This window comes from Acartia tonsa, chromosome 3, assembly GCF_053477335.1.
Source record: "Acartia tonsa isolate MP-2025a chromosome 3, ASM5347733v1, whole genome shotgun sequence".
NCBI classification, from domain to species: domain Eukaryota; kingdom Metazoa; phylum Arthropoda; class Copepoda; order Calanoida; family Acartiidae; genus Acartia; species Acartia tonsa.
This window is the reverse complement of record NC_137262.1, coordinates 18043594-18187772: the sequence shown is the minus strand read 5'-3', so window position 1 is coordinate 18187772 and position 144179 is coordinate 18043594. Positions and strand designations below refer to the sequence as shown.

Sequence of the window (144179 nt, the reverse complement as noted above, 5' to 3'; positions counted from 1 at the left end):
AACTTTTAATATGCTTGATGTTTAGCTATTTTATAAGTTGTGTTTTTTAACGAGTGCTTTTGCAAAAATATCTTAATTATCCTGATAATTGAAAAATTAGAAAAATTATGTTATATGTTTTTTTTGGTTCCAAATACAATCAAAATCTGAAAATTTTTGACCATAATTGTTTATATTTAGCTTTCATAGTGTTTTTTCTTTCCTGTTATTGCTACGCCATTTATGAAATAGTTGCATTGTTAAATTGTGAGTTAACTATCCGTTTATTTCAAAGGGACAGAAAATAAAATAAATTATGATTGAGTAAATTTTGAATGCTTTACCATTTTGGGTCCTTGAAATTTACTTCATATGGCATATATGGGAAAAACGCATATACTGTATATAATCAGGGATCTAAAGGGATAAGACAAGGGCAGATAAATTAATGTACATCCCCAATGAGGAAAAACAAAATTTCTCTTTCTATAGATTAAAATTAGTGGTTGAAACGTTTGAACACTCAACCTAATGAATCAACCGATCAAAATTCACTGGAGTCCCCAAAGTTGTTAAGCCAACGATTAAGAAAACGTTATCATAAAACTTGGAAGACTAGTTTAATAAACAGCCCATTGTCCCCTCTGTCTCTGATATATAATACTTTAGATAGTAATTATTGTTTTAAAACCTTGTATGAAAACACATAAAATCATTAGTACAAGAAAGTTGAGAAAACTTTTTTCAGCAAATGTTAAAATGATTATTAGGGCAATAAGGTAAAGTATTTGTTCTTTCGAAGCGATGCAACTCTTTATAAAAAAAAAAACGATGGATTTTCCATAGCATTATGCATTTAGGGGCTATAGCACTTACACATCCAGCAAATTTACAGTTGATGTATTTTTGGCAAAATGTTTTCTTCCTTTTTCTCATGCCAAAAATACATCTGACACTGGCATTTACACATCCATACTTTTTCAATTATATGTCATAAATACATCCAACACTGGCAAATACACATCTAGATTAATTTATATGAATATTTATTTACAATTGATTAGATTTTGTACAATATGTACAGGTTTTAATTTTTTTGCCCTATTTTAGTTACTCTCCCTCTATTTACTTTCTTCCCTTTTTCTCAAGTTGCTCCCTACAAAACATCAATACCTTTGAGCAAGTGGTCAAATTATTTCTATTTAAAATGATAATTTAGATATTTATTGTTAGTTCATAGTACTACAGTAATGCGTATCTTAAGAGACATATGACCATTTTTCCATTAGCAGTCAAATGTAGAAGCTCCATTACTTGATACTGAAATTTCATGTTATGATTTAAATGAAAATCCAGATGTAGAAATAACTTATTCCCAAATACAAGATGATGTTTTTTTTCTGGAAAGAAGTATTATGTATAGATGTACTGAATTTTAGTTTCCGAAAGTGTACCTAGCCTCCGCGTCTTATCTCAATATTTACTACTAGCTAAAAAAAAGCTTCAAACTTCCAAAAAAAAAAAAAATTAATTTTTGAATGTATAATGTATAAATCGTTTATACATTATATCGCTTTTCCCTTTGACCAAAGTAGCTTAAAATAGGTTTCTCAATATTTGGGTTATCTGCTGTACACATTTGGAAATTATTGATGAAATAGGCATTCCATTTTCAGCACATCTATGGATACCCAGTTCAGGGATTCAAGGGACAGGACCTCAAAGACCCCACAATTAATATTGAAGTGGGGATATGTCCGACTTATTGATTGATGATTTTGGTCGACCTATAATTGTGACAAGATCAAGATCATCACAACAATCCATCACATAATGCTTTTTAACCTGACAAATATATTATATCTCAAATAATATACAAGTGTGTTGTTTTCTTATCATTTTACATTAAATTTCTATGGATGTATAAATGCCAGTGTCGGATGTATTTATGACATATAATTGAAAAAGTATGGATGTGTAAATGCCAGTGTTGGATGTATTTATGGCAAGAGAATTGATTTTACTGTCATTTATACAGTAAAAAATCAGTTTGTCATAAATACATCCATTGCACTGGCGAAAACACATCCACTGTAAATTTGCTGGATGTGTAAATGGCAGTCCCCCTGCATTTAGGGTAGTTTTGCGGCTTATACGCTTTAAATTTGTTATGAATGTTTCCATCCTTGTTAAAAATCATTATTATTGCACTTATCTGTTTAAAAATAATTTTGAAAAGATTAATTTTAGCATAATGTTTAATTAAATAAAATTTATAAGGTATAAAAATTTAATCCTTTAAGATCTGTAAATTCTTTAGTATATCAGATTGTAGCCATAAGGTAGTGTAAGCTAAGAAGCTAGGTAAATTTTTCAATTTTTTAACAAAAGGCACATGCATGCTAAGAAAAGTTTAATTTTGGATAATTTTTTTTTAAAACTCAAAATAATTTCTTTTGTAAATAATAAAAAACTCAAATTAATGGTTAAAATAAATCTTTTACAATAAACTTAAGATTATTTGATGAACAAATACAAAGTTCTTTTAAAGTTGCATTGAAAACATTTATCAATCTTTTAAAGCAGAAAGTTCTGAACTAAAATTTTAAAGATATTTACCTAAATCATTTTATTTCATTTCAATAAAGGCTTTTAATAACGTTTATAAACAGGGATCCCTAGTTTGAAAATTTATTTACTATTCACACCTCACAGCAGTAGAACATTTGAATTATTTTATTTAGGGTAAAAAACATGCATGTGCCAATAATTTTAAAAATTAAATGTGTTCTTGTATAAGATGCTTGAAGTCAGAATGTCGCGTCGCCGCAAGGGTCAAGTCAACCCTTATCAATCTAATTAAGCATGGAAGTGTGTATGTTGTGTGTGTGTGGGTGTGTTTGTGTGGGTGTATGCATGGAAGTATGTGTGTGTGTGTGTAATGCGCATCCGGCCATACAATATTATACATGTTTTCATGGATTAAGGGATTGAACAATGCAAAGAAAATGGTGCCCCCATCTTTCTTCAAAGTCAAATTGATAGCTGGTATATTAGGTGGTATAAATTGACTGTAAATTTAAAAAAAAAATAACATTGTCACAATAGTCCCTGGCATATTTTTTAACATTATACAGTAGGTAATTATAATTAAGCTTCTTTTAATTAGATTAGTTTTGTCAACAAAAAAAGCATATTTAGAACAAGTTATAGAGAGCCCATTTTGAACTTTGGTTTTAATTTGCAATAAAAATAAAATTTGTTAAATGTTCCTAATAATGACGTTAAGAAATGTTTCGTTTTCATTATACTTCAAGCTAATGGTGAAGCCGTTACTTTTAAAAGTAGCAAAAGCCTATTTTAAGTTTGAATGGTTATAATTAGACTGTTAAAATTATGTCTGTGAGTTCACGTGCCCGTTGTCCATAACTGATATTAAGACAGTTCGAAATACAGGGATGTAAGGAAAGGATTTATAATTGTTTAATTATTTCTGACCTGCCACATCCCAAATATTTTGCATCTAGCGGGCCAAAGTGACTCAAAAATCAGCCATGTGTTGTCATAAAAATTAGGGGATAGCCATCTCTTTTTTAGAGGTTTTTTTCCACTTCTCCTCTATTTTTATGACGTCACATGGCTATTTTTTGAGTCACTTTGAGTCCCAATACATTTTGCATCAACCCAACAAATACGGTTCGGTGTTCTTGTGAAAACGTGTTTTTTGCCTAATTTAGGTTAGGTTAGGTTAAGGTAAGGCTATATAAATATGTAAATATAAGTTAGTGTTCCGATGATCAAGAAATAGGTTAGAAAGAAGAAGTACATTACTTTAACCTTGTATTGTATATTTTCTAATTAATATCTTTACCTCTTTATAATTTTACTTTAAACTTTTAATTTAGCGCCATTATTTATACATTCATCCAAAATCAGGCAGTCAATTTTATCAGCAAAGCCACTAATTTTAACGGAAGCAGACTAATTTCATTCTATCCCCCCATCCTCTGCACTAATTTATACCCCCTCAACTTGACATATAACCCAATTACAAGGGGAATAAAGATAGGTACGGGGCTGAAATTAGGGAAGGTGTTGGGGGGAAAAATACCGGGGAAAAGTGTCAAGATTTACTCATCTGTAAAAATCTGGCAAAAATTGATATGAATGACCGTTACACTTCACTACAGACAAACAGTCAGAATGACGGACAGACAGACTGTAATTGATGGATGGATGGCTTTTTTACATTTTGCAAAATAATTTACATTTAATAACTTTGCCATTTCTGGGTAGGCTTGTTTTTATCACAGCTACTGTACAATTACACATTTTTAGCAAGTTTGTGCTTTTTAAAATGACGTTTAGATTCTTTTCTAACCAACTTATTTCAAGCCGAATACGGGTTTTGTAAAAAAGAATATGAATTATTTCTCAACATCATTTTCACCAGGGTTCGGAAGCCGCGCGTAAGCCGCGTGTAAGCCTCAGTGAAATCTTCATTTTATCACTATAAAATTCAGCTGGATGTATAAAACTGCTCTTTAGCAGACAAGCCTTCTTTCTGAAATTTCTTTTTCTGCTCACAAGCAGGTTTAAAACTGAGGCTTATGCGCGGCTGAGGCGCGGCTTCCGAACCCTGATTTTCACTGTAAACTCCGCTTTATGTATTATTTTTTTCCTTGTTTGGCAGTTTATTAAACGTTAACCTTTAATAAGTAGCGCGCAGAGCTACTCTATAGATAGAGAATAAAAGTCTAAATTCAAATTTGTAGGGTTAAATCAAATATAAGGTATTTATTTAAAGTAGTTGCTAAAAAATAAAAGAAAAATTTGTTCATATTAACAATTAATTATAAACAATAAACATGAACATGAAGGGCTGTGTAAATAGATGTTGAATATTCGATAAAAAGTTCTTCCGCAATATACGTAGTTAAATGTCTCAAATTCGTAGACACGCGCAACACATTTATGAAAAGACCTTAGTTAAAGAGTAGTTGCGCTTTTTAAAATAATTATAAAATCAAAAATACTGATGACTGTAGAAATGAATAAGACTTCTTTCAAGTTAAATTCTTTGCATTACAATATGTCACCTTAAAACAAGGATGATTTTCAGCTAAATGTTGCATAAATTGAACAAAAGATAGATTAAACAAGATTCTGTAAGATAAAGTACCTTAATATCATACAACAATGGAACTACAGTTTTTATGTAAACGTTAAATTTACACTGTTCAGTTTAAGGCTGTTTTTGTTGATAATCAAATTTTAAGACATAATTAAATCTAATATGGGTTAGTTCAAGAGATGAAATGCTGGCAAAAAATACGGAAAAATTGCAGAATGGGCACAAAGATAACAATCTCAGTCTGTCTCTTTATTTTCTTTATCTTGCACTCTCTCTCCCTCTCTTCCTTTCTCTCTCTCTTCCTTTCTCTCTCTCTCTCACACACTACTTTGTAGCGAATCTAATCTATAATTCATCCGTAACACTATGTGACCGACAAATGATAGTCTTTTAATTTCTTTTCTTTCTTCCTTTCGCTCTCTTTCTCTCTAGCTATCTATCTATCTATTTTTCCTTTTACATACTCTTTTTTTAGCCAAAGTTTTATTCAAATAACCCTCTACTGTAGCTCTTTCATGTCGTCTTTGTTTTATTTTTTTGACTGCTAAATGAAACGTGTGGAAGAAAAATAAGAAAGTCTAATGTTAATATCCGCATATTTGCTTTTGCATTTTGTCCTCAAGTTTTCCTATTACAGTTAGACGTCCTTGTTATCAATACGTTGTTTTCTCACTCCCATAAATTTAAAAGTTTCAATCTGAAAACAAATTTTTTCCAGAGGATAAAGTATACAAATTGTGCTTGCTAATCTTGAACATTTACTAGGTTAGGTTTCTTTTTTTTCTAGAAGAAAATTATTTTAATAATATAAGCTGCAAGTAGCTTATTTTCAATAAATTCTTAATAATAAAATTTATATTAAGATGACTTCAATTTAAATAGGAATCGCCTTTCTACGATTAAGATATAAGTAAAAGTAATCTTTGATAATTCAAGTGGAAAATACTTTTGATTACAAACAATTACATCATTTTAAACTTATTTTGTCAATTTTAAATTTAACTACAAACTATTCTTTCCCCAATAATTACAAGCTACAATAATCAGAACTTACACATAATTGTGAAGATCATTTAAACTTAATTGTAAAATCACTGTATCCCAGATTTTTTAAATGCACAAGATATATCTAAAATAAGCATTAAGAAAAAACTTGTTATGAAAAAAAAGGATTAATTTAGGTCATTCCTGGTAATTTAGGAAAGTTGTGGAACAAGAACAATTACGTTCAATAAAACCGAACCCTTTCAGGAAACAAAAAAAAAATTTAACATATCTTTCTGCATTTTGACTCTAAGAAAAAAATATGGTATTTTTACTGAAGAATGTAAAAAAATCATACAATTTTTACAAGAAATCTGACATATCCTAAATTGTATAAATTAAGTTCTTTAAGTTTGTCAGGGGTGTAAGGACAGGTCATTAGAAGATAGAGAGTTTTTTAATCATCAACATTTAACATTACATAATGCTTTTGATAAATTTTTGTGGAAAAGAAACTCTCTATTGATTATAAATACTTTTATCATTCATTTACCTATCCCTGTATGTGAGAAGTTTGTATACCCATGTTTGTGTAATCATGATTTGTTTGACGGAAATGTAAATATTTTTATCCGCTGAAATACAAGGATTAAAAACTTGTATATATGTGTTAAAAAGAGTATTTCATGGGCGTAGATAATAAAATGGACAATTACCTCCAATTAATAAAATAAATAGCATGAATTGACCAAAATGATTTAAAAGCCTTATATAAAAACACTGAAAAATCATGTAATTTTTTAACCAGATTTGAGAACTTAAATCATGGCACAGAATAATTGGTGCCTATGTCTTTAATTGCTTTAGGTGCTTAGCTCTGACAAATACTAAACTTATCACTATTTACCAATGAAATTACTGTGCACGCCCTTATTGAAAAAGTATCTACTTGTTAACAAAGAAATTGTTAACATTATCCTTCTAATCGCCAAGTAGAGCAATAAAAAATAATATCCAATCCCATATCAACAAGAAAAACAGCATATTTCATGTTTTAAAAAAAAGATATTGTAGGTGAAGTTAGGTTTTGTTTAGTTTAGGACGCCATTGATTGGTTGGAGCGAGCCAAGCACAGTAAATACCTCTCCGCAAGGAACTTATTTTCTGAATGTATAGGGGGGGGGGGGGGCATTTATTATACATTCGTGGTTACTACGATGCTCACAAATTGTTTAATGTAAACAAAGAGAACTTTTTCATCTATTCAAACTGTTGAGCGGTGTGTTTATATGTAATACATGCAGCTGCTAAACAGTTTTTTAGTAGCGAAGCTACTCTATAATTCACTTTGTCTGTCCATCCATCTGGACAGCTGGAATTTTTTATTAATTAAGACAAAATTCTATATTTTATAAAGACTTGCTTCAAAAGACCAATATACATTTTGAATAGGTTTCTTGAATAATTTCTTTAACGTTTTTTTTGACATACTCTATTGATAATTTTTCCAGAAGAATATCCGTAATTAATTAGCTTCGCTAATTTTATCTCCATTAAAAAAAGAAAAAAAACGCAAAAATCATAATAAGTCAATATTAATCAGTAATAAAGAAATAGGTCAATATAATCAGGAATAAAGGAATAGGTCAATATTACTCAGGGATAAAGGAATAGGTAAATATAATCAGGAATAAAGGATTAGGTCAATATCAATCAGAGATAAAGGAATAGGTCAAAAATAATCAGGAATAAAGAAATAGGTCAATATTACTCAGAGTTAAAGGAATATGTCAATATAATCAGGAATAAAGGAATAGGTCAAAATAATCAGGGATAAAGGAAAAGGTCAATAATAATCAGGTATAAAGGAATAGGTCAATATTGATCAGGAAAAAAGAAATAGGTCAATATAATCAGGAATAAAAGTATAGGTCAATAAAATCAGGAATAAAAGTATAGATCAATAAAATCAGGAATAAAGGAATAGGTCAAAATCAATCAGGGATAAAGGAATAGGTCAAAAATAATCAGGAATAAAGGAATAGGTGAATATCAATCAGGGATAAAGGAAAACGTCCATATTAATCAGGAAAAAAGGAATAGGTCTAAGAATAGAATCAAGGATAAAGGAATGGGTCAAAAATAACCAGGAATAAAGGAATAGGTCAATATAATCAGGAATAAAGGAATAGGTCAAAATCAATCAGGGATAAAGGAATAGGTCAAAAATAATCAGGAATAAAGGAATAGGTAAATATAATCAGGAATAAAAGTATAGGTCAATATAATCAGGAATAAAGGAATAGGTCAAAATCAATCAGGGATAAAGGAATAAGTCAAAAATAATCAGGAATAAAGGAAAAGGTAAATATCAAATCAGAGATAAAGGAAAAGGTCAATATTGATCAGGAATAAAGAAATAGGTTAATATAATTAGGAATAAAGGTATTAGACAATATTAATCAGGGATAAAGGAAAAAGTCAATATTTATCAGTAATAAAGGAATAGGTCTATATATAATCAGGGATAAAGAAATAGGTTAATATTAATCTGGGTTAAATTAATAGTTCCATATTAATCAGGAATAAAGGAATAGGTCTGGGAATAGAACCAGGGATAAAGGGTTGGGTCAAAAATAACCAGGAATAAATGAATAGGTCAATATAATCAGGAATAAAGGAATAGGTCAAAATCAATCAGGGATAAAGGAATAAGTCAAAAATAATCAAAAAAAAAGGAATAGGTCAACATATTCAGGAATAAAGGAATAGGTCAATATTACTCAGGGATAAAGGAATAGGTCAATATATTCAGAAATAAAGGAATAGGTCAATATCAATCAGGGATAAAGGAATAGGTCAAAAATAATCAGGAGTAAAGAAATAGGTCAATATAATCAGGAATAAAGATATATCAATATTACTCATAAAAAAATATTAATATATCAATATCAATCAGGGATAAAGGAAAAGCTCAATAAAATCAGGAAAAAAGGAATAGGTCAAAATCAATCAAGGATAAAGGAATAGGTCAAAAATAATCAGGAATAAAGGAATAGGTGAATATCAATCAGGGATAAATGAATACGTCAATATTGATCAGGAATAAAGAAATAGGTCAATATAATCAGGAATAAAGGTATAGATCAAAATTAATCAGGGATAAAGGAATAAGTCAATATTAATCAGCAATAAAGGAATAGGTAAATATCAATCAGGGATAAAGGAAAAAGTAAATATTGATCAGGAATAAAGAAATAGGTCAATATAATTGGGAATAAAGGTAAATTAATAGTTCCATATTAATCAGGAAAAAAGGAATAGGTCTAAGAATAGAATCAAGGATAAAGGAATAGGTCAAAAATAACCAGGAATAAAGGAATAGGTCAATATAATCAGGAATAAAGAAATAGGTCAATATAATCAGGAATAAAGGTATAGATCAATATTAATCAGGGATAAAGGAATAAGTCAATATTAATCAGTAATAAAGGAATAGGTAAATATCAATCAGGGATAAAGGAAAAAGTAAATATTGATCAGGAATAAAGAAATAGGTCAATATAATTGGGAATAAAGGTAAATTAATAGTTCCATATTAATCAGGAAAAAAGGAATAGGTCTAAGAATAGAATCAAGGATAAAGGAATGGGTCAAAAATAACCAGGAATAAAGGAATAGGTCAATATAATCAGGAATAAAGAAATAGGTCAATATAATCAGGATTAAAAGTATAGGTCAATATAATCAGGAATAAAGGAATAGGTCAAAATCAATTAGGGATAAAGTAATAGGTCAAAAATAATCAGGAATAAAGGAATAGGTAAATATAATCAGGAATAAAAGTATAGGTCAATATAATCAGGAATAAAGGAATAGGTCAAAATCAATCAGGGATAAAGGAATAGGTCAAAAATAATCAGGAATAAAGGAATAGGTTAATATAATTAGGAATAAAGGTATAAGACAATATTAATCAGGGATAAAGGAAAAAGTCAATATTTATCAGTAATAAAGGAATAGGTCTATATATAATCAGGGATAAAGAAATAGGTTAATATTAATCTGGGTTAAATTAATAGTTCCATATTAATCAGGAATAAAGGAATAGGTCTGGGAATAGAATCAGGGATAAAGGGTTGGGTCAATTAATCAGAAATAAAGGAATAGGTCTGGGAATAGAATCAGGGATAAAGGGTTGGGTCAAAAATAACCAGAAATAAATGAATAGGTCAATATAATCAGGAATAAAGGAATAGGTCAAAATCAATCAGGGATAAAGGAATAGGTCAAAAATAATCAGGAGTAAAGGAATAGGTCAATATAATCAGGAAAAAATATATCAATATTACTCACAAAAAAATATCAATATGTCAATATCAATCAGGGATAAAGGAAAAGCTCAATAAAATCAGGAAAAAAGGAATAGGTCAACATATTCAGGAATAAAGGAATAGGTCAATATTACTCAGGGATAAAGGAATAGGTCAATATATTCAGAAATAAAGGAATAGGTCAATATCAATCAGGGATAAAGGAATAGGTCAAAAATAATCAGGAGTAAAGGAATAGGTCAATATAATCAGGAATAAAGATATATCAATATTACTCACAAAAAAATATTAATATGTCAATATCAATCAGGGATAAAGGAAAAGCTCAATAAAATCAGGAAAAAAGGAATAGGTCAAAATCAATCAGGGATAAAGGAATAGGTCAAAAATAATCAGGAATAAAGGAATAGGAAAATATCAATCAGGGATAAAGGAAAACGTCAATATTGATCAGGAATAAAGAAATAGGTCAATATAATCAGGAATAAAGGTATAGATCAATATTAATCAGGGATAAAGGAATAAGTCAATATTAATCAGTAATAAAGGAATAGGTAAATATCGATCAGGAATAAAGAAATAGGTCAATATTAATCTGGGTTAAATTAATAGTTCCATATTAATCAGGAATAAAGGAATAGGTCTGGGAATAGAATCAGGGATAAAGGGTTAGGTGAAAAATAACCAGGAATAAATGAATAGGTCAATATAATCAGGAATAAAGGAATAGGTCAAAATCAATCAGGGATAAAGGAATAAGTCAAAAATAATCAAAAAAAAGGAATAGGTCAACATATTCAGGAATAAAGGAATAGGTCAATATTACTCAGGGATAAAGGAATAGGTCAATATATTCAGAAATAAAGGAATAGGTCAATATCAATCAGGGATAAAGGAATAGGTTAAAAATAATCAGGAGTAAAGGAATAGGTCAATATAATCAGGAATAAAGATATATTAATATTACTCATAAAAAAATATTAATATGTCAATATTAATCAGGGAGAAAGGAAAAGCTCAATAAAATCAAGAAAAAAGGAATAGGTCAATAAAATCAGGAATAAAGGAATAGGTCAATATTACTCAGGGATAAATGAATAGGTCAATATAATCAATAATAAAGGAATAGGTCAATATCAATCAGAAATAAAGGAATAGGTCAAAAATAATCAGGAATTAAGGAATAGGTCAATATAATCAGGAATAAAGGAAAAGGTCAATATTGATCAGGAATAAAGGAATATGTCAATATCAATCAGGGATAAAGGAATGGGTCAAAAATAATCATGGATAAAGGAATAGGTCATTAAATTCAGGAATAAAGGAATAGGTCAATATGATCGGGAATATAGGAAAAGGTCAATATCAATCAGGGATAAATTCATATTCATCAGGAATAAAGGATTAGATCTGGGAATAGAATCAGGAATGAATGAATAGGTCAATATAATCAAGAATAAAGGAATAGGTAAATATAATCGAAAATAAAGGAAGAGGTCAATATTATTCAGGGATAAAGGAATAGGTCATTATATTCAATAATAAAGGAATAGGTCAATATAATCAGGAATAAAGGAAAAGGTCAAAATCAATCAGGGATAAATGAATAGTTCCATATTAATCAGGAATAAAGGAATAGTTCTGGAAGTCAGGGTTAAAGGAATGGTTCAGAAATAACCAGGAATAAAAGAATATGTCAATAACAATCAGGGATAAAGGAATAGGTCAATAAAATCAGGAATAAGAAAATAAGTCAATAAAATCAGGAATAAAGGAATAGGTCAATATTACCCAGGGATAAAGGAATAGGTCAATATAATCAGGAATAAAGGAATATGTCAATATCAATCAGGGATAAAGGAACGAGTCAAAAATAATCAGGGATAAAGGAATAGGTCAATATAATCAGGAATAAAGGAATATGTCAAAATCAATCAGGGATAAAGGAATGGGTCAAAAATAATCAGGGATAAAGGAATAGGTCAATATAATTAATAATAAATGAATAGTTCCATATTAATCAGGAATAAAGGAATAGTTCTGGGAATCAGGGCTAAAGGAATAGGTCAAAATTAAACAGGGATAAAGGAATAGGTAAATAAAATCAGGGATAAAGGAATAGGTCAATAAAATTAGCAATAAAGAAATAAATCAATATAAATCAGGATTAAAGGAATAGGTCAATATTACCAGGGATAAAGAAATAAGTTAATATAATTCAGGTATAAAGGAATAAATCAGATATGAAGGAATAGTTCAATATAATCAGGAGTAAAGGAATAGGTAAAATATTATTCAAGGATAAAGGAATAGATCAATAATAATCAGGGATAAAGGAATAGGTCAATATTATCAGGGATAAAGGAATAGGTCAATGTTAATCAGGGATAAAGTAATAAATCAGGAATAAAGGAATAGGTCAATTTAATCAGGAATAAAGGAATAGGTCAATTTAATCAGGAATAAAGGAATAGGTCAATAATAATCAGGGATAAAAGAATAGGTAAAATATTATTCAGACATAAAGGAATAGGTATATGTAAACAGGAATAAAGGAATAGGTCAATATTAATATGGGATAAAAGAATAGGTTAATATTAACAAGGAATAATGGAATAGGTCAATTTTAATCAAGGATAAAGGAATAGGTCAAAAATTATCAGGCATATAGAAATAGGAATAAAGGAATTGGTCAATATTGCTCAAGGATAAAGGAATAGGTGAATTTAATCAGGAATAAAGGACACTTAAGAGACACTACCTTGTCTATAGTTTTATAGAATATATGGTGTAGATGGTTTATAATAAAGCAGCGTCTACCCTAGTCATGTATATTTTATAACCATGACTATAGAGACACTTTGACTTAGTTTTATAGAATATATGGTGTAGATGGTTTATAATAACACAATGTCTACTCTAGTCATGTATATTTTATAACCATGACTATAGAGACACTTAGTCTATAGTTTTATAGAATATATGGTGTAGATAGTTTGTAATAATACAGTGTCGACTCTAGTCATGTATATTTTATAACCATGACTATAGAGACACTTTGTCTTAATTTTATAGAATATATGGTGTAGATGGTTTATAATAAAGCAGTGTCTACTCTAGTCATGTATATTTTATAACCATGACTATAGAGACACTTTGTCTTAATTTTATAGAATATATGGTGTAGATGGTTTATAATAAAGCAGTGTCTACTCTAGTCATGTATATTTTATAACCATGACTATAGAGACACTACTTTATGAATAATTGGAAATGGCTAGTTTCTGATGTAAGTAGCAAACACATGATCATAATTCAAAGAACATTAACCAGTGATTAAATAAGCAAAACAAATCACCAAATAATGTTCTATGAATTAAGATAATAAACTTACTTAAGAAATAACAATTATATCAATAACAGAAAGCATAAGCAATGAATTTTAAAAACTTGTCGAAAAAATTAGTAAATTCAAAAAAAAGACCATTAAAATGTGATATAAATATTGTTATAGATAAATTATATCACTATTTAATGACCCAAATATAAATACTGAATTCACATATTCCAATATGATTAATAAACTCTAACATCATTAGTTTATATACTTCTAGACCTATGTACAAGTGAGGGATGCGCACTAGCAACCAGCGGTCAAATTATTTAGCGCATTTTTCATAGATTCTATTATAAGAAGCACTCAGTTTGGGCGGTCAAATTTAAACGACAAATTTTTAATAATTTTAATTCGTTTGGGGGATGGGTAAACTTCCCGTTAACCCCCCTCCCCCCCCCCCCAGCTCTTCTCTTAGACGTCCATGCCCCCAAATGTTAGGTTCGCAACCGATAGTAAAACCTGTTAAAAGTCAGTAAATTAGTTTTCAAAGCGAGCAGTTTTTAAATTTATAATATACATATTTCTTGCGGATGCGCCCCTAGCATATAGGGGCTCTTCATTTGATGAGGTAAGATAGGGGGGAAATAGCCTAAAACCATACCGGTAACTTTGTGAAGTTTCTCTAAAAGTTTATAATTATTAAAATCTTAAGCTTCGGACAAACAAATTACATTATATATTAGAAGGTTACTATTTTAAGGAAGATAATTTTTAAAATTGAAGCTTTCTATAATTAGGGTCGGTCCGTCCGTCCGAGACAGATAGCTTTTTTCGTTAATTTAGGCATGTTAAAATTGTCCAATCGATTTCAAACTTTGCATGGTGATTCCTGTGGTAGTTAGGTACTGTTCATAAAGCGTAGCAATTCTATAATCATTACCAGAATGTCAGTATGTCCATTTTAAACATGTTGATTTTTTTACTTTTTTAACATAAAATTTTTATGTCATCTAATTATCTTATTGTTCTGATTTTTTGAATACTGATTCCTGGGACAACAAAGTACAATATTATATACAAAGCAACTCTATAAACAAGTTCTAAAATGTAAGCATGCCCATAAACATTATCCTGTATATAAAAGTTTTTCAACAAATTTACTTACAATTTGGCTTTGACTCTTATTCACTTATATTCTGATTATTCAGTTATGACACTATACAAGTGTTAATGTCGATTTGTCCTACCGTTTCAGAGCTTTGCTTTTATGGATGTTGTCATCCTTGTTTATTTAAAATTTAATCAATAGTTATAAACATTTCTAAATACAATTTAATTTCGATCGAATATGGATTAAGGGAATAAAAATAAACAATAATCAAAAAAAATCTCCTGATTCTAAAGTATTCAAAGTGAAAATGTTTGAAATCACACCTAATCAAATAATTGAGAAATATTGTTAAATGTTAAACATTATGATTCTATTATATGTAATACTTTGATTTTTTTCCTAAGTTTTATCCTCTTACATTATATTTTATAATATTTAAATTATAGAGTAGCTTCGCAACTAAAAATTGCTTCATGTAAAATTAATATAATACCCTTGTAAGCTGAGTTTTGTTTACATGTTAATCTACACCCAATTTCCTTATTTTTCATTCATTAAAAACTTCTTACTATTTTCCCCCAACTTCGTTTCTTCATCATACCCTTTATGTATTTGTCTCACACTATATTTATCTTCTAATGATTTTCGATAGGGTGGGTAGTATTTGTCAGATTTTAAATAATATTGAATATGATTTCTTATCTAGATATAAAGATTCTACATTAAATGGTAATAATTATGAAAATCCGTATTATGAAATTGATTTGGCATGTTCATATTTTAATAACAAACAATTTATTGAAAAATGTAAGCAATTTCAAACATTAAAATTTCTTTCTTGGAACATTCAGAGTCTTAATAGTAAATTTATTCAGCTTAAAGAATATATAGATTATTTAAAAGAAAATAAAGTTACAATAGATGTAATATCTTTGCAAGAAGTCTGGACTATTTATGACCAAGATATATTTAAAATAGATGATTATATCTTTATCTATAAATGTAGAAAGAATAAAGGGGGCGGCGGGATAGCTTATTATATTCATAAAAATCTAAAATTCAAAATATTGAATGAATTGTCAACATTTGAAGAAGGCTTATTTGAGTCACTCACAATTCAACTTGAATATAACAAAGAAAAATTTGTTTTGAGTAATGTCTACCGGCCTAATACTTCTATAATGGGATTTACTGAATCTCAACAAATGGATTTTTTTATTGATAATTTTTCTAACCTACAAAGTAAATTAATGTCTTTTAAATGTGCCTCTTACATTTTCACAGATTCTAATTTTGACATCTTAAAGTATCACTGTCATGAAAAAACAAATGATTTCCTTGAAAATTGCATTGCAAATGGTTTTTTATCTTTGATAACAAGACCAACAAGAATTTCTAGGACATCAGCAACATGTATTGACCAAATTTTTACTAACGCAAAAGATAATAGTTTTCATTCAGGAATTTTATTAAATGATATATCTGATCATTTCCCAATTTTCACAATAACACCTTATTCATATAAAGCAAGTAAAGAATCTTGTTTTTTTACAAGAAATATTAATGAAGAAAAAATTACTGGGTTTATCAATCTATTAAGAAATGTTAATTGGGAAAATGTAACTAACAGTTTAGAACCCCAAAATTGTTTTAATAAATTTTATGAGCTTTTTAATGAATTTTATGAACTTTCTTTTCCTTTACAAAGGATTAGAATTAATAAGAACATACATAAAATTGAAAAATTTATGACTGATGGTTTAATGAGATGTAGAGATAAAAAATTTGAATTGTCCACGTTAAGTATTAATGAACCAACTGCTGATAATATTAGGATGTATAATAGATATAGAAATGTCTATAATCGTGCAATAAAAACAGCTAAAAAATTGTATTATTGCAATGAGCTAAAAAAATGTAAATCTGACTTGAGGAAAACTTGGGATATTATTAGAGATGCAATCCGAAAAACAAAAGATAAGGCAACATGTATCAATGAATTGAAGTTTAATGATGCTATATATTTAGATAATGCAGAAATTTCTGAGAAATTGAATGAACACTTTACTTCTGTAGCAAGCAAGATATCATCTAAAATAAATCCTTCTAACATTGATCCGTGTAGCTATATACCTAATTATAATTCCAGTTTTAAAATGCATACAATAAACCCAAATATAGTTATAGATATTGTTAAAAAAATGGGAAATAAACAAAGTATGGACATTTTTGGCCTGTCAAATTCTTTTTTGAAGAAAATAATTTCTGTTATTGCCCTTCCTCTCTCTCATGTCATTAACCAAACTATTTTAACTGGAAAAATACCTTCTGAATTTAAAATCGCAAAAGTTATACCTATTTTTAAGTTAAAAGGGAATAATTCTAATGAAAAAGCTGATCCATCAAACTATAGGCCAATAAGTTTATTAGCTATTTTCTCAAAAGTTTTAGAAAAAGTCATTTATCAACAACTGTCATGCTATTTGATTAGAAATAATATCATTTTTGAACATCAGTATGGATTTCAATCAAAAAAGTCTACAATACACCCCGTGATACACCTCTTAAATTATATAGCTGAAGCAAAAAATGATAATAAAACTGTAATTGGAGTCTTCTGTGATCTTGCAAAATGTTTTGATACAATTCCACACTCTATTTTAATTAAAAAGTTGTCAAAAATTGGCATTAATGGCGTTGAACTTGAATGGTTTAAAAATTATTTAAATAATAGACAGCAATTTGTACATGTAAACAACACTGACTCAACAAAGCTGAACATAGATAGAGGTGTCCCACAGGGCTCTATTTTAGGACCAATTCTATTTTTAATCTACATAAATGATCTTAAAAACTGTACTGATTTATTTACCCTATTATTTGCTGATGACAGTAATTTTTTAATTTCTGGTAAAAACTTTACAGATATAAAACTGAAATTAAACAATGAACTTAAAAAGATATCTGATTGGTTTAGGAGTAATCAAATGAGCTTAAATCCTGATAAAACTAAAATCATGATATTTAATAAAAATGAAAATACTATTGATTGGAATGCTCTTAATATTAAGCTAAACTTTAACAATGAAAATGAGTTTGATCCTGAGAAAATAAAAATCTTAAATTATGTCAATTCAAGTAGCAATATTCCTGCAATTAAATTCCTAGGTGTATTTATAGATCCTTCTTTAAATTTTAAATATCATGTAGAACATTTACGTAAAAAGATTTCTAGTTCCTTATTTCTTATAAATAGAGCTAAACATATACTGAATTTAGATAGCAAAAAAATGCTTTTTCACTCACTTATAAATAGTCATTTACTTTACTGTTTACCTGCCTGGAGTTGTGGTCTAAAATCTACTATGGACCCATTAATTAAATTGCAAAAAAAGGCAATAAGAATTGTTTTTAGTAAGAAACACATCTCACACACAATGCCTTTATTTAAAAAAATGAATGTCCTTCCTTTACATGAATCAGCTAATTATTTGAAATTATTATTTATGTATGATTTTATAAACAGTAAGCTACCAAGTTCCTTTCAAGGTACATGGCTTCGCCGTAATCAATTACATACCAGAAATCTTAGAAACTCTAATATGTTTGATGTTAAAAAACCGAAGTTTAAATCTATTGAAAGATTTCCTAAGTATCATTTCCAAGAATTATGGAATAACCATTGTAATAATGATTTATTAACCCACAATCAATCAAGAAAAAAATTTATAAAAAATCTAAGAGAATCTTTGTTATCAAGCTTAACTTTAGTGTGTAACAACCCATTATGTCAAGAATGTAGATAAAATTATATTTCTTTTCAATATTGTTTGAAATCTGATAAATCAATCAAAATCTATTTGTTAAAATTTTTTTTAAAATTTCTATTATTGCAATAACGGTGTGAGACTTGTATGTCCTAATCAATCCTTCCTATTATCATTCTTTCCTCTCCAATATGATTTTATTTATTGCTTATTATCTTTTTTTCTATTTTTTTGTCTTATTTATATGGCCTGTATGAAAACAATGTGTGAATACACATTACTGCATACTTCCTAGTTTTTTAGGAAACTGCCATTTGGGAAGAAAATTTGTTTATAAATTAATCATATCAATAAAATTTGACTGTATATATAAATGTATATAATATTCATTTAATTCATTTATTATTTTGTTGTTTTTTTTTTCTATGTATGTACACCCAAGAATAATAAATCTAATCTAATCTAATCTACTTTTTAATATAGACCGATAAATTTTCAGCAAAGATTGCTATGGCATAAGCACATATATTCAATACATTGTTTTGTCCGTCTGTCTGTCAGTTCTGCTTTAAAATGCAAAAACCTTGATTTTTATTGGCTTCGCGATTTTCTTTGGGTTTTGACATATATTTTTAAAATTATTCCATAATTTATCAGGCTTCGCTACTTATGGATGTTGTCATCCTTGTTTATAATGAAAAGGCATAATTTTTTTTTTTTTGAGGAGGATATACTAATTTCAAGTAAACTTAGATAATTTTACCAAGCAATATCAATAAGTTTCTTTTGTTGTTTCTAAAATTAAATTTAATTTTAAATAACAGGAGCTACACTATAATGAGTTACAGATCCCCTAGACCCCCTTATTTCATTCTCCTACTTTTTAATTTTTGAAAAGGCCCTTTAGCCTCTGAGGGTAGATCTCACCCTGCAGGGCACTTGCTATATTAAGCTTTCCTCAACCTTCTTCAACCTCAAAAAAAGCATAAAAAATGTGATTAGGAAACTCAAACATTTTTCTAAAGAATTTCAGAAGATAAGAATTACAAATTTTATAAATATCAACCAAAATAGGAAAAGTAAATTTCAGTAATTCCCCGCCATAACCCATTAGTGAAATACAGATAGATTTACAGACAGACGGATTTGCAGACTAATAGAGTAGTTACTGAATATTTTACTTTGGTAGTTAGTTAAAACAAAAACGAATGTTTACCAATGTTTTTGCCTCTCTTGCTCGTGTTAGATAAAAATTAAAAATTCCGACCCAAATTACTTGAAGTTCTCAACTTTGTTTGTACGATATGTAATGAGTTTTGAAAGCAAAAAGAACACAAATTTCAAAACATCTTTCACTCTTTTTATATGGAGTTCCTGCAAATAAGCAAAACTTTCAAATCAATCTTTATTTCAATTGAATATTTAGAATTGAGATTTTAATCATTTTTTATGATTGTCTAATACTAATTAGTTAATAGACCACTCATCTACTATAAATATATTTTGATAGACGCTTCGCCTCTAGTATATGAAGTAAAAAGTGAATTTAGAAATGTACATAAATGTTTTTGATTTTAAATAATTGAAATAATAGGCACATCTAAATCGGTCCAGTTTTTAGCAAAAATAATAGAAAGACATTCAATTGTTTTGTATTAGATCTAGATTTGAAATATATTATTTTAGCGATTTGTTGATAGTATTTTTTGTTGTACAGCATGAACACTGTTTTTTATTCTGTGGTGTAAAAGAAAAGAATATATAGAACAGTTTAAAATTTAAAATTTCCCCTATTACAGGATGTGTGATCCTAATATGAATAAGTATTCAACCAATTACGCCGAGAATATATGTTTAGCGGTTTTTTAAAAGATTTCCATATGTTCTAAAAGGATTTTTTTAAAAAAATTCGAATCCTGTTAAAGCTTGAACTGTTTTAAAATTTTAATAGACGCGTGCAAAGTAATTTGTAGGGGTTGTGGGCTGCTGCTTCTTTCCCCCTTCCCTTATTTTTTAGTAGCGAAGCTACTCTATAATTCACTTAGTCCGTCAGACCGTCCGTCAGTCCGTCTGTAGGGGAAACGTGATTTTCTCGGCTCCTATACAAGATAGACAGCTGAAATTTTTAGTGAAGATTCCAATGACATATGCCCATCTAATCTATACATTGTTTTGTCCATCTGTCTGTTATTTGGGGTGCTTGATCGATTCCAAGATTTTCAAGTTTTTATTTTTAAAAGCTATTGATCAAGTTTTTATGATTTTCTCAATTCTTTTTTTAAGATAGAGGTCTGAAATTTTCAGGGATGAATCAATTTTAGATTCTATTTATTTTCCCAATATCCATTCATAATTTTTGAGCTTCGCTAATTATAGATGTTGTCATCCTTGTTTTCTAGAGATCTTACAAATAAAAATAAATATTTTAGTAAAATTTTGCTGTTTTAAATTAAATCCCCCAGGGGGGAAAGAAAAGATAAGAAATTTTGTCCAGGGGGTCTACGGGGGGGGGGGGAAGGATGAGTGCACCTTGTCAGAATCTGTCAAACAATATCCTTAATGATCAGCCTCCTACCCTTTTATCAGGGATACAAGGATAAGAAAATGGATGATAGATTAAACTACAATCCTTATTAGCTAACAAACATCTATTAACTACTTAAAAAGAATTCGGCAATTAAAACAGCGTCAAAATTAAAGATGTTAAAAATTGATTCTACTCAGCACAATAGTTTATATAAAGGAAATGCTATGGCGCATGAACAGACGTACTGTTTTTACATGCACAGTTAGGACTCCCAAACAAACGTCGTGCAATCAAAGAATAGTTGTATTTAGGTTTAACTTTAGAAAACACACATTGGTGAACCTCGTTAAAGTGTCGAACTATGACGTCAGAAAAAATTAACAATTAACCAATGAGAAGCCAGTATTCACTGTAATTGACCAATGGTAAAATATATAGCGGTCTCTCATTAGTTAATTGTTAATTTTTTCTGACGTCATAGTTCGACACTTTTACGAGGTTCCACATTCGTTACAGAGCTTTATAATCTTTGGACTAACTGTGAAGCTAAAGACGACTATGAAAGCTTTATCGTCCATTACCCTATCCCTCTATCCATGAAATATTTTACCCATCACTTACTTATATTTTGATTGATTGCTATAGTTATTTTATTTTCTACAAATATAGGAAATACAGTAGAGTATTTGAAATTGATATTTTGACCAACATACTATTTTAGATATTAGATTTAACATAAATTATTAAAAATAATAAATTTAAATAAAATTTGAATCTAATACTTACTTACTTACTTATCCGCGTCTTGCTGTTGCAGCAAATTCGGCCACTAGGTTTCAATAGTGGTTTCTTTAACAAGATTTGTTTTAAAGAGTAGACTTGTCAGGCCTACGTCTAACCACCAACCTGGAGGGCCAGGAACAACTTTCTGTCTGGTATCTAACTGTTAACCACCCCAGCTCGGTAGAACCCTTCTGGTACAGCTCAGCAAATCCTTGATACACGGTGCAGGATGAACCATCTGGCAGGTTGTTGTCCATCTCATCCATCGAATGTAATAGTTATCCTGTTATATAAATTAATAAGATTTATGTTTATGTCCATTAAGATCTCACAGGCCACTAAACCAACCAATAAAGTTCTCTATTTACGGGAAGCTTTAAATAGATCGAGAATGTTTTCGGCTACCATTTCTGTTCCCTCTCTCATCGAATGCGAAGTTACAATGCCAAATCATCTCAGAAATATCCTTCAAAGATTTAAAAAACCTCAACACTACAGAAATCATCATAGAAATTTGAAATAAATAACTTTCTTCTTTGTTTAAAGAAGAAGCATCATAGTAAATTATCCACTTTTATTTATCCCTAGTCATTTCACTACCCCTACTGTAATTTATACATATGTGAGGTAAGTATTATCTTATCACCATATTGACATATATGCAAAAATTATAGGCATTTTAGTTTTTCAGTTACTGTTTCTGTTGAAAATTTGTAATTCATAGTTTTTAATCATACAACCATAAGAAAAATAGGTAGATAGATAGATAATATATAAATATCGCATTTTATTACAGACAGCTTTCCGCGGTTATTCAAATGAAAAATTGTAATATTAAAACCAGTTTTGTTAACCCGTACAGGGCCGAAGGCTCGGTCTAACAAAGCTAGTATTAATTTTATGATTTTTATTTTAATATTTGTGGGAAAATGTCTGTAATACGATGATATATCCATTTTTTTCAGTATGGATGAATCCAGTAGATATCAATCGGTTTGGAAGACATACTGGAATAAATATTTTTGAAGTCATCAAATTATCTCAGCCTAATAAAAACACCAAAATATATTAAGAGTAATTTATGTTAACTATTAAAATTCGCCACCCTTCCCACAAGAGAAAAAAGAGGCAAATATTTAAATTAGCCCTGTTTATTATTTTCACTTTTACTTATGTTCTCATATTTTTTAGGGGAATAATCACAAAAATATTTTATTTAGCAACCGAACCAATCCAATTTTCCAATTATCTGCATAGCGTTAATGACATAGATATTTATAAGATTATATTGCTATTGGTCATAGGAACCTTCACAAAAAATCCCGTTGTATATAATTAAAAGCATTCTAGAAAGTTTTGTTCGCCAGACAGACATTTAAAATCATTGAGTAGCTTCACTAATCAAATAAAATTTTAACCAGGCTAACGTACAGATTTATATCGGTAGCTTTAAAAATAAGATTTGTCACATTATCTGCATAATGATTGCCAGCCTCCTTTTATGGAGACTAAATTTATTATACACGACGAATAAAATGATACAATCAGAGAAAGGGATAGGACAACTAAAAATATTTTTTTCTCGACTTAAACAGTAATTTTTAATAGTTATTTCTCGTATCGTATTATAAACGGCTTTCCGCGGATATAGAATGTACAATTATAAGATTAAAACTAGTTTTTTTAGCCCCGAGGTGCCGAAGGCATCGGCTAAAAAAGTGGTTTTAATCTTATGATTGTGCGTTTTTTTATTCGTAGAAAGCTCGATATATAATTCAGTGCTAGACATAGTTTTTTCGTATGGATGAGAACCGGTTCCTATCAACCGGATTCGAATGAATACGATAAAACATTTTAAACAGTGACAGATCAATTTTATGTGTTTTGAAGCATGACCGACAGACAGACGGACAAACAGTGTATAAACTGAATTTCAGCTGAATATATTTATTAGCAGCCGAGAAAATCACATTTCACAATAGAGTTACGTATTAACTGACGAACCGACAGACAAAGTAAATGATAAACTTCTTCAATAAATTCTCTGTACGTTTATTCCTAGATACAAATATAATAATAAAAAACCTTCTCTTAACTATGAATATTTAATCTCACAAAAATGACCTCATCCATAGCTTAAATCTTGTTTTGAAAAAAAATTATACAACAAAATAATGTACATATAAGTAGAGCATTTATGACATTTTCGAAACATGAAAAATAGACAAAATAATTTACATGGGGAGAATAACAATAAAAATTTAAAAAAAAAACATGAAAAAATAGACAATCTAAATTTATAGTAGCTTAACTTCTGAAAATGAGAGAAAAATAAAAATACATTAAAAAAAAATTATTTTGAGTTTATGAAAGTCCTGAAATTTGATTAATTATAAATAAATAGTATCTATGATGTAGGTGAATGATAAAGTTTTGACAAATTTAGAACATGAAAGATAAAATTCCTGTACATGATACTAGCAGAATTATTATGCAGTGTTAAAAGACATATTTTTCAGAGATAAGGGATATTCAAATGAGCAAATAATATTGTTCTTTGCACGGCTATCTCCTAAGGTTGTTAAATAATATGTTAGTCATAGCTGTTTACAAAATGTTATTTATTATTCATAGGCGACATCTACATTAAGCTATAAAAATTGGAAAGAATTTTAATGAATATAATAGATTTGAAATCTGCATAAAATTTTAAGGAATTTTTATAAAATTCGTTTTTTGTATAATTCTTTATCTGTAAGCGCAAATACAAATTAAGTTAAATAATTTTGACATCTGTGATTGGTGGATTGAAAACTATCGGCGCCCTGATTTGAGAAGCTTAAGTGACGTACATCATTCAACCAATTAGAGCGCAGGTAGTTTCCAATCCACCTATCCTATTGGTCAAAATTTATTAACTTAAATTGGATTTGCGCTTTTAAATAATGAATTATATAAAAAACAAATTATATAAAAAAATCCTTAAAATTTTATGCAGATTTCAAATCTATTATATTCATTAAAATTCTTTCCAATTTTTATAGCTTAATCTACATTGAAACTGTATTTCAAAAGGCAGTGATAAAAGAGTTGAAACGTTTTTGATTGTTTTAAACATCTACGTCAAGGTCGTAAATTTTTTTGAAGAATTAACTTTTAGCTGACTTAATAACTGCAATTTAACCCTATCCTATAAAGTAGTAAGGTTTTCATAGACCTTTATAGTGATTTAGAAATAATTGAGGTTTTTTTTGGACTGTTTTCCTGATATCCTTTGCTCTACCCTAGATGCAAAGGATGTAACAACTAGTACTGCTAGATGTATTGCATTACATACAGACAGAGTGTGGGATGCTAATGGTTACAGAACATTGTGTTACAATGCTACAAATATATCGATTATGGTAAAACTTATCAATCCAATAGAAAAGTTAAGAAAGGAATTCTTTGACTATTCCTTTATCCTATTTCCACACTTCTTATAAGTTGACATTGAAGTTTATGTAAATTTTGTAGCCGAAGGGGCACAATCTATATGTATAGCGGAGAGAAAATTATTATTTTTAACACCTTGTTAGATTAAAGTAAGAATATTATATTTTTAAAACAAGGAAAACAATTGCAATTTTTCAAAGTACATGCAGGTATTTCTCCTCCCCCAAACGAAACGGGGATACCATAGCCACAAGAAGCTAAAAGAATACAGGGAAGGTAATTACTCCCAATATCCTGATCCCCCCCCCCCCTCTAGAATAACCTTGGACGTCCTTGCCTATAGGTAGAGAATTCAGCAATAACAAGTTAACATTTAAAAAAAAAAACATTAAGGCAAATAAATTTAATAAATCATTGAATTTTACCTTTTTAAAAGAAACATCATCTAATATTAGGCAATATAGTAAAACAAGGATGACAACATCCATAAAAGCGAAGCTCTTAAACGGTAGGACAAACGGACATTAACACTTGTATAATGTCATAACTGAATAATCAGAATGCGAATGTATAAGAGTCAAAGCAAAATTGTAAGTAAATTTGTTGAAAAACTGCTTGATACAGGATAATGATTATGGACATACTTACATTTTTAGGACTTGATTATAGAGTTGCTTCGCTTTTAATATTGTACTTTGTTGTCCCAGGAATCAGAATACCAAAAATCAGACCAATCGGATAATTAGGTCACATACAAATTTGTTGTTAAAAATGTAAAAAAAATCAACATGTTTAAAATGGACGTACGGACATTCTGGTAATGATTATAGAGTTGCTACGCTTTCTAACTCGTACCTAACTATTACAGGAATCACAATGCAAAATTTGAAATCGATAGGACAATTCTAACATGCCTTAATTAACGAAAAAAGCTATCTAAAAAAGTAAAAAAAATCAACATGTTTGAATTTAATATACAAATTTGTTGTTAAAAATGTAAAAAAAATCAACATGTTTAAAATGGACGTACGGACATTCTGGTAATGATTATAGAGTTGCTACGCTTTCTAAATCGTACCTAACTACTAAAGGGATCACCATGCAAAATTTGAAATCGATAGGACAATTTTAACTTGTCTAAATTAACGACAAAAGCTATCCGTGACGGACGGACGGACGGACGGACGGACCGACCCTAATTATAGAAAAGCTTCGCTTTTAAAAACACACCAAGAAACGACGTTGTTAAGCTATTTTTGTCACTATTCTGGTACGTATACAATTATTTTTTAGCATATACAAATAGGAAATTTCATAAAAAGAAAATTATGTATGAACAAAAATCTCTTGAATTAGAATGTAGTAATAATTCCAAAATAGTAATAATTCTAAATAATTATTAGATTTCATGATAAAATAAAGGAATAGTATAATGATGTCATGCATTGGAAATTTATTTCTTACGAAATTCTTTAGATTTGTAAAATTAGAATTATCCTTTTATATATTCACATAAATCTGAAATTAGGTTAACTAAAATTATATTATCCAGGGATTTTAATAATAAGACAATTGCCGATAAATTTTTGTACATCCCCAATAATGATTCACAAAATTCTCCTTCTGTAGATCACAATTAGTGGTTGAAACATTGTGACACTAAACTGAATGAACCAACTAATCAAAATTCAATAAAAGTCCCAAAAGTTGTTCAGCCGACTGATAATAAAGACTGATTTGGGGACTAGTGAAATAAAAAGACCATTGTCCCCTTCCTTCCTGGATATTATCAATTTATGCAAAGCTTCCATAAAAAAAAGAATGACAACATCCATAAAAGCGAAGCACTGAAACGGTAGGACAAACGGACATTAACACTTGTATAGTGTCAGAACTGAATAATCATAATATAAATGTATAAGGGTCAAAGCAAAATTGTAAGTAAATTTGTTGAAAAAAACTGCTTGATTTAGGATAATGTTTATGGACATACTTACATTTTTAGGACTTGATTATAGAGTTGCTTTGCTTATTACATTATAATTTGTTGTCCTAGGAATCAATATACCAAAAATCAGATCAATCAGATGATTAGTTCACATTAAAATTTGTCGTTAAAAAAGTAAAAAAATCAACATGTTTAAAATGGACGTACGGACATCTTGGTAATGATTATAGAGTTGCTACGCTTTCTAAATCGTACCTATCTACTAAAGGAATCACCATGCAAAATGAAAAAATTAATGAAAAAAGCTATCCGTTACGGACGGACGGACCTACCTAGAAAAACTTCGCTTTCAAAAAAAGATAAAGCCACCCTAAAACTTAATATCGGATCAAACTATATGTATGGTTACATGTCTTTAGAAATATGATTTGAAAAAATATTATTCTCGGTTGATTTATTTAGAGACTTGGAACGAAGCTACAAGTCATATTAAAAAAGACTCCAAAGTATTTGTTAAATATTGGTTGAAAGCAGTGAAATATTTTAAGATTAATTTGTTGCGCTTAATATTTTTCCAAACAAGAAAAATTATTTCCATAATTGACGTAGCAATAAAAAGCTAACGTTTTAGTCATATTTAGTAAATGGGGTTTTTTATTGTAAATTTTAACAATAATTGCATTGATTATTTTTGATATTACAGATTAAGGAAAAAAAGTAATCGAAATAATTAAGATTTTTCATATCATAAATCAATAGATTAAAAACTATAAAAAAAAGTTAATATTTTGAAAGGTGATGTTTGATGGATTCAATTTTTTTTATCAACAGACACACAGACAAACGGACAGGCAGACTGGTACTTGTGGAGTAGCTACGATTCTAACAAAAATGATAAATTATACTTAATGATAATAATAAACTGGCTGAAGTTCATTTTGATGAAGACAATTAGGTTAACAGTAATCAACTTGATAAATTGGGCTTTGAGGCATTTTTTTCATAAAATAATTTTATAAGATTTATAGGAATGATTGAGTCCAAAAGATGCCTAACTTGAATAAATATTATGCAGCCAGCAATAGTCAGATTTCAACCTTGAAAGCCAGCAGGATAGTTAATTACTATGCCTTTTATTTTTGTGAATCTGATTTTTTGTTTCGATATGTGCAACAAGCAACATGACTTGAGGAATTCTTTTGCTAGTATAGATTTCAAACACACACTCTTTATTTTTTTCTGTTTATTTTCTTTTGATATGTAAATGTTGGTGCTTCGCTACTTATAAATGTTGTCATTCTTTTTTTAATACATTTATTCAAAAACTTTTTTAGAAATTTGAACTAATGTCTTTAAAGATGTCTTTTGCTGATTTATCTTTATCGCTAAACAAACATAATTAGGACAATATAAGCTAATCTTTTTCTCACAAAAATCCTCCAGGGCTTAAAATTTGTTTGTCTCTCAATCTTTACACAGTTTTTTTAGGTTTATGGCCTCGTTTACGGGGACAGAATTAGCGCTCTAAAGATAAAGGGTGTTTTTCAGGGATGAAGGTGTAAATGGACTGTAAATTACACTTGTACTAAAAGTCTACTAATCCTAATTTCTTATTCGTATGCTCAAAAACTTTGTGTCCTTATTTGAAATGTGATTGGTTGGTTTCAAACTAATATTGTCCAAACTTTTCCACTAATAATTCTAATCTTTATAAGGAGATGTTCATTCATTGTCTTATCCCTGAAGATCTCTTGTGTTTTTTACTTTGCTGTGTAAAGATTATGAAAATTTTAAAGATCAAAATATTATGAAAAATTAACAACAAAAATATTTCTATTAATAATCTGCAGCAATATGAGGCTAAAATTGACCATAAGGATCTCGATGAAAATTGACACGAATTCATTCTAGCCGCAGTCTGATATATTCTATCATGTAAATCATCAGTAAAAATAATAAAAGTCGGGAATGGGCTACTTTGATAATACACAGCCACAAAATAACCCTAATTTACGCAAAAATATTAAATTACCATTTTTGATTTTTCAATTGCCAAGATTAATTGTAAAGCAGTCGAATTTATAATATTTCATATTACTCCTAACATCTAATGTTCTTGACACTAAGTTAACATAAACAGCGTAATTACAAGCTTGAAAACTATTATTATTCTTTATGATACATTACTAATGAATAATGTCATCCTTGTTGTACAATGTACATACATACATAAGTAATTACCCCCTTCGATAATCCTGCAATGAATTCCAAATATTTGGCTTATCTTTATTGCCAAAGTTAGGGCAGGCCAATAAAGGTTTCTTTATAGAGGCTTGTGTTTAAACAAGATTGTTAATATCCAAAATTAAAGTTCTAAAACAAGAATTAAATACCTGTCTAAAATATTTATCTAAAACCAACATTTCAACCATTCAGAAATTGATTGATCATTGATCATTTTTATTCCAAATCATAGCAAAAAACTAAAATTGGCCCTTTTTTTAGGTGACCTCGTTGATGCAAAAACAAAAACCTTTGCATCTATATTTCATACCACTATTGTAATTATTAACCTAACCTAGTCATCGCTTTACACGGGAAAGCTGATACAAAATTTGTCAACATACACAGATAGACAGACAAACACACACTTAAGGTTATTGGAAATTGGACATGTCAAAGCAAAGAAATCAGACACAAGTATGAAAATTAAAAATAATCTAGACATTCAGGCCTCGACTAAAATATTATTGCTCAAAAAAACCTTAATAATTGGACTAAATAATCCAACTTAAAAGGCTTTATAGAGGCACACTATGAAATCTAGTGAACCCTTATATAAATCTTGAAAGTTCTAATAAATCCAAATTTATAAATTTTTAAGGATTGGTTTCTGAGACTGTTACATTACATTATTTCTACTTATATGTAAAGGTAAAGTTGTTGGATTTTAAACAAAAGAAAAGAAACTGCAATAAAATTGTCTGGTTTTTATACCTGAACATGATCCAATTCAGAGGACCTCTGACATACACTGACCAACAGACAAACAAACACACACACACGCACACACTTTTAAAGCTTACAATGGAAATTGCTATGGCTTGTTTTTGCTGAAATTTGAACAAGAAAAAATCATTACTTTCTGAGCGTGGTAAGACACAGAAAAAAAGATCTAGGATAGATAAGGTAATGAGGGAAATACAAATATGAGGAGTAGGGGCAAGTCTAATGACCCAAAAAGGTTTTAACAAGGATGATAACATCTCTAATAGCATAGGAGTGCGAGGTCAAACCTTTAAATGTTAAAAATTTGAATATCATAATTTCATGACTAGCAAAGATACCAATTCTTCTTGAATATTTTTCATAAAATTGTTAAACGAAGTGTCAAGCTGTTCTTAATGGACAGACATCCTGTTATTTTCTGTATAGTATATATCAAATTTTTTAAATGCAAGTTTAATTTTTTTGATTTCTTCGAAATATAGATTTACAAATGTATACAAATATGTAAATCTTAGGTTACAAACCTAAGAATAACTGGTATATACACTACAACCTGTCAAATGTTCTCTTCTAAATGTTCACTGGGAAAAGATAATTTTGTTGTGCAAACAAGATGTTTATTTTCTGTGAAAATAAAAGTTTAGGGTTCTTTCCCACTAAAGTTAATGTAACAATATAAAAAATAAGCTACTTTGAAGGTACTATTTTTAAAAATTAAGATATTGTTCAGCTAAAACAAGCTATTTATTAAAGGAATCTTTTAATAATGACATTTTGTCTAGCTTTTTCTCTACTTGCTGTTTTAGACCCAAGCCTAGGAATAAAAAGACATCCTTGCATCTCTATCTTTTCTTATGCTCACCCTCTCTTTCTCTCCTCTATCCACAGGCTTTAGTTAACAAATTTGTCACCGAGAAAAGATTATGTGTTTGTAAAGGTGGGACAAACAGTTAGGGAGTTGAAACAAACTGTCACTGAGAAAAGATTATGTGTTTGTTAAGGTGGGACAAACAGTTAGGAAGCTGACACAATCTGTCACCAAGAAAAGATTATGTGTTTGTTAAGGTGGGACAAACAGTTAGGGAGTTGAAACAAACTGTCACTGAGAAAAGATTATGTGTTTGTAAAGGGGGGTCAAAGAGTTAGGGAGTTGAAACAAACTGTCACCGAGAAAAGATTATGTGTTTGTTAAGGTGGGACAAACAGTTAAGGAGTTGAAACTAAGAAAATTATGTACGTAGTAGCACATAAGAGCATTGTAATTTAAGCTTCAAAAAAAAAAATAAGTATACATACATCACCTTGAACTAATTTATATCCTTATATTTATTAGTATTTCATGAATTTTAAGGTACAATCTTTTGATTACCATTACCAGAAAATATTAGTGTTGTTTGTTTCTATCAAAAAAATGAAATAAAATAGTTTTCATTCGGGTGCATCTGCAAAATACCTGTCAAAACCTCAATTTCCAAAATTTATAAAGTTTGTTTGTAGGTGTTTAAGCTTATATTGAATCAAACACACACATGGAACGAATGCTTTAGATTATATTAGAGTAAACAATGTTCAGATTTAGATTTTGACATGCTTTAATAATGGGCTCTACATTTCAATTTCATTTTCTGATAATTGATAGACTTAACTGGCCCTATAGGTTATATATGTTGAAATAATGTTTATTGGAAAAATCAAATAGTATTGTAACCAAGTTTAAGGAAGATGATTCCCTTATACAGTGTGTTTTTTTTATGAGAACTTTTTTTAAAGCAATTTTACCCCACTTATAGTTATCAGAATTTAATGATTAATGGCTTATTTTCTTCGTTTTTTAAGGCAAATAATAGAACAAAAAAAATATTTCAGTTTTTATTTAAAAAGTACAGTAAAATCTAAAATTCAAAACTTAGGTGTCAACATCTAAAAATGGTTTTAGCGCATTTTTCTTATGCTCAAATAATCAACCTTTTGCAAGAATGGCTGCTAAACACTTCAAAGTTGAGATATAGAGCTAAAAATGTATACAGATACTTTTAGGGACATGTACTAGAACATATCAAAGTTTGAAGGTCATATCTCAGCCAGGGAGGGAGTACTGGCCCCCCAAAGTCGACTACAGAAAATCCATTTTTTAAAGAAAAATGTGCTAAAACCATTTTTATATGTTGACACCTAAGTTTTGAAATTTAGATTTTACTGTACTTTTTAAATAAAAACTGAAATATTTTTTTGTTGTTCTATTAATTGCCTTAAAAAACAAAGAAAATAAGCCATTAGTCATTAAATTCTGATAACTATAAGTGGGGTAAAATTTCTTTCAAAAAAGTTCTCATAAAAAAAAACACTGTATAATTCTTTTCTACTTCTAAATATAATTTTTTACTAGTTTAGTATGTTTTCCATGTACACTTCCCTAACTGTTGAAAATAATGTTTATTGAGAAGATAATTAGGGCTGAAACATAAGAATAGTTTTAAGGTCAATGATGCTGTAATCTAATGTATATATTCTTTCAATACCAACAAAAAAGCCTATACTCAATAAATAGTTCAACAAAAAGATGATTATAATTATAGAATAAATATTCAACATGAGTAATTTTATTTACACAATCCTATAGACATGTGATTTACAAGACTACTTCTAAAGATTTAAGGCTGATTTTTTAGATCTTAGGCTTTTTTACCCACTTTTTACGACTGTCTGTCATTTATTGATAATTTTGTTTTTGTGGGGAAATGTAATTTTCTCGGCTTCTATATCAAATTGTATTTCTGAAAAAAATTCCTCTGATTAATGAGTATCTACTATATCTTACTTTATATGTCTATTTTCTGTTTGATATTTCTGTGTTTTGATAGTCATGGATGTAGACATCCTTGTTTTTATAGATACTAAGTAACAAAAATCTTAACACTTTAGCACTAAAGATTACCTGATATTATGTAAGGTTTTAAACTTTTATTAATGATGATAATAAATCCATGAGCAGTGTCTCCATAATTAGAGGATATTAATTTAACAAGGATGACATCATCCTTAAGCTGTCTACCTTAATTAGTAGCTGACAGACAGGAATACAAATAGACGGACAGTTCAAATTACAGGGTAGCTTCACTCCTAAAAATTTTCTTTTAAAATAGGTTAACTTCAGATATTTTATCTTAAACATGGAATATTAAAATAGATCTGGTAATATGCATCAGACAACTAATTAATGTATGTAATTGCATATTTAAACATTAAAAATGCGCCATTTTCTGAACTGAGACATTTCATACTTCACACTGTAAATATCATGCGTTTGACATAGTATTGGTAGGTATAATATTTGTATTTAAACGTCTTTAGAATGGATACGATACGGATTCGAACCTATGAAACCACTACTACCTCCACTAATTTTATTAAACATGCTATTAATCTGGTATCCAAATATTGATATAATAAATATATAATTAGTATAAATACAATTTGTCTAAACATCGATAATATGCAAATTGGTCCACCGAGGCATTTTAGAAATATCCCCCTTTGTGTGAACAAAATTGTGATCTTTAAATTTCGTGCCAAAAATACTTAATTCTCGCCAGTTCAGATCAATTCACCGAAAATTCCCCCCTCAGCCACCCCCTAGTGTCTCATCCTTCCATCAATCTCTATAATTCATGCAGTTTTATCGCATGTGCAGCAATCCCATTTTGTAGCCCCTGGCTTTTACCCCCTCCCCCCCCCCATATCAGTGCAATTCTCTAAAATTGTGATTGTAAAAATCTCGGACATTACAAAAGTGCGGTGTCCCCTTCAAATACTCAAATAGCCTGCGGGTGGTGCAATAAACTCAAGTTCGGGCTTCCGAGAGCCACACAGCCGCCTGTCGGAGCTGATATTTATACTTCCACCGGAGAAATTGTGAGAGATAATATTATAAGAGGGGGGAATAGATATAGATAGAGAGAACTCTTGTCGGCACTAAATGTATTATGTCGTTTAGGAAAGCTAACAAAGCAGTAAATTGAGAAAGTCAGAAAGCTTCCACTAAACATAAACTCTCTACTTCTCCCTTAGAATCTCTCTTTCCTTTTCTCCTTCTCTCTTTTATGTCTCTTTTTATTTCTCTCAATGTTTATATTAATACAAGAAAACTGAGCCGGTAGGGATAGAGAGAGAGAGAGAGAGAGAGAGAGAGAGAGAGAGAGAGAGAGAGAGAGAGAGAGAGAGAGAGAGAGTGAGATAGAGAGAGAATTGGGAAAAATTAGAAAGAGGAAGAGAGAGATCGAAGAAGTTTATTCTAGAGGGAGAAAAGAGAAATACACAGAGAAAGAGAAAGAGAGAGAGAGAGAGAGAGAGAGAGAGAGAGAGAAGAGAGAGAGAGAGAGAGAGAGAGAGAGAGAGAGAGAGAGAGAGAGAGAGAAAAGGGAATCTAATCTTACAGAAGAACTCTACAACTTTAGTTATCAACCATTCTTAACAGAGACAAGAAGCTACCAATCATGCCAAATTATAGAGAACTAGTGAATCATTAACCTCAAATAGCCATTACCATGCTAAGACATTGTAAAATGAAGCAATCTTCAGAAATTGAATGGTTCCGAGGCATATTTAAAAAGAAGCCCTGAACTTGGTTGTCAAAATTGAGCCTGCCCTCTAACTTATTTTACACCACTATAATGATCAGAGGGCACTGTTATTATTACCAAATTTTGCTCCTGTTATTTTGATAAATATCCAACCCGACTCCGCCCAATTTAGACGTAGACACGCCTACACGCGGCCACTGAAGCCTTTTTTTTATATAGACAACTAGTTATAAAAACTATTCACACTTTTGAAAAACCCTTTTTTTGTAAATGTATCTGTAAATGACGGTACCGCCCCCCAATTACAAAAATTGTACAACATTTGAATAAAAAGGGGACTTTTGAATTAATGTATTGTGTATAGACATGAACAAACCAGATGAAAAAATTTCAAGTCAACGAGATTAGTGAAAGAGAAAAAAATTTGGTATTGTTCACTTCAGGAACTGTCTCTACCTCTAAAGTGTTATTGTTAAATTAGAGCCGATGCTCAAATGAGGGAGTTGTGTAGACGAGGGAGGAGGGAGTAAGTTTGAGGGGTGAATATCAGCGTGACATGCGTTCAATTCAAGCATTAAGAATCCTAGTGATGGTTCCTAAACCCTGGAAAAAACTTCCAATTCTCGTGCAGTGGGTATCCTAAACCCCGTTACGGGGAGAGAGAGAGAATAAACCATGGGATACCAACTCTAAATTTTTTTTGAAAAAAATTCGGTGATTTTAAAGCCGGTATTTAAAAATTAAAAACTATAGAAACGTTAAAAAAAACTTGAATGTATGTGAAAAATCATTAAAACTCATATTAAACCCTGACGTGAAATCACCGGCGTTTGTGTGTAACAACAGGTGATCTGACCTGAGTGGAGTGTTTATGGTGCGGCGCACCGTTTAGTTGTCTCGGAGACATTGAGAAGTGAGCATATACGTACTTAGTACACAGTGATGTGATTTTAAACAACCCTTTTTAAAACATCTACCTCCTTAAGTTGTATTATAAAAACAAAACTACATGGTAGAAATAATGAAGTTACAAAAGTGATTCTAAATGATAAAATAATAATTAAAAATCTTGCCTTAAACTGGACTAAATTGTTCAAAAATGGGCCACTACAGTGTTAAATTAATGATTTTTGTGCTTATGGTAATGCTTAAGCTGAGCCATGGTACAATATGTAGTTGGAAGGATCAGACCTTAGCTTGTAGGATTAGGTACGCATAATTTACATATTTAATGGCTAAAGGGGAGTAGATCACTAAAAAACTACATGGTCGTTCGTGTTTTTAACAAATATTTTAATATGATAACATTTTAAACAATTTTAGCAGGTTTTTCGCGTATAAAACATATATTAATGAACAGAAAAAAAACTTTCAATGTCTATCTAAAATATCCTCTTGTAGTTGTTAATTACATTAGCAAAATAAACTTTCTTTCAATAACTTTTTATTATTTTCTAATCGGGGGAAAACACAATTTTGCTTCAACCTTTTCCTTCAGTTAAATATGATCATTAGATCGTACTATTCGAGCATTCTAAATAAATGTATTATTAACAAATTAAAACTTTTATGACCTGGGGTTGTGAAATATTACCAGCTATAAAATCTTATTCCCCCTTGGTTTTTATTATTTAACCCTATTCCCCAAAACTTAACACCCCCCCCCCCCCGTTCGCCACCGGTTTGGCAGCCGCTTAATTGTATAGCAGCTCGGCTGTGTATCGTTGAAAAAAAAATCTGCGAAACCGCGGCTGTGTTAATGAAAGTCAAAACTGTAGAAATGGTCGGCTTGACGTTTCTGTTTTTACTAGCGGCATTTGCATATTGTATGATTTAAAGAGTCACAAAATATAGTCATAAATGATTTTGTTCTAGCCGCTGAAACGGTGGCTTAACGCGGGTGCGGCCGCTAAACTCTGCTAATTTGAATATATTAGGGACGCCTTCTTGGTTTATATCTGTTTTAAACTCCATTGAATGTACATACATACATACAGAAGATCTGCATATTAATTATCCTAAAACTGAGGGACTATTTAAGCTGAAATCTCGTAAAATTGTGCTATGCGCAGATTTGAAACAAGGATAATTGTATTCAGAAACAGCACAGCAATAACTTGTCCTGAACTTTTATTTATGAAAGTAAGATTTTGAAAAAATCTTTTCGTTAGTATTGCTAATTCAAAAAATTAATGAATTAATTTTTTTTTCAATGTATTTATTAATTAATAAGGATGACAACATCCATAAAAGCGAAGCACTGAAACGGTAGGACAAACGGACATTAACACATGTATAGTGTCATAACTGAATAATCATAATATAAATGTATAAGAGTAAAAAATTGTAAGTAAATTTGTTGAAAAACTGCTTGATTCAGGATAATGTTTATGGACATACTTACATTTTTAGGACTTGATTATAGAGTTGCTTCGCTTATTAAATTATACTTTGTTGTCCAAGGAAATAATATACCAAAAATCAGATCAATCGGATGATTAGATCACATAAAAATTTGTTGTTAAAAAAGTAAAAAAATCAACATGTTTAAAATGGACGTACGGACATTTTGGTGATGATTATAGAGTTGCTACGCTTTCTAAATCGTACCTAACTACTAAAGGAATCACCATGCAAAATTTGAAATCTATAGGACAATTCTAACATGCTAATATTAACGAAAAAAGCTATCCGTTACGGACGTACGGACGGACCGACCCTAATTATAGAAAAGCTTCGCTTTTAAAAATCTGTTAAAACTACATGGAAATTACAGTCAATTTACTGAACATTAGTCATACAGACATACCTACCTAAATTATAAAGTGGCGTCGCTACAAATGATAGGATTATACCATTTTCTTCGCTTTTTAATAGGCCGTATTTTAAGAATTTTTTTTTTAGATTTAAAAGTATACTCTATAATGTTGATAATTTATTATTACATACCGTTCGAATGATGTTCAATAAATAATTTAGTTTTGTTAGGTACCTATTGATTTACATTCTTTAATATTAAATAAAAGTACCTACAGAGATACCCTTTAAAAGTCCACATATGAAGTAAAAAGTGCTGGTACGATATAATTCATTCATCCTTTTTTTTACCTACAATACCCGCAAAATGGGGTAGTGGACCGCGTTTTTTTTAACGGAATTATTAGCCCAAATTGACCCTTTTTTTAAAAGCTATTTGAATTTTGCCGGAGGGTTGTAAGATAATGTTTTTAACAATAGTTACCACGTAGTGGGTTAGGTACGTTTTAGAACTAATTTTCTATTTAAATTAAGTCGGATGATGTACTAAACCGGACCATTAAATTCTTTAAGAATATTTTTGGATCATTTTAAAATTGAAATTCCAATAAATACTTGTTTAATCGTATGAGTAAATACAGATAGGTTTAGGTTTCTAGTTTTTATACTAACAAATTTACATAAGCCGAGCTTTTCTGTGGACAAAAAATTGAATTTAGTTGGTGAAAGAGCAAATAAATCATGAATTTTAGAATATTTTATTTAACCAAATCTTCTCTTTACACCCCCTAGATATTTTTATGTGTATTTTGCTTTGGGTTGTTGTAGTAAAGTCAAAAATTCTTGTTTGTTAATTTTAATATCAATTGACTCGCCGCTAGTATATAAAGGGAGGTCGGAGAAGTAGCCTAAAACCGCCCAATGACAACTAATTAGGACCATAATTTTCTGAGATAGCAAGCAAAAAATGTTACTGCTTTGTATAATTGTTTTTGATTTTTTTATGAAAGCATTTTGAAAACTAGTTGATTTCAGCATTAATTATATCTGTCAATATATTACCCAATAACAGACATTCTTCTATCATAGAGTAGCGGCGCTGCGCTGTATAAAGTTGATTGGCTGTTCTATTAATTAAATAGTAAGTCAGTGTATCAGTTTTCGATTATCATGCAATTAAGGAGCGAGTGAGTATGAATGTCATCCTGGTAGAGTAACTTTTAAATTAGACAAAAAAATCTCTCATTCTTTTTTAGTGTCCATTAATTTTCATATTTAAAAAAATACTTCTTACTAAATAATGAAGTTTTGGTGTTAATTACAGATTAGGCCACAAAGTGTTATTAAGAAAAGGGCCATGCTGAGTACAAGCCTAATTTGACCCCTTCCCCTCTCGACCTCCTCGAATATTTTTGTCAGAATTTAAAATTTCTTTATTCCTGTTGGCTATCGATGATTTTAGTTTCTTTGCGACATTTTATAATTGAATTAATTGGCTTAATTAATGTCAGGCAACAAACCATATCATGTTTGCCATTTAAGAAAAAAAAACATGTATATAATGTCAAGCTAAACAGTTTTCAGCGATTTAATGGCTATTAATAGATATAAATTGTACCTAGTATTTTGCATTACATCGAAGCAGATTTTTTTGTACTAAGTATTTAAGACTTACGTTGAAAAAAAAACAGAATTTCACTTAATTTTTTAGCCTTTTTGGCGGACGTTTACTTGAGTTTTATTTATTGTAGAGTAGCTGCGCCCATAACAACAAGAGGGGTGTTAAAGCAAGAACAAGGTGTTTATAAACAATATTTAATATGGTCATTTCCTGTTCAACACAACATGGAACATTTTCTTCGCAGCCAGAGGCGGCACAAAAAGGCGGACTTGGGAAAAAAAGGGATCAGAGGGTGTAGCTGGCAGCCAGCTACTCTTCAAGTGTTTGAAACCCTTACGTTTGTGTGTCTACTTATAATAAGAAAACTATTGTCTATGTTTTTTTTCATTAATAAAAATTTAAAATCCTTTTCATTTTTTGGATTTGTTTAGCTTTAAAAAATGCTTCGCTTTCTTTGAACAAACACGGTCTAGTTTTACTTATGCTTTTCCATAAAATTTTAAATTGGGAAGGAAGTTTAGAAGGCGGGGTCTTAGGTGATGCTTAGCTTTTCAAAATATATGAGAGAGAACTGCTGTGAAAATAAATAATTTTAAACCTTCATCCCTTCTGGCTTATATGTATTACAGGAAAGGGACTTCTAAAAATGTCAAATAAATTAACAAGTTATATGTTCTGTTTTACTTTTTAAGGCTTTAAGGTCATAATTTTTCTTTAACTTAGTTGACATATATTTTATTGATTTATAAAGACGCCGTTTTTGTAATATATAAGACTATACTATATTGCAGGGATAGGTCAATGCAGATTTTCCAAGTTCTTGCATTAAAAATGCATCTTTTGGAAGCTTTAAATATTGGAGGAAAAAAAGTGTTGTAGATTGATTTATCTATCATTGACTGTCCTCTAACTCCCTGACTATTGCCGCATACATTTTGAGCATTTACTAAAAATAATATTTCATACTTATATTTGTCCTTAATGTTTTTTCCTGGCTTTTTCTGTTATAGTTCTGTATTTAGGGAGAAATATATAAATTCAATAATAAATGCCCAAAGTCCTTTTAATATACAAGTAATGTTAGCTTTGCTAGCGTGACCTTTTCATATAACTTTTTCATTTTTCCCTACTTCATTTATATAAAGCTTATTTTTGTGTGTGTGTTTGTTGGTATGTGTGTTATTTTGTATGATAGTTATTCAGAAAGTTTAGAGATTGAATCACGGATAAGCACTACTTCATTTCCTTTTAAAAATGTCGAAAATGTATTAAGAAAAAAAGTAAAACATGGATGTCAACTCCAACAAGTAGCGGTTAAAAAACAACAAATTTTGAAAAAAAGATTTATTGAGTAGATGCTTTATGGCCTATATTACATGCAGTGTATTAGACAGTCGGATGGACAAAATAAGTTACAGAGTAGATACTGATAGGGTGGTCAACACAAAAAAATATCCTAAATAACCGCGGAGGATCAACTTTGATGGACAAACATATTGCAATTTGAAATTGTAGGGTAGCTTTGCCACTAAAAAGATAGCTCTTTATACATTTTACTTTCCATTGAATTTCATTTAGACGGCTAGTTTGATATTAAATTTATTTACTTATTCAATTTCTTTTTTAGGTATGTCATGTTTTTGTTGAAGATTACATAAAAAGAAAAGTTTTGCTTTTATAATTCTTACCTAACTTTTTGAAGAAAAAAAATAGATGATTTTTCCAAAGTTTGATTGCAGACAAGAATAGATTGAATACTTTTTCCGGATCAATTTTTCATTCCCTACTCCCGCCCCACCCTCCCCCTAACTAAATTGTTTTGCAACTCTGCACATGCGGTCAAAATTCAGTCAACATGTGCAAAAAATATTTTCTGCGCATTTTTGATATTTTGTTTATTTTGAAACATTGGTTTATTGACATTTAGTTTATCTAGGATAAACTAATGTTTTATTCAAAAGTTTACCAACATTCTAAAATGCCAAGATAATATTTATCAAATGTTATAAAATATTTAATTTTTTGTTCATTTTTAATCAAAGTTTTTATTGTTAATCATTGTGTTTTGATAATATGCTCCTGTAAAATACAGCAACATGTAAACAAGCGGAAGAAAAAGTAAACTGCAGGGAAAAGTTACTTCAACAGACTTGTTTTAGTTTCAATTTGTGAATGATGATTTATTGCTAGTTTATCAATGTTCCCCACCCTTCTCACTACTTTCTACAGGGGTAAAGGTAAAAATTGTTTGGATTGAGTTCATGTATTTTACCTTAATATTGCTATTTACTACATTTTTCATCACAATATCATCGACATTAAAAAGTGGGATTTTAACATTTTATTTTTATAAAATGCTCCAAAAAAAAATTGGAAAAAATCTGCAAATGCCTTTATTCCTGATTCAATTCCTTCTTTTTCTTTTCTTGCACTAAGTTGATTTATTGTGTTAACATGAAACTGAATTAAAGGCCTGGCCAACTTGGTTGTGAAAATAATGAAAAGGAAAAATTTAAAATCCAATGGCTGATATTTTTGTACCTTCGAAAATTTGTTTAAAATTTCTATTTTCCCATATATCTCGATTATCTCTTATACAAAAGAACAGACATATGAACATACATCTGTTTGAATTCAATGTATATTTTATGTATTGAATAAAACATTAAAAAACAAGGACCATTTTTTCCAAAGAATCGCAGTAGGAATAATGAATAATATTGAAAAAGTAAAGTTACTGACTAAGACATTTGTAGACAGCTTAGTAATTAAATCTTATGCAATTTATGCCACTAATCTTCGAAATCTGTCAAAAATTTGGAAAGCTATAGTATCTTTTGCAAAGGTACCACGTCAAACGTACATCTATAACCTAATTACAGAGTAGCTTCGCTACTTAATAAAAAACAACCCCTCCCACCCTTGTTGTAGCTAGAATTATTGGTTCTTCCCTTGAATACATTGATTGAAATTTATGGCCTGTTTGTCAAATCAAAGCAATATACTTACAACACACACACACACATACACACCCACTCACACACGTATTCACGTATACACTTACACACACACACTCACTCACACACATACAAATCAAAGGACAAAGGGTTGAAATATGCGTGTAGTAAAAAAAGCTGTGTCTAGCATTATAAGAAATCTAAATTCGTATTGCCATAAATCAAGCAGATAATTAAGCGTGTGCTAGCAAATTGATATATTGCTTTAACTCTTGCAATGGGAGGCAACAATTTTCGGGAGGGGGGGCATAAAAATTCCCTTTATTTCATTTAAAGTTTAGCACTTAATAATAAACTTAACCTTTTGATTTTTATTAAAATAAATCATAACAGATAAGAAATAATTTTAAACATTTAAAGTTTTAAAGAGTCATAAATCAGGTCTAAAAGACAGAATATTTTTCTGTTAAATTGCACCTAACTTGTCACATGCTTTTTTAGGGGAAAATTGTTTGTGAAAAATTACAGCATTTTTGCTTTTTAGATTAGTATAAACAAAATGCTCACATTAGTTAAACTTTAGACTTTTCTATTTTGTTAATTTAGTTGGATTTAGAAAGCTGTAATTAAAACTGATTAAAAATGCAAACAGCTATCAAAACCAAAAACCATATTAATCTAAAATGGTCCAGTCTTTTTGTATTTTAGTCTGTTTGTGTGAATTTGTGAGTGTGTAGGTATGTGTTTGAGTGTTGTATGGCTCATCTCTGTATAAATTATAATGTGCTAATAAATTCTGCTTTTTATTCTGTACCCTGCCTAATTTATAATTCAAAATGATGGAAATTTTGACGAGAATCATTGAGCCCTAGCACAGCACACAGACCTGATTAAATATTTTGGCTGTGTAGAAAATCTTTCTGTTCTTTGAGGGTTTGTGTGGTGCTACAAACTTTATAATATTAAGTTACTAGGGAAGGGCGAAGAATGCCTGGAAAATGGCCTAAAACCATGACACAATGATAAAGCGTTACTTAAGACCTTCAGTATCCGAGATCTTTAGCTTCAGTCATAAAAAGCTTCAAGGAAATAATGAGTTAGATATTTTATGTTGAGTTATCAATCTGATTTAAGGGAATGATGTTCATTGAAAAAATTATTCAGTCAAATCAAATAGTAGTACCCATTCTGAAATTTTAATTATTTTGCTATATTTGACGAATTTTTTTTTCTGCAGTATTTGTAGTACTAATTTATGTAGTAAAACCTGGCAAAACTTTGTTGAACCTTAACACCCTGGGATTCAGGAATATATGTCGAGGGATTTACACCACACCAGAGTTTCCTCAGGGACTACGGGATAGGTGGTTTGCCTGCATTATATTTCTCTTAAAATATCTAATAAAAAGTTCCTATTAACAATATTTTTGTGTGCATTTTTTTCTGTAGAATTTATTTTAAAAATCTTTTAGTGAATTTATTTTTTCTTATTTCCCGGATTTGTTGAGAAAACTATTTCCATCTTCACTTTGTATGCATAGAATGTCTTTCCTTATTGTCTCAGCAATTATGTCTCTTTGACAAAATCATCATTTTTATCTCAGTTTTATGGAGAATTATATGGTAAGTTTGTGTCACATCTAAAATCAAAATAAAAGTTTTAAATACCAACATTATGTCCTATTTCTTTTCTGTTTTGTTATAATCTGAGACACGCAGGTTTCAATACTGACATTGGGAACTTTATTGTCCTTTTTTGAATAAAGGTATTGTAAGATTTAAGCCACACTGTAGGCACTAAAAACTAGCTTTGTTAGAGCCACATATGCATAATGTTTAAATTCTGTGAGTAACATGAAATAATCAGATAGATAAAAGATAGTAAGAGAGTGAGATACAGAATTTAGAGAAATTAGCATAACCTAGACTTGCCATGGAGTAACTATTTTTGACCAAGCCTTAATTATTTAACTCAAATCTAAAAGAAAGAAAATATTCAGCATTCTTTTGAGCCAAGGTATAAAGAATTTTTTTAAAGGTAGAGTATTTTACCTCTTATTTATTTGTTCATGTACATCTGTTTGTGTAGAGGGTAGTGTACTGAGATGATCTATCTGTGCTTAGGCTCTTCAAATTTTAGTGTTTCCCAAAGCAACAAAAATATTCTTAATTAACTTAATCTACTGAAAAAAATATAATTTGGAGTAACTAAACTTTAAAATACCTCACATGAAACTATCCCTTCAAGTGATTGTTTATTCATGTATAAAAATGTCCTTTCCGCCTATTAAAAATATTGTTCCATGTAAGGAACATTAGTTTATCTTACCTTGAAACAAACATATCAAACATTAACCACAAACCTTTTAATACCAACAAACTTTCAACACACACAAAATACTTTTCAGAGAACAATTTTGTTTGTATCATTATTAATATTTTTATGTCAATTAATTTTGAGATAGAAATAATCAATACAAATCCTTTGATGTTAGAAAAAATCCTCCAAAATCTTGGAAGAACGAAAATAAATCCTCGAGATTTGATTATTTCATCATTTTTCTTCTTTTTAAAGATGTTTTCGATAATGATCAGAGAAGAATTGTTTTTAACAAAATTGATTAGGATTACGGCTGATTGATGTTTTTTTTCAGAAAGGGAAACTGTAATTCTTTTAAACCTATATATTCTGATACAAAAAATATCTTTTTTTCTCTCATCAAATTAATCGTTTACTTAAAGCATGTTTTCAAAGTGTTACATATTTTGTTTTTAAAAAGAATGTTATTTTAGCCTTTTTTCCATAATAAATGCTAGCCTAAGTTTTCTTCCAAGCAATTTAATCCAAAAAGATTATATATTCAATATAAAAACAAGGATTTTATACCTAAAGGATGTAAAGTTGATAGAATTGTTAAAATTACATGCAAATTGTAATAGTGGATTGGGGTGGCGGGGCATTTTTCATCGTGTTGGTCAAATTAACATTGTGAGTATAAATTGAGATTTGAAATTTGGTAGAAATGATTCTTGTTGGATATACCTTAACCTTTAGGTAAATTCTTTTTAAAGGCAAAAGCATGCTTAAAATAATTTCCCTATGAGTAAAAAAAACTAAACAAATGATCAGGCCATTATGTAGAATGTTATAAAATTAATAGGCATAATTTAGTGCATGGATATTGATAGTTATATATGTGTGTGTGTGCGCTGCGCGTAGTAGATTTTGGCTCTACACGAGCGTTTAGATATTGGTAGACTTCACAAAACAGCTGAAAAATTATAAAATTGCTAAAAATCTAAATCTAGTCGCAACAATACAATTATACAATCTATTTAAAAAATATTTTCATTTCATTTTTATTATCAAAATCGCTTAAATATTGTCTTTCACAGAATGAATGAACACTAAGATATTTATTGTACCCCGTGCAAAACCTATAATTTTACCTTAATCCATCCCCTTCGTTTTTTTAACAGCCATTTTTTCATTTTTCGGCCATGCATGTTTTTTAGTATTTTTAGTTATGTGTTGCATACCTAAAGTGGCCATTACCTTAGATATTCACTTACAATGCAAAAAAAATTATTTTTTAATTATCTATAACGTTTTCATATTTGTATTTTGAAATAAAAATATTAATAAACCAATATACTTTTAAACATGCCTATGAATAATCTCAAAAATGAAGCACACAAACACACAGTGCGCTGGGACAGAAAGCTTTAAATTATGGCTGTGTAGATAACTATAATTAAAGTTGATCGCTAGAAATTTTTCTATAAGTTTATGTGCGCTAAAGAACGGGGTTATTTAATATTGGTATAGGTTATTATTATCCTCCCCCCCCCCCCCTTCTAACACACATACCGATGACGGGTAATAAAAATCTGAAATATAAATGACGCAAATGACGCAAATTCTGACGCAAATTCTGACGTTTATCTAAAAATGCAACATATAAAAATAGCTATTAAAACAATTTTCAAGCATAACTTTTATCTTATTAGGATAACAATTAAATAAGAAAAATATTTTTACCATATGAAATTACGATCAAACACCTAATTGAAAAAAAATGCAAGACATAGCTTTTATTTTAAGAAAGACTAGGGGCAACGGACGCCCCCAAGAAGCCTCTAGGTGTTCTTAAGGTGGGAGGGGGATAAGTCAACCGCCCTTCTACTTTTTAATTTAAGTTTTGATAAGAAATATTCAGAAAAAAAATTTGGGGGTGTGATTTTAAATTGGGAGGGTGGAGATACGCTCTCCCAAAATAGTTAAAAACCTTCCCTGTACCTAAAAAAAAGCTTAGTTGCAAAGGAAAACCAAACAGATGTCATTTTTTAACAATTTTATAAAAAAAAACATTGGCGCACTTGTATAAACACCTTATCGCTAGCAAGTTTTGGAATATATAATCCAGAACCATCCAGTTCAAAGGGAATGGAGAAAGAGAGGGGGTGAATCTATCCGAAAATAGTTATGATCGAGATCTTCCTTTATCACACATACCTAGCCCCGTCATACAAACGTTAAAACTTGAAGGCTTTAAAGATCCTGGCATGAAAATTAATTAGGTAAATATTTGAAAGGGCAGTTGGGACATAAATATGTTTAGAAAAGTCATAAAGTTGTTTACTGTTTTTCTTTTTTCCTAACCAAGGTTTTTCATAAATAAAAGCTAAAAAAAATGATTCTTAAATGTATTTACAACGCATTATTGGCAACTAATTAACTTTTTGACGGAAAAAATATCTTTAAATTTTCCAAAAAGTTTGTTACTATGAGAGGGGGGGATGTAATATTTTATTTTATGTCTTAAATTTGCTCCAGCTTGTTAATTATACCATTTATACAAAATTTTGCTCCCTTGTTTCCTGTAGTTTCATTATTCAGGGGTGGAGAGATTTTGTTCCTGTAAAAAGCTCTTTTGACCCCCAAAATATTTTCAAAATTTTTTTTTCCATAGTATTAAAATGATTAAATCATTAAGAGCAGTATGTCCATAAAAATTCATATAAAGCTTTGCTTTTTTTCAAGATTCAAAATCCTTTAAATTCTTGAATAATTTTTTCTTCTCATTTTTGCCTCCCAAACATCAAAGTGTAATTTGTTAAAGTTTTAATGAATGCAAAAGATTTCTTTCCCTCGTCCTTTTAATTCTCTCTCTTTACTCTCTTTAAACTTTTTATCGCCAGCGGTGCTACCCTTTAATTAACTTATACAACTGTAAGTCAAATTCATTAAAAAACTATACATAAGAATGTGATAAAAACAACCAAATCATCATCTAGTTTTACTTTTTAAATCTTTATTGGGTTGCTTTATTATAAATTTTGACTTTAAAGATCAACAAAGATCTTTTATGTGAAACGAAAACTACAAGGTAGAAATTGATTTAACTTTTATAATAGGTTTTTATGCAGCGTATGAAATTATTTATCCTTGTTACATTTAAAGAGTTTAAATAAGCAAACATAGAGAATTTACATTATGTATATTGTTTGAGTAAGTTTGTATTATATGGATTTAAATAGCTGGGCTTAACTTTTCATTTCTACATACGTCTCTGTCTCCATTTATATGCCTTGGTAACTTTTACCTTAAGGTTGAAAATTAAATAATTATTATATGAATAAGTAGCGCAGCAATAATAAGATTTTACTAAGCCATATGATTAAAAAGAACAGCAAACTTTAAATCCTTGAAGCATAAGTCATTTTCTAACTTATTATTTGTACTCTCTCGATCAGTCTTTCCAATCTAAAGGCACTTCCACTTAGCAGGACGAACGGATTCTTATAGAATACCTGCGCAATATAGCGACTATGCATAGTGTTTAAATCTTATTCTTATAGCTACTCTATAAACCATGTATATCCCTATGTTCGGCTGAATATCTGTTACTTAATGCAAGTTCAGACTACACAGCCTTGAAAATTTCTTCACTTTTTCTAAATGTTGCTGTGCTATTTAAAGGAAGAATTGTCCTTATTTTCTAACATTTTTGTAAAAACTTGATGTATATTTGCAGGGGCGTCCAAGCTTTTTATTTTGGGGGGGGTAAACATTTTTAAGGGGGGGGTAATTCGTTTTTTTGGGGGGGGGTAAAATGGCGCGAAAATTTTTTTTACCCCCCCCCCAAAATTTTTACCCCTGGGGTAAAATTTGCTTGGGGGGGGGGGTAATTACCCCCCCTGAAATCTGTTGGCAGGGGTAAATTTAGTTTACCCCCCCCCAAAATTTACCTCCGGGGTAAAAATTTTTTTGGGGGGGGTAATCGCCCCATTACCCCCCCCCCCCCCCCTTGGACGTCTATGTATATTTGTGTGATCTCATACATAATATTATACGTTGTATGTCAGGTTGTTTCTTGACGAGACACGAGAGAAATCTTATTAACTTGTTTCCCATCTAGATATATAATTCAATGTAATGGTGTGGGGTTATCTTAGCTAGATTTTAATTTGTGTTTTCTGTTTTAGGTACGTTTTGTGAAAATATATGAAGCCAAGAAGAATTTTTCAAATATTAGCATGTCTCTATGAAGACTTAAACACAACAGAAATTAATTTCTTCGCTTTTGCTATCAAATTCTAGCAATTTTAAACCCAAACTTTTGTGTCTTAAGTCTTTAGATCTAAGAATATACATAAGTGTAGTTTGTATGGTTATATCAGAGATAGGAATGGTTATTCAACTAGTTAAATTGTATAGGTAATATTTGTGTATAATTAAACTTTTGAGTCTTATATTCTGGCTAAAAGAGGGGATATAATGAAAATTAAAGCACTTGGTTTAATGCTAGAAAAACACACAAAACCCTGATTAATATTATAGAATAAATGTCAGAATCCTAGTATATAGAATTAAGCACAGGTTTAGGTAAATTGACTTTGTCGTGTCTTGTCTACGATCAAAGCATTTTAGCCAAGCACATTTTGGTTTAATGTAATTAAATTTTAGAAGATTTTTCTCTAAAAAAATGTGTATTTAAAAAAACATTTAGGAATTCTTTTGAGAGGAAAAAAAACAGCATTATTAAAGTAAAAACTATTATTTTCTGTAAGATTTGTATTATATAAAATGAGATAAAAAATTGCTTTTCTTAAGAAAATTTAAAACATTCTTTTAGTGAAACATTTTAAATGAGCAAATCAAACCTGAATTACACCTTTCAACCTTAAACAATTAGATTTGTAGAAATAGAATATAGTTTACTTGTTGTGTTCTATTCTTGTGTTCAAAATAAACCAGGGCGCTTGAGGGAAAGGGCAATGGAAGTGAAATTAATGTTTCCTACAATTTTGTTTAACAAAAATAACCCATTCTTTAAAGCTAAATTATTAGTGGAAAAGTTTGACTCTTACTTTATACTACTCGATGAAAATTCAATATTTACCCCCAAAGTTTTTCGACCAACGAATGTTTTCTTCTAACAAGTTTATACACTTTGTAAGTATGATTTACACTTTATTGTTCCTTCCCTCCCTGAAAATAACAAATTATATTCATTAAGTATTTAAACTCGACATATATATCTTAAACTTTAATTTCTATTTTCTTAGGTAACTTAAAACATTAAGATATTTTAATCAAGAACATGATTGTCTGAAAGTAGCGCAGCAAAAAAACAAAAACAAGACCTCATTAAAAGACTTTATGTTGTATAATATGTGTAATTATGAATCTACACAAAAAGTTATGCAAATCTATTCTGGCAAATGAATAAATTCAAATAGCTAACATGTTAGATAAGATAAAAACAAAATTTCATGTTTTTAATGATTATGATGTAACATATATTTCTTTTAATTAATAATTAAGCTCGAAATTTGGCAATTAATTGGTACAAAATTATTACTAAATGATATAAATAATTATATAGTTAATAGCCAAGATTAATAATGATTATTAGTTCAGCCAAACTTGGGAGGTTTTAAACCATAAATACCCCTTAAATTTTCTTAACCATCCATTCCCCACAATTTCCTTCCCCCTCATTCTTTCTATTGTTTTGTATATTAAGCACATTTGCCCTCCCCCTTTTATTATTAGTTAATTGTTTATTCCTTTCCCCAAAAAACGTTAATAGGGGGGAGGGGGTAGTTACATCTATTTTTGTATCAAAAGTTAACCTGAGGAGCAACTACATATTGGCGATTTACAAATTTTTCAGAACTTAATTATTTTATCAATCTCTTACAATAAAATCAGTGTTAATTTTATATTTATTATAAAAGTGATCATACATACATCCCAAAACTGTTCCTTTGTACAAAAGTTTTACTTTTAGAATAAGTAATTTTGTAGTAGACCCTTCGCCCCCCCCCCCCCTATTTTTCAAGTGTCTCTAACCTGGGTACACTAATGTGAATCTTGCTCACACCTGAAATTATCAAAGACGCAGGAGTTGGTCAATGGAGAAAAAAATTCTTCCCAAAGTTTGACTTCATTCATATCCTCATTCCTAATGCTTTTCATTATTGGAAGAGAGGTAATCTTTTTTTCCTGTTTACATTTCCCTGCATCCGTGGATTTATTATAATGAGCCAAGTCTAGCTGGGAGGCTAATTTCATATTACCATGAAAATATTAAATATATCTATGATAGAATCAACCACCTTATTTTCATCCCTATTTTTACTTTAAACCCCCTTTTTAGGGAGGAGGAGTAAAGTTAAATTGTTTTAAATTAATTTATATTAATGTCTTTTCATTTCTTCAAAAATCAGGTGTTCTTTTGTTTTATATTCATGCATTGTTAATAGTTATTTATCGCATCGTATTATAGACAGCTTTCCGTGGATATTAAAATGAAAAAATGGAATATTGAAACCAGATTTTTTTTGTTCCTTGGGGACAAAATTGGTATTAATTCTATGATTTTTATTTTAATATTTGTCGAAAATTTCTGTGATAAGATGTTATATATGATTTTTTATATGGGTGAGAACCGGTTCTAATCAAGCGGACATCAATCGGTTTCGAAGCCATACTGGAAATATTTTCATATAAGTAATCTTTTTCTAAGAATATTTACTTATAACAATAAATTGATGAGTAAGGCATGTTTTTGCTTTAATAAACATTAACTGCAGTCAAAAGCAAAAGTTTTTGTTTTCAATATTTCTTCTTATATTAGGTAAGAATAATTCCTTAAGTATTTTACTTTTTGTATTATATGATTATTTACTTTAAACATAACTTCAAAGTTATGGTTTTATAGGGGGGCCTGGGAAGGTAGAAACCAATTTTTACCCAGACTAAGCCGCCAGTCAGCCATCCAGCCGGCCGCCAGAAAATTTTCATGGCCAGAAAAAAACTGATGAAAGGGTTGAGGAGAGAAATTAAAATATAATCTCGCAATCTGAAAAGTTTCTCATGTCAGAAGCATAAAGGCAAAACTTTAAGTTAATAGTTATTTTTCTTATAATATATCAGGGAGAAAGGGAATGGGGGTTGAAATATATTTGCCTTTAAACATTCCGTCAGTCAAAAATGATAATTACCTCTTTAATTTATTTTCCCTTGAAAAACAAATTTACAATTGTTAAAAAAATGCGCCAATAAAAAAAAACTTTGTCAAATGATGATAATTTTCTTGTACCTTTGTCACAGTATTGGACAAAGTTTCCTGTTTCTTTCATGTTAAGAAAAGTATCAAAATTGAGTATGTGTTAAAAAATATACAAAATTTTGTATTTAGAACACTTGTATTGGTAAAGCTTTATCTTATTAAAGAATCTTAATTTAAAACCTTAGGAATAAAAAGGATTGAAAATTCAGAATTTTAAAGGGTGTGGAAAAAGGATAAAAGGGGGAATAGCTAATAACAGTTTAAACTAAAGATTAGCTTTTTTAAGGTTAGAAAACAAGAAAAAAATTAAAAGGGATAAAAGGAGTATTTTCATGATATCTTTCTGAGAAAATAAGCTTCTTATCTTACTATATTCCTAAATATAAGTAATTTAAATTGTCTCAATGACAAAATTTCTAAGGTTTATACTTTTTTAAAATAAATAATTTTCATGGATTGGCATTTATAGCATAATGCTTATTGGGAGCTAAGGTATTTAGTTTTACTTGCATAACCCTTATTTTCAAACTTTATGTAGAAAAAAACTTTGAGCTGAACAGGAAGTTTGATTAAATATTCAATTCACGAGGTTTTACACATCCTAAAATATGAATTTACACAGTCCATTGAGACATACTAACATCAAGTAAAACAAGGGAGAGAAGGTCTTGGAATAATAAAGACAGCTAAAATGTGTATCCTGATTGCTTTTAGCTGCTTAAATAAACGTTATGTTCACTGTGTATGATTGACGTCTGAATTTATATGAGAATCTCTCCAAATATTGACTATTGGAAGTCAATGGCTGCTTACTAATATATAAATTACTTAGCAACTATGTAAGATAGAGGTGTGTAATCTTTAGGTCAATGTTTCTCTAAGAAAAAGCATAATAATCTACCTGCCTATTTTTCTAATATAATCTATGTTTATATAAGAGGGAGAGTTTAGAGGAAGAAAAAAGCAATTTTTGTGCTAACAGCATTTCTCATTAAATATTCCCCCTTCTAATTTGGATATATCCCACAGAACATTAGTTTAATGGTTATAAAGAAGAATAGGTATCAATTTATTATTTTTAGATTTCTTTAAATATTTTTTTATTTTTTTTTACACTTTTTGACAGATTTCTTAGACAAAGATGGCTACAACTCTCTTAATCCCCCCCTCTCTCTCTGTTTAACTTGTTGGTATAAAATATGGAAGAAACTTAAAAGAACATAAAATTGTGTTATGAAAATTTTTATCGTCTTGTTGAAGGTTATGTTACTAAATATTTTCTGATGTATTATTTCATGGATAAGGATAGGGTCTAAGGTCGTGGATCTATTGTCCAGTAACCTATCTCTGTATCATTGAAGGGTGCATTTAGTTTTAAAAGCAATTTAACCCATAGAAAAACTTTTTTTGGTTAAAAATATATTTCAAGATTTAAAAAGCTTACAATTAAATAGCTAAATGGGTTTTATTAGAAAACGTATTTAAACAATGGAAATTACCATAGAAATATTCAAAAATAACGCTTGATTAAAAATTAAAATTTCTGAATTTATGTCTATGCCCAAGCTTGTAGTAAACATGGTGTTTACATTTTTACACATTTTACACAAGTATTGGAATATTTTACACAAAATTATTTATCCTTTCAGCTTCGACAAACTTGAATAAATTTTGCCTCTACAAAATGACAGGCCAGTTTAGGAGTGTATATAATATTTTATGCCTTTTGTTGCTCTTTTTTCATAATGTCTTAACCTCTTTTCGAGGAAGCTTTGTGTTTATCAAGTGCAAAATTAATTCCTTATCATTAATCCTAGAATTAAGCGCAAATGTCGTCTTTTTTGACTTTCCCTTCATAAAGTGACGCAGCATGGATTGTTTATATGCGCCCACGTTTTTCACTTTTGAATGAGACATGAGTGTGTGAAGATTTCGGAGAACAAAATTGGGCCTATCATTGGTCTCATAGTGTGTGAACGACCCTAGTATATCAGGGATTTGAAACCATAAGAGCTTCAGGTAGAATTTGTTAATTTTATAAGGAAGAATGGTGTATAGGACGATTATATGTAGTTTTTAAAAGGCTTTAGCCAGCTAAGCATGAAACTTAATTATGATTAATATATGTTTTAGTAATTTTTATGTGCCTTATTGTTGCATTTAACAATGATTTATTAAACCAAATAATTTTCCTTTAAAGCCAAAGTTTCCAAAGATTTTTTACCGTAGAGAAAAATGATTTTTAAAAAGCAAATAAGATTACGTGGTTATAAATAACTGGAATTATGAACTAATTGATATTGTAATTTCAGGTCTTTGAAATAATTTCATCAATAAATCTATATTCAAACCTGCTGTTGAAACTTGATGGTTCCTGGTATTGGGGGTTTGTATGTTCGCCAACTGATCTCGTGAACTTCCCGCTAATTCGGAAGTCCAAGCTCAACCAAAGTGTCATGGTTGAGACAATTTCAAAGGACTTGAAGTTTAGGCGTTAGCAAATTTCAAAGTATCTGATGAATAGGCGTTAGCATTCATCAAGAGATCAATAGCATCTAGATTATTGATGCAAAAAAGAAAGAGCTGCACAAGCAATTTCAAATGAATGGAGTTTGAAGGAGCTGCACAAGCGAATTTCAAATAACCAGATGGTTGAAGGCGCTGCACAAGCAATTTCAAATGGTTCTGAGGAATAGGCATTAGCATTCTTCAAAGAATCTGAAGAATAGGCGTTAGCATTCTTCAATAAATCAATAGCATATAGTGTATTGATGAAAAAAAAAAAACATTGACAATTTTTCTGTGAAATAATTACCTAGTGAATCAATATGGTGCTCACTAAAAAGCAGAAAATTGAGCGAGCTATCGCTATTGGCAATGAAAGGCTAGAGGTGTTTGACGAACAGATAAAAGTGTTTTATGAAAATCTAAAAGCCTGCCAAAGTTTTAGTTCATGTGAAAATGTGAATTTAAAATCAATTCGTGACATTTTTAGTGAGGTCAAGGACTTATCTGACCTAATAAAAAGTCTAAAATCTGCCGTGGAGACTAGTGAGATGCGCAAGTTCAAGCGTGATTTGGATGAAGCTAGTGAACGGAAAACTGTTGCAGTTAAAGTTTATGCGTCGTTGGAGCAGTGTACGAAAATTCTGCACTGGCTTGACAATGATTCAGACGACGCGAGGTCGAGCACTGTCGCCAGGAACCTCGACGTCGTTGAGAAGGTGAGGATGGACATGGGAGTGCTTAAAATTTCCATGGAGTTGCGCCAAGAAGTACGTGATATATACCGAAGGCTTAGAGAGATGGAACGTCGTTCATCTAACTCGGATAAGCTTGGTGTCTGTGGCACCAATAATTGCGACAGTTATCATAGTCGTAGGTTGCTCCATGAGGCTAGTGCTGGTGTGAATACAGTCTACAAGTCAAGTTCTGCACCCAGCCCCTGTACCTTCTTACTTCAGTTAGTTCCTGTTGTAGCACCTGGCGGCGGCACCTGCCACGCCACTGTTAGGTTTGATTCTGGTGCAAATCTACCACTTGTGTCTGAGAAGTTATCCAACAAGTTGAAGCTGAAATCTACTGGCAGATATACAACTATTTCTGTAGCTGATGGCAGTGAGTCTTCCTGCCGCAATGTTGTGTTTTATCTGAAGGATAGGGACGGCAATTTGAGGGAGTTTGAGGCAGCTATCATGCCTACCCTCGGCGGGGCCAACGAGATGCGCTCGGTCCACCCCGAAACTGCCGCCGAGATATTTAAAATGCCGCCAGAAAGATTTACATATATTAGTGGAGGCTTAGATATCATCATTGGAAATACACATCCTGACGTGTTTCCATCAACCTACCAGAAAGTGGGCCAGTCTATGTTGTGGCGAACCATTTTTGGTAGTGGTTTTATCTGTACAAGTGCTGACTATGGAGCTGGTCAGCAGAAATCTGCGGTTGGTACTGCCGTAGCTGTTGATAATGAGCCGGTTGGTACTGCCGTAGCTGTTGATAATGAACCGGTTGGTACTGCCGTAGCTGTTGATAATGAACCGGTTGGTACTGCCGTAGCTGTTGATAATGAGCCGGTTGGTACTGCCGTAGCTGTTGATAATGAGCCGGTTGGTACTGCCGTAGCTGTTGATAATGAACCGGTTGGTACTGCCGTAGCTGTTGATAATGAACCGGTTGGTACTGCCGTAGCTGTTAATAATGAACCAGTTGGTACTGCCGTAGCTGTTGAGAATGAGCCGGTTGGTACTGCCGTAGCTGTTGATAATGAACCGGTTGGTACTGACGTAGCTGTTGATAATGAACCGGTTGGTACTGCCGTAGCTGTTGATAATGAGCCGGTTGGTACTGCCGTGGCTAATGTTGATAATGATGTTAGTTGTGCTGCAGTTATTCCTGATGATATTGGTAACGATACTGTAGCCGTTGAGAATATTGTTACGGCGGGTATTAAGCCGCTGAATGATTCGGTTCCAGCCGGACAAGAGCCGACGGGAGTTTCGGTTCCGGCCGGACAAAAGCCGGTAGATGATTCTAAATTTTATGACAGTCACACTTTTATTACTTGCCCTGGTGCTGTCATGAATCAAGAATCGACTTGGCTGCTGCCAACCTTGCCGCCCGACACAGGGTAAGAGGCCTGCAAATAGCGGGTGGAAATATGGCGGGTGTTGCCGCCAGAAAGTCATTGAAAAATTTCAAACCACACATATCTAATCTACAACATAAACTATTTATGTGAAAATGATCTTTAAAGAAAGAATATTACAAGTTATATATTAGGCTTGTGAAGGGAACCAAAATGGTTCTGTAAAGAATAAGTATTCATTATTCAACTAATTTTATTGTTCATACCTAAGCAAAAATTCTACAAAACTGTTTAGACTTTTAAAGCAGATTTTAAAAGATTTTGTTTCTTTAAGTATGATTTTGAAAAGCAAAAGTCTGTGTGTATTAACTACCAAATGATTTTGCAGATTTTTTTAGATTGAGAAAAATAGATTTTTTAAAATTATTTTTCGAGGTATTTTTTTTCATGGTTCACGTTTGCTTAAAAAATGTTATTTCTCAGATTCTCATATGAGATAATGCATTAAAGTAAAGAACACAACATGTAAAATTATTATGATAATGTTTAAAATATTTCTTATTATTATTTTAAAAAAGATTATCGCAAAAAATCAAGATATTTGTTTTAATTTGTAAGCAAATAAAGTTTTTTCTTTCACTCCGGAGGCAAGGATTCCTAATAATCCACGCGTAAAGATTTTTCTTCATTCCGAGAGCAGAGATTCGTAGTAATATATGTACCTAGCGACTTCGGACAATTTTAAGCCTTGAGAAAGTATTATAGCAATTATTTTCCTAGGTACATATATTTTCGTTCATGTTTAAAAATGTAAACTCTATTTTCTATGAGATAAGCATTTATAATAATGAACACGATGTATGATATTATTAAAATATTGATTATTATTTATATGAATATCACAGAGTTAATTTAAGATAAACTATGCATATTTTAAATTAACCTTTCCTTCATTTTTATCGCAGATATTAAAATAAAAGCGGTTATAAAAAAAATTTTTGATTGATAATTGATTCTTATTTTATGGAAATTGAGATTTTTTTTAGTAAAAAGCCACATTTTTCATATGCCTATTTTTATGCCTAAAATAAGAATCAAATGAAATGCGATTAAATATTCTTCTATTTCATATGCTCAAATTTAATTTTATTGAGTTTAATTTCGTTTCAAAAGTACAATTCATTTTAAAACTTACCTGAAAAGTTTAACAAAAAGGAATAAATGTGTTGAGGTTGCGTGATTCGATATTTATTCTAAGAAAAAAATCAAGTATTTTTTTTAGCAGATTTTTTTAAAAATTATATATGAATTTCAATCAAGTAAAACATTTTTATTCAGATCAAGGAATGATTGAAAATTCATATTTAAAGTCTCATATTTTTTACAAAGAAAAATTGGTATTTTTTCATAATTTCAATGAAAATTCTAACGAAGATATTATTATTTTGCTATTCTTTAAGTATTAAAAAGTTTTATTGTTGATTAAGATATTACAGTTCTTATTCATTAAGTTTGAAAAACTTTCTGCCCAAGGATTTTGAAACATTTTTTCTTACTACTCTTTTTGATGCTTAACAAATTTAGTTTTAAGTACCTATAAATCTTAATTTTCTTGTCTAAGATTTATTTCGTTTTATTTTACCATTATTGTTTACATTTCGACCTGATTTCGTAGGTACTTATTGATTTATTAATAATGATTTATTACCTATTGATTATGAAATGATTATTATTTAGTATAGTTGTTATATTACAACATCATGATTAATAGGATTATCTATTTTAGGATTTGTGCATGTGATCTTGTGATTGTCATGTGCATGGAATGTTGTATGGTACAAACCAATCCCCATCCTTCTATCCTAAAATGTGAGGTATTATGAGTCCTAGTGAGGAGTATAATAATGTGTATGCATTTCACGGGGTTTCATTTAGTTAGGAGCAAAATTGTCACGTTTTCGGGATGTGGCCATTCTCATGTGATTATGGTGAGTTGAGTTTAGTGAGAAATGTTGCTAGTGCTCAGCGCAAAAAAAACCTTGAATCTCGTTAAGGAAGTGTATTTGACTTTCAAACGGGGGGTGTGTCTTAACCTCTTTTCGAGGAAGCTTTGTGTTTATCAAGTGCAAAATTAATTCCTTATCATTAATCCTAGAATTAAGCGCAAATGTCGTCTTTTTTGACTTTCCCTTCATAAAGTGACGCAGCATGGATTGTTTATATGCGCCCACGTTTTTCACTTTTGAATGAGACATGAGTGTGTGAAGATTTCGGAGAACAAAATTGGGCCTATCATTGGTCTCATAGTGTGTGAACGACCCTAGTATATCAGGGATTTGAAACCATAAGAGCTTCAGGTAGAATTTGTTAATTTTATAAGGAAGAATGGTGTATAGGACGATTATATGTAGTTTTTAAAAGGCTTTAGCCAGCTAAGCATGAAACTTAATTATGATTAATATATGTTTTAGTAATTTTTATGTGCCTTATTGTTGCATTTAACAATGATTTATTAAACCAAATAATTTTCCTTTAAAGCCAAAGTTTCCAAAGATTTTTTACCGTAGAGAAAAATGATTTTTAAAAAGCAAATAAGATTACGTGGTTATAAATAACTGGAATTATGAACTAATTGATATTGTAATTTCAGGTCTTTGAAATAATTTCATCAATAAATCTATATTCAAACCTGCTGTTGAAACTTGATGGTTCCTGGTATTGGGGGTTTGTATGTTCGCCAACTGATCTCGTGAACTTCCCGCTAATTCGGAAGTCCAAGCTCAACCAAAGTGTCATGGTTGAGACACATAATCTTGGGACTTTTTAGTCACTAAAAGTACAAAATAACAAAATATGCACTTAAACCACTTAAGAAATCATTTTATTAATAGACAAAAATAAGAAAATGGCTCAAATTGTCCATAAAGTGGTTTTGTTATGGAATTTGTCATCCTTGTTTGAAGAAAAAATCTACTTTAATTTTGTGTATTGAGTCTAGCAATATCACTTATTTCTATCTTGCTTGGATGGGCAAATATGAAACTTTTCCTCTTTATTATGATGTCATGTACATAAAAACCAATTTGTCGTGGCTGTATAATTGAATAAGCGCACATAAAATGACCAAAATTACTCCCCACTGGGGAAGGATTCTCGTAGATTTTATATATTACCTATTCCGCAATTTTTATATGCTTATTGCATAATAAAAATATTTAATATGCCAAAGATTGAATTATTATTGAAATCAAATTTTAAAGTAGGAGGGGGGGGGGGTGTCTACTATTTTTTACGCTTCAAGAATATACCCCCTGAATTGATAGAGATATTGTATATATTGTAAAAATTGATGATTCTTTGGGATGAGAATCCTCTTATATTTGTATATACCATCCAAGTGATTTTATTCCTCAAATAGCCTCTTATATTAGATTATCTTATTTTATATGAAGTAAAATCTTATACAAAACTATGATAGGTACCTTTTATTTTTAAGTGGGGGAATTGCAACATTTAATTTTAATTTGGAAGAGGGAAGGCTGTTCTAATAAAATATGGCAGATATTATTGAACCTGACTATTTTTCAACTTCCAAATAAAATATTAAAACTGCTGAAGTTGTATTCCTTGATATTTAGAGATTAAGGATCATGGATTTCTCCAAGGATATTTTCTGCTTCGCCTCACACACCAAAAACTGAGTCATAAAATCTATTTTATTTTATTTCTCTCTTTTTTGTCTCTTTCTTTAATTCCTTTTTCTCTCTCTCTACTCTTCCCCGATTTTTGTTTTCCATATATTTTTACTAATTTTATGTATATATATAAAAGTGACCTACAAACAACGTAGTATATGTATAGCTTCTGAATTTGTTAAAAATTATGGAAATAAATACTGCCCCAAGAATTGCTATTAATCATATCATGTTTCCCCGTAATCTACCCTTCATATATTTCATCCAAGGACAGAGGCTGATAAAAAGCAAAAAAAATACGCGAATTAGAAAATGCCCTCATTGGATTAAGAATACAGCTCCTGGATAAAAACTACTATGCCTCCAACTTAATTGACAGTTAAATAACTAACAGTACTTAATATTTTTGTATGTGATATTTGGATTATAGAAAGAAAAGAAGAAGCGGTATTTGTCGTATTTTTATAGAAACATAATAAAAACTATCTAAAGTTACTGTAAAAATAAGATGAAACCCGCTACTTCGTTTTCATTTTATTATCAAATGCAAAAAAACATCTCAACTTCAATTGTATTTGAAAGTTTGCCATGAAATACTTCTAAATTTTTTTTCATACTATTTTTCCACCCGCCCAGCTTCAACTAAAACTGAATCTAAGAAAAGTTTGTTGGGTGCTAATGATTGTTTTGATTTCTTGTAGATTTGATCTCAATACACGATAACGAAACCCTTGGTGTGGCGGCCCTTATAAACCTGGATAAAATCTCAAACTTTAATCTTACAAAAATAGTTCTACAAGCAACATTCCAAATCAAGCATTTAAAACATTTTGTTTTTGTTTTTATTTGAAATCCAAAAATGGCACCGCTTTATGTGACTATTAAAAAAGAATGAATAAATACAGTTTTGTCACCAACTCTATAACTCACTTTGTCTAATTACAAACCAGTATAGGCCATAATGATTTTCTCAACTGCTATGAGAGATAGATTTATGATTTTTCCTATATTTAATGACCACTAAATTATAGTAAATTGTCAATAATTATGAACTTCGCTTTTAGTGGACATTTTCATCATAGTAATCTTATTTTTATTCACTATATATATTCTGTATTTGTTTATATATTATTGTATTGTAGTTGTAAAAGGTAAAAGTGGTAAATTGACATTATTATTATGTCAGGGAGAGAGAGGACAATGTTAATTGAAATAATTTTTAACCTTTTTTTCAATATTTTCCAGTTATTATAGTTAGAATTTTTCAATTGAAAATTGGTAGGTGAAGATTGTTTTTTTTGTCCATTGCCATATCCCTTTAAACCTTGTACAATGTACAAACAAACATACATGTGAGTGTGTCCTTATATTATGAAACAATAAACCATACATACCATCATAATGGTCTAAAAGAAATTTTTTGTGCATAAATAAATATCCTTAAAATTTTCTATTATGGTCATTTTATGCAATGTAGTATTTATTAAAAGTTTAATTGTAGTAGAGCCTAAAACTACGTGGTAAAAGTATCAAATTTATAATAGGAATAGAATACTTTTTGGTAATTATTAATGTCCAATGTTGAACCAATGTGCAGTGTTATAAACAAACAAAACAAAATGTTATATAGAGAGAAAGGTAAAGGACCGGAGTAAGCAGTCATTCAGGGATGGACCAATGGACTTGAAATTAATATTCTTATATTCTAATGTAAAAAAATCCTCCCTTTTGAGTTTGAAAATATTGGAAGGAAGAAAGATTGTAGATTAATTTTACTGTTACTGTCACCTGTCTCCCTGTAAGAAAGTGAATAAACAATATTCCAATAATATAGTTGGTTGGTCATATATGTCTTCATATGCAGGGATAGGACATTGGACGATAAATTAAACTACTTCTCATTCTGTATGGTATAATTCTGCCTTTACAAGCTGGTAAACATTGTATGATCTTGTAGATTTATTTTATTCATTGACCCCTCCCTTCCTGGATTATATGTATATTTATATTTCTTTTGGCATTATTATCAATGCAATATATTGTAATTTTCAGGATTATTTTTCATATAAGTTAAGAAATAAAAGAGCATCTTTTGCTGATCATGACTATCATTTTCTGCCGTCGTAGTTTGACGTAATAGTTCTATCGATTTTAAACAATTTGATTGTTTTTGGCTTTTTAAAAACATTCTTAATGAAAATCCGAAACTTATTAAAGACTTTTTTTTGCAAAATTTCATGCATATTTTTTATAGTAGATAAAACGGTACAAGAATATGTTACTTTTGAGTATGAAATCCTTGAGAATATTGCAATATTATTTATGTATATAAATAAGTATATTAATAATGTCATTGTCAATCTTACTTTAGGCAATATATTAACAATTGGACAAATGAAAAAACTGACACATTTACTTTGATTTTGTTATTAATATATTTATTTGATAATATGCTGCTTTTTGAAGCACGGGTGAAAATCTGGGACAAACCAAAAATACTTTTTTAGGGCGGCAATGTTTTGGTAACAATTTGAAATACTCTTCCCCCCTCTCTTTACATCCTTCCTCTCATATATAATTTCTATTGTATAGCTAGAACTAAAATTGGTCAGGCCTTTTCAGATTTTAGGTATGCCTGTCAATATTTTTAGCTATGTTTATGTGTTGGGGGGGGGAGAAGGGGGGAGGGGGGGGGGTGATAATATTCATAGGTCCTAGATACCTAGATACATAAATAGATAGATATTTAGATAGAGAGACATATATATATAGAGAGTTTGGTTTATTATTATGGGCGGGTGATACAATCTTTCGCCTCTTACTGTGAGCTTAATATGTCCTTGTTCATACAATATCGCTAATATTGACATAGAATAGCTTAAATTTATTTTTAGCTATATTGACAAAATGCAGATATTTTGCTTTTTGTTATGAATGGATTTTTTGAATGTCAAAATTTGCGGATTTTTTGCAGTTTTGTTTGGCATATCAAATATATGTCCCTCCAACCCCCTCCCCTCCCCCCTCACCTGCTTATCTGGTATTTAATTGTGAATAGAAATGTGAATGGTTTAGTGATGCTCATAACTGGCTAAGCCCTGCCTATCCCTGCCCAAAGGCGTGACTTGGATTTTCCATTTATATTGGCATTAGCTGCGTAACATAGAATAATAACATAGAAAATTAAAAGGAAATAATGTACATAGGATTCTAGAAAACTAAGAGAATTAGTTTCGAATCTTAAAGCTTGCTTTACTTTTGAAAAATTAAATATGAATCAAATGACACTTTCTTATTTTCGAATGGTTACTGGTTTTTTACTGTAAATTAAGCTACTTAGTACTTCAGCTCTAGTAATTTAAGCATTTAAAGTTAGTATGATTACTTCTATATAATGTGTGTGTGTGTGTGTGTGTGTGTGTGTAAGATTAGGTTGTTAACATTAATGTGCATGATTTCTTCCTCCTTCTATTCAATTTTAATACATTTGAAACTTAATATCAACACATGATTACAGCATTAGGCATGCTCAAGCATTTTAAATACGAAATTAATATTGTATACTTGTAATAGTTTTTAATTAAAGTTTTAACCAATTTAGGTAATGTAATGTGTTTGTATGTATATAAAGACAAGATAGAGAAATGAATATTTGTATCTAAACAAAGTTTTTAGTTTGATCTGGTCCCCTTTATACCCCCCATCCCCGCTCCCCCAACTGAAAACTTGCCGTAACCAGCTTCCTAAACTCTGATGTTTGGCAAAATTCTTACAACTTTTCACAAATGGGGTCAATCCTACTTAAATTTAACAGAACATTGCACCCCCTTCCTCCTTGGAGTGTAGCTACATTATAACTTATTTATCTTTGAGTACTTCAACTTAGAAAAAAAAATACAATTGTTGTTTACTTGCTTTGCTTAATTTGGATATAATTATCCTTGTTTATGTTTGTTATGTTATTTTATGCACATCTTAAATGTTAGGTAGTGAAAATTCCGCCCGTTTCACTCTTGTGCTTTATCTGTAAGTTTACAACCATTCTGCCCCCTCCCCCCATCCCTTGCCTTAAAATAAAACCACCCTCCCCCTTGTCCCTTCATACTAACAAGATCTATACAACCTGATTAGCCCCCTTCCCCATTAAAATTCGCCTGTTTTCACCCCTAGAAAATATGCATTGTTTTCCCGAAATGTAAAAGAATGCTTGTCTGTATGTCTATCTATCTTTCTATGTTCCCTATCCTCAACTATAACTATATCTAATGCTATTACATGTTAGAGAACACAGGATTAGCTATTATACTTGGGAATATTATACATTATTATTAAAAGTGAAGGTTCTCTACATTTTGGGTCAGTCTTCCGTAATGAATCGCTGTAGTCGTAATTAGGCATATTAGAATTTTCTTATCGATGTTAACTTGTAACATTCTTGTAACATTTAGGTACAATTGAGAAAGATTGACAATTATTCCATTATTTTTCAATGGTGAATCCTAGGACTATTATGCATATTGTTACTAGCGTAGCGTCTCTATAATTAAGTCTACATATGTAGGTCCGTACCAAACATCGTGTAGAATGTATACTTTTGTCTCTTTGATAATCGTTTGTCAAGCCTGGATTTATGGATGTTGTCATCCTTGACGAATATTATAACTATGTTTCATCATATTAATATCTTACAACTAACACTTATGATTAGTTGAAGGGGGAATTTTGTAATAGGATTATTTTATTATGTGGCTGAGATACGTGGTGTAACAAATAATAACAATAACCAAAAATAGAAAATCTATAATATAGAAACAAACAAATAGTTATTAGCCTATATCAATAGCTTCAAATGTTATTTTATGCCTTTTTTGGTGTTAAACAAAAGTATATTTGCTTTAAAAATCAAAAACTAATTTTATTTCATTGTTTTAGGTATGTTTTTATAAGTATAAGATGAAAAAATATAGATCCATATATTTTTAATATTATTTTTAAAAAAAGTAATTGCGGAATTATATCCAGCTGAGTAAAATCTCTCAAATACTCTTTAGTTGTCGGCAGTTGTTTTTTACGCGATTTTTTTGCGGATTGTTAAAGAACAATGAATATTTTGCGGCTTTGACTTTCAGTCCGACTGTTGATCTTTTAATTGAACGAACAAGTGGATTTCAAATTGACAACTAAGACTTGCTACACTGCAAAGTAGCTGCGGCTGCCGAGCCCTGATTCTAACTCTGAAGATATGAGAATGAGAGGGTGGCTAAGTGGTTTTTATATCATTTTACACATATCACTCTGTGGACTAGATTACATTAGATAAAGGAATGTGCAATTCAAACAAAATTGGTTTCTTTGGTTTAAAATATTTTAGAGTCATTAAGTAGATGCATCAATTTTTAAACCGCTGTTGGGTAAGCTCAAGCTATTCATATTGACTTGAAACGCTGTCTAAGAGCTTCACGTTTCCATAACCAATTTTGATCACGTCATGAGTTTAAATCATTGTTCGAAAAACGGCTATAAATACTTTTTCTTTGATATAACATTTCCTTTTTCCATGGCTTTATTTCTCTTACCACTAAGTAAATATATGAATCTTTACACTTATGATAGAAGAAGCGATTTCTTTATCTTATATTAGATTTATATTTAACATCTAGGCTAACTTATTCATTTATTATATTGATCAAGATTCTATTTATTTTAACACGAAATTTTTGGATTTTTAAATGTAAAATTCTGAAGTATTTTAAGAATTTTGATAAGTTAACAACATAACATTTTTTAAATATTGGATTTTTCAGTTTAATAAACTAAATAATTTTGATATTAAAATTTTAAAGAAATAGTATTAACTTTCTATAGGTATGTAAGAAATTGTAAAATCTGTAATTTTTAACATGTCAAACTCATAACCCATATTTCCCTCTACAGCAAAACAAACAGAATTGTCAAATTTGGTGGATTTTTCTAGCTTTTTTTTGTAGATAATTTGTTGTTGAAAAATAATTACATGTATGAAATGTGCTGTAATTAACTTAAAACACGCATTTTATCATCTAAAGTGCGGATTATTTTGTTTATTATTTTGACACCCGTGTTTGTGATATAAGACATCATCATATAACCCACAATTTATGAAGATGTATTATGGTGAAAAACCATCCTCTCACTCTCTCTCTCTCTCATCACCTTTTCTCTTGTCATATTATATGATTGTTGTAAGGTTTATCTTTGTCATATATACATTTATACATATTATATAGTTGGGTTAATAATGTAAATTGGGCATATATCATTCTTTATTTGCCACAGGGCTCGGCAGTTACATATTATTTAGGCTAGCAGCTCAATTGTTTTGCATATTTACGGCTGTATGGCTCTGTTTTAGGTATTTAGTTGCCATGTTTTAATGTTACTGACGGCTGTGGCTACGGCTGCTAAGCCCAAAAATAAAATTTATCACATTCATTTTCTATATTAAGCTATGATGTTATGTCTTTACCTATGACAAAAACAACTTAATTAAAATATTTTTCAATATTCTAAATCTGTTTCACCCTCTCTTGCTAAACAACAAGACTAATTTTGCGCATAATTTACTTTCTAAAATCATTTTAAAGCAAAAACAAAGGTAAAAACATCTTTAAGCATAAGATTCTTAAATATTTTTTCCATAAAAGGGATATGATCTGTTACTGTCCCCCCCCCCCCCCCATATCATGATAGAAATAGCTTTCACAAAGTTTTCAACAAATTTTACTTTTTTCCTTCAAATAACGAGGATCAAAGATTTTAAGTATTCTCTAAAAAGGATTAAGCCTCCAAATCTTGATAGCATTTTAAGCCCTCCAAATACGAGAGTTTGTAACTAGTTGGTGAACACATATGCACACACACGTACAAACACATACACACAGATACACAAACACACACACACTTAAATTTTCTTAAATACACTTTTTTCATAATAGGCTCAAAAAATAGGGATGTTCCGCTTTTTTCAACATTTTTTATGACCTTCTGCATCTATTATTTTTTTTACAAAGTCGAATATTTGGTAGATTTTTATTTTAATTTAAAATTCACTGAGAAGATATTTTGTATAAGAGCATCACTAACATGATTATCTCAAGTATTTTAAAGAAGATAACAAGGGCTCTTTTCTTTAATAAAGCTACTCTAAAACTAGATTTTTCATTTTGTTCCTTAGTTTACATATTTTATTGTTTAGCTATGTATGTATATTAAGAAAAAATGTATAAAAAAATATTATTGTACTTGTTAAAAAAGCTGAATAATACAATTTTTTCAAGGAACTTGATTAGTAAAGTTTAATATATTCTTACTTAACAAAACAACTTAACAAGGGCTCAGATTTTTAACAATAGCGTCTGCTGATAGGTTTATAAAGATGTACACACACACACACACACACACAGAGCTTCTTTTTCATGCTTCAAAAATTTATTTGATGAATATATTTGTGCTGCTTTAAAGCTTTTTAAGTCTTTTTTAACAACAAAGGAGCTTAAAAGCTTTATCAGTAGGATTCTCTTAATATTGTTAGACTGAACTATACATTTCAATTGTAAATAAAAGTTTAAATAAGATAGATTTTGACATCTTTTTTGCTTAAATTTAAATATTCATTTCATGTCTTAACAATGGTATTTGGATGAAGTTTTAGGCCATTAAATTGCAAAGGGTATAAAAATAAGTTTGTTGAGAAGAAATTATGAAATTTATTCTTCCTATGTGAGACATAATGAAGGATAAATTGCCCCATTATAAAGCGACCAAAATTTCAATTGCACCCAAAAGGCATTAAAGTGAGGTAATATAGGGTTCAACCCTTCTCTTTTTCTTACTATTTATCTTTTTAACCCCTCTCTTCTCTTCCTGCCTTTATCTATCTACCATCAGCCTATTTTATCCATTGTATGTACATTTACCATGCTCACCTTTTATAACTTATGGAAATTTGCGTTTAAATTGGTTTGTCAGTTAGAAAAAGGCAGTTATAAGGGTACTATTTAGAGGCAGGGGGTTAGGCGTTTTTATAATATGCAAATTATTGACCCATACATAAAAAACTTCCAAGCATATTTTAAAGTTATATTTAACAAAAAAAATTACTGCATATTTATATTTTTAGTGTCTGAAAATAAGACTGAGCTTGCTAGATGAACTTGTTTTTAAATTAGCTACACAAAATGCTTAAAATATTCTAATTTTACCCTTTTAAAATAAAAATATCAATCCTCTTTTCCCCCCAGCCAACCCCTTTTCTCTTTTGTTTTAGGTGCAAAAAGGTCCAAGGTCAAATTTGAAGCGACCACTTTGTCAAAATTGCAAAGGCTAATTTTTGCCAAAATAAAATGTTATGACTTTTTCAAAGAATTGTGATTTTCATGTTTTGTTTTTACAACTTCTGCCCTGTAAATTTTGTCTGCATATATATAGTATATATGGCTTGGGAATATATCATAAAAGCTTAATCCTAGAAATGTAAAAATAAAGTTTGAATAACCGAGTCTGGTAGCTCCTAGATATATGTCAATTATAATTATTTTAGTTTCATTTCCACAACTTTCAACTTTTTACCACATTTCAAATTTGATATTATGCATTCAGATATTTGCATGCTGTCTAGTAGTAGTATGTGTGTCTGTGTGTGTATTGGAATGTGTGTGTGTGTGTGTGTTTTGGTTAATTTTGAATTTGATGGAATTATGCATAAAAAATTACTCAAGGTTTTCAGATTGACAAAGTTTTGATTTAAATGTAGATGTATCTATTTGCACAAGGACAAATATGCCCATAAATGGCGCAGCTAACAACATATTACAATGAAAAATCGAGAAGTTATTTTTTAGATTTAGTTATTATGCACTTAAAATAAGTTTGACCCAAAAAAGTAGAAAAAAGACATAACAGAAACTTCTTAGTATGTATTCATGTGAACTTTAAACTTTGTAATCAGTTCCAACAGCTTTATCTAACACTTTTATTTCTTTTTCGTGGTTAACCCCAACATGGGCATATATTACATAAACACAATCATATCTGTCAAGTTTCACCCAAAGGAAACCTTAAATGTGTTATTAAAACTTGCAAAAAAAAAAGTTTTTTTATGTAGAAAAATATTTTTTTCTACATGTAAAATAAATTCTATTTCTTAATCCATAAAAACATAAATTATCATTTGTGGGAATGTTTACCATTATTAAGTAACCACAATAACCAGAGAACCACCCAATGTAAAAAGTTTTATTTATTGTAAAATATATAATTTTTCTAATGCATTAAATGGTCATTTTTGGCTTTATGCTACTTAAAGTATGCCTACAAATAGACATGGCTGAAATTTCAATTGTTTGATTTGGAGAAATTTAAAGTATTTTTATGATTTGTAAATACTGGTTGTAAAAATAACAAAAGGTACTTAAGCTCCCTCTTGTCCCCCACTCTCTCTTTTGCAAATCAAATATGCAGTAATGACTTCTTTTAGAGCTGAGCTTTGCATTAAGTCTTTGATTGATTTGATTGGTAATTTATTGTTATTGAAATTATTTATCTTTGCAATTTTTGAAATTAAAAAAAATCATAATTAATTTATGCTTTAATGTGGCTAGATTCTTATTGCAGCGCTTTTTATTGATATAATTGTCCTTGTTATAATTGTGTGCAGTATGGTTGGTTACTGGTATCTGATGGTATAATAATATTTGCAAAGAAAAGAATGTGCATACAATAGACAATTTTTTTAATGTCTTGGCCTTAATCTTAAAGCATTCCTAAGGATGCAATTTTAACATACCACTCCTCTCCTACTTAAATACCTTCATTTTTTCAGCAATTCAAAATAATTCCTTTAAGATATAATTTTCCTTGTTTTAAATTACAGCTTTTTATTTTACACTAATTAGCAGAAAAATAATGAAATATGTCTCATAATATCTGGAAAATTACAGATAAAAAAATCATCCAAAAAGTTAAACCTAAATGTACTAAAACAAAAAACTATATTTTTGCAGTATTAATAATAGGAACAAAAAAGATAAAAGGAAAAAGGCTGTTGGTATAATAAACATATATTTTGTCTTGGCAGAAACTGAGATTGCAGGGCTTTTATACCATACAAATTCTGAGGCTATAAGTAAAGGTAGACCCACAAAATTATTATATTATCAATTAAGAAATAATAGTATGTATAAGGGAAAAAACTAGATATTTCTGAAGTGGTAAAGAATTGATATAATTCAATCTTTCCCCAAAATGCTTTTAGAAGAAATTAGTTTCATTGTCCTCTCCCTCCCATACGAAGTATTTCAATTTAAAGAGTCAACAGAAAAAAATAAATTGCAAACTCTTCCCCTTGAAAAATTTCATGCAGTTTATACTTTTTTATGAAACATTTCTGTATCACCAAATATATATACTAACAAGCTTAGCCTAGCCTAGAGTATGGGAATAGTTTTGGTCCAAACCCAAATGTTTTGAATGGTATCTTTTCTTAAAATGTAACCCCATGGTCAATGTATTTTATTTGGGGACAAAGATAAAGTCTTTATTGTTGCCAAAATACCAGGAATTCTAAAACTTTCACAGAAAAGAAAAACGTTGCTCTTTTATCTGTCTAGCAATTGTATTTTATTACTTTTAATTTTAGAAAGATAATTTCTTTTCTTCAACAATTACAAATGATCTTCAATCTTCAAAATTGCAGAAAAAAAACTGTCAAAAAAGGAGTAAAATGTAAAATTTAAAAGAGTCTGTGCGTTTTTCTGTGCAATAGTGTGTGTGTCTTTCAGTGTTTTGTATATATGTGTGTGTGTGTGTGTGTGTGTGTGTGTGTGTGTGTGTGTGTGTGTGTGTGTGTCAGTGTAGTATAGTTTATGGATAGTCCCAGGAAATGCTTGTCACTCGTAAAACTTTCTTGTCCTCGTTTTAATTGTTTCACAAAAAAGTGGAAGATATTTTCAGCTGGCTTTTTCAGGGAACTTTGGCATTAGGAATTGTATTTTATCTACTTACATATATCAATTAACTGAAATAGGGAAAGAAAAGTTTGTTTTAAACAGGTATTGACAATAAATGTTCAATTTGATTTATAAAACTTGTTTTGCGACTGGACGATACTTTTCTGCCGTTAAAAATTAAAATTGAACAAATTCTACATACCTACCTTATTTGCTGAGGGGTTTCTATGTTAATAAAGATAAGGGTTAAAGTTTAGTTCCTTTAAAACTTTTTGCAGTACAACAATGTTTTTTAACAAAAATACAATATACCAACTTTACTCATTTTAATAAATTAGAAAATAGACAAAATTTGAGAGGGTTTTGAGATGTTTTATGTTTATGAAATATGTTTCACTACTCTGCTTGTTAGTATCTAGAAACAAATAAAACGTATGTGGATTTAGCCCAACAAAAAAATTGGCAGCTTAAGAAGGTCTGTAAGGCGTTTGAAAGTAGAATGATGGACAAAAAGGACCCAAAGCACAAGAAAATAACCTTTGTTATAGTTTTATGAAAACCTAAAAAGTTTTTATTTTATAGGTATGTTATTTTTGCTGACTGGTAGTTTGCTGATCTCACCCCACATCCCATATAAAGATGATTTGCTATACGACCATAATTCAGAATTACACCATTTTTAGGACGGGTGTAAAACGGCTATACAGTGATATTTCTAACCGATAGAGACACTTTGTATATATTTGCTTCCCCCAATATTTTATCTTTTATTTGTCCTTATATTTTGCTTAAAATTGTTGCTGTAAAAAGTACCGAGCTACTCTAAAATTCACAATGTAATCAACTAAAAAGGTTTAGGTACTTGATCTAATATTTGGTAAAAAAAAACACTTAAAAGATTATCTAATGATTCTAAAAACCTTTCTTATCCATCATTTCTTTTCCTGGAATCATTTTGACATCTGATCTTGATGAGATGAAAAAAGTGTTCTAATTTTTCAACATAAAAAAATATTCAATGTTAAAATAGCGCAAAAAATATGTTAGTTGTAAAGGTAGTAGACCCATTTTTATTTGAAAAATATGGGTTTATTTGTATTTATTTATTGATTAATTTTGGCATGCTAAAAGTTACCTTCCAACTTTAATAGGAAGTGAACAAAAAAGTACATTCTAAAACGCTTTTTCTAAAACAACATAGAAATTGCTATTTGAGTAAAGTTAAGAAATGTGGGAAACCTTCTAATCTAAGATGAGAGGTAGATTTTGTGTGATTATCCTGCAACATGCAATGTTACTCAGTCCATCCAGGTACACACACACACACACAGGTACACCAGAACATCTGCACTTCACTTCCCCTCCACAAAAAAGTTAAATAAATTGAATATTCTAGAAGAAAAAGTATTTTTTTAACAGAAAAATTTCTTTCAAACTTAAAACACAGTCGTATGCACTGACATTTATTTTGGATGTTACAAAATATAAAAAGTACTTAAATTTGAATAGCTTGCTGACAAACCATAAGAGAGACACTTATCTAAGAGAATTACACAGGTTTGTCGAATTCAGATGCATAGAGAATCATTTCTTAGAATGGATGAACTCGTGTTCAATATAGATTACTCCCACCTCTCATATTACCACTTGGAATATAGCTCGTTTATATAGGGGCCTAAGAAAGGAATATAGATCGCTTAGATATCTTTTCTTTAAGCCTACTAGAACCTTAATTTTAACCCCCTAGCAGTCATTTGCTTATTCTAAGTATTATATGAATAATATTCTATTTCTGGAATATTGAGAAACCACAAATTGATAGAATTTCACAAATCTGAATTACATTATCAGATGATATGTAGAGTGGAAGACAGAGATTCTGTGAATTACAAGAATAAAAAGATTAGTTTTTATTTTAAAAATATTAAATTTTTATTTTGCTATTCAATAAATAGTTCTTGAGGAGTTTGAAGTCATAAAAAAATTATAGAGTAAAGTCATAAACACTATCCCTCTATCGCTAATAAAACCTGAGAAAATCATCAAAAATTTGAATTTATACAGCTGTTCTATTTCTGTCAACAACATTTTAAGCATTCAAAATTAAGTTTTACATTTTAGTTTGTCAAGTTGATTCATTAACTAACCTTAATAAAATATTCATAATTTTTTGGCCATTATTCATTTTTAATTATATTCCAATTAATATTAATTAAATCCAATAAAGAATACCATACTTTGGGGATTTTTTCATATTGATATGTAACATAAACTAGAAAAATCATTTCCACAGCAAGGTGCAAAAAACCTTACCTTTTTTAGTTGCTGATAGTCTGACGGTCAAACATGCCCAATTTGTAGAGTAGCTGCGCTACTAGAAATAAAGATACTTGTATTGGATATTGTTTGTGTGTATTAATAAAGCTTATATATATTATATTGAGGGATCTAAGATAAACCATTTTCTTGCATCAATTGAATATTGATTAACCCACTCACTAATATCTATCTATCTATCTATATTTATTTCCTTAATAATACCACTCCCCCCCCCCCCTCCCCAAACATATTATTTTCTTACCTAATATAATCAAAACCATTCCATTCTTTTGTTAGTTCTAGTCAGGGGGGGGTATTGTACTTACCCACCCCGCCCTAAATTAACCCCCCTAAGTATACATATACACCCCCTGGGTGGGGAAATTGAGTGGAAGTATGCTTTAATGATTGAATCCTATTTATATAAGAATTGTAACTCAATAGGACGCATGCATGTATAGTGTAAATAGTTCCTGTCTCTTTGCACAATAAAAATCAATAGAGGGTTCGAATCCCCTTGCTTTATTCCCCTACTTCCTTACTTCTATCTTTAAAATAGAAAAAGAAATGTTTTTTTAAAGTTAATCATAGTGATCTATAGATTGTAAAGCAAACCTTGAAAACTAAATGGTAAAAATATTTATTTTATTAGAAAAACTTTAGCATGTTTTATATGTAGACATTAACATTTTATCTACTTTCTAGGGGTCTATTTAATTAAAATCTATTGTCTACATAGTAAACAAATACTTCCAATAATAGAGAAATGTGTATATACACATTGGGAGGTGCCCTGATTTTTAGGAGCGCAGCTACTCCATGATGAGATATGATGTACGTCTATTAGACATTCATTTAGCTACCAATAAAGTCTACCTAGGAAACCAAGTGTTGTTATGTTATACCAGTAGCTAAACTGGTAAAGGAGAACTATATCGGTTCATAGGATAGCAAGTTCCTTCTGTACAGACAGCCAAACACACAAAGACAGATACAGATCCTGTTACTTCATTATAAGGACACGAACAGAAATGTCCATTAAAAAACTGACTTAAAAGAAAACATGCTCCACTCATTGATGATGTTTTCATCCTTGCTGATACAATTACGTACACATTTTTGTTCCTCCTTTTTATTCCCCCCGCAGGGCCCGCCCCATATACACGCGCCTTGATGTAATTTGATCATTAATTTTATTTATAATGATAGTAACTAACTGAATATATCATTTAGACCCACTTCACTTAATTCTTAAGGTTTACCTCGTCTTTACAAGTGGTTATAACCAGGGGTCTTAAAGGATAAGACAATGGAAGATCAGTTATTGTACACCACCAATTACGATAAACATAATTAACCCCTTTGTAGATTAAATTATTGGTGGAAAAGTTTTGACTTCCAGTTATTGTTTTTTCATATTTGATATCATGACTAGTTTATATAATATCATCTTTAAATTAGATTTTTCTAAAGGATTTTAATTACGAAAATATTTATAAACCAACCAACCTTAATATAATATGATAATAGTAATGATATTAAATATTTATTTATTAATAAAATTATTGAAAAGGAAGTGCCCAAATTTTTACAAGGTATTAAGCATTGTTGTTTAATTATTTTGGAAAGGATTATTCATAGTTTGGTGTCCTATCACTTCCGCTTATTGTCATATCCGCGTCAGTGTGTATCATATCGATAAAAGATACAAAGCAAATGAAATCTAAAGGTTGCTGAATGATAGCGTGAAGTAAACGGGAAAGGATTAGTTTGTGCTTTGGCAATAAATTCAATTGGGATGATTTTATAATGTTTTCAATTTGACGAAAGTGATGAAACACCAAATAGTTATTCTATATTCTGCAGATGGACACAGAGCAAATAAAATAAGAGTGTCCATACAATATTGTATATGGTTGGTAAATAATTGGAAAAGGGGCGATTTCTAATCAATGAAAATAAAAATTGTACTATGCGGTACTATATTTATGCAACTTAAAAACGTATTCTTAATTCTGCAAAATAAAAAAAACAGGTCTGACTTTCATTCAAAAACTAAAAAGTAAAATTATTTTGGGTTTGATTGTAAAAACAGGTACAGTTGTAATGCAAGGGAAGTGGAGCTTGGTGTGAGAATATAATATTGAAATGCCTGTACAAAACCCTTTTGTGTATGCAATCCAAATTGGCATAAATACCATGGCTACATGCAGCTTAATCCCCCTTCAAAATATCTATCTCTTCTATCTATCTGTCTATTTCATAATCTATCGATCTATCTATCTAGTTATATGGAAATGTATACATAAGAGCTAATACCATTGTGGTTAAAATAGATCTGTCACGAAAATTATTTTTATTTAATTATTTTTTTGGAGGGATTAAAGAAATTTTTGTTTGCTATACATTTCATTCATTTATAATATTCGGTGATTTTTGTAGCGCAGCTACTCAATAATAAGATTCTATCTATATCTGTGTATATACGTCCTTTGTCCGACTGAGTACTAACTAGGCAAAAGAAAAACTTTAATCAAAATTTCCTTACATTTCCTTTAATCAATCTCCTTAAATTACTTATTTGATTAGATTTTGAATGACATATCTTACATGACTAAACGCGACGTGTTATGAACATGAAAATTAAGATTAGATATGACTTAATGATAACAAGACTAGTAGCCCTGCCCGCCAAATCTTGATTTTAAACTCTCATTAGTTAACAAAAGATTATTAATCCTAGCATTGGCCTGACACAATATTTCAAAGGACCAAAAAAAAGATTGGATAAGGTTTGAGTTTTTAATTTGAATTTATCTTTTTATTTTTGTAAGCTTAGCTGAGTTTCATTAAAAGTTTTATTTAATTTGATTAAAAAGTTAGATACAAAGATGAAAGTTTGAATCCAACTTATTAAATATACTCCCAGTATACTCTATATATATAAATATTTTAATTTTAATAACTTTTCAAAGATTTTCTCTATGTTTTTATTCTTTAAAATTGACCCTTTGTCCGTTTAATTTGATGTAGCCTTCTCGTGTGTGTTAATTCGTAGGAATAAAGGTACAATCATGTTTTGTGCTATTTTTAAGTTTCTTAAGAAGGGAGAGGATAATGAAATTTCAATCAATGTACAACAACACCCTTTTTTCTCCAAATATTTTTAATTGTCTAATTTCGTAATAAAAATTTTGGATTTACTTTTTGTTCAACAAACAGCATCGATATTTTTAAAACATTTACTTGTCAATTTATCCAAGAGCAGTAAGTCGGAACTTTTTTCTCCTCTGATATGCTTCTATTGAAAACCAAAGAGTTGAAATTAAATAAGTCTGAAACGGTGGTCCATAAGCTATAACAATACAATGTAATAAAGGCAGAAATAGTTTTTGGGCTAGATTAGTTTTTACATAAGGTAGGCTACTCTAGAATTCAATTAGTCTGGTGGTCTTTTAGTGTTTACTTTATACAGAAGGTTCTGGAAAAGGGAAAGTAAGAGAAAAAAAGAAATTTTTTCTCCTAGCATTTGGAAAAATTACTTTATTTCCCCTTTTGTCTTTCTAAAGAGTGTAAAATGTGTTTAAATCACTCTAATACCATTTTAGCACTTGAATGAAAAGAAAGGAAAGATATCTCCATGAGTCCAGGGATAGGACAATGGCCGAAAAATTTATAGTATTTTTTGTGAAATTCTCCTTTAAGTATTTTATTATAATTGGTCTAAAAATAGGGTTGTAGATTAATTTAACTGCAACTGTCTCATCCCTGCTATTTTTGGATATTTCTCATATTGTTACAGCTAGATTAAGAAAAGGATATTTAAGGAAAGGGGGGGTGGGTGTTGGAATGAAATTAAATTCTTTTACTGAATACAAATTTTGTCAAGTATTTCTTAAGATATACATTATTATTTAATTCCATTTTAGAACACCATTATTATACAAATGGACTTATAAGGGACATTTTTGTATATGAACTTCTAAAATTATCTTGATTTATGTGCTATTGTATAAATGGTATCGCTTTTTTTTACAACGGACATTTTTTCCAACTTAGTCATAAAGAGATTTTATGTTTGATGCTGCTGTTTTTATCTTACTAGAGCTTTATGGTTGTAAGATCCTCTTTAACTTACTTTTCTAATTTATAGAATTTAAGATGATTTAAACTCAGACAAAAAGCATTGTTTTGTGGAACTCTTAACTTAATATGGAGGAAACTGTTATTTTTGACTGATAAAAAATTAGTTTTTCTTAGATGCAGTATTAATATCCCTATCTTAAATATCATTCATTATTGCTGCCCTACATATGAATAAAATTGTTCTTATCTACCCACACCGCCTAATGTTTATGCAGGGACATGATTAAAACTGTAAGACAATGGTTTTTTAGAGACAATGGACTTATTAAATTAAAAATCGAAAGATATTTCAATAAAACACTTTAAAGTTGATAGTTTTATTGCAAAAAAAGCTATAAGGGTTCAGAAAACAATCCTTCTTAATTTATATGTTTTTTTTAAATTTTCTTTTGTACAGAAATGTGTTTAATATGTCTATTTTATGTAAAATTAGAAAGGCATACAGACAGATATATATGTAGACAAGAGTTATAGAGAGAGAGAGCTGAGACCCCCTTCTGAGTGGACTCACATTAGAATAGTAAGATATGGATTTCAACTTCAGTTGCCAATTTCCATTATTTTTTCACATGAGCCACCATGGAAACTACCTCTTTCACAATAGTTAAAAGAGACTTTCGGAGTTTTTGATTAAATGCTCATAGTCACCTTCAAAAAAGCTCTTCAAAATTAGTAAATTTCTGAACTTTATGGGTGGAAAGTGGGAGGTAAATGACGGTCATCTCAAACAAATGGGAAACTAAAAAGATATGGATTTCAAGTTAAGTTTTATAGCTGGGTTGGAACTAATGTTGATCAAGTGTACCAAATTCCTACTGGGCTGTTTAATTAGAATCAATGGTACAATTCCCTTATAACCCCTTTTTCTTCTACATTTATTTGTGTGTATATTCTGTGTAGAATTTCTGTGTGTGTGTTTGTGTAATGTGCACTGAAAGTTATTTTACCTTAATTACTTTTACTTCTTTTGTTGTGTTGGTGTATATACATATATTCTGATGGACATGTAACAAGGATAGGTAAATGGAAAATAAAAATGGCTTTGATCCTTTTAAAATGTCCTAGAAGGATAGTTAAAAATTGTTGTTTATAGGTTGTTTCTTGAATTTTTACCACTTTGTTTACATATCTTTACATCCCTGCGTGGCCAAAGAATTAGTTACTTTTTCCATACCTTCGCGTTTAATTTTGTTGACATGAGTTGGTGAAAATTGTTTGGTGACTTTCATTATATTTTTTGGAGGATTTTTCTATTTGTCTACAAAGATTTTCTCACACTTTAAGTAAACAAAATTTTACACTTTCATTTTGTCATCCTTAAAATGTTTTTTTTTATTCTAGAAGCAAAATTACTTTATAATTTTGAAGTTATTCTAACCTAATACTAAGGAAAAATAAATGCATATAATTCATAGATAAATAAAACATAAAATCTTATAAATATTTTACATTTTATAATAGAAACGATTTAAAGTGATAAAAAAGTTTAGATTTCGACACTCTTTAATTTTGTACTATTTATAATTATTTTATTTTGTAATTAATCTATGAAGTTTATATATATGTACCTTGTACATGCCTAGTAGAAACTTATTTTGCATCTAAGATCTAATCTCTGCTTAAACAATTGTTTTATTTCCCTTGGTAAGAAATCCTGCAATCATATTTATTAAGGTAGATCTTAAAATGTTAATTATTATTAATAAGTTTTTGCAAGATGTACTTATTTATCACTATTTTAATAATGAATGTTGATGTAGAAGTGTTGTTAAAAGTTAAAATTGGAAGTTGTCGAAAATTTAAGCAATGCACTTCATTCAATGTTCTTTTTTCTATTTCTTTAGGGTTAACATTGGTAATTATTTTATTAATCAAGCATTATTTTGCCCCCTTTATTAATCGCCTTGATTCCAGCTCTCCTGCTTGAAGCTTGAGCCCTGCATTTCAATCTTTTCCTTTGCCAACTCGGATTTTTCATGCCTTTTGCATTCATGCACCAGTTTCTTAGCGAAAAATTCATACAAAATGGCCAATTCCTTCTCTATTAAACAGCAAGTAAATTAGGCTTAGATAATAATGAATTGTAAATAGAGGACTATATTGTTTATATTTTATGTGAAACACAAAATGTGCCTTTTGAAAAATGGCTAAAATGCATTTTTTTGCCAAAACTTACAACTGACTGTGTTGCAAGAACATTTTTTTCATACACTGACTTTCTTGCTGCCACCCTTTTTAATATCACACTTCATTTATTCATCCACCTTGTCTTTAATCAAACAAAAATGATTAAAAACTTCATTTCAGGCTTAATCCTAGATTAATTCACAAGAAAAATAGGTTAATTATTTATGATTTTCGGCAGCCGCCTTTATGAGGCAGCTTTGGCGAATTAAAAAAGATTAAAAGAGACGGCTCTGGCTAAAGTGGTTGCTGTTTTCAACAGCCGCCATATTTGCACACCGTTACCGAAGATTAATATAAAAAAATCAAGACACTGGTTGTGAATTAGGCTATTGATTTTCCAGAATTTGGCTGTCGAGTCCAAAAAATCAAATGTAACTTTTTGGGTCGAGATTTATAGTTCAAAAGCTTTATAGTATGCAGTGAGAATAGAAAATATTTGGTGCTATTATGATAATTGTAAAGTTGTATAGGTGTATTGATTATGAATAGGGGCTGGCTCTGCTAGCTAGGTGGTATTGAGGGTTGTTTAACAGCCATAGGGCAATTGTGTAATTCTTGTGCTGTTTGGATTATAATTTAACATGGTTTATTCAATTTTATAATCCCGCCCCTTTTTTTTGATGAGTCAAAAATGTAATATTTTTAAATATATATTCAGCAGTATATGTAGACCATTACTTTGTAACGTTATGACAAAAGTCTTGCTTTAAAACCCACAAAAATATATGAGAAATAAGGATACTGGTTAATTTGATTAAAAACTAATGTATTTTTGTTTTGTTTTGCAGGTATGTTTGAAAAGAAAAACAAAATAAACTCGCCCAAATAACCATAACCATAAGTAGCTAAAGCCATAAGGATAACATGATGTAAAGCTATCAGAGGGGTGGTTAACCCTTTTACATGGTTATTACTCCCTTTACTTAACCCTATATTGTTCTACAACCCTCCCCCACCCCCCAACTATAAAGGGTTAAAGAAGATAGACAGTGGGGACTTGAACAACAAATTCTTAAATTGATGGATCACCTTTGGTTTAAAAGTTGGACACATTCTTTACATTTAAACTTTCATCCCCCCCTTTTTTATAATCAAACAACCACTTTAACCTTTCTACCCCTCATGTTCTTTTGTGTGGATGGGGAGGGGAAGGGGGTGAATCTGTGTTATACCCGTGATTGGTTTTATCTTTCTAGCTGTCCCAGGTGATTTGCACAGGAGGGGGCAAAAAATTACGGGGAGGGCTAAAGGGGGTTAAAAATGCGGGGAGGTGGGTCTGAACAATATTGTTCAACTTTAATTTCTTTCTTGGGATGGTCAAGTATTTCAAATTTTAACCCTTCAATTGTTTTCATTTTCTTTATAGGTATAAATCTAATTTAAACTTTTTCTTGTCTTTCCTTTTTGTATTATATTTTATATAGAAAAGGATTATTTTATCCATAAGTAGCACAGCAATATTCAACTAATTTAAAGTTTTACAACTGAAAAAAATTCTAGTTTAGCATGTAACAATAAGTTTGCAGCGGTTTAGGTAAAAGGCAAACATTAAAACATATTTATAGAGTAGCTGCGCTACTAACCGTATATTTTTGTTTATATATATATATATATTGGTATATGGGGTACTAAATCTAAAAAACAAATGTTCAATCAAGTAGTTTAATGAAATGTGAAACATTTGATAGAGTAGTTTTATATCCCTCGGGATTTTTTACTATAAAGAAAATACGGCGGCGGTATATATTAGTAGTGGAAGCGGAGCTACTCTGTAATGAGGTCCTACCCCAAACGTAAGAGTCCCAAACGTCAGAGTGGACAAACGCAAGAGTCCCAAACGCAAGAGTCCCAAACGCAAGAGTCCCAAACGTCAGAGTGGGACAAACGTCAGAGTGGACATTGCTTAAGTAAAACATCAGAGTCTATGCTATTTTAATTATATGACAAAAAATAGACAGTTAGGCCCCCTAGCCTGCCTAGCCGCGGGCGCTCGGCCCCCTAGCCTATAACCTAACCTAACCTAATCATAAAGAAAATGACTCTGGCTGCAGCACTCAGCACCCTGGCCTACCTAGCCGCAGCGCTCGGCCCACTAGCCTGCCTAGCCGCGGGCGCTCGGCCCCCTAGCCTATAACCTAACCTAACGTAATCATAAAGAAAATGACTCTGGCTGCAGCACTCAGCACCCTGGCCTACCTAGCCGCAGCGCTTTAATGATTATAAAATCGAGACTCATACGTTTTACTTATAAAATGTCCACTCTGACGTTTGTCCCAAAAATCCTGCGTTTGTCCACTCTGACGTTTGTCCCACTCTGACGTTTGTCCCACTCTGACGTTTGGGACTCTTGCGTTTGTCCACTCTGATGTTTTTCCACTCTGACGTTTGGGACTCTTACGTTTGTCGTGGAACCTGTAATGAGGATTTGTACGTTGATACTTCGATCTATATAAATCGTTAATCTTATCAGTAGCATACAAACAACAAAGTTGTGTTTAATATGTCTCCTACTGCATAATACTTCACTATTGTTTTCATAAAAAAATTGCTAGCTTGATATTGATGATCTTCTTATGGAAATAAATGTCCTTGGCTAAATATCCTTCCCCCATATGTTTCAAATAAAACTCAAGAAAAAAAAGCTTTTGATTTTATATAGCTCATTACTCTCTTTCTTATCTATCCCCCCTTTTTTCCCTACCAACCATTTTTTTGTGACAAACTATTTGTAACTTTTTTTTCGCTGTTTTATACCTAAATCAATTCGACATTTCTAGGACTGCATTGACCTGAAGGGTATTGCACCCCCCCCCCCATTCCCTCCTTATTTTTTTGGGGTATTGCTCAAGGATAAATTTTTCAAAAGTTAAAAATTAAACTATTTTTTAAAATAGAAAAAAGCAGAGAAAATAGAGGCAGAAAAGCAATGTTTCATAAAATTTTATTTTTCAACTGTTTAATAGCCATTGCAGATATTGTCATAGAACCCAATTTTTTCAACTTTTTAGAACATAATCCCGGGGTCGTATAGTAACCACCTGGGGTGCCCACTATTCCTAAATTCTCAATTTTTAAACTCTCTTCCCCTCCACCCCTTCTAATCTTCACTCTTTTGCTACAATAAAATAAGTTAATGGTTGAATGCATTGTTAAGAACTTAGAAGAGCACATTTTTACTAATTTTTTCTACTTAAAAAAGGTCTCAAGATCTACCAATATTAGGATTACAAATTAGGGATATCTAAAAAAGAAAGAAAACGTTAGATTTTTTAAAAATCTTTGAATCACTTTTAGTTTGTGTGTTATATTATAGAAAGGCTGCGCTTCTTTTCATTGTTCTTAAAGTTAGATTCCCATTTAATTTTCTTGAAAACATTCATTTGAATTGTAAGAAAAGACACTTAGAGATAAAAGAGAATAATTGTATTAACATTGATTTTATAGAAATGGATGGGGGGAGATAAATCTATAGTGAGGGGGGGGGGGTACGATTATCTATGCTTGCTTACTATAAAACCATTAGTTTAAAAGGGAAAGGGGGAAGGATAAATGATATTTTTAAATGGAATAAAAACACAGGGAGGAGGGGAGGGGGGGGGGTAGAAAATGAGACTTTGTGTTTTCGAGCATTTAAAATCTGATGCTTATACTTGTCAACTAAACTTATACTCAACCATATCAGGGGGATAACAAAATTAAAAGAAAGTTTTATTTAAAATATTTTGCAGATTTTTACTTTCTTTTAGTTTTAATCAAAAAGGTTTCATGATTTCACTAAATAAAATGACTAAGAACATTTTAATTTTAGCGAAATGACTTAATTTGTTTCTTTTATCTTGATTTTCTTTTTAAAGCGTATTTTGAATTCAAATTAAAGGGTTAACAAAATTGTTTAATTTAAATTTAGTAAATACAGTGTTTAAATAACAAAGGAGACGAAGAATATTTCAAAATCAAAGTATAGTTTTTCTAAATACCTACATTGAAATGGTATGCTGGTATCATACTTTGGTTTGGGGAGGGTGGGGGCAGGGGGGCGAATTATCTCCACAGGAGCAGAATAGGGTTAAATTTCATGACTTGACTCGTAGAGATTGATTGCCTTATATTGCATTATAGTATTATAATCCTGCCTTATATGAACAAACCCCAGCTCTCCTCCCCCCCCCCCCCTACACACACACACACACAAGCAAAGGGTTAAGGAGGAATCCTCTTCCAAACCTTTAAAAATTAGCTTCGGGCAAAATTAATCATTGATTTCGCCAATTATTCTAATTTTCCTCCAATGAGCCCCAACTAAGCGTCATGAAATTTGGTTGTAAGGTTGGAAACTAAAGATATTTACTGATAATGCCTGCCAAAATACATTTTAAAGTGTAAAACTTAAGAATTTCCTTTAAAAAGCTGAATCTTCAAGTTGTTTTGGAATCTGTATTTTATTTTGAAAACCTGAAATTCCCAAACTTTTGGTGAAGAATCTTAGTCAAAGTAACTGTTTCATTAATCTTCATATTTCTTAGCCGTGAACACGACGTTTAGCAGGCAAATTCTACCATAGGGTATAAACATGAATTTTGTCCTCAGGATAATTATAATTGTCAATTTAAACTTAAAATGAATATTTTTCTCATGTAAATTGTGTTTTTTTTCTAGAACTAACCAAGTGATGGCGCTTTTTTCTCCAATAATTATTCAAAACCTATGATTATACACACAAGTAAAAATTAAGAGCCTTTTTTGTTCTCCCGTGTTCTCAATCTTAGTTTGAACAGTTAGCCCCTCCCACCAATGAAATTTGCTCATTAAAAGTTTTTATCTTGCAGAATATCCATCATTATATTACCCATAACGAACCAAACTATCCACATTTTAGTAGCGTAGCTACTCTATACCTAGGGCTTTTCTATACGTAAATACGTCTGCGTAAGTTGGTAAGAAAAGGCTATATTGAGTTATTAATATAAAATCCCAAAAATTGAAACTAAGCAATGTTAAATGGTTGGAAAACACGAATCGTATAGTTTAATTTTAATCTTTTGTGTTTTTATCGAGATTGTATTTAATTGCTGCGTTATTAATGGACATATTTGTCCTTGTAAATATCTTGTAAATCTATTTAGTGAAGGTTATTGATAATCATATTTTCCTCCTTAATCAAACTTGAAATTTTTCACAGCTATCTTGTTAGACAGAATATGTATAAAAATAGCTGAGATTTACAAACAAAATTTGGAGGGGGGGGGGGGGGTATGAATTATGAACCATCCATCAATCAAACTTTGTATTGATGATGGTCGAATATTCTGGACATGCACGCGCGCGGCTTGCAAGGTTTTGCCGCGTTGTGCATTTTTAGCATTTGAAAAATGGCACATTTTCTACGCTGTCCTCCGTATTTTTTCATTTATTTAAATATGTTTCTGACATAAATAAGTTGAAGATTAAGTACAGTTTTCCTTATTTTCTGTCCTTTAAAAAATGATTAAAAACTTTTGAATAAAAAGTTTTCTGGCACGGTGAAAGTGTCATGAACACGACGTGTGTCAAGTCAAGTCATGATGAGTAGGTATGCCTGTGGAATATTTTCTAAAATCAGATTAGCCGGTGTATATACATGTATATTCTTCAGAGTATGACTATGATAAATCGACACTTTTTTACGCCATATTGAGAGGAACTTTTAACTTGGCACGCTTTTTGGGCAACCATTTCTCATATCCCCCCCCCCTTCTTTCTCGTATATGATAATAAATTAGAGAGAACGGGAAAAAGGAAAGATTGAGAAAGACAGCATGTGTTCTACGCGCATTTATTATCAATTTGAAAAATCAACCGACCATCTTTTTTGTTAAAGCTTACCCATTTTAAGCAGGCGGCATGCTACAGGATTATATTTGTATATTTTGCCTTTGCATATGCACTATCATAGAAAAGTTTATTGAGAATAACATTTCTGTATTCTAAAAAATGCATTATAAAAATAATCCTACATTCTGCAATTTGTCCAAGTTTTTTTTTATCTCAATCACAACAAAACTTTTTTGGAGAAACTTTTTGACGACAACAATAGGTTAGGTTAGGTAGGACCATTCTCTTGCCCACAAATTTCAATGGGATGCCGGACTTATTTAGGATGATTTCTTAAATAGTTTTCTTTTATCATAACAGTAAAATATCTACCATATCTGACTGTCTATTTAATGTCATATTTAAAGAAAATAGGGGCCTTTGGATCTGCTCCAAGAAATGCACCACCGTTTTGGAAAGTTAGATAGATAGTAAATTCTTTTGTGTTAGTATACACTCTCGCATACTTATGTGTAAATTCTATTAAAAGTGTTAAATAAACCGCTGTATAAGGTGTATTAAACAACCATTTTTGTTTAGAAGAGAAACCCTATGTAATATCTTTTTCAATTAAAATAAAATCTAACCGTCGAAAATGCAAAACACGGCACACGACTCCTATATTATTACTTTAAGAAAAGGTTAACAATTTTAGAAGCGAAGCTTTTTATTTAGCAGAGTATGTATGTTTCAACCAAATCTTCCTTTTGAGGTTTTAATTTATTGAAGAAGCTGAACTTTACTAGCTTTTACTTGAAATGCAATGAAGCTTTTAAGAGTTTAAAATTAGCTTAGTGTTACTGACATTATTGTCCTTGTTAATAGTAAAAGTGTTATAAATGTACAAATTAAAGAGTTAAAACACCTGCCTTACGGCCACGGTCTATACAATAGGGGGCAGGCACCCTTCAATTTTAAATTTCAATTTTCAATTTGTAAAATATCAAATAAATTTTGGAATTACAATTAGGATGTATAATAGGTACGTGTGTAAATTACGGTCTTAATTTGAAGTGTGGCTGTGTCAAATTTTGATAGCGAAGCTACTACAGAATTTAACTTATTTTCAATTGGGATTTAATTAAAGGTTAATTTTCTTAGCTTTTTTTCGCCTGTTTGTCATATCCTACCACGGAGTTTTCAAAGTGTAATAGCTTAACTTGTGATCCTTAAAATAAAGTAACAGGATCTTTGCATGTGTGTCTGTCTGTGTGTACCGAAGAATAACGCTAACCGCTGAACCGATATGGATCTCCTTTACAAGGTAGCTTCTCATGTGTATAGGAAAGTTTTATAACTATTTTTGGGGAGGGTAACAACACCCTTCCAAGAGAAATCGCCCCGAAATGACCATTTCCTAAAAAAAAGGCTTTAGCAAAATACTATTTTATAACATTGTACTCCCTAGATTGCATAAAGGTATTCTATAATAGTATAGATTCTATATTCTATATGTATGAACTGAATATCTAATTTTCTACCCTTTGATTTCTGCAAGAAGAATTGAATAAAGAATCATTCAATGAATTGATCATATTACTCTTTCCTAACAAAATTGCTTTTGCAAAAATATTTTCGCGCATTTATAAAAAGATTCTTGAAAACTTTTAGATTCAGCACAGTCTCTCTATAATTAGGCTATGATATTTATCGTTTTTTTTAGTAACTTGTGTTTTATGTTTCGAAGATTACATTGTGTTTGTGCTTATTAAAGTTAAAAAATTAAGATTAGGCTACTTAGGTTTCGCTTTTTACGAACGTTTTATCCTTGTTATATAAATATTTTTTTTGTGTGTTTTAATATCCATTTGATATTTTAGTTTTGGGTAATTTGATATTGCTAGAATTTTAGCAAGAAAATTTTTAATTAATCCTGACTTCGGTACATTTGCAAAGATATGGCCGCAAAATTGTTAACAACCTTCTAAAAACAAGGATAATTATGCGCATTAATTGCGTAGCAAGAAACAAACAATTACGTTGAGTTATTAAGCTTTTATTTAGGACATATTTATGACTTACTACGAAAGGGTCAAATATTTCTTTAGATGGACTGACCGACCAAGTTATAGAGCAGCTATGCTACCAATAAAAAGTTTGTTTGTGTGTGTCCATGATAAAAAGATGGCTAGCACATTATTGGGGTGCGCCTGGCTAGCCTAGCCGAGATTCTATCATATACCACCACCATTGTATAAGAAATCTTGGGATTAAATTTCTTTGCATAGACAAGTAGTGTATAGATTCACAAAAGGTACATAGTTATTATTTTTATATTTTAAGAAAAAACAAAGTAAAAACATAAAAACAAGTTTAACATAAAAAAAACTTCTTAATTTTTGTCAATATGGAAATTTCGTTTTATAGCCAATCTATTTACTTCTTAATCTATGTAAAATTATAAAGAGATTTATGCATGAATAAATTATGATTAGCTTGATATATGGTCATGCGTTTCCATGCAGCACTGGTGTATTTCTAATTTTATACAAAATTACCTTTTAAAAAAGAAAAAAAATATTTTCTTTGAAGGTACTTTTAGTTTCACGTTTGTTCTTATGAATTTATTACAGTTTGCTATTATTTTTGTCAACATGTTATTGCACTTCTTTTGAATATAATTGTCCTTGTTTTACAGTTTTTTTTGTGTGTATGTACTTATCCTTTTTTATTATGCCTGAAAATGTAACATAAGTCATAACAGTTGACACTTTCATGAAAAAAAAGTTTAAAAATAAAATAATTTTCTCTAACCTTTTTTTTTTTTCTTAACTAATGCAAAAACAAATATTGGATAAAATCCCAACAACTGTAAGTGTACCTTCAATTTGCCCCCCATCCCCCACCCTCTCATGAACCAACCTTGCCTAACTGAAGTTTAACTATTACAACAAAAACAATAATCTTGGCCAACATATTAGATCTTTACATTACCCTTCCTACCCCCTTTATTCATATTATTTTTCATAAAGAACCATCTTGGGCGTTGAGTTGACCTGGCTGCTTGCTGGGATAATGCCAATATTTGCAATAAAATCCAGGAGGATATTACAATGCAAAAAAAGTGCATATTTATTCTCTTTCATTACATTCTCATGAATTCAAATATGTGTTTTTTTTCTTTTCTTCATAGCACACAAATGGAACTTCTAATGGACTTTCAATAAAGTAAATAAAACAAGGACAATTCAATGTTCATAAGCAGCGCAGCAAAGTCAAATTATAAATAAATTTTTACAGTTTTCGTTAGACAGCTCATTTGATTTTAAGCAGTTTTATTTTATATATTCAAAATCCCTTAGGAAGGATTAAATTATCTAAATAGCGTTACATAAACACAAGTGGGATGAAGCAAAGCTTACCTAAAGTGTTAAAAATTGAAATTCATGTTTATTTATTTATCATTTTTGTTAAAAGCAAATCCATTTTGAAAAAGTCAATAAAATAAAAATTACCATAACCAAATAGTCAATATATATAAATAGTTTATCTATTGATTTAAAACTTTGATTACAGATGAAGCTATTTAATGATACTCATTAATAGATTGTAATCAAACCATCCATCTTATGGAATGTTTGTGTGGGTGTTTCATCAATTTCGCATAGTGTAATATTCACAAAAATGCGCAATTTCAAAGTATTAGGTGGTGTGTTTTATTATTAGAGTAAAGCAAGAGATATGCAATTGTACGGTAATATTTAGCGATTCTATTAATGTAATATATTTAGCGACATTGATTGCACACCTTTTGTGTTTACACACATACAGTGAAATGTCTGAATATTGGCCTATCTATCTTCATGCATATGTCAACGTACCACTCATTAATACGATGATGGTCTATTGTTTCCTAGATTTCTTTTATTCGCGCCCATCCAATGTCATCAATTTCTAAATATGTAGAATCAATAAAAGCGATGCTTTTCTAAATCATGTGTATATGCAAGGATCCGGACAATGGCCGATAAATGATGATAATAGTTATTTCTTTCATCGTATTATAAAGGTTTTCCGCGGATATAGAATGTACAATTATAAGATTAAAACCAGTTTTTTAGCCCCGAGGTGCCGAAGGCACGGGCTAAAAAAACTGGTTTTAATCTTATGATTGTACATTTTTATATTCGTAGAAAGCTGGATATAATACGATGCTAGACATAGTTTTTTCGTATATATGAGAACCGGTTCCTATCCACTGGATTCGAATGAATACGAGAAATAAAATTACCCCTTCTGTAGATTAAAATTATAGGTTGAAAATTTCTGACCCTACTAGTTTAGAATCAAACAATTAAAATTTAGTTAAAGTTTTGAACCAAGGAATAAAATAATGCGGTGACAAAACAGCCTAATTGCATTATTTTAGAGCAGTGATGAAAAAATTATATATTAATGCTCTGCTATTAGTGACATTGTCATCCTTGCTCTACATACCTAAAGAAGCATACGTCTATGATAGGTTATCATTGCTCGAAAGATGTATGGTTTGTATTTGAATGTTACAAAAAGTTGAGTAGCCTACTGAGAGAAATCTAAAAAGCTGTGGTATGCTTGGTAGTGCTTGCTGCCTAAATTCAAAGCATCGATCACTAAAATGATATTAGCTTACCAGCTCTCAACCTTTTTTGTTCAATTCATTAGGTATTCTTCAAGCATAAATAAAGGAATTAATTACCTAATACTTTAGACTTCTTGTTTTTTAATAATATTTTTTTAATTCTTTATTTGTTATTTGATTTTAAAAATCTATCGTAAATTTAAATGAATAGATCAACGAATTTGTCAATTTTTTTGATTTATACACAGTATCTTTAATGTAAACTATTTTGCTCTTCTTCAAATTTGTATTATTAGCTTTCAAATGCTGCACTTAAATACCTAATTCTTTATTTGTTATTTGATCTTAAAAATCTATCGTAAATTTAAATGAATAGATCAACGAATTTGTCAATTTTTTTGATTTATACACAGTATCTTTAATGTAAACTATTTTGCTCTTCTTCAAATTTGTATTATTAGCTTTCAAATGCTGCACTTCTTATGGATATCATTTACTTGTTTATTTTTTAAAAGATATTACATAAAAATATATGAAAAACTTAATTATAGTATTTGATATCTTTATTAGGTATTTTATTTTGTTATAACGAACATTAAAAACCTATTAACCCATTAAGTTCAGTTTATAATCGTATACATCTCAACAGTTGAGAGTTTGAAACCAATTTGTTTTCTCTGAAAAAACAGCTCCTATTTATAGGCAAGACTATTTTAATGTAGTCTCTAGCTCAAAAAAAGGAAAAGAATAATTTAAGATTATTTGTTTTTCATATCCCACTGAAAAATTGTATTATAAGGGTTCTAAATTACAGTTTCATATGCCCAACTGAATTAGTTGTGTATATTTGTATTATGAAAACTGATTATTCTATATGTATAGTGGTGATAGTTTCATGTGCCCAACTGAAATAGTTGTGTATATTGTATTATGAAGACTGATTATGGCAAGTGTGTTGAATAAAAACCAAAGGAAAAGCTGCTTCTCTCTAGGGGTTCGGGGGCTTCATCCAAAAAGTTTTTTTTATTGAGTTAATTAAATTTTCTTTAAACAAGGATAACAACATCATAGAAAACTTAAAACATCATGCCAATTCCTCTCATTGGATAATCAAATAGATAGTTCTATAACTTCAAAATTTAGTGACATATATTTAATATTACCCTGCTATATAGATTACGATCTAAGAATCTGTTAGTAAGTACAAATAGCCTAAAACCATTCCGATAATTTATGAATATCTCCCGCAAAGATGTCTGGTATTTAATTACAAAACATGATGAACGATGCAGGCGATACTAGCCAAGCCAGGCATTTAAATCTCCGTAGATACATTGGAAGAAAAGATTTATCAGGGATTGAAGGATAATGGGTTGATGAATTATTCTTCCCCCAAATTTATGTAGACTTTGGAGAATTGATGATTTGGGAGGAAGAAGGGTTAAAAATCTAATAACCATTGTCTTCGTCCTTCCTCCGTGACAAAGAATGAAAGAAAAGGAGAATATCGTATTGTGCTTAGTTAGACCTATAAATCATATTAGCTTTCTTTATTTTTTTGCTGCCCCTTCCTCCTTTCTTTTTAAAAAGCGCACCTTTTCTACAAGTGCTTGTCGCGTTATTTAAAAGTTTATTCAAATTCAAGCAGAAAATAATTAAATTAGATTATTTTTAGAGTTTATCCTATTAAAAATGTTCAAATTCTTGGATGTACTCTTATTTGTTTGTTACACAAACTTTATATCTCCTTTTAAATTTTGGAACATTTTAGTGATATTTTGTGTGGGTCAAATTATTTTCCATGATTTGTTGATAGACAGAGACGTGCTAAAAAGTTGTCTATCCCCGTCTTTTTAACCCATATGTCATGTCTGTTTAAAAGTTAACAAGTATAAAGTGAGTGACAGGCCGGGGGCTTTATTTATAAAACTTTTTGTTCAAATCTATTGGCATTTCATTCTAATTATGGATTCATATCAATATGTGATATCTTTTCAATTAGTGCAGGAAAATTTTTTGTCCCTTTTTAGAAGCAAAGCTAAAGTATAAACAAAAAGTCTGTTTGTCTTACTAAGTCAATTGCGTAATATTACAGTAATTGTTTGTTTATGGTCTATTTTCTAAAAGCTTAAAATTAATTTTTTCATTTAGCTAAAATATGACTGAAAAATAAAAGTAAACATTTTTAGCTCGTCATTGCTTCGCACCTTTATTGTTCCCTTTCAACATGTGTATAAAAAGTTAAAATTTTATTATAGAAAAGGCTGTATAATTTTATTATAATTTTAGACGTCCACACCGTAACTAGCATACCTACTGTGTTATATCTTGGATATATAATAAAAACCTAGGCATCATAATTCAAGGCTGGGTTTCGATCAGCAAGTTTTCAAAAAGCAAACAAACATTTTTTCTCATATTATTAAGTATGCATGAAACAGAACTTTAAATGGTATTTACAAATTGAGAAAAATTGAACAAAGTGAATATTTTTTTTATAAACAACACATTTATTTGCCGTATTTTTTGTTGAATTTTCCCAAACCATTTGACTAGAAATGTTTCCCAACATTCTTAAGTCCTCGTGAGTCTGAAATCTTCATTTTTATGGGGTTTAGTTAACCTCCAGACTTTTTAGATTCTTTTTATAGTACTTCAATATAAATGTATAAAGTATTTTGACCCCTTACTGCCTTTATGCCCATCTATATGATGGACAAATTAACGTTGAAATTGGTTAAACCAAAATTACTTTTAAAATTTTTAAGTTATTTTAAAAGAGTTTTGGAATGATATTGACCTAAAGTCTAGAGTAGCTATGCTCTATATACTAGTAAAATTGAATAAAAGAAAATGTATATTTTTATGTTTGTAATTTATTGTTTAACACCACCTTCCCTACAACATATCTACTACCAACCCTAAAAATAAATTTTACGATGCAATTTTAGATATCACTTTTCTTTCCCCTATTTCATTGTCTACCATTAGTTCAGCCCCTTCTTTTTAACCCAACCTAACACATAGATGTTGGTAAACAAAAGGATTAGTTTTTTTCTGTTTGTATTTATTTATGTTTTTCTGTGTTATTTTTATGTTGAGAAGGCTTCTTACACACACAAAAAAAGTTTCGACTGCCACCCAAGATTTTACGTCTTTTATGACGGGTTCATTAGGATTATTTTGGAGTATCATACCTACTATTTTATTTCACTAGATACGCAGGTGATTTGATTTTTTTGTGTACTTTGATCACGAAATATTTTGGCATATATATCTTAAAAACACTTGATTTTAATTTTTATAACATTCATGTTTATTTTTCTATTAATAGGTAAGTTGAATATACCGAAAAAATTTAAGAAAATACCAGCCTAATGGATCCAGCCATTTCAAAAAGATATTTGGTCCCCATAGTGTCCCTGAGTTTATGACTGGAACGTTAAGATTTCTAGCCAAGATTGCACCCTGCTAGGACCATAGCGATGAAATACCTTCCAGTGGACCAGTGGGCGCACACAATTTCAATATCATTTCAAGTTACGGTTTCATATTTTAAAGGGAAAGTTACATGAATAATATTTAGCTACAAATTGGTACTTGTAAATGTTCTGTTTCAATAAGAAAACAATTTACTATTTTAAGAAATTGAATTTATTTATCTTATCCCCCTTTATTTTCAAATTCAAACTTTACTTTGATAAAACTATCTGCAATATTATTTTTTACCACTTTGGTTAAATCAGTCAAGTATCAGTTACCTTCTATTCAACTAAAGTAAAGCAAAAAAGTTTAACAATGAATATACAAAATATACAAATACGCCATCAATCTTTAGGCTTGTTCAACCACTATTTTTTCTCAATCACCAAACAAGCAAACCTTCTTTTTATCCCGAGTTTCTTTGTGGTGCTTTCAGATCAGGTTTTTAGATATTATTTACTTAATATAAAAGTATATTTTTAACACGGTATGCCTTCAAAATAACTAAATAAATCTAAAAGAATAAGAATGTTATTCCTATTTTTTACGCAGTCAAAAAATACTACCTTCTAATTAGACAAAATAAAAGTTATCCTAAGATATTTTGAATTTTATTTTCAAAAATGAAGAAACACTATTGTAGCTTTAAAATCCCCTATTGATTTCTTTCTTTTCTAATCTATGTTCCACACTACTGCAATCAAAGCTCAGCCGCCGCAGCAATTTCTTTGCCTGTCAGCTGCCCGCGTAAACTATTGCTTAAGTTCTTGCTGTATGCAAGTCAACAAATTGAAGCCTTGCTGTCAGTTTGTAATTCTTTTAGTAAATTCGCTGATTAAATGCTTCAGCAGTCTTTTTTAATCTTCCGCCGCCGCAGCTACCTTACAAAAGACAGCGGCTGCTGATCCTTGACTGCAACTATAGACTTGACAACATAGTAAATAAATAAACTGTATAGAAAACCTAACAAGGGAAACCAAACCACGTTTTCAAGGGGGAATAAAGAGAAAATTGGCTAAAATTAAAGTATAATTTATCAATTTAGATAAATAAATATTCCTTATATCACACGAATACAACGTGTAAACTATTGATAATTGAATGAAATAATACTTTTATAATCCCCTTGTTCCCGTTGGCAGCGGAAATTCTTGGTTATCAGATGATTATCATAAACATATTTACGTGGCCCGGACCAGGTTTAGGATAATTAATTTGATATGGGAAAACTTTATGAAATAACACTTGACTATTGTGTTATAATTTATGCAACTATGTATTGTTGTATGTTTAGTTATATTAAACCTATTTCCGCCCTTTATCATTACAATTATTATAAGCGTGTTAAGTTAATTCAATATATAACCTATAAATAGATTTAGGATTTTATGGGAAAAATATTAATAACAGGGATGACAACAAACCAAAAATAGTTAAAACAAACAATAATAGATTTAAGCACTGATAATACCTAATTGTTAAAAGAATCCTTAAGTAAGGTTTGACATCTATGGAATAATTTTTACGTGCCTTAATTAATGACTAAATTTATCGGACACGGACAGACTGACCTTTAATTTAGAAAATCTTTTCCAATCCAAACTAGACTAACAAAAAAATCTATTCTATATTTGATTAGCATGATTGACTGACATTTCAAACAGAAACATTGACATTTATTTTTATTTTTTCAATGCAAAATCTCGAATTTAAATGAAATAACATTTGATGTAAATAAGATATGTGAAATTTTAATTCCCCCGGGTTTTAAGGTTTGATTAACAATTTCTTTGTTGACAAAGTTACACCATTGTAATTATATTCTGAAGGCGAGGGGTTGGTTTTGGACCATAGCCAACCAACCCATACACTATTAAAAAATAATATTTCCTTGTTTGAAACTGTTATTTACCAGCATAAATGATCTCTATTTTTTATAGTCCTAGTAGCTTAGCTAATCTCTCTTACACTTAATCTGTCACCAAAAAATGTTAGGATTTCCTTGGGGTCATTCATGTTCCTATTACACTATTTTCTTACAGAGTATAAGCTTTAAAACCAAAGATTGCAATAAAAGTTTTTTTAAAAATGGGAAGAAATTTTACAGTGCACAACATAGTGACCAATACCATCATTATTCTTATTTTTTTCAAATAATAAATTAATTATATTGAAAATTCATTTATCAATATTTATATGATGGTTTAAAATTACATGCAGGTGTATGTGTTTAATGTTTATATAAGGGTGGGGTTATTAAAAGGAAACATTAATGAATTGTCAATAAAATGTAATGTTAAGCCCGTACCAGTATTAAGTTTGTCTAATAATGATAAAAGCTTTTAGTAAAATTGCTGAAATTTGATCCAATGTGTCATCCTTTTTTCCCACCATCATGACTGCACTGGATAATATAAATTTCCCCCCCTTGTTTGATTAAGAACTAAAGAGGTTGGTAGGTAGTTAAAATGTTTTTTCATTTCTCAAATTTTCAGAAATAGCTAAAATTCAACACCAGAAAAGATTTATTAAGTCTAGTTTGTTGCAGTTGAATTGTTGATACTGTTGAAAAAAACAGCTTTAGATTAACCAAAAATTTGCCGGCTTTATGCTCTTTGCGGATTTTTATATATTTTTGATGGATTTAAATGAACAACTTTATCCAGGAAGGGATATTTTCCACCAGCTTTTCCAAAAATATAATCAGCACAACACAACAGTTTTTGCAATAAAGTGAAATGCATGAAAATTGGTATAATCTTCCAATTTACAAATTGCTTCATAATTTTGTTTCAAACTTCATGCTTTTTATTTAGTAATTATTTTACATTTTAAACCTAAACTAAAGTTTTAATATAATCTTTTGAAAACATGGACCTTTTTATTTGATTGCAAATTTTATTGACTAATTGAGTTATACCTATTTGGTGTAAATAATTTCCCTTTCCTGTTTATGCAGATTTAAACATAAAAAGTTCAACTTTTTTTGCACAAGCAAGCAAAAAAAAGTAAAGTACCTAGTTTAGGTCAACTTTTCATTTTCATGGCAAATATTTATTTAGGCTAAATGAAAATTATTATTTTATTTAAAACAAAATTGTTAAGATGACTCAAGTTCATTATTTTTGTAGGTTTAAATTATCTTAAAAATTACCCAACCCATATTATTATTTTTAACCCCAAATTTAGCAAATTACTGGTCAGCTGTTGTTATTATAATTATTTGGGGCGTTTTTTAGATTTTTCTCTAATTTACTCCTAAAATTGCGCGGTCAAAAAACTAACTTTTGTATGGAACTTGAAGAGAGAAAAAATATGTATATTGTATATATTCAAATTGAACATTTTTAGGCATATTTAAGCATCACCGAGCTGCCTTAACGCATTTTTTGGTTGTCACTTTTACAATTTTCTAACAGTTGGGAAATACACTTTTTAAAGATTATTTGGGTGGCTAGTCTTTTGAGAAAATGGGGTGGTAGATAATAAGTAAGCACTTACAACTTAAATATTAGGTTGTGAGCTACTTTCGTGATATAGGAAATTCCTTTTTAATTTAAATACCATGTATTAACCTATCCTCAAATAGTAGCACATTTTTTGCCCGCCTAAGCTTATCTCATTCAAAAATCTAAACTTTTGACAAGATTTTCTAAATTTCTTGTGATTTTTGGTTGAATAGACTTTTGGCTTCATGTGTATAATAGGAATGTGATTTGTTTAATATTCATTTGTAATATTACAATTGGAAAGTTGAAATTGATCTTACAATATCAATTGATGAGAAGGCGAGAACTGGGAATAATGAAAATCAGTGGGTGGGGGGGAGGTGGAGGGGTGGGTAGAATAGCAATTGATGGATAGGGTTAAATTAGGATGGAGAAAGGGGGTGGGGGATGGTTAGATGTTTTGAATGTTGTAATTGATTGCTTGGTTATACATACAATACATATGTTAGTGTGTGTGTGTGTGTGTGTGTTAATGCTTGAATTTCAATCTAATGCTCCCAATAGCAAGCCTATGTATTGCCTGCTGTTTAATCATTTAACCCTTCCCCTTTATTTTTTTCAATAGTATGCAATACTACCACCCCCACTCTCTTATAGCATGAGCCCCCCAACAGTTTTGTTTATTTATCATTTAACCTTTCATCTCATTAAACTCTGTTGTACTGATCTGTAGAATATAAAATCAATCCTATTATATTTATTCTCTTTATATGAGTGTGTGTGTGTGTGTGTATGTGTGTTTGTTTAATGTGCAGCTATAGCACATACCTACTCAGAAAATAAAAGTTTTAACATATTTGTATCGGGTGTGTGTGTGTGGGTGTGTACAGATATTTGGTTGAATTATTGATCTTTTTTAATCTTTTCACATTGTTCATATTAGTCTTTTATTTTGGTTCATTTAATATTCTATTTGATTCCATATTGAACCCAATAAGAGGTGAATAAAAAGAAATAAGATTAGGATGGTTTATTGTATTTGGTGTATTTATAAAAATGATTATATAGATTTTTTAATGGGATTTCAAGATCAAAAATGTACATTACAGTAGAACAAAATATTTTGCACAAATGAAGGAAAATCTTGTAGATTTTGTACAAAGAAATCAGAACAAGACAGACAATCAGCCAAACTAGGCTACCCCAAAGTTTGAAAAGTTAAAAATCCAACTCCAATCAACACATGTAAAAGAATTTATAAAAAGGTGCAGAAAATGAAATTATTTTGTTTGTTTTTGCAGCCCAAAACATTGTAAACAATCAGAGATGTAGCAGGAAAGAAAGAAAGCTGGAGCTTGTATCAATTATTAAAAGTTTTCAAATTACTCCAGAACTTTCTGATTTCATCTAAAAACTTTCAGAGTTGAAATCTTGAATGTTAAAGAAATATCTTCAGAAAGAAATACTTTTATATAACAGAAAACTAGAAATATTACAGAAATAAAAGTGATCATTCCATAAAGAGTTCAGCTACAAAAGGTTTTGTAGATAAAATTCGAGTAGTCTTATAGGTAACAAAACCAGAAAAAAACATGGTTACCATTTCAAAATAATAAACATTTAAAAGCTGCATATATTACAAGATTCTACTTCAATTCATAATATTCTGAAAACTGACCGAAAGAAATTATTACTTTTAATATCTCTAAAAAGGAAAAATATTTATTTTTGATGGAACTATCCCCGTCTCTCTGTTTACAGCTTATTTAATATTCTAAGTGAAAAATGTAATATCATATATTTTTTCCTAAACAGAATTGCTTTTTTATCTGTGGCCTTAATGCTTGGCAAATTCAAATTTTATGCCATTTTCAATGGAGGCAAAAGGGAATCTTGGGAATACAAATGGACATTTTATAAAAATGGGCTTGTTTACATTTATTTGTGTGTCTTTATGTCTTTCTGTGTGTGGTTTGTGTGAGTGTGTGTGTGTGTGTGGTTTGTGTGTGTGTGTGGTTTGTGTGTGTGTGTGGTTTGTGTGTGTGTAAGTGCATATAAACAATGTGAAATTGAGTTGAAAGACAACAGAAATAGAATTTGCAAAAGCATCTTCCATCCCCTTCCCCTTCCATCATCTTCTACTACCCGTTCTTCCTTCCCCTTTTCTCAATTTGTATTGGTGAGTGAGCTATGATGGATGGATGGACAATATCTTTATATTTCCACTGTCAGAATTACATTTGTAAAGTGCAGTTTTCCTCCCCTTGTTTTATGTTTTACACTTTCTGCAATTTTTTGTTTTGCACATTTTTTGCTATTGCTAATATTGACATTAAACATCAAAATATATAACTTAATTCATGCTTAAATGGATGTGGCAGTTATTTAAAATGCTCTATTCATCTGCCTGAACAATTTTAAAATTTTCGTTAAGTATTTAAGCAAAAAATTTGCATCGTTTTTGCAAAACACAATAAGCTTTGCTCATGTTACCATTATTGTATTATTTATACATACAAACACTAGGCTTGGATAAAATATTCTCTATCAAAAAAGGATTTACTTTTAAGATTTTAAAAAGTTTGCCTTTTTAGCTATCTTTATTAAATTTTAGGATATGATTTAAAACAAAGGGCCATAAAAAATGAATATCTGATGTATGACTATTTTAAAAAATCAGTGAGCATATCATATTATGGTGAAAGATAGCTTCCTTTGTGAATACAATGCTTTTAAAGCAAAAACAATACATACAGCTATAGCCAACCCTTTTAGTAACGAGGATAATTATTTTCATAAGTAGCGCAGCTATAACAAGCCAACAACAATTTTAATAAGTACAGCTATAACATGAGGTTAAATTTTTAAAGGCCATGATAAAATTAACAGTTCCTTGACAGACATACTGTCATACATTGCAGACCCTATTTATAGATTAGCTGCGCTACTTATATTATGCACTTTTCAAATATATTGTTTTAGGCTTTGAGTAATTTTCATGTATTTCCTACTAATTGGACAATTTTGAAAAACCTTATTGCCCATAAAACCTCGCTTATTTTTGAGGCAAAATATAATTTTCCTATTTTTTCTTCAAAATGCCAAAAATATATATAAAAACACTTGAAATCTCAATCAAACTTTGTTCAAAGTATAAATCCTAAAACTTTTTTTAACAAAAGTTATATTTTCAATTTTTAGAGAGAAAAGTCTTCTAAATCTGCTAAAATAAATGATTTTAGATTTGAAAAACTTAAAAAGTAATATGTTAGTTTTATGTACATATTACATTTATATTAAAGTCTGCATGTATTAATAAATAATTCAAAGTTTTTCTATTTGATATCTGCATTTTAATGAAGTCTCTATTTCTATGTGTGTTCAAAAATGTATATTTGGGGATTTTTCTATGATATAAGTTTAAGCTAAAGAGCAAACATTGAGTTTTGTATAAAAACAAGGATGACAACCTCCATAAAAACCGAAGCTTAAAAAATTAAATGCTTAATTTGGATATTTTGATTAATTTTAGAGATACGAACGACGCGTGTAATTGTGCTTAATCGGACCAGGAATGGCTAATTTATGCGTTGTATGAAGAAAAGCTCCGCTTTAGAAGATTTTTTTTATCAGCATGTTTTAGAAACATAAATTTCTTGTTTCCAATAAAGTTTTTACAAGCTTTATATAAAGAATTTAAAAACTGGTCCCCATAGATAATAGATGTATGGTCTATGTGTGCTTTTTATCAAAAAGCAAACAAAGATTTCTCGTTTCTGGTAGATAATCCAACTTTTGTTTAATGGATTAAAACTGATTCAATATGGTTCAAAATACAACACCATAAATATGATTTCTTAATTAGATGGTGTTTTTAAAAGCGAAGCTTTTCTATAAATACGGTCGGTCCGTCCGTCCGTCCGTCACTCCGTACGTCCGTCCGTCACGGATAGCTTTTTTCGTTAATTTAGGCATGTTAGAATTGTCCTATCGATTTCAAACTTTGCATGGTGATTCCTGCAGTAGTTAGATACGATTTAGAAAGCGTAGCAACTCTATAATCATTACCAAAATGTCCGTACGTCCATTTTAAACATGTTGATTTTTTTACTTTTTTAACAACAAATTTTTATATGATCTAATTATCCGATTGATCTGATTTTTTGTATACTGATTCCTGGGACAACAAAGTACAATATTATAAGCGAAGCAACTCTATAATTAAGTCATAAAAATGTAAGTATGTCCATAAACATCATTCTGTATCAAGCAGTTTTTCAACAAATTTACTTACAATTTTGCATCGACTCTTATACATTTATATTCTGATTATTCAGTTCTGACACTATACAAGTGTTAATGTCCGTTTGTCCTACCGTTTCAGTGCTTCGCTTTTATGGATGTTGTCTTCCTTGTTATTGATCTATTTGATGTGCAGCTATTAATTTTTTTTCGAAAGAAAAGAAGTGATTAAAATGCCTTCGTTTTCGAAAAAATTATTGTACTAAAATATTAAGGTGTTGTTGCGCTACTTTTGGACATAATTGTCCGTACAAATCAAAGATCCCTCCACAATTGTTGTTAAGATTATGTACGGTTTGTCAAGAGAGCTCAGGAATTCTCTCATTTAAATACCAATGTGACATTTCATTAGTAATCATTTCTTCAAACAAGGATAGTTATGTCCAAACTTATAGAAACAAAAATTATCAGTGTCCAAAGACCTATGTTATAGAGGAGCTGCGCTTATAAAATTTACAAAATTTCCTAAATCAACATTCAAAAACTTCTTTTTGATAGATCACTTACCTACCCTATTACTAGATATGGCTGCGCTAATCTACGACATTTTTGTCCTTTTTCGGATCTAATTTCTCTAGTTAGTGAGAATTTGTAAGGGTGTAGATATCAATGTAAAATCTAACTAATTCCATGTAAAAACAATTCTTCAACCCCCCTTCTGGACAAATTCCATGTTTTATTTGGAAAGGTGGGCTACAAAATTTAATAATTTTTTTTCTAATCCCTACTTTTAAATTTTTTTCTTTTTGAATAAGAATGTTTTATTTTATTTTTTGTTGGATTTTTTAGACCACTATTTCTTAGAAATTACTTTGTTGCATTTGTATCCCCTCCCTGGCATCCATATATCTCAGAAATCATCCCTTCCAGGGAAGGAGTGGACAATGAATGTTAAATTATTCAACTCCCCTATAATTATTAGCTACTTTAAGAAGAATTTATAACTTGAGAAATGTAAAAAAAAAAAATTCCAGTCTTTGCCCTATCCCTGTATTCCTTCCCACTTTTAATTTTCATCCCCTGGTCATGTCACTGGTGGAGAAACAATACAACCCCTCCCCCCTGTCAACTATTACACCCCTCACCAACCCTAAACATCCATCACCATTGGGTCAAAACAAAAATAAGAGGCAAAAAAATTTTAAAAGCCAACTAAACTCAAGGTTTTTTACGTTAATGGTTTAAGGCGTTAACTTTTTTCATTCCAATGCCTATTGTAAATTTAATTTCTAAAAAACATTTTGTGTCTTAAAGTTTATAACCCTCTCAACGTATTTTACTTTCTCTCTCCCTATCTCTTTATCTTTCTCTCTCTCTTTATCCCCCACTTATTAAACCACTTAGAACCATTGGTGTATATGTACTCGAGTTTTGAAAAACACATCTTTTTATGGAAAACAATTTTGTTAAGTATGCGTAAACAAGCTATGGCGTCCCATAAGGGATACAGCGATAGGTTGATTGCCTTTTTTAATAATTTGCTTTTTAGTAGCACACTTTCTCAATAATTAGGGTTTTCCTATCTCTAAGATATCATTAAATTAAATAAATAATCTTAAAGATTCCTTTTTTAAAATGCTTTCTTTGTGCCGTTTTCTTTATGAACCTAATCTTTTTAGCAAGTTAAATTAATTTCAGATTTAAATTGTTTCCTATGAACCTATCCTTTTATTCGTGGACAGATTTGAGAAAGAAATTAAATATATTGGCTTCATAACTTTAAGCGAGAAACAAAATTTCTCTTTCTATTTATATATTTGTTTATCTTATTAGAATCTTTTGGCTTTATTTTTATATTTATTACATTGTTTAAAAGGCCAATATGAAAGGATTTAAATCAATGATATACCTAGTCCTTGTTTATACCTGTTTAATGGCAATTTTAAATACTTCTAAAAAAAAGGCTGTGATTGAACAATTCTGATACAGAAATAGTCAAAATAGTCAAATCTCCAGAACTATCCCTTAAAATTAAGTTATGCTTAGAATTATAATCCTTTACTTATATTATACAAGAAACCTTTCAAATTTTATTAATTTTATGATTATTTTATTATTTCAACTATCCTGGATTTTTACATATAGTACATTGCAAAAAGTTACTCAATTTTGCTGGATATTGAAAAGATTTTATTATTAAAAATATTTCAAAAATGGTCAAATTTTTCGTGGAAATTGTCCAAAAATTTCGACCTTTATCATAATAATATGAATATTTATTAAAGATTACCGTAAATATATTCTATTGGGGTCAATCTTTTCCAAAAATCGCGCGGCACAAACGTTACACATACATATATACTATACACAAATAATAACGCAAAAATTAATTTTTAAAAAAAGTGGAATAAAGCAATCTGACTTTTTTATATTTGAAAATGCCTCATAGTTACGGAAATCAGACTTTCTAACAGTTGAGTAAATTTATTTTTGCAACAACAAAAAAGTAACGGACGGACATACTCTGGCTGCTTGATAGCTGCGCTGCTAATAATATGGGAAATGTATTGTATTACAAATCCTATCATATCGCTTTTGTATTAGAGAATAGAAAAGATACTTAGAAAAATAAATCCCTTTAGATAAAGCTAAATTAACATTAATATATGAGATTTTTGAAGAAGAAAAAATATTTAAGCGTAGCTTCTGATAAAAGGGAAGGGGCATTGAACTGTAAATTACACTGGTACCCAAAGTTTTTAACCACGTTTTCTTAATCTTTGGCTCAAAAACTAGGGAAACTTTTACAGAAATTCCAAACTAGTAGTGGACAAACTTTTCATCCTTTAATTTAATGTACATAAAGGGAAGTAAATCAATTTAAAGTCTTTTGTCTTTTTAGATCCATAAATGTTACAGTTACTTTTCGTAACTTTAAAGGAGCAAAGGACGTAAAGACCTAGATATAGAGTAGCATCACAAATTAATAAATGTGAGAATTTAAAAGATAAAATATGAAATATAGTAATAAGATTTGAAAATTTAAATAACAGATCAATTATCTAAAAAAATAGTAGATCACTACAGACAAAATGTGAATAGTGGCAAACAAAATCTTATCATATGTATATCTACTTTGTTTACCTAATTATCTTTTATAATATTTGTCTCTGTCTCTTGTTGGGCAAGCCTACTAGCAGCCAATACCAGAAATTAGATTAAATTGACAGATTTTAAATAAATTATTCAAATTATTTGGATATCAATAGAATTAGAAATTTTGAGACCTCCCACTCGGAAATTTATTTAAAGAAATTACAACTTAATCAAATATTTAAAAGATTTTGAATATTTTTTATTATCAAATCAAACAATTGCCTTCTTTGAAATATTTTTTTAAAAATCTTTAATTGTATTTTATAAAATCCAATTGGTTTATTAGTTGCAAAGCTACTCTATAATTAGATAACTTACTCACGTCTTTCAACTACATCTCTTTGAAATACAACTTTCTTGTTTATTGATGGATATTAAAATACTTAAAACATAAATTGTTTAAAATGGAAATTACTCTTTTCTCTGTTATTTCTTAACTGTTCCTTTAATGTCCAAAATGTTGTTAGATTATTTTTGCTCTGCCAGTAATGAACATAATCATCCTGTATATTTGAATCGGAAACAGTTTGCTATTAATACATATAGTCTGTATGTCTGTGTTTGCTAATTTGTGTGTGTGTATGTTTGCGAATGTAAAGTTTTGGTGAGTGTGTTTACACCCGATATTATGGCCAATATTTACCTACCCTATCATCCTTCTACTCCCCCACACTCCCCTGATCTTTAAACATTTGATATTTCCTGGTTTATGGAATTTAATTATTTTTACTTTTTTTACTTGATTTCCTTACAAAAAAAATAAGGACTTGGCAGCCGTTAATTTTAAGGCGGCGGCCTGTAGATCGTTGGAAACTTGGCGCAACTGTAAGAAAACTGGATTTGGTGAAACGGCAGACAATGTAATATTTTTAGCCCACTAAAGATAGCGGCTCCTGTCATTTTCATTATTTTCATTAAAAATATCAAAATATCAAATATCACCCAGTTAAATGATAGAAAGAATGATAAAGATTTCTTTATCATACCTATTTTATATAACAAAAAGATTCTTCCAATTCTGTGATAAATAAAACAGACAGAATGAAATGTGAGGACCACTAAAAGATTTTGGTAAGCCATGCTAAGCTATTCTGCCCTATATTTGAGAATAAAGGTTTGAATTAACTTTTCTTGTATAAAATATTTTCAAAAAATAGTTTTCTTTTTCTTTCAAAATGGAAAGGTGTTGTTTGTGTGTGTGTGTGTGTGTGTGTGTGTGTGTGTGTGTGTGTGTGTGTTTGGCTTGATGCATCTTTCCATAAGTGTATCTAAAGATCAAAGCTACTCAAAAAGTATTTCTTAACAAAATTAGTTTTTATTTATTTCCAACTTTTTCTGTTTCTAAGGTTTAGTGATTTATTAGTGATTTAACTTTTTGAAAATAAATGAAATGTTTTTTTTGTAGATTGTCATCCTTGTTCTTTTTTATCCAAGTTTTTTTACAAGCTAACTTCAAAATATCCAAAGGAATTTGTCGTATTTGAGTAAAAGTGGTAAAAAGTGATGTTATACTTCGGTGCTTTAAACTTGTTTTATTATTCTTATTATAACTGTAAAAATTTTACTTTTCCTTCCTTTATGTATGTATATATGTATATAAAGTGTAAAAAGAGAATGCACCAAAAAATTTAAGAAGTTGTCAAATATGTTTTTAACAAAGATGATTATGTAGCGCAAACTAGCTTGATTAAAGGTGATATGATATATATATCTAATAAATAAAGAGGAATAAAAGTTTTTAGATGGCTCATTTTTTGAACGACAAACAAGAAAGTTATTGTCATTCAATGATAAACTGTAAACGGTTGGTCGGACGTACATAAATAGGTAACTTCAGAGTAGCTTTGCTACTAAAAAAACTTTAAAACTTATAAATAATAAATACAAACTTGTTACCAAAATGTATAATAAGTATAAGGTGGGGGGGGGGAAAATATAATGATATTGCTAAAGTTCTTATTTGAAAAAAATTTTTGTGATACATAATTCCAAATGTGTGACCAACCCTGATTGTAATAGACTTATTATTATAGATGCATCAGGATTAACCAAAAAACAAACGACAATCCTAAAATATTTAAAAATGCCTTTAAAAGTTGATATTTTATCAGAATATTCTTTCATTCATAAAAATAATTCCATACCAAAATAAAGAAAAGCTTTGCTTAAAAATTCTTTTATACAAATTCTATAAAATATCCTATTTTTTAAGAGGTGAGAGGTCATTGTAGAAATTATTTTGGATCGTTGTATGTCTATTACATATGGCAAACCAAGACAAACCCGCCACAGTGGTCTTGTGTTTTCTCTCTCATGAGACAAACTTTTTGTATCCCAGCTTTTTCTTGCTACAACAACATGATATAGGAGGGATTTACACTTGTGATAAATTATCATCATATATATTATATCCCATTCCCCCCCCCCCCTCTCTGCTCTCATACCTTGGATTTGGTATTATCTTAAAATAAAAACATTAGAAAAATCTCATTTTCATAATTTTTGTCTTTTTGTGGGAAATAAATCAATGATAATAAAAAAGCAAATAATAATGAAGCTAAAAACTATTACAGCATGCTATTATATAACAAGGTGCAGATTGCTGAAGAATATTGCAGCTTGTCTCAACAAATACCATTTTTAGATGACAGTTTTTTTTCTAAATATGTTTTTTGTTAAATTTTTTAAGCCCACTAAATTTAGACTACAATATCTTTGCAAAAAATTAAATAGAAAGAGCAGAGGGCCTACTAATTTTTCCTGTTAAACCCTCCCCCCTTTACTGATTGTCAATTTTAATTTCCCCTTTACTTCCTAGAGCCATTGAGAGGGGGTGAGGGCAGTGTCTCGAACCAAACTGTATTATTTTCCGTTACAGAATTATTGACAGTTTTACAAATCTTATTATTGGCTTTTTAAACATTTTCATATTGAAAATTCATTCTAAAATATATATTGATGTATATTAGAGCTGCTGCTTTATTATTTTGCATTAAAAAGTAGCAGGAACTTGGTTCATTATTTTGTACTAGGAAAAACCTATAATTTTTTACACAGCAAAGCTTATGCTTTTGTAGGTTGTTCGGTCGGCAATGCATTTTTGCGTTATTTAAGTGACTTGTTGAAACACAAAACAAATATGTTGTAAGGAAAACTTAAACAATTCATTTTGTCCTAATAATGAATATTATTTCAGAAGCCTGGATGTAAAGGAAGAGTTTAGCGTGGAGTACCGACACAAGATGAGCAGTACAGAAAGTCTGGAGATCCAGTGTACAGCTCCTGCCCAGTCCAGCCTTCGATCTGACCATTTTGGTAGCTTGGAAAACCTTAGGTAAAAATTCTTTAATGATCTATTGCTGCTTTGTAATACACATAACAAATATGTATGAAAAAGGTTGATCCTTTGGCTTATAAATTGGCGTAAGTCAGTATCTTGCAAAGTTAGGACAAAGCTCATGTACGGTTTTATGTTTCTAAAAGGTCATATTTCTTTTTTCATATTTTCCATTTGACCATCAAAAAATGTATCAATTTAAATTTGTTGAAAACCTCATTCATTGTTGAACCCTGTGTTTAAAAATACCAATGCACTTTAGTTTGGGATGAAAAGATAATTTCGAGTACATGTTCACTAAAAAAATATTGGAAATGTTCATATATATTTGGTAAATTTTTAATGTTTTAAAACGTAATACATGAACTTAAAAGGGATAGTTTCACGAAGTGCATTTTAAAAAAAATAGTGAACTGTAAGTTTTTTCTATTTTAAATAACGTAGTAGTGCATAATATAAAGTTATTGATTAAAATTAAGAGATTTTACCAGGGATTTTCCTTAAAAAATGAGTTTTTCATTTTTATTTTCAACTTCGTTGCGTGTTATATATGGCAAAAACTTTTTTGTCATAAATACAACTTTAGATAGCATTTACTAGTTAATAGAACTTTAAACTTTTTTTACAACAAAATACACATAACAACAAAGAATGACCAATAAAATATTCAGTATGGTACTTAGAGTAGTGATCTTTTTATATGTCTTAGTAGAATATATTAGGCATTTGATAGATATGATTGTGTTAAAGAATTTTAACATTGACCTGACCAAACTTTTCTTATTTAACAATATCTAAAAGAGTTAGTGATTTGCAACATAAATTACATGAGAATGGTCTTTTTATATATATATGTTGTGGTAATACGACACCCATACGGACAGGCCCAATACAGAGTTGCTTCGCTGTGACTTATGATAACAAACCCACCGCACTAATCCTATTATATCACTATCCATCTCATGACCGCTGTTAACCCCGCACCCGGCGGTCAAACTAAGCCTGCCTAAATGTGGGGAGGGGACTTGAACATGCAACTATCACGAGTCCATCATGCACTTATATAATCGGGAGGCACTGCCTCCCCTTTTACCACCGCTGCCCCCACAGCCTGTCTACCGTCGGGCGCTAAGCCCTAGCGCCCCACACCCCCTTCAAACCTAACTATTGTCATATTTTTGTTGTATATATATAGTAAACATAACTTGTAAATATTATTCAGTTTAAATATATAATTCTGTATGATTGAATCCTGCTTGTTTGTTTGGTAGAATACTTAAAGGCTAGGGCCCGTTGAATCCGAACTCGTTACCCCGTGGGCCGAGTACGCTCGGCTTACCAGAACTTGGTGTCAGCGTGTTTCAATCGAGCCTTACAGAACTAGCCTATTCTACCTCTGATTGGACCCTTTGGCAAGTAAGGGGACAATCAGCCGCCAACTGAGAAGCCAACTGACCCGTGAGACGGCCTTTTTAGGTCGAATTTCCATCATTTTGAACGCAATATGTGGGCCTCTGGCCTACGGCAAGCAGATTTAGCCTGCTAAAAGCGCCAGTTAAGACGCTTTGTCCGTGTCGTGTAGGAGTAGCGCTAGGTGCGCAGCCACGGCAACCGGATAATTTAGCTCAGACGGCTACAAAACTGAGTCTAAATTGGCAAGTGTAGCTGGGACAAGCCCCAGGACACCCAGGCCAAACCTACGAGACAGACAGCTGTGTGCTGGTCTCCCTAAGAAGGCAATGTGTGGCTGCGAAGCTTCAGCACACAAGTAAGCCCTACCACTGCGACGGATAGCAGATTTTGAGCCACAGGCACGGCAGGACGGGACATTCCCTGCCGCTGTCTCCCAGGATTCGAACCCGAGGCGCTGTAGGACGGGCCATTCCCTGCCGCCATTTGTCGGGATTCGAACCAGCGGCGCTGTAGGACGGGTCATTCCCTACCGCCGTCACCCCTCTGAACCTTGCAGGACGGACATTCCCTGCTGCCAGTGCTTCCAGAATCACACCTAGAGCTCCTAGTGATAACAACACATCATTGTGTATAAAAAAGTCAACCAAGTGATAAAAATAAATATAAAATTGTTGACCAAGTGATAATAAAAAAGCTCTAGTGATTCGAAGCTACAGTCTAAGCCACCATGGTAAGCGATACCACCATAGCTGCGGTGCGGCCACCACCAAAGTTTCTGCCAACCCCAGCCGAACGAGAGGCCCCCTTGTCTCAAGGGCAGGACCTCCACTTCCCCTGCCATATCAGGGTGAGGTTTCCTACTCCTGACCCTGCCCAGCATGTACAGGTTGATGCCATGGTTGATTCTGGCAACCGTGTACCAGGGTCCGCTGTAATTTCTGAGCACCTCATGCACGCGATGGGCGTGCAACGCATGTTGATTCCGGACAACACCCAGATCCTGACTGCTAATGAGGAAGGCCAGCCCCTCCAGGTAATTGGAAAATTAAAAGAGTTATATATGGCAGTTTCACACACTCTTATACTCCATCTATACCACGTGACTGTGGTCCGAAACCTCTCCCACCCTCTGAACTTGGGTGGGTATTTTCTCAAGGAGTTCGGAACTAGGCTCTGTTTCGACATGCAACCACCTTGCTTGTGGGCGCGTGGGGAGTTTATCCCACTCCGTGGCGTCCCCATTGACCGGGAGACAGCCGAGAGAGAGCTAAGCTATGAGGGGCCTCTGCCAGGCCCCCTGCCTGAGCAGCCGCGTGTGGTTGAGAAAGGCACACACTGGGTGGACGCTGAGCTCAACGCACACAAGGGCGCTAACCTGCTAGCCATGGGGTTGCCCCCAGTGCCCAAGGTGCCAAGGGAGAGCCTGCCAACAACGTTTCCTGAGATTGCCAGCCCTCCAGAACCCATCTTCTCCTCCGACATTTTTATCAACGGCCAGCCGTGTCCACCTGGCCCCCTCTACCTGGGACCTCCAGCCAGTCCACCAGCCAAGCCCGAGTCCAGACCCGTCAAGTCGCGGTCTGATGTACCCGGAGCCACACTCAACTCTCAGGCCCCAGCCTCTCCCGGCGCCGTGCCCGTCAAGTCGCGGCCGGACGCCCACGGAGCCAAAGCTGGACCCAGCATTTTGGCCTCTCCCAGCGCCGAGCCCGTCAAATCGTGGCCGGACGCCCCCGGAGCCAAGCCTGGCTCCGACACGTCAGCCTCTCCAGAAGCCGAGCCCGTCAAGTCGCGGCCGGTGGGTCCCGGAGCCAAGGCTGACCCCTCACCAGCCACGTATAGGCTGAGCGCTGTCACTCCAACTGACGGTCAACCACCCCAGCTCCGCACAGCCAAGCGGGTGGTCCTGCCTGGCCGCGGGGTTATGGCAGTCCCTGTTGAGCTAGTAGGCCATCGCACCAAGGATGCCATTCAACTAGCTGCCCCAGAACAGAGGTTTGGGGAGGACCTTGTTATTCCAGAGGGCCTGTATGCCCACAGGCCTGGCTCTGCCACTGTGTTTAGAGTACTGGTGGTCAATGAGGGGGAGGTGCCCCTCTTGCTGGATGCTGGCCTCCCAGTGGCAGGGGAGCTGGTCAAACCTGACATTCTGGAAGTTTCTGATACGCCTCCCCCGCGTCTCCACTCGGTCCAAGAACCTGCTGAGCCTATAGACATGCAAGAGTTGTGGGAGGCCTTGGAGATGGAAGACAATGAGTTCCTACGCAAGGACCCCTTGCTCAAGAAGGAGGTCTGGACTACGTTGTCAGAGTACAGGGACGTCTTCTCTAATTCTACCCCCGGCTGCACAGATGTGGTTGAATTGCAGCTGCGCCTCAAGCCAGGGACCCAGCCGATCCGCCAGAGATTTAGGGATCTGAACCCGCGGCAAGAGGCTGAACTGGAGAAACAACTGGACACTTGGCTGCAGGAAGGAGTCATAGAGCCGTCGGACTCCGCCTGGAGCAGCCCCCTGGTGCCCATCAAGAAGAAGGACGGGAGCACCCGCTGGGCCGTCGACTACAGGGCCCTCAACAAGTGTCTGGAGCTGGACAGCTACCCCCTGCCTAGGATCCAGCAATTGGTGGAACGAGCTGGCGGGCACCGTGTCTACAGTGCTCTAGACGCGGTGGCCGCATACTACACCATCCGTGTGTCTGAGGATAGCCGGCCCTGCACCGCCTTCACCACCCCCAGGGGCTTGTATCAATGGAAAAGGATGCCCTTTGGCCTGGCTACGGCACCGTCTGTCTATTCCAGGTTTATTGCCGGGGTCCTAAACCCACTAGGCACAGCCAACCTCCAGTCATACCTTGACGACGTCCTGACCTTCCACCAGGATACCTGGGCCCACCTGGCCAGGCTCCGAGAGGTCTTGGAAGCCCACCGCAGGGGAGGGATCCGCCTCAAGCCAGCAAAGACCAAGTTGTTCCGGTCCAAGGTGGATTATCTGGGTCACACCCTCAGCCGAGAGGGGATAGCCATGCAAGAGGACTATATTGACCGCATCTTGGACTGGCCAGCCCCTAGCACCCCCAAGGATTTGCTGGCGTTGCTGGGCTTCTTTGGATACTACCGCCTGTTCATCCCAGAGTATGCAGACCTCACCTACGAGATGAATCGGCAGAAGACGGCCAAGGCCCTAACCTGGACGCCTGAGATGGAAGCCCAGCTGCTGCAACTCAAGGACAAGTTCCGACAGGCCCCCATCCGAGCGCCGCCCAGGTTTGATTTACCAGCAGTGTTCCAGCTCACCACAGATTTCAGCAGCCGCGCCATCTCTGCCATACTGAGTCAATGCCAAGAGGGCAAGGAGAGGCTGATTGCCGCCGTGGGGCGCAAGACAACCGACCCTGAGACGCGCTACCCGTCCTGGAAGGGAGAGATGGCCGCCATTATCTATGGGATCCGAAAATTCCACGGCATCTTGTCCTACCGCAGCTTCCAGATCAACACTGATTCCTCTGCCCTGCTACAAATGAAATCACTGAACACATCCACAGGGATGGTGGCCCGCTGGCAGGAGGAGCTAGCGGCCTTAGACTTTACCGTCTGCCACAGGCCTGGCACCCAGAATACCAACGCCGACGCCCTCAGCCGCCGGGAAGATGCCAACATGCCAACGGCTAGCGCCGAAGAATTAGCAGAGCAGGCTGAGTATATCCACAACCTGGCCCAGCTAGGGGAGCCCGCAGCTAGCCGGCCTCCTGCCGCCCGACTGGATTCAGCTAGAGTATTGGAAGCCCAGACACAGGACCCCCTCCTGCTCCGTGTCCGCCAATGGGTGGCTGATGGCAAGGCCCCAACCAAGGCTGAGCTGCGTGGCAAGGAACGAGACGAGCAGCAGTACGCCAGCCGCTTCTCAGCCCTGGGCCTTGACGAGCATGGCTGCCTCACCACCACTGACCAGACTCTGACGGGAGAGAGGACAAGATACCTGCTGCCTTCGGCCCTCCAGCAGGATGCGTTCTTTCTAGCCCATGGGACCCCCATGGCTGGGCACTTTGGGATGGACGCAACTATCGCCCGCGTTGCCATGCACTTCTGGTGGCCCAACCTAGCCCGTGACGTCTGCCTGATGGTACAAACCTGCCCTGAGTGTGTCCAGAAAGTTACCAAGGAGAGGCTGAAGCAGGGGATCCACGTGCCCTCCCGCCAGGGGTATCCACAGCAAGTCCTATTCATCGACCTGGTGGGGCCACTGCCAGAGACTCCAGCCGGGAACCGCTACATCCTCACCTGCCAAGATGGATTTAGCCGGTTTGTCAGCCTCTACGCCATCCCCAACAAGCGCACCCTCACGGTGGCTGAAGCCCTGTTGCACCGCCACCTGGCCACGTTCGGATGCCCCCTGAAGATCCATTCCGACAATGGAATGGAATTTACCGGCCAGGTATTCCAGGAACTGGCCTCCCGGCTTGAGATTGGCCTGACACATCCACCACCCTACAATCCGCAGTCCAACCGAGTGGAGAGGTTTCATAGGACGCTCAACACAGGCATGCGCCTGTTCCTAGACAGAGACGATAACAACTGGGAGCCCCACCTGCCTGCCATCGCCTTTGCCTACAACACCAAGGCCTGTAGGTCCACTGGTGTGACCCCGTTCCTGGCCTTCTTTGGGAGAGAGGCCAAACTTCCGGTGGACATGGTGCTACGGCTGCCAGAGACCGAATATGCTTCAGTTCCAGCCAACGTCCAAGCTCTGTTGCAGCGCTACTATGCAGTTTATGATGCCATCCAGCATAAGGAGGAGGGAGCCATCAGGAGGAGCGCGGCAGCTTACGAAGGCACGGCCAAGTATGAGGTTGGAGACTTGGTCTGGTACCTGGCCCCTCGCCTGGTGCCAGGAAAGGCAGCCAAAATTACCAAGAGATGGACTGGCCCCTGGAAAGTAGTGAGGAAAGCTACAGAAGTCCATTATGTCATCAAACCTGCCTCTCCAGTAGCCAGGATCTCAGAAGTTACCGCGCATGTAGGCCGACTGCGCAAATACACTGGAGACGTGACTGCCCACCAGATCCCAGAGGACATCCAAGCTGACGTGGACGGCGACGAGGATGCCACCGAGCTGCCAGTTGGAGCGGCGGCGCCCGCAGCTAGCAACCCAGGAGAGTTCCCAGTGCACCAGCCAGCCGCAGCCGCCCCACAGCCTAGCGGCCAAGATCGTGACCCAGTGGAGGAAAACCTGCAGGAGCAACCCAACGAACCACCGCCGCCGCCGCCTGCTCCAGAGCCACTCAGAGATGCCATCTGGAACCCTGACGCAGACATGGAGAACCTGCCAGCCAGCAGCGGACCTGTAGGAGAAGAGCCAGCCACTGCGATGGAAGAAGCCGCCCCAGAAGAAGAAGAAGAAGCCATGTGCCCCCTGCTGATGACAGCCATCCCCATCCGGGTAGGAGCTAGGAGGCCAAGCAACCTGAATCAAGCAGGCGCCCCCATGGAGTTCTATGCGCCCTTTGCCATCACCATTCCACCCTTAGGAACCACCAGAATCTGCCTAGGCCTCCGTGTCCAGTTACCAGCCGAGACAGAACTGATCCTGCAGACGAGGCAAAATTTCCAGCGGCGAGGCCTGGCCGTGGCCAACCCACGCCTAGAAGCCAACCAGGAGCTGACAATGCTGATCACCAATCACAGTCAGACCGAGCAACGAGTGTCCCGAGGAGCCTGTGTAGCCCGAGCTGTCCTCCATCGAGCTGTGCCCCAGGAACTGCCTGTCCGGCGCATGAGCCGGCTGTCGTATCCCCAGGTTCAAGGCCTGGTGTCTCAAGAGCCACGCAACCCTTGAAGGGGAGGTTGTGGTAATACGACACCCATACGGACAGGCCCAATACAGAGTTGCTTCGCTGTGACTTATGATAACAAACCCACCGCACTAATCCTATTATATCACTATCCATCTCATGACCGCTGTTAACCCCGCACCCGGCGGTCAAACTAAGCCTGCCTAAATGTGGGGAGGGGACTTGAACATGCAACTATCACGAGTCCATCATGCACTTATATAATCGGGAGGCACTGCCTCCCCTTTTACCACCGCTGCCCCCACAGCCTGTCTACCGTCGGGCGCTAAGCCCTAGCGCCCCACACCCCCTTCAAACCTAACTATTGTCATATTTTTGTTGTATATATATAGTAAACATAACTTGTAAATATTATTCAGTTTAAATATATAATTCTGTATGATTGAATCCTGCTTGTTTGTTTGGTAGAATACTTAAAGGCTAGGGCCCGTTGAATCCGAACTCGTTACCCCGTGGGCCGAGTACGCTCGGCTTACCAGAATATGTTGTATGGTTAGTTGGTATTTCCGCTTGAGATAATGTGTATATTGTAAGGAAACCGGACGGTTTTCTTAATTTTTTTAAAAAGAATCTATAGAAAACCTGTCCTATAGTGAACCGGACGTTATTTTTTATGTTTTTTAAGTAACTTGTCCCAAGGGGAACCCCTGTTCAATTTTTTTATAACTCTTGTGAAATATGTGGAAAAAGATTATCTAAAATTGGTGTTTTGGCTATACATATTTGGAAAAAAATAGACCATTCTCATGTAATTTATGTGGCAAATCTCTTTAACTTTTTTCGATATTGTCAAATAATAAAAGTTTGGTCTGGTCAATGTTAAAAATTCTTTAACATATAATCATATCTATCCAATGCCTAATATATTCTACTAAGACATATAAAAGTTCACTACTCTAAGTACCTTAACTCTTTAAATACACTTCATAGAACTATCCCTTTATGTAAAAATAGCATTACTGTTATGGGAGGAAAAACATTTCTTGCTTTTTATAAAGACTTGAACAGCAACTTTAAGGAATATTAAAAATGATAAGTAAACCAATCCCTACCTTGAAGTCTAAGGTAAAAGTTGGAAACATTTGTAAGCACCATTACACTCAGGGAGGGAGAAGCCAAATTAATCTACACCCATTTATTCTCTTCAATAATTAAAAGCCACTAAATGTCAGGGTTTGGGGGAAGATTATTTCATCTGTGATTGTTGTATCCCTGTATCCCTGGCCACTTTTCTACTCTATCCATCCTGAAGCAACCTCAATTACTTTCTCATCCAATAAAAACTTGGCTAATTTTAGAGGTAATGTGCTAAATTGTGAGAGAGCTAGAGAGAGAGGTTAAGTAGGTATCCAACACTGACCGGGGACGGGGGATGGGTAAACGGAAGATGAATTAATCTTACTAACAGAATTTGTTAGCTACGTATCCTTAAGAAGATGTGGTTAGGGCAGTGGAAGATAGAATGCTATGCCCCCTGTTAATTTTTTTTTTAAATGAATGCATTTTCTTCTTTTTTTTCATTCGAAAATTCTTTTTTGGCCTTTTTCATGAGAATATTTGTCCTGCAAGTGTACCTGAAACAAACCATATAAATGTGTGTAAGTGTGCATTGCATGCATTGCACACGTGTGCTTCAAATGTGTTTGTGTGTGTCTAGACATTGTTGCATTATTATGCTGGGAATTAAGATATACACATTTTCTATACAACCATTTGGGTGTGGGGATGTGTGTCCCGTAGATAAAAAGTCCGATCCATTAATTTGTCTGCTTGTCCTATAAAATATGGTTTTATTGCCTGCTTATAGACACATAGTTATATGTATACAGGTATAGAACATATAGACTGAGATCTTTTTACATTTGTTTTTGCCATTTTTCGATTATATAAGCATATAGTGACTTAAAGCACATACAACAATCTATCTTCAACTGGAACTTTTTTTGAACGGGGGGGGGGGGGGGGGGGGATGGGCATATTTTCCATAACCAAAAGAAAAAATTCCTTAAATGGTGAAAATATTATTATTAGTTCCTAACTTTCATTTTAATTTTAAAAACTAGAATATTATATAAAAACTTACTTATGCAAAATGCAATATTCCGAATGTTAAAAACATATAATCCTAGAAAAGTTTTAGATATATGCCATTAAAATAAAAAGAACAATTGAGGAATATCTGTCCTAACTTTGATACTTTTGCAAAATAGGCAAAAGCTTTTGTGTGTGTGTTTGTGTGGTTATTCTGTGTAGTTTAGTGTTGGGGAGTGTGTTTGTGTGTGTGTGTTTTTAAGCTGTGTAAAGCTTTGGCAAAGCAATATTCAATATTTGATGCAAAACTGCGACAATGGTCAATCCTAGTGACAAAACCAAGGCTGCCAACCATCATATAAAATTTTTATACACAAGTTGCCAAATTCTTTTTTGACTTATTTGTCAATAAACTTCATTTTTATATAAATTTAACAAATATGTATATAATTTTTTTATTCGATTATTTCTCAGTTGCTTATGATTCAATAAGAAAATTGGAGGTCTGCTTTATGTAATACTTATGTATATTATAACTTGTTATTGCAACAATAATATTAGAAAATTGGGCTGTGGAAGCTTGCAGAGAAATAGGGATAGGAATTTGTAATTTAAATTAATTTTTCCCTTATTTTGTATATTCTGTCTTTTATACCTAATATTCTAAGGAGGAAAGAGAATTTTAAGGAAATTTTTTTTTCTTTCATTGACTTATGCTTGTATCCATGGTGGATAGCCAGATATAATGGGGAAAGAAAGGGGTTAAGATAAGATAATTGAATTTAGCTTACTAATTTCTTTATAACACTAACTTCACTAATACACAGGGATAGGATAATACAGAATAAATTTAGTATTGCAATGCAATTCTTTACAAAATATGAATTTAATTTTAAAAGATTATTTCCTTTTACTAAGTTATTTAGTTGAAATTATTGTTTTCTTTGTGAGATGTAAACATTTATATTCATTCCTGTGATTATAAGAATGGAAGGAGGTTCAAGCATCTGGTTTTCTCAGGGATGAAGGGACAGGCACATGGAATATATGAAATTAATTTCCACCAATTTCTCCAAATGGCAGAGTTTTGTAGATATTTATTCATATAAACTCTTAAATAATCTTTTTTCCAACCTTGTTTTTTTATAGAAGGGATAATGATTTTGAAGTAAATCAAAAAGCTACAAAAGGATTAATTTCTAACATAACAATAGGAGGAAGATAGTATATCTCCTAATGACCTCTCCCTCTATCCCTGTCTAGATCCAGATCTGCAACAAGTATGATATCTTTAGCACTCTTCTTTTTATCTTTCTTATTATACCCTCTCTCCCTCTATCCCTGTCTAGATCCAGATCTGCAACAAGTATGATATCTTTAGCACTCTTCTTTTTATCTTTCTTATTATACCCTCTCTCCCTCTATCCCTGGCTAGATCCAGATCTGCAACAAGTATGATATCTTTAGCACTCTTCTTTTTATCTTTCTTATTATACCCTCTCTCCCTCTATCCCTGGCTAGATCCAGATCTGCAACAAGTATGATATCTTTAGCACTCTTCTTTTTATCTTTCTCATTATACCCTCTCTCTTTTCTTCTTCCCTCAGAATTTTGAGTAGCAACTCTATATCTCGCCTCGTCATTCCGTTAAGAAGTATGTTTTTCAGCTGCTGCTAAAATCTTCTGAAATCTTAAGTGAAGATTCTCTGGTCAAAAGTTATCTGCAACACACTTTCACCTTCTGTCCTTAACGCTATGGTTTTTTTATATGCTCTTCTTTGAAGCATCTACTTAATCTTATCTTTTCTTTATTCCTTCGATCTTGCAAGCTTCGCTATTTATTGATGTTATCATCCTTGTTTTCCTGTGTAATGTTACATTAGTTGATTAGACAGTACTTATCTAACAACAAAATTATATTATTACCAGCTACAAAACAACAAAACAAGATGCCTCAAAAACAAGATTAAATTCTTCATTAACCATAAATTAATTTTACGTGAATAGACAATAAGTAAAAAATGACAATTTCTTAATGCCAGATAATATGATTAACAATGAGAAGTATAATGAATTATATTTCCATGCATTTTGGGAATATATTTAACCAGATTTCCTCATAGTTTCATTTCGCTTTGTAAGTATTATAGTAATCAAACGCTTTGCTCAAGTCAGAAAAAAATCTAAATCTCAAATATTCTTTTATGTCGTGTAAAGAATGTCTTTTTTAGATAATTATATATTCTATCCAAGTTTCTATACAATAGCTACATCCAATAATATACATAGTCAAGAAATAAATGTATTCAACAAAATTGATTTACTTTTTTCCATTTATAACTAACTATCTTCCCTCCAATTTTTTATATTGATTGTGTAAATTTTGTCTTTTTATATTCCCTTTTATATTTTGTTAGAAGCGCAGTCTCCATATAATTGGTATAAATCTGTATGCTAACTGTACAAGTATGATAACATAAAAAAGATCTTCTTAGCAGCTATGTGAGAAAGACTTCTGATATACTCGCAGTTTTCTATAAACTTAGAACATATTTAAGCTTTTGATATACCAATGTATTTAACTGCTGCGCTACTTATAGACATTAACGTCCTTGATATATTTTTTCCTCAAATAAACATCACTTATTGAGATTCTTGCCACGCGTCTTATCAAGAAATAGGTTCGTTATAAATTGATTTTATTTTATACCCTCCCCCAACTTTTTGTTGTCCCCCACCACTAATTTACCATCTCAACCTACAAATTTTATTTTGATAAATTATTAGAGAGTATCAATAACTCTCACGTAGAGGAAAAATTGTAATTTTTCTTTTGTCATCTTTCGGCAGCACAGTTACTCGTGAAGTTGTTTTTTTGTTACCTAATTATTTTATTATTTTCAGGCACCTGAAGATAACAGGATGTAAGCTGTCCTCCATCCCACCTCGTACCTTTGTTGGTCTGTCCAACCTGGAGACCATAACTATTCATACAGCTCAAGATGATGACATACCTACAGATGATGATGCTTCTGGACCAGTTGTTGTTGAATCTTCCACCAGTCCACAGCCAGTCCTTGACATTGATTACGAGGCATTCATTGGGCTGGTCAATTTGACCAAGGTTGATATTTCTAGAAATGGGATTGTGCAGGTGTCCCACCGGCTCCTGTGCAATCTGGGCCACCAGGTCGAGTTGAATATTAGCCACAATAGCATTGAAAATATTGAAGATCTTGGCTTTGGCGTTCAAGATGGAGGTTGTGACCTTCGCGTTGAACGTCTTGATATCAGCTACAATAAGATTAAATCATTGTCTGAAGGTGCTCTGGACAAAGCCACTCAACTTAAGCACGTGAATGCCGCGCACAATCAAATCAACGCGCTTGATCACGCGGCTTTTAGTAAACTAGCCAATCTGGAATATATTTCGCTGAGTGATAATAAGCTAACGGCCCTGCCACCCGGGTTATTTGACCATAATCCAAAGATAAAACACGTGGACATTTCTGAAAATAATATTGGGACTATTCACAAGAAAATTTTCAGGTAAAATTGATTTAAATTAGGATATTTTAATTTATATTTAATGAGGTTTTAAAATTATCTAGAAAAGTTAATACACCCAGAAAATAAATTATTTCTAACACACATCAGATAAAGTTAAAAACAAAATTAGTAAAATTGAGAGAAAAGGCCTGGAAAATGGAAATTGATGTAAAAACAGTGAAAAGAATGAGAGAAAGAGAAATGTAGAAGCTATTTAACCATTCCTTTTCTTTTCTCAACCTTTTTATACTAACTCACATACATAAACACATACATATAACCTTCTCAAACTAAAATCAATTTTCTTTTTCTTAGTAGCGCAGCTACTTTGTAATTATAGAATGTCCGTCAGTTAATCCCGACGTATTATATGAGACACTCAAAAAGATACGTACATAATTACTTCAGTCTTACAACTTAATTTTTTCTCTCTGTCAAGTACACTACTTTAAGTTTATATAATTTCTTTTAACAAGAACATTTATATTTTACATTTTCTATTTGACTTGATGCTCTACCTATGGATTCATTTGTCCTTGTTTGTTGTAGGAATAGGTTTATAAAGATACAATGCATATTCTAATATTCTATTACCTTTTCCTCACAACTATTTATATTCTACAAAGCAATATCTCCTACCATTTTCTATTGGTGTGCCTTTAATTACGCAAATTATTACATCAGAGCTGGATCTTTAAATGTGTAGCCGTTGCCGTAGCCGTAGCCGTTGCCACTGCCAGTGTGCCAATAAAATATGTTTTTTTAAGTGTTTGAAGTTTTTATGTATTATTATTATTTTTACTGAAAATTTAAAAAGTGGTTGTGATTTTAAGATCGCATATAGCCGTGGTTAATGGTTAATGGCTGTACGCAAAAACAACAATATCACCACTCCCCTTTAATCATAAAAATGTTACATCTGCCTTTTTTGTAAGAAAAAAGGCAAGCACTCCTGGTTCCACCAAACAATATCTTCATTATTATTACTCTGTACAGAAATACAATACACAGATATATTCACTCGGATAAATAAATTTTCTATATGTGTATGTTTTTTGTAAGTAGCAAAGCAGTGATAAATGTATGTTTGTCCGTCCGTGTGGGAACAATGTTTACTTTAAAAGACTAAAAACTTTTTGAATTCTGTCAAATGTCATTTCATTATTAAAAACTATTATCAATGGTAATACAAAATACTATTTTACTGTATAATACTTTACCGTCCATTTTGAAATCATGTTTGTATTTGCTGCGTTACGTCTCTGGACTTATGACATAATCCTTTTTTTCTCATGTAATTGTGAATTAGTAGAAAGAAAAATTTTTAAGAAGGGAAAGAATAATTTTTAATAAATTGGTCAACATCTCTTTCTTCCCTCAATATTTGCAATAATTAAGGCAAACATTTAATCTTTAGTATTAGGAAGAATATAAATCTAATGCCTATTGTCTTATCCCAATACCCATGAAAACCAATATAAGTATCTAAATGGGTTATCTTTACACTAGTATCTGCTAATATACATTATTCAAGTGTGTATTATATTATTTACTCCGCAAAAAATCTTAGATATATAATGTATTTACTTTTTTCCCTCGGTTTTTTCTCATTAGAAGCTTTTTTTTTTGTAATTTACTTTGCTGTTAATTTATTTAAAGTTAAAAACTCAATATTACTTTTTTTTATCAACGTATGGAATTAGTTCCAAACCAAATATATCCTAAATATTATCGAAAATCATTTATTAAAATTATTCAAAGCTCTTATTGACAATTAATAGAGTCTGATACTTAAATAGCTATATTTATACAACTTTAAACTTATGAAACAGTATAAAAAAATTGTTGATTCAATTAAGAATCAGGCCTATATGTTGTTGTGTGATGTATAGGCATGTTTAGTAAATTTATCAGGGATTCAGAATAGGACAATGGCAGATTAATAGATTTCCTTCCCTCTTAAAATTTGCAATTGTTGGTCGGTAATTATTACCTGAAGAATCGGGTTAAAATTAATTTATCTATAATTATGTTCCCTGTCACCCTGAGGCCTTTATATAAAGGTATGCATAATTTGGTACAGTATGTAATGTTTGCATACAAAGCGGCTGAGGTTTGTACTGTCCAACGACTTGTGTACAATTTATAGCATTTCAGCTGTAGCCGCTAGCGGCTAGCCGCTTTAATTTAGGGGGAAAAGAAAGAACACTAACTCTTATTAGGAAAATTGCCAATATCTCTATGATAACTGATTAGCCATTTTATTGTACAAACCCTAAAGTGCGAACGTGAGCCATATCGTATATAAAGCTTGGACAAACTGTACAAACACCCCGATAGGAACATGATCCTTTTCGGACACGTTCTCTGTAGTATATAATATATTGTGTGTAATAGTGTATGTGTATATGTTTAGGAATATGACTGATGTGGTATACATAAACCTCAGCAGAAACCATCTAGACCAGAACTGGCTCAAGGTATGTTCAATATTTTATTTTTTAGAACACTATTGGCTGCCCTTCAGCCTTTATGGGGCATTTAAACAGAGGAAAGAACTCCCATTGGCTTAAAACTGTCTTATAAAAATAGTAGTTTGATTTCTTATGAGAGGGGAACCGAATCGCATTGACAGTTAGGGACAGACAGACACACAAATTTTATATCTATTCACACAAGTTGTATAATCTTGTTGTATAGTAGCTGTGCAACTAAAACTCTAAATAGAACGGCACAAGTAAATAAGGTATTAAGCTCCATGTCAAAACCAATAATGACCAAATAATCTCTTAAAGACTAGGGTGCATAATAGCCAAACCAAATTGAGAATTTTTTTAAATGTCAAAATTCAATAACAGTTAAAAAAATTTTATACATTAAAGATTAATCTATCACTAAAAATAAAATAAAAATTAATTTCTTTTATCTTTACAAATCACAAATACCATAAAAAAATTTCGCTATAATATAACCATACCCCCAATAGGTGAATAGAAAAAGATCAATCTTTAACCTATGGTATTAAAAGAATCTTATTATGCGCCATTTTCCCTCACTTTAATTATTCTTTTACATTTACTGTATATGTACATCTGAACATTTTCTTTAATTAAAAAGAAAATGCAATTAAAACAAGAATGACATCTTCCATTTAATAGATAAATGTACGTGGTCAAGGAAATAACAAAAAATATCGAGACATCTTTCTTTCATAGCAACGGAGAAAATAATTTCTTAATTAATGCAGCTGAATTACAGACCGAAGACAATTGAAATTGAATAGTAGCTTAACAACTAGAAACAGACTAAATTTAAGTTAAAAACTTTTAATGAAATTCATTACCTACACTGCAAGTACATGTACAATAAATTGTAAACTTTTTCAACATAACATGTATTTAAAAATTACATTTAAGAAAAAGTAATTTTGCTCAAAGAAACATTATTATTTGTCATTGCTGTGTATATCTGTGTGTGTGTGTGTGTTTGTGTGTGTGATTTTGTATGTGGATATAAGCTGATTCAAAAAAGGAAAAGAATCAAATTGTCTTTTCTTTGATGTTACCAGCCTACACAGGAATAGATTAAGTGACAGATCAACCGAAGACAAATTAATATTCACCAATAATTTTTTAAACATACACTTTCTCACAGTTAAGAAAGGGTAAATTTGTTTTAAAATATTTTACTTTGATTAATTTGTCTCCAATTGACCTATCCTTAAATTGTTGAGACAGACACAAATATGTAGACATAAAGACACAATCAAATAGGTATGTCATACAGAAAGATCAGGGCTCGGCAGCAGCAGTTTTTTTTATAAACCTGTAGCAGACTTTCCAATTTTGGACAATCACTATATCAGCCATAGCAGACAATAAATCAACAATCCGCAGCTTAGTTTCATTATTTTTGTTAATTACAAAAACATCTTTGCTTTTAATAGCAAAAAACTACATCAAAACAGGCGGCTACTGTTCCCTGCAGAAAGTATGTGACCCGCATATTAGGACAATTCAACTATGTGCCTCAAAATAACTGCCTTTCAAAAACAATTTAGTTTAAGCAAATTGAAACTTTTAAAGATTTGATTTGTTTAACAAGTTCAATTTTTTCTCACAAGTAGGTACAAAACAGCTTGCTTTGGAAGTTTTTATTCTTGTTTAGTTTTACTGTTTATCTAACTATTTCTTTCATGTTAGAACATTTTCAATTAGCTCATGTTCAAAAAAAGTGTGGGCAAAATTTTGTTAACATTTTCATAACTTTTTATATAGATTTACTTTTTAGTAACGCAGCTACTCTTTAAGGTCTGTCTGGCAGTCTGTAGATCTCGATAAAATGCTGAAACTTTCCTTTGGTAATTTATTGATTTTAAAATTATATAAAATCAAATGATTTGTTTCTGCTACTTTTGGATACAAATGCCCTTGTTAACTTTTTGAATAGTTTATAAAATTAGGAATGTAAAATATAAATAGGTTTTTTTGATGTATAAAATATTCTTTTTTATCTATGCAGACTATTCTCTATCTTTGTGTTGGAGTTGATCAAATCAAAAATATATCTAGGTGTTCATTCATTTCCGCATGTCATCGCAATTATCAGTGTTATATTTTCGCAATATTGCTAAATATTATATTTATTAGGGGTGTTAAAGAGTAAGATTGAAACAAAGAGTTGGCCACTTAAAACTATTGTAAAAATATGCGGTTCTGATGATTTAAAAATGTGGAACATGTGCGGAAGAGATTGCACACCAAAATATCCAAGGGCATGTCTCCTGTTTACAAAGACTCACAATCTCATGAATATTTCAATTGTTAGGATGGGTTTGGGTTTCATATTGCAACCCATATCATGATTTCGGTGCAATGTAGTGTTTTATTGATAATATCTGCTTTCCTTCTCATATTTCTTTAATTATGATTGCTTTTGGCTTTACTGATTAATGCACCATCCTTGTTTTAATATTAATATTGTGATCAAAAGGCAGTTTTGTATTTCAATTAGTCACAAGAACTGAAAAAAAATATGCAATTTTTCACGGTAATGCTGCATTAATTAGACCACAGCTCAGTACATGGTAACTTGTACCTAAACTTTTGATAATTTTTGACACAGAATTTTCATTTAAAAATTATGTTTTGAGCCAATTTAAAACTTTAATTTAGAAAAAAAATGGTTAAAAATGGCCTACTAAAAAGTTGTATCTGTTAAGATAAGAAGTTCATAAATGCCTCGTTATATTTTATGGGTTCACGGAAGTTTTAAACTAATCAATTGTTATGCTTTATTCTTTGAATTAAGTTTTATACACCAGAAACAAGGAACAAATGATTAAAAATGCAATAATTAACATTTACATATACGATTCTTTAAAAATATTACAAGCTTTAAGAGATTAGTTTTGTTTTTAAAAAATAAGGGAAAATTAAAAATCAATTAGGCAACTAGTTTTTTCCTTTAATGGTTTTCGCCAAAGGTTTTGAGCTAAGATAATTGAATAAAGGTACTAAGAAAGAGAGGGAATGTCTGATTGAGCCAATAGGAGAATCGCATCGGAATTTACATTGGATCTCATTGGTTGAAATTGTGTACACATTTTGCTACAAAGGCATGTTTTTTTTCATTTCATACATACATAAAAGTCAGCTGTAAACAGTATATTTTCTTAGTAGAAAGCTTTGCGGAATCAGAATTAATTGCCAAAAAATTTCGTTTAAATTTAAAAGCTTAGTAACGAGGTGGATTCTTAAAAAAAAAGTTAGGCTGGCTACTCGCTGGTGAGGCAAAATTATTTTTGTGAAAAATCCTCCAAAATCGAATAAAAAAATATACAAAAATTAAGTAAAATCTTAAAGGGTTATTAACATATGATTTTGTTTAATTTTTGTAGATTTTTAATGTGCTTTTGGATGATTTTTCACAAAAATAATTTTGCCTCACTATCGAGTAGCAAGTCTATAATTTCTTAAGAATCCACATCAGCTTGAGTCGAAAGTAAACAATACTTTTGTCTGCTAAAAATGTTCCTTCTTAGATTTGACGAAAAAAGAGTTCAGAATATGCTTCTATTCTTCTATTTCTATTGATAATTGTCTTTCACTGACTTTTCAAAACTAAAGCCCGCGATTTATAGAGATGCTACGCCGTAAGGAAAAGGGAAGAGAATTAATTCTTTTGCAATAGTCTTGCTTCAAAGAAGCCTTACGAATCCGTGCAATCTTAAGAAGCGCAGCTATTCTATAACTAGGTTCAGTCTGTATGTCACAATGTCCTTGCAATCCATGTTTTGTAAAGTACATCGCTCTTGATAATCTCTGGTACATGATATTGCATGATTATAGGTATGTCATTAAAAACTTATATTTACTAAATTCTTTTTAATTTTTGTCCAAATTGTATTGCTGTGTTTTATATATACATAATTTTCCTTGTTGTATGAATTAATAATTTTGGCAAAGATCTGCATATTTTTTTTATTCAGGTCATAGTACATCTTTTCATCTTTTATGATAATAGAAAAAAATCTTTTATAAAAAAGTTTTTATAAGTTTTATAAAAAAAACCTTCGCCAAAAGCATTTTTTTTGGAAAGCATTTGGTAACCTCTTATACCTTGGTAATTATTTTTTGCATATTATTGTGGCATTAGGAAGTAACAGGGATGCAGGGATTGGGCAATATAAAAAATAATCTTATTTTTAGTTAACCTTCTACCTTTGTTAACAATATTTCAGTTTATTGATGTTAGTAAAATTATTAGCCTCAAACAATATTAAACAATAAGAACTTGAGGAAGATTATTTATCTTCATGGTCCCATCCTCGTATTCCTGGGAAGTAGGAAATCATTATGCAATAAGAATTAAGATTTAAACATTAATTATATGTCTCCACACACTGCATTTCAATTTTGCATCCTGGTATACTTCAAACAAACAATTTTTGATTTTTTTTATATAATAAGATGCAAACGTGATTATTTTTCATTTTTGTAAATTTAAATGAAACAAAATATTTAAGATATATGAAACTGTACTAAGATATGCACTTCTAATTTAGTTTATATGAAGCAGAGTGACCCCTTTAAAGTTTACTCTTCCTTAATATGCATTTACATTTATGTATGTATTTAACAAGTACATAAATGTTTATCATTAAAACAATTTTAAAAATTTGATATTGGTCAAAAAAGACTAAAGATTTGTGTTGAAGTACCCAAAGTCCTCTATTATGATCTAAAACTAAAGAACAAACAGAATAAATTGTAGAGTAGCTTTGCTCCTAATATGTATGAATTGTGCAATTACATGATTAATGAATTTCAGGATGCATTTCAAAGCCTAATCCAGTTGGAGTTCCTGGATTTATCATCAAATCACATCTCCAAAATTGACAAGAAGATATTCAGAAGTCTACAGGTAAAACTTTTTTTTATAATTAATCAAGGCATATTTATAATCTATAAACACCTCTTGGTTATTTCCAACTTTTCTTTAAAAAGTAGGGAAAAAGCCGAGTTAATATTAAAGTTTTGGTGGAGTTTTTCTCACCAGCTAAAAAAGTATTTTATTTTTAACAGTCTTTAAATTTGAAGTTTATTAAATTTAAAAACATATTCCCTAAAATACAAGTAATTGATATAAAAACAATAAATAATTCAATAAAAAGTTTAAACCCGAGGTTAACCGAAGCAAAGCAACATTGAAGTGAAGACTTTATTGTTTTGAAATGTTTTCCCTGAATTTCAATTTAATTTCCTGTCCCTCTCTTGTGTATACCTGTCATGGAGACAACACCTGGATTTATTTGGCTGGCAGGCAATACTAGGCCACGGCTATCAATATGCCACGCCATTTCAAATATATCAATTATAGGTAAAAGCATCAAATTGGAATAAAACAATGGCTAGGCTCAATTTCCCCTCAATTTTTTTTTTGGTGTCCAAACACACTCGCCAAAATTATAAAATTTGGATGATTTTAAAGATTATCAGCACAGCATTTCATTTCAACAGAACTACTCTTTAGTACACTTACTTAAGTCTTATTTCTTTATATCTTTTTTGCAAATGTGATACTAGCAGAGTAGGGAAATTTTCGCCTGCTTGATAGAACATTAATAACATAAACATAATAAAAGATATAGCAAAACTTATGATTCCTAAAATTGGTTGGCATTTAATTTTAACTAGAATCACTTTGATTTTATAAAAATGATTTTTTTTATTATTTGTCATCATGTTTAAATATCTGCATAATGTTTCATATTCAACTGAAAAACATTATAGCACAAAAATAAAACGTAAGTTTGTGCTGTTCTGTTGGTTTGATGGCTAGGAGAAAGTGATAGCCCACTAAATTTTGTGACTTATATTTGAAAATTCTATTTGTTTGAATATAAAGTTCTACATTTCATTCTTTTATTTATTCCAGCTTTGATCCTTTCAATGGGAGAGGGATATTTGTGGATTTAAGATAAATTAGTAGTCCACGCCCCTCTCTCCCCCTTGTATTAAATTACCAGCCACTATGTAATTTTATAAATAGGAATTTTGAATATTATTTATGGTCTAATCCCTTGTTCGTGAATCCTTCACACTACATTTCAACGTGAATATACCACTTCACAACTTCAAAAATCTTATATTACACCTCAAATTTTAAATTTTCTTTTATTAAAAGGAAAAAATCCATTAAATACAAAATATTTGAAATGTAAATAAATTAACAAAAAATTAATGTAATGAATCCTTTTGAGCAATTATTTTATCTCATTAGAGGATATTTTCAATTTATGTACGGTTATATCATTATAGTTGCAAATGTTTTTGTCAAAAGATGAAACAATAATTTAGATTGTCGAAAAAAGGGTATTAAAACTACAGTTTGTATTTTTTTAGTGAAAAAGTTAAAAATGGATTCTACCTATTAAATATTTATTACTTTATTACTACAACCTTTTTATTTAGTTTTTGCTGTAAATATAGACTATTTTCATCAATCTAAAAAAACTCTATATATTTGCCCTGTTGTTTTTTTGTTGCAAGAAAGGACAAATTAAATTGCTTTAATGTTTTAGAGATATAATTTTATGAGGTGTAAACATCCGAGGGTAATTAAGTAGCCTAAATACATACAAAAGGATTGTCAGATTTAATATATGTTGCTGTCAAATTATTGTTTTAATTTATGTATAAAATCATTTAATTATTTCATTAAATGCTTATATTTAAATACTTATTTATAGGAAGTACTATTTGAGGGCAAGATCCCTTTAAAAAGTTCTTTATCTATTTTAACATTTTCTTATATTTTCAGTCATTGAAGTACCTCAATCTTGCAAACAACCGTCTTGCGGAGCTAGATCCCCTGTGCCTGGCCTCCGTACGGTCGCTGGTGAGCCTCCAGCTGAACCAGAACAAGCTGGACTCCTTGTCTAACTCATTGTTCATCTCCACCCCGAGGTTGGAGAGGTTGAATCTGTCCCAGAATAAGCTGCAGAGCCTCAACAAGGATCTGTTCAAGAATGTAACAAATTTAAGGTATTAATTTATTAATAATCCATCTAACATAAATATTAGTGACTTCTTGACAAAACTTATACTTCTGCATACTACTTAACTGTTTTTTTTTTCATTAAGTTGTTACCTCGTTTTTGCTGCGATACTTTTAATATACTTATTTTATTTTAATTGAAAAATACAACGTTAATAAATAACAAAACTCTTGAAAATAAAACTTCAAGAGGTTAAATATTGAAGTTAATCTGCTTAAGATTTATTTAAGAACCAAATTTTAATGTTTATATTTTAATTTTAAAATATGTCATTTTCAACATATTTAAATAAAGTCTACATATTTAACAATTTAATATATTAATTCGCTAATCTTTCTAGAGATAAAACCTAATAAACCACGCATTTTTCAACATAACATATCTTTCCTAATCTGTTTTACCAGAATTCTATTCGCATCATTATTTCGAAACTTTGATACAGACGTAAATTTGTCTTTTTTTTTTCATTTGTTTAAACTACTGAACATTGATCTCCAGTGTCAAATTAACTCCACCCTAAAATATGTTTAATTTAGAAACCTGGATATCTCTAAGAATCAGCTGACCGAGGTGCCCCGCGGGCTGACCAGCCTGCAGTCTCTGGACATCAGCAGCAACATCATAGGCGTGCTCAGGAGAGAGGACTTTGAGAATATGGACAATCTGACTCATTTGAGCATCAGTGGCAATGAGATTTCTCGAATTGAGGTTCGTTTAACAATATTTTACAGAATTAGACCTATTTTATTTGTCTTAAATCATCGAGTATTAATTCTTTGTATTAATAAACCTTAATTTTTTTTAGGGCAACACTTTCAACGGATCCGCCAACATAACTCACCTGGATATGTCCCGGAACCGCCTGCACACTCTGGAACAGTCCACCTTCCAGCCGCTGGCCAAGCTGACCCACATGTGGCTGAGCATGAACCAGCTCAAGGACATCAACGGCCTCCTGACCAACCAGAATAATATTAAATATCTGAATTTGTCGTCCAATGCGCTGCAATGGTTTGACTATGCCTTCATTCCAAATTCATTACAGACACTTGATTTACAGGTATAATTTTGTTTTACTTGTTTTTTACAATATGCTTGCAATTATGGTAAATTTTTTCATGAAATAATCAATTTTATAAAAAATACAACCAAACACAAACTTTGCTGCTTGCCATTTTGCTAGGGCCTACATTTTATTGCTTCTGCACAATTTGTTGTAATTCAGCCCATTTCTCCGCTGCCCAATATGAATATGTATATCTTGGTTTCTGAGAGCAAAGAAGAAAAATTAAGATAATGTCATTTGGCCTAATACATAATGTGTATAAAATTCTCATTATTCAAGAATTAACATTTCTAATTGTGCAGTCAGAATAAAACTATAGGGCCTGTCCGAAATAAAGTGAAAGTGAGTAAAAATAATCTTTCATATTTCTTTTTTTTTAGGATAACAACATTGAAGAGGTTGAGAATTATTACACGCTGAAGGATGGTTTTGATCTGCAATATCTGGACGCCAGCAAAAATAAAATCAAGAAACTTGGCGTGTTTTCACTGCTTAACAGCCTGCGTGTTATTGTCCTAAGTCACAATCAAATCTCAAACATTGGGCACAACACATTTTTCTCCAAAACCAACCTAACCCTAGTTGACCTACGTGCTAATAAGATCAGCCAGCTTGGATTTGCCAGTCTTGTGATTTCTCCGGAGATGAAAGTGAAGCCACACTTCTACCTGTCCGGCAATCCGTTCCACTGCACTTGTGACGTACAATGGATGGTCTCGCAGCGATCAGCTGATCGTCTGCCACAGCTGACCGACCTGTCACAGATTGAATGTCTGGTTAACTACAACGGGAACTCGACAGTACTGGCCCGCATGGCTGAAGTCAAACAGCATCAGTTTTTGTGTGAATACAGCAGCCATTGTTTCTCCCTCTGCATGTGCTGTGACTTTTATGCTTGTGATTGTCGTATGCAATGTCCTGACGGCTGTTCCTGTTACCACGACACAACCTGGTCCGCCAATATAATCCAATGTTCAGCCCGACAAAATCACAAAGTACCGCCGCTAATCCCTATGGATGCAACCAGTGTTTTTCTAGATGGAAATGACTTTAAAGATTTGTCAGGACAAATTTTCCTGGGCAGGTCAAGGATGAAAACATTGCATTTGAACCGCAGCAGAATTGTGACCATTAGCAATAATACATTCTCCGACCTTCATGATCTTCAACTTCTTGACCTCAGCTACAATTATATTCAAAACATCCAAGGCAACGAATTTTCAAATCTTGTAAATCTCAAGTATCTATACCTGCAAGGAAACAAGTTGTTATCCATTGCAGATGAGGCATTTAGACCATTGAAGTCTCTAGCTCATTTGCGGTTAGATGATAACCTGTTGACAAACTTCCCCATCTGGGAGTTGGCGTCAAATCCGTACATCACCGCCCTCCATATTGCCCATAACTTATGGACTTGTGATTGTGATTTTGTCAATAAATTCCGCATGTTTGTGGACGCACATTCAGACAAAGTTTTGGATGCTGGCCTCCTGCAATGTATGAATCAGGATCTACCTGAAAAGATTCATTTTCAAACTGACAAGACATGTGTTGAGTCAAACAGATCAGACACAATTTTGGGAACAACAGAACTTTTGATTATAATCATTGTGTGTTGCCTTTTGATACTTCTAATTGCAATCTGTTTAGTTATTTGCAAGAATCAGAAACGTGTCAAGAAAATGTTGATGTCAAACGATGGAATTAACAAAGTTACCCGTAAAATATTTGAACGTCGTGTTGAAAGTGTTTGTGATATATTTATCAGCTACAGTTTGGACGATGAACACATTGCCATGAAAATCGCTGATAGATTGTCTGCTTATAAAGTGAATTTACAATATAAAGACAGTGCAGCCGCCAAATCTAATGCGAAGAGCACCTTAATTATCCTCTCCAAGTCATATATTGCCAAGGAATCCGAGACAATCTCAACTCTGTGCCAACAGCTGATTCTGAACACACGCAATGTTTACAATATTGTTGCTACCGAGGAGATAGATCCCAGCGTGCATGCCAACACAGAACTTGATCATGTACTCAAGCTGAGCCGTGCCATATTGTTTTGGCAAGATCTCAAATTTTGGGAGAAGCTGCTGACGTTGATACCCGCTTCCATAGCGGACAAAATGGTTGTGAGCCAAACGAACTATTCTGGGTCAGGTGTTTATGGGGAGACAGATTTAGTTAATCAGCAACATGAATACAATTCAACGCTGACTCTGTCTCAAAGTCAGATAAAGCTAAACACCCTAACGCCCAAGTCAAGGTTAAAGCCATCCATATTTTCTGCCGTCGAGTCCAACAGCGAGTTCATCTACCTCACGCCGAAGCCGAAGAAGGCACGTTGCCAACAAGACGGTGTGCTGCACGGCGACAGGTTTGATACCCTGCACGGGCGCAGCAACTCTGAGGTGTACCAGCAGATAATTGACTCGCCCGAGCTAAGCGGCACCTACCATCAACGTTCCAGATCACATCACGCCCCATTACCTGTGGGGGCAGGTATGCAACCATCCAATGCACCCAGTCCGTTAATTGGCACCTACAACCCCCGCCACAGTGCCCTTGTTCAGTCGCCCCAGTCAGACCACATGGCCATGGAGCAGAGCAGCAGCGGTGGCAGCAACAGTGGGGCTGCCAGCGGCAGTGGTGGTAGCGCGGCTGACTCCCGCCAAATGTACGGGTCATCTTCGTTTATCTACAAGCTTATTAACTCCGCCCAACAACAGCCGCAGCATCAACACCAGGATGAGGGATTGCTGACCACAACCTCACCTCTCCAGCATCCAGATATTTATGGAGGAGGTAATGAGTATGAGCACCAGAGGTCGAGATCTCTAATGCAACAGCAGTTGGATCAACAGCAACAGCAAATGATGATGGCCTCAACGGCCTCCAGAAATCCTGTGATACATCAGAAAAGCAAGTCAGCCATCGCCAGACAGGGTAACCATATTCTAATGGACCAAAACGGCATCATGGGCCGAGGTAACTCCTACGGCCACCTAACCCTGAACCGGCCAAATGAACTTACGAACGGCGGCCACTTTTTGCAGCAGCAGCAGCTAGTCTCCAGAATGCCACCAGGACCCGGACATGTGACACTAAGTAGGGTCAACTCAAACGGTCAAATTCCCAATAATGTCCGCGTGTCTTCGCCAAGTCACATGACCAGCCCGTTGCAGCAGCAAGCTCAGGTCAACCACTATCTGAGCAATAATATTATTAACGGCGGTGCCGGTCTTAATATGAATCATAGTCAAGGCTACCTGTACACAACTAGTCCTGGAGGCGAGGGTATGATGAGCCCTCTTGGCGGCGGCGGTGTAAACGGGTCATATAACCACATGCAGGATGGCGGTATGTCAGCAGCCCAGCATAGAAAATATCCGTCAAACATTGCGGATGAGGAAACGGCGAGCAGCCGACATAGTTCACCTTCAGTTATTCACCAAAGATCAAAATCCACGCCTTATCAAGGTTTTGTGGTTTAGGGACATATACTATATATGAAAAAAGTGATAACAGACTATTATTACAGAAAATTTTGATGCCTTTATTTAGAGGCTACCATCACTTGTTTTGTTATTATGATACCAATTATCAAATCACAATTTACAAAATCAAAACTTCCTCTTTAGCCCCAAAAATTTTGTTTTGTGTTAATTTTGAATAATAATCTCCTGGCCTTTATAAAATACAAATAAAAGCTATGTTCATATTTATAAATAAAGATATAAGTATAACTTCTCAATTTGTCATTTGCAGTAAAAAAAACTTGGTATAAGAAAAAGCTTAGTCTTGATATGAATTGCTTATTTTGTTCCTCACATGTACTGTTATAATTTGCCTTTGATATTAGAAGATTTTATTACTCTTTTTTTTATAAAAACTTACATTAACTGTAGAAATGCAAAGTTCATTTTGTTGTTTTTTACTTTTGGGTTTCTCAGGGGTTTTAAATCTCAAAATGTGAAAGTGTAATAAAATTTTCAAGTGTTTAGGGTGGATTATTGCAGTGTACAAACACACATTTTATACAATATCATAATGCATTACAAACAATTCAAAGTATAAATTATAAATACATATAAATAATATTTCCTATTAAAACAAAATATTCCTTTTTTATTGTTTAAAATAAATGCCAAAATTAACGTTAGCTTGTCTTCCTAGCATTTTTCTTTTTCCTTATTATAAAAAAAACATTTAATTAAATGAATTTTATTAATTTCATGTTCTATAGTGGCTGAGTTTATTTATAAAAACTAAAAAATCCTCAATTAATCTTTAAATAACTATCAAGATTAAAAGCTAATTGTATAAAATTACTCTCCACTTTAATTATTATTATTGTACTTAAAAGTATCATTTAACTTGTTTATATATAAAAAAAAACCTGGCTGTGATTAAAATAATCTAAAGGAAAGAATTTACTCTTCTCAGAAGTTTTTGTTTACTTTTTGAAAGTAAAACATCACAATTTTTGTGTTACACCATAATCCAAAACTCAATGTGAGTAAACATAGTGAAAATTGTATTCCTTTGTTTAAAAATTTATTACAGATCTTTAAATAATGCTTTAAATTCCTACTAACAATCCAAAACGATAAATAATTTTTTTTTTGGAAAAATATAAATTGTGAAATTTAAAACTTTATTTAAAGAACTGTATTGAAGCTTTAAAATTTTAAAAATACAATTTTTACCGTGTCTTAAAAATGTTACCAAAAGTTCTTTTTTTGTTATACACTTTAATTTAAACTTACTGTAGCATAAATGTAAAGCTTAACATAAATTAATGATCTTGAAAAGACTTTCCATTTTAATTTATTTACAAGAAAAATTAGGAAAAACTGTTGTATGCAAAAGTTGTCTAATTTTATCTCCTGTGTGCCACAATTTTAAATTGCCATAAATTTTCTCTGTCATGCAAGTCTTTAAAAATATTTTTTTTCATAACTTTTTTTGTATTAGTTTTTTTTATTTATTAGGTATAGTTTTTTTTCTTCAAATAATATGGTATGTTAAAAAAGAAAAATAGTTTTAAAGACTTGCAAAATTTTACAGAGTATAGTTAATGTTCTTAGAAACAAAAATAACTTTTTTCTTTTCTTTGGGTTTTGTTCAAAATTTCCCTTTAAAAATGCCATTTTATTCTAGTTTTAAAGTAAAGTTTTATATTTGACCCTCGAATTAAAATAACCTAGAAAAGAGAAAAAATGATTGTGAATTGTCATATTTATTTGTTTATTTGTTATACATACTTTAGATAAAAATACATTTTATGAGTCTTGAAATTCAGTCTTGTTTGATTGTTAGTTTGACAAGGGTGAAAACATCCAAATATAGCGAAACACAGAAAGATCTGTCATGTATCAAGAAAACAGACGTGATAAAAGTAGAGTATTAGATAAAGATAAAAGTAGATGGTCCTTAATCATGGAATTGTCATAAAGAACCCTCACAACAAGAGAAAATTAAGTTAAAATAAGCTTCTTAATATACTAATTCTTATTAACTATGCTATAATTTAATGAAATTGTATATATAGATTTTTTTCTTTTAAACCTTATACATAGACGTTCAAGAGAAGGGTAAAAGGGGTGTTTTTACCCCCCTAAAACTTTGAAACCCTACATACATTTTACCTCCCTCAAAATTTTTAAAAATACATAAGCTTAATCATTTTACACCTCTCTAAATAAAAAGCTTGGACGTCCTGAGCTAGATCTTTAAATGTGTAGCCGTGGCGTGGCCGTAGTCGTAGCCGTAGCCGTCGCCACTGCCAGTGCTGACAATAAAACATGGATTTTTAAAGGTTTGAAGTTTTTACGTATTATTATTTTATTTATATTTTTACTCAAAATTCAAAAAATGGTTGTGATTTAAAGCCGTGGCCACGCGTAGCCAATTTGAATTAAAGATCGCTTAGTGGCTGTACCTCTGGCAGCGGCAACGGCTACACATTTAAAGATCCTGCTCTGGCCTCATACTATAAAACAATTAACTTTAACTATTCTTTCATTGAAAATAAAACTTAAACGCAGTTTTTAGTCTTGGTTATCGGAAAATTATTAGATGAATTAAAAGATTAAACTTCTAGGTTGCGTGATTTTTTGTCTCAATTCAAAAATAATTACAAGCAATTCGATCTCTGCAAAGCATTTGACTACAAGAATGTAAGATAGTTTTTTTTGCAATATTCTATTTCTTTATTCTTTCTGACTAATGTTTATTTTTATTTATGATGTTATACAAGAGTACTACAGTAGAAATATTCAGGGTTGTAATTTGGGTATACAGGGAAAGGTAAATAGAAGATAAAATAACTTTTACTTATAAAAAGTATGGAATTATTTCTTTTTGACGAAGTTTGAACAAATCTAGGGTTGGCGTTTTGTAAAGAATAGCTGTTTTAATTTTGGTGTGATAGAATAGTCCTTTCGATGTAAAACCTTGATTTAAGATTTGTATAACAATCTGGTATAATCTAGGGTTGGGCCGGATATCCGGTGTGGCCGGATATCCGGCCATTTTCAATATCTGGCCGGATACCGGATATTGAAACTATCCGGCCGGATATCCGGCTCTATAATTTTTTATACTTTACACCAAAAATCTCTGCTTTTTAAAATCTTAAATGGCTATAATTTTCTTATTATTGAAGCTAGAAGAACATTTTTTCTGAATAAGTTTAACTTTATGTAAATTTATATAAGATTTCTGAAGAAATTTTTTTTTTACTACTTTAATATCTGGTAATTCGGCCGGTTATTCGGCTGGATATCCGGTAATTTGGCCGGATAACCGGATATTTGCCGGATATCCGGCCGGTTACCGGATATCCGGCATTTGAAATCAGCCGGATATCCGGTATCCGGCCAAAAAAGTATCCGGCCCAACCCTAGTATAATCTAAAAAGAAGAGCGCCTCTATGATCATTTTAGAATAAGAAATCTTATAATTTTAGTTATGTTGATTTAATAAAGTTATCCTCAAAATTTGATTTTTCAAATCCTGTTATACGGTGAAAAATGCAAAGCTTCTCTATACTTATGTCGTGAATTTAACGGGAATTGCCATATCCCTGTATATTTAGGTTGTAACATAATATTAAGTACATATTGGTTACTTTGTTTTTCTTTTCCCAGGGACAAGGGTAGGGCATGGGGGAAAAATGTTTATACTTTTCGACCTTTAGAAAATATAATTTTATTGAGATCGAGTAGAGTATGTTATAGTACAGAAATAAACAGTATTTCTAAATGGAGTTCGCGAGTTTTTAACTGATCGGCACAAACTGACTAAAAGGTAAAGAATTTAAAATGTGCCAGCTGCTATGTCTAACGCCTCCGGAACAAAAGACATGATATCAAAGGGTTTGGTGACAATTGGGATAAAGATGGCATAAATATTTTAAAAATTGGGGTCAAACAAGTTTTTCCGCAGGTTCCCTATCCCTGTCCCCATGATTTCCTTCTTTGTTTGCAGAAAGAAACATCATTTATATTATTTAGCCATGTCAAACCAATTTTTTGTACAACATTATTGAGAGCAAGGATATCTTTAGCAACCAATTAGTTTTTAAGCGAATCTTTTCATCACGTGTTTGTCCGTAAAAAGCATGAAGGAAAGGGAAATTAGGTTGTTTATTACACTAGTCCCCTAAGTTCTGCAATAACGTTTTTTTATTCGTTGGTTCAACAATTTTGAGTCTTTTATTAAATTTTGGTTGGTTGGTTCATTGAGTTGAGAGTCTGAAAACCAATAATTGTAATCTACAGAAGGGATAATTTTGTTCATCATAATTGTACATTAAATCATTAATTGGTTAACTGTAATTTATTTGTTTAATGAAAAGTATGCATATGTGAATCGTGCATTACGACAAAGTTTTGGATTACTTTAGAAATAAGGTCATTAAATAAAAGATTTGTAATGAAGCTAGTTTTAATCTAGTCCAAAAGAAGAGACGCTCCAGCAAGCTAATAAAAAAATGGGCAATGTATCATAGACGTCCAAGGGGGGGGGGTAATGGGCCGTAGGCACCCCCAACCATTTAGGAGGGGGTATTTACCCCCCCCCAAAAAAATAAAAAATCTTTGATAAAAAAAATTTTTGCGCGCTTCGCGCGCATTTTTAATACTAAATATTTGATAAAATTTAATTACCCCCCCCAAAAAATTTTACCCCGGGGGTAAATTTTTGGGGGGGTAAACTAAATTTACCCCTGCCAACAGATTTCAGGGGGGGTAATTACCCCCCCCCCCCAAGGAACCCAGTATTAGTGTCGGACTGATTATGACGTAACAAAAAAATTTAGCCAATGAGAGGCGACTATGAATTTTACCATTGGTCAATAATGTCCTCTCATTGGCTAATTTTTTTTTGTTACGTCATAATCAGTCCGACACTAATACTGGGTTCCTTGGGGGGGGGTAATTACCCCCCATTGCATTAATTTTTTTTTGTTACGTCATAATCAGTCCGACACTAATACTGGGTTCCCCCCAAGCAAATTTTACCCCCGGGGTAAAAATTTTAGGGGGGGGTAAAAAAAAATTGTGGCGCGCTTCGCGCGCCATTTTACCCCCCCCCCAAAACGAATTAACCCCCCCCCCCCAAAAAAAAAGCTTGGACGTCTATGCAATGTATATTTAATATGTCTATTAGCAATGTACTTTGTAAAGCAAAAAGTTAAGAGTAGTTTTTTTGCAACTCTAATTCACAGATCATTCAAAACTGAATTAATTCGGTCTTATATACAAATTAAATAGTTTATGCATGTCGTTTCGAGTATATGCCTTTTAATAAAAATTTTAAGGACATATTATCGACATGATGATATGCCTTTACAGTTTACACTTGTGTCACGTGTACTTGTCTTACGATTTTTTTGACAAGGACAGACATACATACCTTAGTTACTGAGTAGCTGCTCTACTAAAAATGAGGTTTACTATCAATTTTAAAGATCTTTAAAAAGCTGTTTTTTGTGCAAATTCCAAGAAATTTGTATAAAATTAAAGCATCACACACTTTATTTGTCTCTACACAGTAGTTATTGCAAAGCAAAATAAAGAGATAACATAATAGAGGAATACATTTTTAATTTTTTGATTTTCTAGCATTGAAATTATACTTAGAAATCCCATTGAAACAATAGAGGATAGGTATTATAAAAGGAAAAAGTCACAAACTCAACTTAACCTAACCTAAAGTAATAAAAATTAGTATTTTAAGAAATCAGTGCAATTATGAGTGGATAAATTTTTTTACAAAATTTCTAAAAATACTTTTACTCCTTTTTTGCTCTATAGTGGAATATGAAAAATATTTTGTTGTTTCGCTAACTGAGATGTCATAAAGATGTCAAAGGCAGGCTTATTCACGCCGTACTTCAATTCAATTAAGACATTTTACAATATCATAAATTATTCTGGTACCTATTTAGCTAACATGAAATATTTAAATAGTTTGTTTTTGCATTTACTTAAAGTTAAAAAATTACCATTTGTAAAACTATCTTGTTAATTTAATCAAAAATCTATATAACCTTACTTTTAATCATTCTTGTATATTGTTTCAAAAAATGAAATAAATATTTTGGGTGTAAATGCAAATTTTTTTATTTTGCTAGAATTTTTAGCAGTTTTTAATAAGTTTTCTTTAATCAAAATTGTTCAATTACTTAACTTAAAATTTTGTAATATTTGCAAATCATTTGATTAATGGGGGTAAAGTTACCAAAGCAATTAGTTTAGAACTAAAATAAGAGCAACAAATTTAATTAGTTATTTTTTTTCATAGGCATTGTTGTAATAATTCTAGTTTTGTAAAAATATATCAGAAATCTTTTTTAACTTTCAGCCACATAAACTTTTTTGACGTGTCGTTGATCTAGATTCTATTAGGGAACAACGTGTTTTACTACTGCCTATACTTCATAATGTTTATTGTTTTAATGCTTAAAAATATTGTTCTGGGGAAAACTTTATTTTTATAGTCAACACAGTCAAGCTGTTCTATGCGAAAATACCAAATGTTATTGTCTCTTCTTTGCTGCGGAGCTTCTGTACAAGTCATTTAATAGGTAATACAGCAAGGTGCAATTAACTTGTATCAACAAAAAAGTCTCATAAGTTACTTCTGACATGGTAATAATAAAATTCGGAGATTTATATCAATAAAAGTCAAGAAATTAATTCTATTATCATTATATTCACATATGTATAAACAATTGCCCGGCTTATATTGGGAATACTTGTCCTTGTGTTTTAAAATTAAATGACAAAATGTTTCAGAAATATAAGCAATATTTAAGAAAATCTTTAGAAATAAAAAAAACTATAAATGAAAATTGTGTTTAAAATCTCAATAAACACAACCTCTTATGCTTTCAAAAAGTAATGTAGTAGATTTTTAATTTTAATTCTTCTGCTTGATACAGGATAATGTTTATAGATATACTTACATTTTTAGGACTTGACTATAGAGTTGCTTTGCTTATAATATTGTTTTTTGTTGTCCCAGGAATCAATATACCAAAAATCAGATCAAACGGATAATTAAATCACATAAAAATTTGTTGTTAAAAAAGTAGAAAAATGAAAATGTTTAAAATGGACATACGGACATTCTGGTAATGATTATAGAGTTGCTACGCATTCAAAATCGTACCTAACTACTACAGGAATCATCATGCAAAGTTTGAAATTGATAGGACAATTGTAACATGCCTAAATTAACGAATAAAAGCTACCTATCTCGGACGGATGTACGGACGGACGGACGGATCGACCCTAATTATAGAAAAGCTTCGCTTTTAATAAGAAAGGTATTTATCCTATTATATAAAGTAGTAAGCGTTTTTTTGTCTGTCCCGAAGGATCTCGCTAACTGCTGAACCGATATTGTTCTCCTTTACAGTGAAGATTCTTATAGGTCTTGGGAAGGTTTTAAACTATTTTTCGAGAGGGTGTCTTCCCCCCCCCCTCAAAAAAAAATTATAACTCTTTTAAAACTCGAATTTAAAATAGGATGAGGTCGACTTTTCCTTCTCCTACCAGTGCAGTTCCCCTAGAGGCTTCTAGGGAGCGTAGCCGCTAGTTTTACATAAACCAAATATTATAACTGTAAATTTCCTAGGTGATATTAAAAAGCAGTTAGATTTCATATTAAACTTAGAGTGTCTTTGTTGTCTCTATATTGATTGTTAGAACCTTTAACATCTTTGTTATATTTGTTGTTTATACAAGAAATAAATAAATATGTATTATGTGGAAAAGTGTCTGAAACTTGTACTAGGTATATGTTAAGAACAACTATATTACAGCGCTGACAATAATGACAAATTTTGTAATACATCCATTGCATTCATTAGAAGTGGAATAAACTGGTATCTGAGAAGTTATAAATCAATACAAACTGAATGTAAATTTTTTTTAAAGTACACTTTTTCTTCAAATAATAAATTAATGATTTTTTTTACTGACTTTGGCACTCTAAGTACATGATTAATAACAATTTATAATGATTGCACTTGCATCCAACTTTAATTATCCAAAAAGTATTTGTTTAAGGTTATACATTTAAACAAAAAAAATTGTTACGTAGAAAAAGATTATTTTCATGTAGCTTCACTTATTTATCATATTTCTTATCTCAAATTTTACAAATTAACAAGATGTGACAACATTTTTCCCCTAACAAAACATAAATCAAAATTATCTTTCTCAAGAATGCCTTTTTGTAGAACTGTTGTATAGTGCTTGTCTCTACCCCTTGTTTATTCACTGGATTTAAGTTTATGTAAAGCTTTCAACAATGCAAATTTCTTTATGGAATAATGTAGAATTTTATGTACATTGTAAATACATATTTATGGTTTACTAAATTGTCTACGAATTTTCCTGAAAACACAATTTTGCATAATATAAACAATACATAGGTAGGTAAAAAAGAATTTAAAATTTGTTTTCTAAAAACATTGGAGAAGATGTAGTAATTATCTTCTACTATCCTTTCAAGGGAAAATAAAGATAAGAAATCACTTGTATTTATACATCCAACTATACACCTCATAAAATATTTTAATTATATTCTTCTACCTGCAAACATAGTATTTAATCTAAAAAACTTGATTTTCCAAATATGAAAATATTCTTGAATAATCATGTTAGTGCCTGCCAGTAACACATGTTCACATGAGTATGAAAACTTTGATAAAAAGCTTATATATACAATACATACTACATAGCTTGTCTAGCTTTCAATGCACTGTATGTGTATGTAGATGCTGGATTTTTCTAGCTTCAATAAAACTGTATTCAGTATTCACTGGTGGAGAAAATATCTTCAATTTCAACCAAATTGAATCGTGGAATAATTCAATGTTTTTTCAGAAATTTTGAAAAATGATTTACATATTTTTCCATTAGATTTGGAATATAAGTGTATTGGTGAATAAGAAATGTGTATGTATGTGAATGATGAAGATTTATCTAATAATTTGTATGAGAAAATTGGGATATGGATTTACGGTACTACATGAGATTTTCAAATCTACTACTCTAAATATGAAAATTATTAATTTTCAAATATTTTGAATTTTGAAAAATGACAATTTTGAACAGTTTGGAATAAGTCTGGTTTAACAGGACATCTGAAGCATTAATAAGGTTATTTAATAAAAAAATAATATTTATCTTTTGTACTTATGCAATCATTAAGATACTTATTTACCATACAGTCAAGTTATTATCAGAATTGCAAGGGAATAGCTATTCATAGCAACATATTCTGGCCATTAGAATGTAAAATTACAGTATTAATTTCAGTGTTAATTCTCATAAA

At 31.6% G+C, this 144179-nt stretch overlaps 1 protein-coding gene across 2 annotated transcripts; it reads left to right on the top strand.

Annotated features, from left to right (window-relative positions):
• Positions 1–35292: 35292 nt before the first annotated feature.
• LOC145313537 (uncharacterized) lies at positions 35293–136253 on the top strand. Of its 2 annotated transcripts, XR_013877365.1 has the most exons (10): positions 35293–36137; positions 107708–107845; positions 120046–120690; positions 123107–123170; positions 128023–128115; positions 130015–130238; positions 130789–130960; positions 131058–131312; positions 131699–135154; positions 135341–136253. XR_013877365.1 is itself a non-coding variant. In XM_080152985.1 (9 exons), the coding sequence occupies exons 1-9, from the start codon at positions 36028–36030 to the stop codon at positions 134813–134815; spliced, it is 4818 nt and encodes a 1605-aa protein (XP_080009111.1). In that variant the 5' UTR covers positions 35293–36027; the 3' UTR covers positions 134816–135744. The 2 variants fall into 2 exon arrangements, 1 of the variants encoding a protein (XP_080009111.1); XM_080152985.1 differs by having other exon boundaries at positions 131699–135744.
• Positions 136254–144179: the final 7926 nt, after the last annotated feature.

Excerpts from the sequence above, each read along its gene's own strand:
- LOC145313537 (XM_080152985.1), top strand. The coding sequence starts at position 36,028 with ATGGGCCACTACAGTGTTAAATTAATGATTTTTGTGCTTATGGTAATG. Across the intron at positions 107,846-120,045 it reads GGTAGCTTGGAAAACCTTAG|GCACCTGAAGATAACAGGAT; the intron begins GTAAAAATTCTT and ends TATTATTTTCAG. Across the intron at positions 128,116-130,014 it reads AGATATTCAGAAGTCTACAG|TCATTGAAGTACCTCAATCT; the intron begins GTAAAACTTTTT and ends TTATATTTTCAG.